The 144,179-nt window shown below is 43.4% G+C and overlaps 2 protein-coding genes and 1 long non-coding RNA gene across 14 annotated transcripts; 2 read left to right on the top strand and 1 right to left on the bottom strand.

Moving 5' to 3' along the window:
* Positions 1-25,244: 25,244 nt before the first annotated feature.
* On the bottom strand, positions 25,245-31,017 carry LOC146016293 (uncharacterized). Its single transcript, XR_014449193.1, has 4 exons — positions 30,861-31,017; positions 28,671-28,745; positions 28,481-28,594; positions 25,245-26,608 (listed from the first exon to the last, which is right to left on the bottom strand). It is a non-coding gene; the product is annotated as an uncharacterized LOC146016293 (long non-coding RNA).
* Positions 31,018-31,061: 44 nt separating this feature from the next.
* On the top strand, positions 31,062-101,638 carry PPIP5K2 (diphosphoinositol pentakisphosphate kinase 2). 12 transcript variants are annotated; one of them, XM_083151709.1, is made up of 31 exons: positions 31,062-31,678; positions 38,906-39,101; positions 45,846-45,936; positions 48,294-48,379; positions 53,276-53,430; positions 54,038-54,139; positions 54,267-54,428; positions 55,905-56,026; positions 58,842-58,943; positions 60,242-60,328; positions 61,393-61,468; positions 61,613-61,722; positions 62,554-62,639; positions 66,225-66,350; positions 67,039-67,160; positions 67,386-67,568; positions 69,263-69,404; positions 70,328-70,551; positions 71,383-71,510; positions 72,907-73,021; positions 76,919-77,026; positions 77,712-77,828; positions 80,701-80,874; positions 82,079-82,252; positions 87,342-87,408; positions 90,763-90,852; positions 93,826-93,945; positions 94,718-94,780; positions 96,201-96,347; positions 97,199-97,324; positions 99,893-101,638. In XM_083151709.1, exons 1-31 carry the CDS (start codon positions 31,523-31,525, stop codon positions 99,964-99,966), a joined length of 3,831 nt encoding a protein of 1,276 aa, XP_083007835.1. In that variant the 5' UTR covers positions 31,062-31,522; the 3' UTR covers positions 99,967-101,638. The 12 variants fall into 12 exon arrangements, with proteins under 12 accessions (XP_083007835.1, XP_083007840.1, XP_083007837.1 ...); XM_083151714.1 differs by lacking the exon at positions 82,079-82,252; XM_083151711.1 differs by lacking the exon at positions 90,763-90,852.
* Positions 101,639-111,513: 9,875 nt separating this feature from the next.
* MACIR (macrophage immunometabolism regulator) lies at positions 111,514-131,943 on the top strand. Its single transcript, XM_083151708.1, has 2 exons — positions 111,514-111,663; positions 130,012-131,943. The coding sequence occupies exon 2, from the start codon at positions 130,023-130,025 to the stop codon at positions 130,647-130,649; it is 627 nt and encodes a 208-aa protein (XP_083007834.1). The 5' UTR covers positions 111,514-111,663; positions 130,012-130,022; the 3' UTR covers positions 130,650-131,943.
* The last annotated feature ends 12,236 nt before the right edge of the window (positions 131,944-144,179 follow it).

The raw sequence follows: 144,179 nt of genomic DNA, 5'->3' as shown, positions 1-144,179 counted from the left end.
TCAGTTCCTGCAGAGGAACGGCTGCTTGGACATCACCAGCGTAACTTTCTATGCAGTGGAAATCACATGTGGTGTGCAGTACCTACACAGCAAGGGCATCATCCATCGATGCTGGCAGAAAAGGAATACAATACTGCAGTACACTGGTATTCGTTAGGTGTCATCATTAACAAAATGATTACTGGAACATTGTGCTACCATCCCAAATGGTGCAGCAAAGCAGGATCTGCTGCTAAGGACATCATTATAAAGCTCCTGTGCAAAAATCAATCCAGGCGTTTGGGTATCAATGGAAACATCCGCCAGCATCGGTTGATCCGGCATATAGATTGGGTCCTGCTGGAAGCCCAGAGAGTTACCCCACCACATGTGCCTGGCCCACCCAACATCACACACAGCTCCCAAAGGATTAACATCAAGGAGATGGAAGCGTCAGAGGCAAGAAGAATGCCAGTAAGAGGAATGGAACAAGATCTATTTAGAGGAGTCTCATATGTAGGCTCCAACTTGAGGACCTTCATATCAGGTCCTAAATATTAGACCAATGTGGTAGAGCTGGAGCACCACCACGCTTAAGGTCAGTATATACTTTGCCCTATTTCATTTTGAGGGAGAGGAGTTAAACAGAATTAGCTAGGTTAGTTTGAAGGATAGGGGTGTCTTCTATTAAGGGATCTAAGTATGCCAGAGTTGAGGTTAGGCATAATTAGCTAGGTTAATTTGTAGGATAGGGGTGTATTCTATTAAGAGATCTAAGTATGCAGGAGTTGGCGTTAGGCAGGAAGTTTGCCACTCCAAGAAGAAATCGTTCAGCGATTCTATACCCCCCCACCACCACCGATCGCACCTGAGTAATCGAAAACATCACAACTGTTGGACTCTATGCAACCCCCAGATCGTGTCGAGGACTGGTGAATATGATATTATAATTGGATACAGTTATAACCATTTTGAAAACTGTGCCCCACCCCTACTCCCCATTCTCCCAGCTGATGGTAAATTTGCCTGTCTCTCTTATGGTACCTTTCTGAATGTTATGTTAATTATTACGTGTCAATTTGATCATACCCTTTTCAGTATACTTTAGACTGTATACTATACACTGCCTTACAGCGGTGACTCCCTTACCCCATGCACGCCTTCTACACTGCCTTTTGGGTCACTGGTGTGCTTAATCTCGAGTTACCCCATTGCAGGTGTTCTATTATTGTTGTTGTTTATTATGTACTCATTTATTTCCCTCCTCTACTTCTTCATGTTTCTACCCCTCTTTTGCTATCCTCTGACCTTTCCCAGATTTTTTAATATCAATAAATGTATAAATACACATGAGTACACCGGGCAAACTTAAAGTTCTCTCCATTAATGCAAAGGGTCTTAACACCACTGAAAAACGGTCCACTCTGCTCAGAACCCTCTGGGCTGAAAGGGTGGAAGTCGCCATGATCCAAGAAACTCACTTCAAAATTTCTGCCCATAACCCAGCTATCTCTAACCGCCACTTTCCCTTTGAGTATTACTGCAACACTCCTAATAGCAAATATAAAGGAGTAGCAATTTTGTTCTCCAAAAACCTCCAACTGTCCAATGTCTCAGTACACAAACTAGTCCCTGATACAATCCTTCTCATTAAATGTAAGATCTCCACACAACTCTACACATTCGTTGTAATTTACGCTCCCAACCAAGAACAATACTCAGTTTTTCATTCACATCTTACACATTTAGATTCTTACCTCGAGGGAACAGTGATAGTGGGTGGCGATCTCAATTGGACTATTGATCCAAATTAGATACGTCCACCGAATCCCCCAGGTTTATCAATATCAAAAAGTCCCCACAATTCTCCATGAACTCTAACAAGCTGACTCCTGGAGAATATTAAACCCATCAGGTAGGGACTACTCATTCTATTCTCATCCCCATCAATCCTACTACCATCTAGACTACCTGTTTTTAAGCCATAGGCACTTACCCCTACTTTTGGACGCATCCATAGGTTCCAATATGTGGTCGGATCACGTCCCAATCTCAATGACCCTAGAAACCCCCCAAAACAACCCAGGCCAGTGGACCTGGGGACTTAATGAGGCCCTGCTGCAGGATACTGTAAAATTGACATATATAAAGCTCTTCACTAATATTTCAATATCAACGACACTGCTGAAACATCCGCAATAACTCTATCAAAAAACTAAAATAAGAACATATAATCAAGCTACTGCAAAATATTCATACTCTGGAAACCATGCACAAATCAAATGCCTCACCATTGACATATGCAGAACTAACAGAAGCCCGAGCCAACCTGAACAAACTCCTCTGACCGTACTCAACTAGAGATACGCAAATGTAATCGCAGATACTACCAATAGGGTAATAAACCGGGTCGTCTCCTCGCACAAGCCATTAAAGCCCAAAGATCGGTCTCTTTCATTAACGTAACCAAAAATGATGCCGGCTCTCTCTGCTTCAAAACCCCGGAGATTGCGGAATGTTTCCAGCGTTACTACTCCACACCATAGGCACTTACCCCTACTTTTGGACGCATCCATGGGTTCCATTACATGGTCGGATCAAGTCTCAATCTCAATGACCCTAGCGACCCCCCAAAACAACCAATGCCAGTGGACCTGGTGACTTAATGAGGCCCTGCTGCACCGACCATCCTTAGGTTGACCAACCAATCCATACCCCTCCCATCATAGTAAATTTACCCCTAAAAGGCTTCACAAGTAATGCACAAAAAATCATGTTACTAGGTTTCTGTGCATAGCACATCAGGCGCCATCTTTTTTGCCGTGATGGATTGAACCTGAACGAGGAGGGGGCTGCGGTGCTGGGGGAAGGATGGTTAGAGGGTTGGAGGAGATTTTAAACTAGGCGACGGGGGGGTGGGGGCAGCAAGACATTATGGGACCATCAGGGAGAGAAGCCGGACTGGGATCAGGAATCATATGGGGGAAGGAGATGATGGGGGGGACGGAGACATAGACAATGTCCTGGGACATAACAAGGGTATAATCGGGGGTAACTCTCAGGGTGCATCAGGAATGTCATGTAATAAAATGTTATGTTGTAACAGTCACGTTACCCCACTACAGTTCTTAGGTACAGATGATCTTAGTATACGGGAAGGAGGGAAGGACAGAGGAAGAATTCCCAGAACTATAAATAGGGCAGGCAGTGTGCATGGTGGGGAGGCCTGTAGAGAGTCTATTGAAGGGGAGAGGGGAAAGAGGAAGCTAGTAAAGAATTCAAATGGGTCCTGGGGTGAAACTAATCACAATATTAGAGCCATATCTAAAAATAAACATAAATTAAAATGCTTACTGGCTAATGCAAGAAGCTTAGTGAGTAAAATCGGCGAGCTAGAAACGGTGATCAGTAGGGACGACTACGACATCATTGGTATTACAGAAACATGGTGTAATGAGTCGCATGACTGGGCATTAAACATGGAGGGATATACACTCTACAGGAAAGACAGGGAAAATAGAAGGGGCGGGGGTGTGTGCCTATATGTAAATAATAACTTAACATCATGTGAGAAAAATATGAGCACAGACCTGGAAGACGACAACTCGGAGACAGTGTGGGCAGAGATAACCGACAATAATAAAAAAACAAAAAACAAATTTATAATAGGGGTATGCTATAGACCACCAAATATAAACGAAAGGGAAGAGTCTCTTCTTTTAAACCAAATCAAACAAGCATCAAATCAGGGTCAGGTATTAATTATGGGGGATTTTAATTTACCCGACATTGATTGGGAAAACGAAACAGGTAAATCCGCAAGAAGCAATGGGTTCTTAAGCTTACTTAAAGACCAGTTTATTACACAAACGGTGGAAACTCCAACTCGTGATGGGGCACTCTTGGACTTAGTTTTAACAAATAACACAGACTTAGTTTCAAACACAAAAGTAATTGAACAATTAGGGAACAGTGATCACAATATGGTTTCACTGGAAATCAACTTCAGTAAATTACATCAAAAAGGATCTGCAAAAATACTAAACTTCAGAAAAGCGAACTTTGAATTATTCAGGGAAGCCCTAACAGGAATTGGGTGGAAAACGGTTATGGAGGGAAAAAATGCAGAGGAAATGTGGGATACTCTAAAAAAGGTGCTTGATTCACTAACTATTGAATACATTCCTAAAGTAACTAAAGGTAAATTCAACAAAAAAAAGCCACCATGGTTGGACAAAGAAGTAAGGTCAGCTATCAACAATAAAACCAGAGCCTTTAAATTCTATAAAAATAACTTGAATGAGGAGGCGTTCGCAAAATACAAAGAATCAAACAAAACTTGTAAAGGGGTAATCAAAGCAGCTAAAATATTATATGAAGAGTGCATAGCCACTGAAAGCAAAACCAACCCAAAGAAGTTTTTTAAATACATAAATAGTAAACGTTTAATTAAGGAAAACATAGGCCCACTAACTGATACTAGTGGAAAAAGTGTTACTGAGGACAAGGGAAAAGCAAAACTGTTAAATGAGTTCTTCTCATCAGTATTTACTAAGGGAGAGCAGACTGTGGAACGAACATTTACCACAAACGGGACAAATAAGCCAGATCTCATTGTGGATTTCACGCCGAAGGAAATAATACTGAGGCTAAGCAAACTCAAAACAAATAAATCACCAGGGCCAGATGGGATTCATCCAAGGGTATTAATGGAATTAAGGGATGAAATAGCTACCCCCCTACATTATATCTTTAGCAAGTCACTATCGTCAGGTATAGTACCAAAAGATTGGAGAATAGCAGAGGTAGTGCCAATATTCAAAAAAGGAAAAAAGGAAGATCCCGCTAATTACAGACCCGTTAGTTTAACATCAATTGTGGGTAAACTATTTGAAGGATTTTTAAGGGATGGTATCCAGAAATATTTAGATCATCACAGTCTACTCAGTGCTAACCAACATGGGTTCGTGAAAAATCGTTCATGCCAAACTAATCTACTAGGGTTCTATGAAGAGGTTAGTAAAAACCTCGATAATGGAAATGCTGTAGATGTGATTTTCCTAGATTTCGCTAAAGCATTTGATACTGTCCCACACAAGAGATTGATTAATAAAATGGAGAACCTAGGATTGGGTGAAAATATCTGCAGATGGGTAGGGAATTGGCTATGTAATAGAGAACAACGAGTGGTTGTGAATGGTGCCGTATCAGATATGATACCGGTACTAAGTGGAGTGCCCCAGGGTTCGGTTTTGGGGCCCATTTTGTTTAACATTTTTATTAACGATATTGGGATAGGGTTACTCAGCAATGTATCCATCTTTGCGGACGATACAAAACTTAGCAAAGTCATCAAATCATCAGAAGATGTCACCATGCTTCAAAATGATCTTGCAATTCTAGATGAGTGGGCAAAAAAATGGAAGATGAGGTTCAATGTAGATAAATGTAAGGTTATGCACCTTGGGAGACACAACCAGTGTGCAAGTTACAACCTTAGCGGAGAGGAACTGGGTAATTCCATACTTGAAAAGGATCTAGGAGTCCAAATAGACAGCAAACTAGGATGTAGTGCCCATTGTAATGTAGCTACAAAAAAGGCCAACAAAATTCTGGCATGTATTAAGAGGGGAATGGAAACTAGGGACTCAAGGGTAATTATGCCACTATATAAAGCATTGGTGAGACCTCACCTAGAGTACGGAGTACAGTTCTGGGCCCCACACTATAAAGGACATCATAGAATTAGAAAAAGTCCAAAGGCGAGCAACAAAGCTTATTAGGGGAATGGAGAATTTAAGCTACGGGGAGAGATTAAGCAATTTGGGACTATTTACATTAGAAAAGAGACGTTTAAGGGGGGACATGCTCAACATGTACAAGTATATCAAGGGCCAATATAAGGAACTGTCACGTACCCTATTTTCTACTAGAAAGGAATCTAGGACGCGAGGGCATGAGTATAGGTTAGAAGAAAAAAGATTTCATTCAGCTAGTAGAAAGAATTTCTTTACGGTCAGAACAGTCAAACTCTGGAACGCTCTTCCCAGAGTGGTGGTAACGGCTGGCTCATTAAATGCGTTCAAGGCAAAGTTGGACAAACATTTACTGGAGAAAAACATCCATGGGTACAAATAAGAAATATAATTTGACTGTAAAATACCAGAACCTACCAAATCAGCAATGGATATCTATACCAGGTTGAACTAGATGGACGCAAGTCTTTTTTCAGCCTTACCTACTATGTAACTATGTAACTATGATACATACTGTAAAACTGAAATAGATAAAGCTCTTCACTAATATTTCAATATCAATGACACTGCTGAAACATCCGCAATAACTCTATGGGAGGCACACAAGTGTGTTATAAGAGGCAAATTGATAAAGCTTGGTTTCGATATCAAAAAACTAAAATCAGAACGTATAATCAAGCTACTGCAAAATATTCATACTCTGGAAACCATGCACAAATCAAATGCCTCACCATTGACATATGCAGAACTAACAAAAACCCCGGAGATTGCGAAACTCCTTTTTTTAAGACAGTCCCTGGAAGCCCACATCACGGTCATCCCGAAACCTGGAAAAGACCCCTACGTGTGCTCTAGCTACAGACCCATATCTCTTTTAAACGTCGATATAAAATTATTTGCGAACAGATTAAATAAATTACGTCTTGCACTGGTCCACAGCGATCAAGTGGGTTTTGTTCCAGGTCCCGAGGTGAAAGATAATACCACCAAGGTCCTGAGTTTGATCCATCTTGCCTAAGCATCAGATCCCCACCATTCTGATTTCCACTGATGCTGAGAAGGCATTTGACAGGGTCAGTTGGAGTTTTATGTGGTCTGTGCTGGAGCATATTGGACTGGGCCCCCGAGTGCTCCACAGGATTCTGGCTCTGTACTGTCTGCCTACAGCCAGAGTAAGGACTCATGGGTTCCTCTCTGAACCCTTACCTGTTAGCAACAGAACAAAACAGCTGTGTCCCCTCTTATTACTAATTTTTGTCGTCTGTATGAAAGCTTTGGCCAGAGCTATTAGAAACAATAAACCAATCTCGGGCCAACCAATTGGAGAGACAGAATATAAATTGGCTTTGTTTGTCGATGACTTATTGGCAATATTAACACACCCTGAGGCTTGCTCCCCCACTTCCTACATGAACTAGATTATTTTCAGCAACCTTTCTAACTTCAATGTTAATATGTCCAAATCGAGCATTCTTAATATATCTGTACCTCCCACATCTATCCCCCAGCTACAAAGCTCTTTTCCATTCACGTGGCAACCCTCGCACATTACATACTTAGGTATTAATCTACCTAGCGACCTGTCCCGCTTGTATTCCCTGAACTATCAACCCCTTATTAGAGCTCTTCACGCAGACTGTAGCAGATGGCACACTGAAAAATGATCTTGGTTCTTGAGAGTAAATGTCACTAAGATGAATTCCCTACCAAAGCTGCTTTATATACTCCAGATCTGTCAGATTGTGTGGCGGGAGGTTGTTAGAAACGACAAGCCGGAGATATGTAGCGTGTCACAGAGTCGGCGCCGCCGTCTGACGTGTATGGTCAGCGCCGTTCGATCATGGCACGCGGCCGTGTGGGTCAGTTGGCGGTGTTGATCAGAAGGAGGAAGTGATGATCAAAAAGCTGTCCCTGGAGATACAGCTTCTACATTCATCAAGAGGCTGACCTTCTATCATAAGCTCGGCATGGGCAGCTTTGGGGAAGTTCTACTAACTGAGGACTCACTCACTGGACAGAGACTGGCACTGAAGGTCATCAGAAAGAGAGATCTGCCGTTGGAGGACAAGGAGCAGATGTTTGTAGAGCTCAGGGTGCTGATAGCTGGTAGCTCTTTCCTCATCCACACTCATCTTGCCTTCCAGACTCCGAGCCACCTATTCATGGGCCTGGATTATGCAAGTGGTGGGGACCTATATCAGTTCCTGCAGAGGAACGGCTGCTTGGACATCACCAGCGTAACTTTCTATGCAGTGGAAATCACATGTGGTGTGCAGTACCTACACAGCAAGGGCATCATCCATCGATGCTGGCAGAAAAGGAATACAATACTGCAGTACACTGGTATTTGTTTGGTGTCATCATTAACAAAATGATTACTGGAACATTGTGCTAGCATCCCAAATAGTTCAGCAAAGCAGGATGCTGCTGCTAAGGACATCGTTATAAAGCTCCTGTGCAAAAATCCATCCAGGCGTTTGGGTATCAATGGAAACATCCGCCAGCATCGGTTGTTCCTGCATACAGATTGGGTCCTGCTGGAAGCCCAGAGAGTTACCCCACCATATGTGCCTGGCCCACCCAACATCACACACAGCTCCCAAAGGATTAACATCAAGGAGATGGAAGCCTCAGAGGCAAGGAGAATGCCAGTAAGAGGAATGGAACAAGATCTATTTAGAGGAGTCTCATATGTAGGCTCCAACTTGAGGACCTTCAGACCAGGTCCTAAATATTACACCAAGGTGGTAGAGCTGGAGCACCACCACGCTTAAGGTCAGTATATACTTTTCCCTATTTCATTTTGAGGGAGAGGAGTTAAACAGAATTAGCTAGGTTAGTTTGAAGGATAGGGGTGTATTCTATTAAGGGATCTAAGTATGCCAGAGTTGGGGTTAGGCATAATTAGCTAGGTTAATTTGTAGGATAGGGGTGTATTCTATTAAGAGATCTAAGTATGCAGGAGTTGGTGTTAGACAGGAAGTTTGACACTCCAAGAAGAATTCGTACAGCGATTCGATACCCCCCCCCCCCCGATTCGATACCCCCCCCCCCCACCTGAGTGATCGAAAGCTCACAACTGTTGGACTCTATGCAACCCCCAAACCGTGTCGAGGACTGGTGAATTTGTTATTATAATTGGATACAGTTATAACCATTTTGAATACTGTGCCCCACCTCTACTCCTCATTCCCCCAGCTGATGGTAAATTTGCCTGTCTCTCTTATGGTACCTTTCTGAATGTTATGTTAATTATTACGTGTCAATTTGATTATATCCTTTTCAGTATACTTTAGACTGTATACTATACACTGCTTTACAGCGGAGACTCCCTTACCCCATTGCGGGTGTTCTATTATTGTTACTGTTGTTGTTTACTATGTACTAATTTATTTCCCTCCTCTACTTCTTCATGTTTCTACCCCTCTTTTGCTATCCTCTGACCTTTCCCAGATATTTTAATATCAATAAATGTATAAATACACATGAGTACACCGGAAAAACTTAAAATTCTCTCAATTAATGAAAAGGGTCTTAACACCACTGAAAAATGGTCCACTCTGCTCAGAACCCTCTGGGCTGAAAGGGCGGAAGTCGTCATGATCCAAGAAACTCACTTCAAAATTTCTGCCCATAACCCAGCTATCTCTAACCGCCACTTTCCCTTTGTGTATTGCTGCAACACTCCTAATAGCAAATCTAAAGGAGTAGCAATTTTGTTCTCCAAAAACCTCCAATTGTCCAATGTCTCAGTACACAACTAGTCCCTGATAGAATCCTTCTCATTAAATGTAAGATCTCCACACAACTCTACACATTCGTTGTAATTTACACTCCCAACCAAGAACAATACCCATTTTTTCATTCACATCTTACACATTTAGGTTCCTACCTCAAGGGAACAGTGATAGTGGGTGGCGATCTCAATTGGACTATTGATCCAAATTAGATACGTCCACCGAATCCCCCAGGTTTATCAATATCAAAAAGTCCCCACAATTCTCCATGAACTCTAACAAGCCGACTCCTGGAGAATATAAAACCCATCAGATAGGGACTACTCATTCTATTCTCATCCCCATCAATCCTACTACCATCTAGACTACCTGTTTTTAAGCCATAGGCACTTACCCCTACTTTTGGACGCATCCATAGGTTCCATTATGTGGCCGGATCACGTCCCAATCTCAATGACCCTAGCGACCCCCCCCCCACAACAATCAAGGCCAATGGACCTGGCAACTTAGGGCCTTATTCTGATCGGTGCGGCCCGATCCGAATATGCGGCCAGCACCGTGCGTCCTAAACCCCGCCTTCCATACGGATCGCCAACTCCGTCCGTACGCGGTAAGAAGCTGTCCGAACGGACCGCACGTGTATTTCTCATGAATACACCTCCTCCATCTCAGGGAACCTCCCCCATCATTCGATGGTCGCAGACCATCGAATGCAGGACCGAGTGGCCAGGCAGCTCCCGCAACCTCAGACCACACAGGCATTTCTCCGTGCAAAAGCATGGATCTGGGCGGGCAGCTGACATCCGGCAATGTCATATGTCCGCCCCCCACACGTGCGTCACGGCCGCATTACCATACGTACGCCCAGCGTTTTCATGGGAACGCCCATGAAACGCGGGGCGTATGCATATGTTAATGCGGCCAAACAGCCCTTCACGCCCCTCTCCGTAGTGTACACATTTCATGCGGAATTTGGACGTGTGTTCCGTTCGCACATGCGCAGATATGCCTCTGCACATGCGCAGACACAAAACATCGGCGGCACAAACGCACGCGGCCATTACCGCACCAACCGGAATAAGGGCCTTAATGAGGCCCTGCTGCAGGATACATACTGTAAAATTGACATATATAAAGCTCTTCACTAATATTTCAATATCAACGACACTGCTGAAACATCCGCACTAACTCTATGGGAGGCACACAAGAGTGTTATAAGAGAAAAATTAATACAGCTTGGTTCCTATATTAAAAAACTAAAATCAGAACGTATAATCAAGCTACTGCAAAATATTCATACTCTGGAAACCAGGCACAAATCAATTGCCTCACCATTGACATATGCAGAACTAACAGAAGCCCGAGCCAACCTGAACAAACTCCTCTGACCGTACTCAACTAGAGATACGCAAATGTAATCGCAGATACTACCAATGGGGTTATAAACCGGGTCGTCTCCTCGCACAAGCCATTAAAGCCCATGATCGGTCCCTTTCATTAACGCAACCGAAAATGATGCCGGCTCTCTCTGCTTCAAAACCCCGGAGATTGCGGAATGTTTCCAGCGTTACTACTCCACACTATACAATCTTAATAAATCTCCCACCTCCACAGACCTCTTATACACAACATTACAGGCCAAGGACTATTTATCGTCCGTAGCCTTTCCCACCCTAACCCTTCCAGATAGGGACCTACTGTATTAGATAAAACTTTTTCCCTATTAGAATTAGAACTAGCCATTTATTCTATGCCCTCCAATAAGAGCCCTGGCCCAGACGGCTTTACAGATACGTAGTAAAAAACATTTAATAATCTCAGAGCCCCCAGACTCCTTCAGGCTTTCAACAGACTCCTTTTTTCCAGACAGGCCCTGGAAGCCCGCATCATGGTCATCCCGAAACCTGGAAAAGACCCCGCCGTGCAGGTCAGCTGGCGGTGTTGATCAGAAGGAGGAAGTGATGATCAGAAAGCTCCCTGGAGATACAGCTTCTACATTCATCAAGAGGCTGACCTTCTATCTTAAGCTCGGCATGGGCAGCTTTGGGGAGGTTCTACTAACTGAGGACTCACTCACTGGACAGAGACTGGCACTGAAGGTCATCAGAAAGAGAGATCTGCTGTTGGAGGACAAGGAGCAGATGTTCGTAGAGCTCAGGGTGCTGAAAGCTGCTACTGGTAGCCCTTTCCTCATCCACACTCATCTAGCTTCCAGACTCTGAGTCACCTATTCATGGGCCTGGATTATGCAAGTGGCGGGGACCTATATCAGTTCCTGCAGAGGAACGGCTGCTTGGACATCACCAGCGTAACTTTCTATGCAGTGGAAATCACATGTGGTGTGCAGTACCTACACAGCAAGGGCATCATCCATCGATGCTGGCAGAAAAGGAATACAATACTGCAGTACACTGGTATTCGTTAGGTGTCATCATTAACAAAATGATTACTGGAACATTGTGCTACCATCCCAAATGGTGCAGCAAAGCAGGATCTGCTGCTAAGGACATCATTATAAAGCTCCTGTGCAAAAATCAATCCAGGCGTTTGGGTATCAATGGAAACATCCGCCAGCATCGGTTGATCCGGCATATAGATTGGGTCCTGCTGGAAGCCCAGAGAGTTACCCCACCACATGTGCCTGGCCCACCCAACATCACACACAGCTCCCAAAGGATTAACATCAAGGAGATGGAAGCGTCAGAGGCAAGAAGAATGCCAGTAAGAGGAATGGAACAAGATCTATTTAGAGGAGTCTCATATGTAGGCTCCAACTTGAGGACCTTCATATCAGGTCCTAAATATTAGACCAATGTGGTAGAGCTGGAGCACCACCACGCTTAAGGTCAGTATATACTTTGCCCTATTTCATTTTGAGGGAGAGGAGTTAAACAGAATTAGCTAGGTTAGTTTGAAGGATAGGGGTGTCTTCTATTAAGGGATCTAAGTATGCCAGAGTTGAGGTTAGGCATAATTAGCTAGGTTAATTTGTAGGATAGGGGTGTATTCTATTAAGAGATCTAAGTATGCAGGAGTTGGCGTTAGGCAGGAAGTTTGCCACTCCAAGAAGAAATCGTTCAGCGATTCTATACCCCCCCACCACCACCGATCGCACCTGAGTAATCGAAAACATCACAACTGTTGGACTCTATGCAACCCCCAGATCGTGTCGAGGACTGGTGAATATGATATTATAATTGGATACAGTTATAACCATTTTGAAAACTGTGCCCCACCCCTACTCCCCATTCTCCCAGCTGATGGTAAATTTGCCTGTCTCTCTTATGGTACCTTTCTGAATGTTATGTTAATTATTACGTGTCAATTTGATCATACCCTTTTCAGTATACTTTAGACTGTATACTATACACTGCCTTACAGCGGTGACTCCCTTACCCCATGCACGCCTTCTACACTGCCTTTTGGGTCACTGGTGTGCTTAATCTCGAGTTACCCCATTGCAGGTGTTCTATTATTGTTGTTGTTTATTATGTACTCATTTATTTCCCTCCTCTACTTCTTCATGTTTCTACCCCTCTTTTGCTATCCTCTGACCTTTCCCAGATTTTTTAATATCAATAAATGTATAAATACACATGAGTACACCGGGCAAACTTAAAGTTCTCTCCATTAATGCAAAGGGTCTTAACACCACTGAAAAACGGTCCACTCTGCTCAGAACCCTCTGGGCTGAAAGGGTGGAAGTCGCCATGATCCAAGAAACTCACTTCAAAATTTCTGCCCATAACCCAGCTATCTCTAACCGCCACTTTCCCTTTGAGTATTACTGCAACACTCCTAATAGCAAATATAAAGGAGTAGCAATTTTGTTCTCCAAAAACCTCCAACTGTCCAATGTCTCAGTACACAAACTAGTCCCTGATACAATCCTTCTCATTAAATGTAAGATCTCCACACAACTCTACACATTCGTTGTAATTTACGCTCCCAACCAAGAACAATACTCAGTTTTTCATTCACATCTTACACATTTAGATTCTTACCTCGAGGGAACAGTGATAGTGGGTGGCGATCTCAATTGGACTATTGATCCAAATTAGATACGTCCACCGAATCCCCCAGGTTTATCAATATCAAAAAGTCCCCACAATTCTCCATGAACTCTAACAAGCTGACTCCTGGAGAATATTAAACCCATCAGGTAGGGACTACTCATTCTATTCTCATCCCCATCAATCCTACTACCATCTAGACTACCTGTTTTTAAGCCATAGGCACTTACCCCTACTTTTGGACGCATCCATAGGTTCCAATATGTGGTCGGATCACGTCCCAATCTCAATGACCCTAGAAACCCCCCAAAACAACCCAGGCCAGTGGACCTGGGGACTTAATGAGGCCCTGCTGCAGGATACTGTAAAATTGACATATATAAAGCTCTTCACTAATATTTCAATATCAACGACACTGCTGAAACATCCGCAATAACTCTATCAAAAAACTAAAATAAGAACATATAATCAAGCTACTGCAAAATATTCATACTCTGGAAACCATGCACAAATCAAATGCCTCACCATTGACATATGCAGAACTAACAGAAGCCCGAGCCAACCTGAACAAACTCCTCTGACCGTACTCAACTAGAGATACGCAAATGTAATCGCAGATACTACCAATGGGGTAATAAACCGGGTCGTCTCCTCGCACAAGCCATTAAAGCCCAAAGATCGGTCTCTTTCATTAACGTAACCAAAAATGATGCCGGCTCTCTCTGCTTCAAAACCCCGGAGATTGCGGAATGTTTCCAGCGTTACTACTCCACACCATAGGCACTTACCCCTACTTTTGGACGCATCCATGGGTTCCATTACATGGTCGGATCAAGTCTCAATCTCAATGACCCTAGCGACCCCCCAAAACAACCAATGCCAGTGGACCTGGTGACTTAATGAGGCCCTGCTGCACCGACCATCCTTAGGTTGACCAACCAATCCATACCCCTCCCATCATAGTAAATTTACCCCTAAAAGGCTTCACAAGTAATGCACAAAAAATCATGTTACTAGGTTTCTGTGCATAGCACATCAGGCGCCATCTTTTTTGCCGTGATGGATTGAACCTGAACGAGGAGGGGGCTGCGGTGCTGGGGGAAGGATGGTTAGAGGGTTGGAGGAGATTTTAAACTAGGCGACGGGGGGGTGGGGGCAGCAAGACATTATGGGACCATCAGGGAGAGAAGCCGGACTGGGATCAGGAATCATATGGGGGAAGGAGATGATGGGGGGGACGGAGACATAGACAATGTCCTGGGACATAACAAGGGTATAATCGGGGGTAACTCTCAGGGTGCATCAGGAATGTCATGTAATAAAATGTTATGTTGTAACAGTCACGTTACCCCACTACAGTTCTTAGGTACAGATGATCTTAGTATACGGGAAGGAGGGAAGGACAGAGGAAGAATTCCCAGAACTATAAATAGGGCAGGCAGTGTGCATGGTGGGGAGGCCTGTAGAGAGTCTATTGAAGGGGAGAGGGGAAAGAGGAAGCTAGTAAAGAATTCAAATGGGTCCTGGGGTGAAACTAATCACAATATTAGAGCCATATCTAAAAATAAACATAAATTAAAATGCTTACTGGCTAATGCAAGAAGCTTAGTGAGTAAAATCGGCGAGCTAGAAACGGTGATCAGTAGGGACGACTACGACATCATTGGTATTACAGAAACATGGTGTAATGAGTCGCATGACTGGGCATTAAACATGGAGGGATATACACTCTACAGGAAAGACAGGGAAAATAGAAGGGGCGGGGGTGTGTGCCTATATGTAAATAATAACTTAACATCATGTGAGAAAAATATGAGCACAGACCTGGAAGACGACAACTCGGAGACAGTGTGGGCAGAGATAACCGACAATAATAAAAAAACAAAAAACAAATTTATAATAGGGGTATGCTATAGACCACCAAATATAAACGAAAGGGAAGAGTCTCTTCTTTTAAACCAAATCAAACAAGCATCAAATCAGGGTCAGGTATTAATTATGGGGGATTTTAATTTACCCGACATTGATTGGGAAAACGAAACAGGTAAATCCGCAAGAAGCAATGGGTTCTTAAGCTTACTTAAAGACCAGTTTATTACACAAACGGTGGAAACTCCAACTCGTGATGGGGCACTCTTGGACTTAGTTTTAACAAATAACACAGACTTAGTTTCAAACACAAAAGTAATTGAACAATTAGGGAACAGTGATCACAATATGGTTTCACTGGAAATCAACTTCAGTAAATTACATCAAAAAGGATCTGCAAAAATACTAAACTTCAGAAAAGCGAACTTTGAATTATTCAGGGAAGCCCTAACAGGAATTGGGTGGAAAACGGTTATGGAGGGAAAAAATGCAGAGGAAATGTGGGATACTCTAAAAAAGGTGCTTGATTCACTAACTATTGAATACATTCCTAAAGTAACTAAAGGTAAATTCAACAAAAAAAAGCCACCATGGTTGGACAAAGAAGTAAGGTCAGCTATCAACAATAAAACCAGAGCCTTTAAATTCTATAAAAATAACTTGAATGAGGAGGCGTTCGCAAAATACAAAGAATCAAACAAAACTTGTAAAGGGGTAATCAAAGCAGCTAAAATATTATATGAAGAGTGCATAGCCACTGAAAGCAAAACCAACCCAAAGAAGTTTTTTAAATACATAAATAGTAAACGTTTAATTAAGGAAAACATAGGCCCACTAACTGATACTAGTGGAAAAAGTGTTACTGAGGACAAGGGAAAAGCAAAACTGTTAAATGAGTTCTTCTCATCAGTATTTACTAAGGGAGAGCAGACTGTGGAACGAACATTTACCACAAACGGGACAAATAAGCCAGATCTCATTGTGGATTTCACGCCGAAGGAAATAATACTGAGGCTAAGCAAACTCAAAACAAATAAATCACCAGGGCCAGATGGGATTCATCCAAGGGTATTAATGGAATTAAGGGATGAACTAGCTACCCCCCTACATTATATCTTTAGCAAGTCACTATCGTCAGGTATAGTACCAAAAGATTGGAGAATAGCAGAGGTAGTGCCAATATTCAAAAAAGGAAAAAAGGAAGATCCCGCTAATTACAGACCCGTTAGTTTAACATCAATTGTGGGTAAACTATTTGAAGGATTTTTAAGGGATGGTATCCAGAAATATTTAGATCATCACAGTCTACTCAGTGCTAACCAACATGGGTTCGTGAAAAATCGTTCATGCCAAACTAATCTACTAGGGTTCTATGAAGAGGTTAGTAAAAACCTCGATAATGGAAATGCTGTAGATGTGATTTTCCTAGATTTCGCTAAAGCATTTGATACTGTCCCACACAAGAGATTGATTAATAAAATGGAGAACCTAGGATTGGGTGAAAATATCTGCAGATGGGTAGGGAATTGGCTATGTAATAGAGAACAACGAGTGGTTGTGAATGGTGCCGTATCAGATATGATACCGGTACTAAGTGGAGTGCCCCAGGGTTCGGTTTTGGGGCCCATTTTGTTTAACATTTTTATTAACGATATTGGGATAGGGTTACTCAGCAATGTATCCATCTTTGCGGACGATACAAAACTTAGCAAAGTCATCAAATCATCAGAAGATGTCACCATGCTTCAAAATGATCTTGCAATTCTAGATGAGTGGGCAAAAAAATGGAAGATGAGGTTCAATGTAGATAAATGTAAGGTTATGCACCTTGGGAGACACAACCAGTGTGCAAGTTACAACCTTAGCGGAGAGGAACTGGGTAATTCCATACTTGAAAAGGATCTAGGAGTCCAAATAGACAGCAAACTAGGATGTAGTGCCCATTGTAATGTAGCTACAAAAAAGGCCAACAAAATTCTGGCATGTATTAAGAGGGGAATGGAAACTAGGGACTCAAGGGTAATTATGCCACTATATAAAGCATTGGTGAGACCTCACCTAGAGTACGGAGTACAGTTCTGGGCCCCACACTATAAAGGACATCATAGAATTAGAAAAAGTCCAAAGGCGAGCAACAAAGCTTATTAGGGGAATGGAGAATTTAAGCTACGGGGAGAGATTAAGCAATTTGGGACTATTTACATTAGAAAAGAGACGTTTAAGGGGGGACATGCTCAACATGTACAAGTATATCAAGGGCCAATATAAGGAACTGTCACGTACCCTATTTTCTACTAGAAAGGAATCTAGGACGCGAGGGCATGAGTATAGGTTAGAAGAAAAAAGATTTCATTCAGCTAGTAGAAAGAATTTCTTTACGGTCAGAACAGTCAAACTCTGGAACGCTCTTCCCAGAGTGGTGGTAACGGCTGGCTCATTAAATGCGTTCAAGGCAAAGTTGGACAAACATTTACTGGAGAAAAACATCCATGGGTACAAATAAGAAATATAATTTGACTGTAAAATACCAGAACCTACCAAATCAGCAATGGATATCTATACCAGGTTGAACTAGATGGACGCAAGTCTTTTTTCAGCCTTACCTACTATGTAACTATGTAACTATGATACATACTGTAAAACTGAAATAGATAAAGCTCTTCACTAATATTTCAATATCAATGACACTGCTGAAACATCCGCAATAACTCTATGGGAGGCACACAAGTGTGTTATAAGAGGCAAATTGATAAAGCTTGGTTTCGATATCAAAAAACTAAAATCAGAACGTATAATCAAGCTACTGCAAAATATTCATACTCTGGAAACCATGCACAAATCAAATGCCTCACCATTGACATATGCAGAACTAACAAAAACCCCGGAGATTGCGAAACTCCTTTTTTTAAGACAGTCCCTGGAAGCCCACATCACGGTCATCCCGAAACCTGGAAAAGACCCCTACGTGTGCTCTAGCTACAGACCCATATCTCTTTTAAACGTCGATATAAAATTATTTGCGAACAGATTAAATAAATTACGTCTTGCACTGGTCCACAGCGATCAAGTGGGTTTTGTTCCAGGTCCCGAGGTGAAAGATAATACCACCAAGGTCCTGAGTTTGATCCATCTTGCCTAAGCATCAGATCCCCACCATTCTGATTTCCACTGATGCTGAGAAGGCATTTGACAGGGTCAGTTGGAGTTTTATGTGGTCTGTGCTGGAGCATATTGGACTGGGCCCCCGAGTGCTCCACAGGATTCTGGCTCTGTACTGTCTGCCTACAGCCAGAGTAAGGACTCATGGGTTCCTCTCTGAACCCTTACCTGTTAGCAACAGAACAAAACAGCTGTGTCCCCTCTTATTACTAATTTTTGTCGTCTGTATGAAAGCTTTGGCCAGAGCTATTAGAAACAATAAACCAATCTCGGGCCAACCAATTGGAGAGACAGAATATAAATTGGCTTTGTTTGTCGATGACTTATTGGCAATATTAACACACCCTGAGGCTTGCTCCCCCACTTCCTACATGAACTAGATCATTTTAGCAACCTTTCTAACTTCAATGTTAATATGTCCAAATCGAGCATTCTTAATATATCTGTACCTCCCACATCTATCCCCCAGCTACAAAGCTCTTTTCCATTCACGTGGCAACCCTCGCACATTACATACTTAGGTATTAATCTACCTAGCGACCTGTCCCGCTTGTATTCCCTGAACTATCAACCCCTTATTAGAGCTCTTCACGCAGACTGTAGCAGATGGCACACTGAAAAATGATCTTGGTTCTTGAGAGTAAATGTCACTAAGATGAATTCCCTACCAAAGCTGCTTTATATACTCCAGATCTGGCAGATTGTGTGGCGGGAGGTTGTTAGAAACCACAACCCGGAGATATGTAGCGTGTCACAGAGTCGACGCCGCCGTCTGACGTGTATGGTCAGCGCCGTTCGCTCATGGCACGCGGCCGTGCGGGTCAGTTGGCGGTGTTGATCAGAAGGAGGAAGTGATGATCAGAAAGCTGTCCCTGGAGATACAGCTTCTACATTCATCAAGAGGCTGACCTTCTATCATGGGCAGCTTTGGGGAGGTTCTACTAACTGAGGACTCACTCACTGGACAGAGACTGGCACTGAAGGTCATCAGAAAGAGAGATCTGCCGTTGGAGGACAAGGAGCAGATGTTTGTAGAGCTCAGGGTGCTGATAGCTGGTAGCCCTTTCCTCATCCACACTCATCTTGCCTTCCAGACTCCGAGCCACCTATTCATGGGCCTGGATTATGCAAGTGGTGGGGACCTATATCAGTTCCTGCAGAGGAACGGCTGCTTGGACATCACCAGCGTAACTTTCTATGCAGTGGAAATCACATGTGGTGTGCAGTACCTACACAGCAAGGGCATCATCCATCGATGCTGGCAGAAAAGGAATACAATACTGCAGTACACTGGTATTTGTTTGGTGTCATCATTAACAAAATGATTACTGGAACATTGTGCTAGCATCCCAAATAGTTCAGCAAAGCAGGATGCTGCTGCTAAGGACATCATTATAAAAAAGCTCCTGTGCAAAAATCCATCCAGGCGTTTGGGTATCAATGGAAACATCCGCCAGCATCGGTTGTTCCTGCATACAGATTGGGTCCTGCTGGAAGCCCAGAGAGTTACCCCACCACATGTGCCTGGCCCACCCAACATCACACACAGCTCCCAAAGGATTAACATCAAGGAGATGGAAGCGTCAGAGGCAAGGAGAATGCCAGTAAGAGGAATGGAACAAGATCTATTTAGAGGAGTCTCATATGTAGGCTCCAACTTGAGGACCTTCAGACCAGGTCCTAAATATTAGACCAATGTGGTAGAGCTGGAACACCACCACGCTTAAGGTCAGTATATACTTTTCCCTATTTCATTTTGAGGGAGAGGAGTTAAACAGAATTAGCTAGGTTAGTTTGAAGGATAGGGGTGTATTCTATTAAGGGATCTAAGTATGCCAGAGTTGGGGTTAGGCATAATTAGCTAGGTTAATTTGTAGGATAGGGGTGTATTCTATTAAGAGATCTAAGTATGCAGGAGTTGGTGTTAGACAGGAAGTTTGACACTCCAAGAAGAATTCGTACAGCGATTCGATACCCCCCCGATTCGATTCCCCCCCCCCCACCTGAGTGATCGAAAGCTCACAACTGTTGGACTCTATGCAACCCCCAAACCGTGTCGAGGACTGGTGAATATGTTATTATAATTGGATACAGTTATAACCATTTTGAATACTGTGCCCCACCTCTACTCCTCATTCCCCCAGCTGATGGTAAATTTGCCTGTCTCTCTTATGGTACCTTTCTGAATGTTATGTTAATTATTACGTGTCAATTTGATTATATCCTTTTCAGTATACTTTAGACTGTATACTATACACTGCTTTACAGCGGAGACTCCCTTACCCCATTGCGGGTGTTCTATTATTGTTACTGTTGTTGTTTACTATGTACTCATTTATTTCCCTCCTCTACTTCTTCATGTTTCTACCCCTTTTTTGCTATCCTCTGACCTTTCCCAGATATTTTAATATCAATAAATGTATAAATACACATGAGTACACCGGAAAAACTTAAAATTCTCTCCATTAATGCAAAAAGGTCTTAACACCACTGAAAAACGGTCCACTCTGCTCAGAACCCTCTGGGCTGAAAGGGCGGAAGTCGCCATGATCCAAGAAACTCACTTCTAAATTTCTGCCCATAACCCAGCTATCTCTAACCGCCACTTTCCCTTTGAGTATTACTGCAACACTCCTAATAGCAAATATAAAGGAGTAGCAATTTTGTTCTCCAAAAACCTCCAACTGTCCAATGTCTCAGTACACAAACTAGTCCCTGATACAATCCTTCTCATTAAATGTAAGATCTCCACACAACTCTACACATTCGTTGTAATTTACGCTCCCAACCAAGAACAATACTCAGTTTTTCATTCACATCTTACACATTTAGATTCTTACCTCGAGGGAACAGTGATAGTGGGTGGCGATCTCAATTGGACTATTGATCCAAATTAGATACGTCCACCGAATCCCCCAGGTTTATCAATATCAAAAAGTCCCCACAATTCTCCATGAACTCTAACAAGCTGACTCCTGGAGAATATTAAACCCATCAGGTAGGGACTACTCATTCTATTCTCATTCCCATCAATCCTACTACCATCTAGACTACCTGTTTTTAAGCCATAGGCACTTACCCCTACTTTTGGACGCATCCATAGGTTCCATTATGTGGTCGGATCATGTCCCAATCTCAATGACCCTAGCGACCCCCCAAAACAACCCAGGCCAGTGGACCTAGGGACTTAGGCCCTTATTCTGGTTGGTGCGGTCGAGCCGCATATACGGCTTCGACCGCACCAGACGAATCCCCGCCTACAAGACGGATCGGCACGGCCGTCCGTACACGGACGGCTGCCGATCCGCATGAAAATGGCGGGGCGTACGCCTCCACCATGTTGGGAGCTGCCCCCTGCATTCGATGGTCGATGACCATCGAAGGCAGGGCCGCACGCTCCCCCCGCTCACGCAAGCTTAGAGCACACGGACAATCGTCCGTGTGAAAGCTTGTATTGGGGCGGGCAGCTGACATCCGGCGATGTCAGCTTTCCGCCCCCATCACTGGCGTCATAGCCTCATTACCATGCATACGCCCCGCGTTTGCATGGGAACGCCCATGAAACGCTGGGCGTATACATAGGGTAATGAGGCTATTAAGCCCCTCACACCCCTATACGCCCCCTTTGCGGCGTCTAAATTTTTTACTCGGCGAATTCCCCTGCACATGCGCAGAGTGACCTCTGCGCATGTGCAGAGTGTAAACATCGGCGGTACGGCCGCACGCGGTCCGTACCGCTCAGATCAAAATAAGGGCCTTAATGAGGCCCTGCTGCAGGATACTGTAAAATTGACATATATAAAGCTCTTCACTAATATTTCAATATCAACGACACTGCTCAAACATCCGCAATAACTCTATAAAAAAACTAAAATAAGAATATATAATCAAGCTACTGCAAAATATTCATACTCTGGAAACCATGCACAAATCAAATGCCTCACCATTGACATATGCAGAACTTACAGAAGCCCGAGCCAACCTGAACAAACTCCTCTGACCGTACTCAACTAGAGATACGCAAATGTAATCGCAGATACTACCAATGGGGTAATAAACCAGGTCGTCTCCTCGCACAAGCCATTAAAGCCCAAAGATCGGTCTCTTTCATTAACGCAACCAAAAATGATGCCGGCTCTCTCTGCTTCAAAACCCCGGAGATTGCGGAATGTTTCCAGCGTTACTACTCCACACCATAGGCACTTACCCCTACTTTTGGACGCATCCATAGGTTCCATTACATGGTCGGATCAAGTCTCAATCTCAATGACCCTAGCGACCCCCCAAAACAACCGATGCCAGTGGACCTGGTGACTTAGGGCCTTATTTTGGTTTATTCTTTCTGACAAAATCCTTCTTAGATGGGCAAAACCATGTGCAATGCAGGGGGGCAGGTGTTACTTGTGCAGAGATAATTAGATTTGGGTGGGGTTTTACTTCAAAGTGAGATCTATATTGCAGTGTAAAAATAAAGCAGTCAGTATTTACCCTGCACAGAAACAAAATAACTCACCCAAATCTAATTCTCTCTGCACATGTTACATCTGCCCCCCTGCAGTGCACATGGTTTTGTCCATCTAAGAAGGATTTTGTCAGAAAGAATGAACCAAAATAAGGCCCTTAATGAGGCCCTGCTGCAGGATACATACTGTAAAACTGAAATAGATAAAGCTCTTCACTAATATTTCAATATCAATGACACTGCTGAAACATCCGCAATAACTCTATGGGAGGCACACAAGTGTGTTATAAGAGGCAAATTGATAAAGCTTGGTTTCTATATCAAAAAACTAAAATCAGAACGTATAATCAAGCTACTGCAAAATATTCATACTCTGGAAACCATGCACAAATCAAATGCCTCACCATTGACATATGCAGAACTAACAAAAACCCCGGAGATTGCGAAATGTTTTCAACGCCATTTACGCAGACTCCTTTTTTTAAGACAGTCCCTGGAAGCCCACATCACGGTCATCCCGAAACCTGGAAAAGACCCCTACGTGTGCACTAGCTACAGACCCATATCTCTTTTAAACGTCGATATAAAATTATTTGCGAACAGATTAAATAAATTACGTCTTGCACTGGTCCACAGCGATCAAGTGGGTTTTGTTCCAGGTCCCGAGGTGAAAGATAATACCACCAAGGTCCTGAGTTTGATCCATCTTGCCTAAGAATCAGATCCCCACCATTCTGATTTCCACTGATGCTGAGAAGGCATTTGACAGGGTCAGTTGGAGTTTTATGTGGTCTGTGCTGGAGCATATTGGACTGCACCCCCGAGTGCTCCACAGGATTCTGGATCTGTACTGTCTGCCTAAGGCCAGAGTTAGGACTCATGGGTTCCTCTCTGAACCCTTACCTGTTAGCAACAGAACAAAACAGCTGTGTCCCCTCTCATTACTAATTTTTTTCGTCAGTATGGAAGCTTTGGCCAGAGCTATTAGAAACAATAAACCAATCTCGGGCCAACCAATTGGAGAGACAGAATATAAATTGGCTTGGTTTGCTGATGACTTATTGGCAATATTAACACACCCTGAGGCTTGCTCCCCCACTTCCTACATGAACTAGATCATTTTAGCAACCTTTCTAACTTCAATGTTAATATGTCCAAATCGAGCATTCTTAATATATCTGTACCTCCCACATCTATCCCCGAGCTACCAAGCTCTTTTCCATTCACGTGGCAACCCTCGCACATTACATACTTAGGTATTAATCTACCTAGCGATCTGACCCGCTTGTATTCCCTGAACTACCAACCCCTTATTAGAGCTCAGACGCAGACTGTAGCAGATGGCACACTAAAAAATTATCTTGGTTCTTGAGAGTAAATGTCACTAAGATGAATTCCCTACCAAAGCTGCTTTATATACTCCAGACCCTCCCAATCTCTGTTCCAGACATATGGTTTAGAACTATATGAACTCTAATCCAGCAATTTATTTGGCTCCGCAAGAGACCCAGAATTAAAGGAGACATCCTTACTAGGACCATTCACAGAGGTGGATTTCGATTACCAGACATTAAAAACTATTACTATGCTGTGCACTTGAACAGAGTACTGGATTGGACTAGAAGTCGGAGCAATAAGCAATGGGTGGAACTTGAAGGTGTATGTGTACAACAATACCCAAAGATATTTCCCTGGCTTCCTAACCTCCCCAAGCCTCTTTCTAATCACCCGTCTATCCCCTCTACCCTTCCCTCATGGAAACTCCTACGCCGTAGGCCCCACATCTCCTCGGAATTTGGCCAACTAACTTCCCTTTTGTACAATCCAGATTTCCAACCCGGCATGACTATCCCTTACTTTTCCCAATGGGCACTAGAGGGACTTTTCAGAGTAGTTCAGCTGGTTACTCCCTCAGGAATACAATCATTTTCTGACATTCAAGCCAAATGGGAGGTTCTTTCCAGGGACTTTTGGAAGTTCCTTCAAGTTAGACATTTCCTGCAAACGAATTCCAGACTTCCATTAGCGTCCCGCGAACTGACCTCGTTCAAGAGACTTTTTGTAGCCACACACGACCCTGCACATGTAATCTCATTGTTATACAGACTTCTCCAGAACTCAAATAATGATATATCTTCAACATTTACCCGAGCTTGGGAATGAGACTTAGATTTAATGATCTCCAACAAAGACTGGGAATCTATATTTCTCAAGGCTCACAGAAGCTCTGTTTGTATTCAGACTAGAGAAACCCAGTACAAAATAATCATGCAATGGTACAGACATTTATCTAACATATCATGTGGAACTTTCTTACACATATGGTGGGAATGCCCACTCATTAAACCCTTCTGGGCTGATATTATTAAAATATCACAGGACATACTCTGTACCTCCCTCCCCACATGTCCCACCTTTTTGTTGCTAAAACTCTCCTCCACTTCGCTCTCTTTATATAAAACCTCATTGCTTAGAATTTTAGGTAATTCTGCAAGAGCTACAATACCAGCACTGTGGAGATCCTCCTACACGTACTGTAAATCCTGTTTTGCCACAGTCGATAAACATTCAAATTTTGCTGCCGCCTGGCTTTTTTTGGCTGGACTATAAGATTCCACCGATGTATAAAGACTCAAGCAGAGTAACTCAGTACTCAGTACTTTTCTAGACTATACTAGCTTTCAACTGCTTATATTTATGTCTTTTCAGCCCTGGGAAGGGTCAGTCTCCCCTCTTCTTCTTTCCTTCACACTAGTCTATTTCCCCAATCTTCTTTCACCTCATTTTGATTGTACTATTTGATTACTTATAATCCATGTCACTCAGTCTCTGCATCTCTTCAAATTTAATCAGCATGTCGATTTGCGAGGACTCTATTTGAAGTGTTCATTTTATTACCCATTGTGTGAAAATGTTTGTCTCGCTGCGTCGAGATATGGTGACTAATCTTTTGTTTTCTTAGATTGTAATCACTCCAGACTCTTATTTCTGTTACTTCTTTTAATTCTCAATAAAACAGATTATACAAAAATAATAGGATAGCTGCTGATCGCCTTCTGCAGCCTCTGGATGCAGAGAATGGTGCTGTTGGGTCTTTGTTGACCCCTGGCCCGACCAGATCTCCTTAATGGAGACGGACTGGAGCTTGGAGTTGTGTGTCCTGACATTTGAGATGCTGCAGATGAATGAGCGTCTCCCTTGTTGCATGCTCTTGCGCCTCCATTAGCCTAATTATTATAGCCTGGTGCTGGCCCTGTAACTCCATTAGTGTTAGGAATCTAGATTCAAAATTAAGGAGGTCACTTCTAATGTTGCAATCAAAATTGTGCATTGAATAAACCTCAGCCACAAGACGAGTGGTTGCCGAATATAGACGGTACTTGTGCCTGCCCACTTCCGGAATGTTTTGCAGCTTGTTGGTTACAAGCCGTCTGACTGGCTGCATGGTGGGCCCCTCGTTTTCATCACGTTCTGTGTACGGCTTGTGCGGCTTTAGAGTACTGAATTGTGGGGTTGGTGCTGCCTGATGTTGTGGTGTGCCAGAAGGGGAAGAAATTGGCATTAGATGTAGGGTAATGGTTTCCTCCTTTTCCTGTAATTAGATGGCCTGTGAATGTCCATTGATCTTCCCTACTGCGTATGAGAAAAGTTTAGTTAGTTTATGGGTACATGAATAATCAAAAATTTAAAAAAAACATTGTACTGATGTTTTTTTAAAGTGTAAACAAAAAAACGTAGTTAGAATAAGATGCACTACAAAAGGCAAATACATACATGTATGTCACTCATAATCACTTTTTGCCTACATTACAATCTAAATGTAATACATTTGACACTGAAAAATATATATAATGTTGTTTATAATAATTTGGAGTTACAGGAGGATGAGAAATATGGTTTAGTTAGATTCTTAATGACCACTAAAAGTAAACTACCACTGTGCTACAGGTTAATTAGGTTACACCACCAGAATACATGTCATTTATTTACCATGCACCAGCATCAACATTGCATTTACAGTGTCATACCCCTTTCACATCGCAGACACGGTTTAAAAACCGGTATTTTAAAACGGTAATTAAAACGGGTCAGAGCCTTAACAGTGACCCAGATTACCGTTTTAAATACCGGTTAAGTGTCATTCACATAGCACTTGAAACGTTTCATCCAGAACACGTTTCAAGTGCTATGTGAGAGCCACTGTGGGTTGTGTCGGGGGGGGGGGGGTGGATCACGGGGAAGCTAGAGGGGGGCACAGGCCGCACTCCCTGCTATTGGACGGTACAGAAGCTGCTGTCGCTGAAGGACAGCACCACGCACACCGGCCTGTCATCAGAGAACCTGTGTCACACACCTGTCCCCCTGGATTTTCTCTGCTCTTTGCACAGCCACTGACAGCTGAAGGCGAGTATATGGAGGAGCAGCAGCTTGTTGGTTGCGTACGGGTATCGAGTCCAGGTTGCGGGGTGCTTGTGGTCTGTAGCTTGCAGGGGAGATGTGTGCCGCGCGTGTGTGTACGGCAGCATATGTGTGCGATTAGAAGTTATTGGTGATTAGGCAGTGACAGAGAGCTTCCACTGTACTCCGCTATAGTCTAGGTTGAAGCCGTAAAAAATATTACCATAATGATGGTCTCACTCCTATCAGTGTGGTCGGTAAATGAAAAAGTTCACTGACATTTTTAAGTAGTTTTATTTACAGCCCTGTTATACTCCCGCCACGTCCTGCAGTGCTCACCCCGCCGCTGTCAGCGTAATGGGAAGAACACAATGACAATGCCCCGTCCTACTGTATATACAGATGTGGCTGTCATACACACGTGGTGTCAGTGCCAATCTGCTGCTGCTGCCTGCTGGCCTTACACTGCGGGAGAGGATGCGGCGGGTGGGACCGGGGACAACATACTCTGGTCATATATAATATCTCAGTCTGTATTGTACCCCCGGACTGTGGCTTTAAGGATGAGCTCAGCGGCGGCGGGGGAGGTGTCCCGTAGAGGTGCTGCGCCAGTGGTGCACACCTGGACACCACTGGCGCGCACCTATTGTATAGCAGTGGGATTGTGTGTCCTGTGTGACATATAGGAGGGGAGGGGGCGCCACAAATTGTGCTTGTGCTTGTGTTGTTTGCCTGAAATACCGTTTCAGACAAACTGTACACATTCACATTGCACAAAAAACGGCAAGGAACCGTGTAGGACTCTGCTTTTTACACGGTTCGAAATGCCAGTTAATTTAAAACGGTAAATTGCCTGTGGTGCATTCACAGTGCACCCTTAAACGTTTTAAAAAGGGAAAAAAACGGCAATATACCGTTTTAAAAGTGCGATGTGAAAGGGGTATCATCTACACCTTTCAGAGGTTGTGAAGTTGTAAACAATGCAGTTTTGCAAGTTAAAAGTGGGTCCATTCACATTTGTGAGAATATATGTGTAAAATAAAAAAATAAAAATAAAAAACATTTGGTTGCTTCTTTTAAATGTGCTGTTAAGGTAGACATATGTACCTCCAACTGGTGTGGAATGCGTGGTTTCGTGAGGCGGAGTTCTTACGATCTGCACTGACGGAGCAGGCACCAACACTGAAATCTAGCGTGGTGGAGAAACTTGTGTTGACGAACCTATAGGAGTAAAATTGTGTAAATGGAATTTTTTTTACAGTACACATAACCGAAGCCATTGTTTTAAAAATGTTACCTGCCAATTGTTCCACCTCGGAGGCTGTATCTTCTGCAGGTGGGATAGACACGGTTTCTGACCTCCGTGATGCTGCTGAAATTGAGATATATACAGACTATTTTGTCCCTTTAATAATCTGCGACATGAAGAAATTTGTGACTTTGTGCTCAAATTTAATTGCAATTTACCCTATACTGTACATGAATGCTACAGATGTGTCATCATTGTCGATGGCAAATGTGTTTTTTTCTGTGTAATTATTGTAATATCCTTTTTCTAAATATTTTCTCATTGTTAATTTATTTTAATTTTTTTAATTAAATTACAATTTAGAAAGTACAATATGGATACATCTTTGAAAGCCACTCCGAAACACTACCATTTTAATTTTAAAGTAACCTTTACATTGTGACTTTATGGGCAAATTGTGTATAAAATTGTAAACTGATTTGATTTCAGGTTGCAAACATTCAGGGGCGGATCCAGGAGATAATGACAGGGGGGGCACCATAATAGGAAAGGGTTTGGGAGGGTGTTAGCGTTGCCAGTGTACGTGCTAAGAGAGCAGCGAGAGAGAGAGCAGAGAGATGGTGGGAATGGGATTAAAAATAGGTCCTGGCGTTTAAAGTAAACAGGCCCACCTGGGCGTCCAAAGTGAAGGATGTAGTTGTGCGCTCGCTGAAGATGCGCTCCAGGAAAAGGGGTGTGGCCACTCACCTTTGAATATTACCGGCCTCTACAAACGGCATAAAAAAATAGCCGTCGGGCTGTGGGACTTCTACATACAGGGATTGGACACCGCTTATATATATATAGGTGAGCAATACATCAATCTGTACGGTCCCTACTTTCACTCTGCAAGTGATAAAATGTAAACCATTACTGCCTATTGTGACACTAGACTTTGCCAACGAACACTATTTGCGTGTCCTGCTTACATGCTAAAGGATTGGCTTTTTCACTATATCGGCTTATTACCCTTGAATGTGCGGACCTCCCTAATATATACTGAACTACTACTGCTGATAAATATATGCTGCTTCTTTCACGATTGCACCAAAATCTGGAGACCCCATATATAAAATACAATTTTTATCTTGTGTGTATATGTATCAAAAGCTTTTAATTTTGTAAAGTTGTTACAATTTAAACAGTGTGTCCGGTTCTACTTTTGTTCAGCAGATACACTCAGCAACCTATTTACCCAGCAGCGCAAAGCACCATAATTGTCTTTTTTTATTACTAACATCATACCTCCCAACATAAGACGAATGGGAAGCGGGAGTTTTGGGGGGCATGGCCTTGCGGCAAGGGTACGTGGCCTATACTCAAGACACTCCTGCGAGGCCATGCCCCCATTTTACCGCTGTGGGGGCAGGGCCAGCGGCTCTGTGAGCGGCTGGCCATGCCCCCAGCCACTCTGCCTGCAGGAATATAGACTGTGGACAGGGAGGACTCCCAACTGCCCTCCGCCGACAGTTGGGAGGGATGCTAACATGGACATTACCAATATCACTCAAGACATGGTGCATCAGAATATATGACACCAGGTGGACAGATTTACACTGCTGGAAACAGCGCCTTCATCATGGTTTCATACTGCTTGTAGGCAATAGTAGAAGGGGTAGCACCCCCTGACCTCTGCCTCATTCGCCATCTTAGTTTTAACAAGGCACTTCTTATCATAAAAGCACTTCTTGCAGTTAAGTGTGCGCCGCACGAACCCCATTGCATTCATTGCCTTTTCCACAAGACAGTCTTAAGAGTGGTGGAGACCTTCCCAGATTGTGGGCCAAAAAGATGATGGCGGTGCCTCAGAAGCACAGTAACCATGGCCACACTCTCTGCATGCCTACAATTGACCATGCACCGTGCCCGAAGCATGGTGCAGCCTGCAGAGCTCCGAGCCTAGGACACAGAGGGGCTCGGCGCTCTGCAGGATGCACTTTGCAGTGTGTGCTCCGGAACTGACCGTAAAGGCTGAAGGAGCTGGAGGACGATCCAGTGACGCAGGTGATGGTAACTAATCGTAATGGGGACGGGGTAGGGGGAGGTCTGGTGCTGGCAGGCGGAGATATGGCGCTGTGCCGCTGGGGGCCCGGATTGTAGGTCAGTCCCGGGCCCCAACATTTCTGGTGGTGGCCCTGGGTGAGCTAGTTAATTTATAAGAAAGGTGTTTCACCACAGGTGATGGTAATCATACATTACCAGGGAAGCTCAGGAACAGAGAATTTTTCTCCCTCACGGAGAGGGTCAGGCTGGCTGCACAGAGGGAGCAGCAGCTGCAGCACAGCAGCAGGTACTCCCTTCTGTGCCGCAGTGTAAATGGGCAGGTGAGGCTGCGGGCAGCCGCCTCTAGGTGGCGTGGTACACACGTTACTATAGCAATGAAACGTCAGCGCAGCGCGACTCCAGGCTCGCCGCCGTCACTGATCCGGGCGGAGTCGGACCGCCCGATGAAATCAACGTGGGGAGAAGAGAACACTACCGCGTAGTCATTACCGCTGCTGTTGCTGGTTGCAGGGCGGAGGAAGTAGTGCGTGAGTGTAGCAGCAGCGATGTTATGTATCGGTCTGCTCTCGGTGGGACGCGCAGTGCGGTGCTAGTGTGATGAGCAGAGCTGTGTGTAGGAATGGCACGCCGCCTGACAGCTGATACCAGAGAGTAGCAGCGTGTGATGCTTGTGTGTGAAGCGCCGCGGTAGTAACACTCAGGAATGATGGAGCTTCCCCAGCCCCCTGTACCGCGCCGCTGAGTTACAGCATTAACCCCCTCACCACCCACTCGCTGCTTCTGCTGGTGGCGGCGGATTACCACTGCGCTGTCCCTGCACCTAGGGCACATGCTGGGCCAAACACACACTTTCCTCCATGTCTGAAAGCGCCACCGGGGGCGACACCCCGAGGTTCTTTGTGGGTTGTGAGGAGTCTGAGGATGGTCTGGACCAAAGTAAAGTGGAACATTTGGGAAATCAGTTTGACAACATTGAGGAAGACGACGATGATGATGATGAAGAATATGACTCTGTATGTATAGCCCCCTCCTTTTATCCTCATAATATTGTGGGTGTGTGGTGGTGGGGGGTATTCTAGTCCACTTATTTACCAACCCTAACCCCACATGGCATGAGCGCTAGATAATGTTTTTTGAAATCATGTTTGTGTCATCATGTGCCTGGCGCCCTTGTTACAGGTCACTGGGTAATTTGGGCATATTTGATTTTTTATGGTCATTGTGTAATGCACATCACTGCCCCACAGTGCTGGATTGTGGGGAAAACGGAGTAGATAAATCTAGGGGTATGCAGTCACAAAGTCGCCATTCAGTGTTGACAGCAGAATGTTAACATTTGATGATGTCATCATGCATTAATGCTGATACTTGCAGAATGTCAACATTGACAATGTTTACAGTGTTGACATTTGCACAGCTTCCACACTTAAAGCCCCCATACACTAGGCCAGGGGTTCTTAAACTATTTTGCTCTGGGACCCCATCAGACAATAAAAATTAATACAGGACCCCAGCAAGTTACTACTGAATGTGTGATCAGTGAAGTGAAGTGACTGCTTTTGTGACAGGTACACACCAGGACGACCCGCTCACGATGCACATCGTGAGCGGGTCGTCAGTGTCTCGTCCGACCCGCTCACGATGACGCGGGAGGGCACGACCCGCTCACGATGTGCACCGTGAGCGGGTCCGATCCGATGGCGACCCGCACCCGGTTCTATGGTCGTCATTGAGATCCTACCTGCAGCAGGTAGGATCTCAATAACGACCGACCGACCCGCGGGACCGCGCATCGGATCGGAATCGCTCCACACCAGGTCAGAAAAGGGCCCAATCAGCACACAATCTACATCCGATTGATCGGAATTGGATCTAGATTGTGCTGATCGGGCCCTAGTCGTCCTGGTGTGTACCTAGCATAAGGCAGTGAGTAATGGAGGGGACAGGGGGGGGGATGGAAGAGGGAAGCAGTGGGTGTTTACTTAATGAGTTATACCTTGTCCCCCTCCACAGACACATTAGCCTAACAATCAGCAACATGGAGTTGTGACCCCATGCTGAGGTGGTCGGGACCCACTTTGGGGGTCAGGAACCACAGTTTGAGAACCGCTGCACTAGGCCAAGGTATTGCATGCGATACCTCAGCAAGTGACTCGGCAGCTTCCTGGCTGGCGGTTGGATCGAATGCAGTACTTTTGCATAGGATATATTGCATGTGATCCCAGCACGGGACTGCGGATCGCAATGGGAGACAAAACACATACAATTTGCCACACTTCACTTGATTTATCAGCCCGATCTTTCGAAGTAGGGTGAAAAGCGCAGTGTATGCCAGCTTTAGGGTTACGGAGAGAATAAGAACAAAAACAGCATGTCAACAGTTTAATAATATTGACAAGCTGAACGTCGTCATTCTGAACCTGTACACATGATCAGTGTTGACATCACAACCATCGTGATTGTCTACTAAAGAGAACCAAAACTTCTGGCCGCCAGTCCATCATAATGTCCCAATCCTCGGATGGCTGGGCATGGGAATTGGGCATTTTTACATGTTTCAATTTCTGGATTCTGTAATGGATCACCAATCATCGATGAAGATGGAGCCACAGATGTATGTGGCCATTAGACATACAAGGTAGATGGAATAAATGCAGATGGTAAACTAAGGGAAAGGTGGGTTATGCTGGTTAGCAAAGAATGTAGTGGATTTAGTGTAGGTACTGGTGGTTATTTCTACAAACAATTAATTTAACACCAATTTAATATTTGTCCCTGACAAAAAAAAACAAAAAAACGGAGATTCAGATGCCAAAGTGTGGTCACTGTTTCATTTTTAGTAAATTGTCATCTGGATATAACATACCTGTTTTGTAGTGATCACGCCCATGTGAGTCAGACTGGCCGGAATGGGACCAAACACCCGCCCTTCTGCTGTCTGAAGTGAACGTCACTAACAGTGGATGTTAAGCAATAGTATAGAAAACATCACCATGGTAACCATACATATAAGTTTAACATGTGAATAATACAAAAATTGTCAAAAAAATTAAATAAAAGATAATTATCAGAATGCTAAAAATGAAATCTGTTCCTATAAACCCAGAGGCGCAATCACATCTAAAGGTGCGTACACACGGGGCAATATGATCGCTGGCAATATATTGTTAGCAATATATTGCTCAGCAATCATATTGCCCCGTGTCCCGTTTTCATCTGCGACCAGAGATGGTTGCAGATGAAAATTTAAACACTGCTGGGTGAAGAGGCAGGGGAAGTCGCTGGTCAGAGGAGCATGCTCTTTCAGGGGCTGAAAACGGGAGCGCGCACCCGGCGATTTATCGATGGTGCACACTCCAATCACTGGCAATATGGTCGCTCAGCGACCATATTCCCAGCGATTTCAGCCCCTATCGCCCCCGTGTGTACACAGCATTAGTGATATTTTCACATTGCAAAAGCTGGAGACCCTCGATACCTCCTCTAATATCATCTGGGAAAGCATGGCATTTTTTAGAAAGTAAGTACTCTTTGAACAGTGTCAGGTACTGAACGATTGACTGTATTCCTACCTCCTCTGTTGGAGGCAGGAAATCGGGATCTTCAGCTTTTGCAATGTGAATCCAGGTGGATCCATCTATTGCTTGACTCCACTGTTAGTGACGTTTACTTCAGCCAGCGGAAGGGTGGGTGTTTGGTTCCATTCCAGCCAATCTAACTCACATGGGTGTGAATTTTATTTCTCAACTTGTTAATACATGGCCCTGGAGCCTGAGGCATTTATGGTGCAGTGTTCTTGTACCTGTGTTTTGTATCATATACGGTTGATGGTGTCTAGACGACCATGCTTAATTGAACGCATCTCGTTAAATGCCTATAGATAGTTGACAGTGTCTAGATCAGGGATGGGGGAACCTTTTGGCCCTCCAGTTGTTGTTGAACTGCACATCCCAGCATGCCCTGGTACACTTTCGCTATTTGGCCATACTAAAACTGTTGCAGGGCATGCTGGGATGTGTAGTTCGAACAACAGCTGGAAGGCCAAAGGTTCCCCACCCCTGGTCTAGATCAACTGTAACGCAAGCATTAAGTCATTGGGAACGTAATCGATAGTCCTCAAGTCGGCATGAGTTTTTCAAGTTTTTTGCTTTAGACCAACTTGGTTTATACTTTACTACCCAAGTGGGCATAGCATTAGATTATAATAGTGTACCGAAGTACCGTGCCCACAGCATGGCGAGCATAGCCTGTACACTTATTTGTTGACGTATGAAGACATAGCCACCAAAAAAAGGTGAAAAACGCATGTTGACCTTGTGATTGTCGATCACGCTCCTGTCGACCTAATGTTTGCATCTAACGTTTGTTAGTCAATCGAGACGTGGTTGACTATCTATAGGCGTCTAACTAGACATGAGTAAGTAACACAAGACATTTTTTCCCCCAGCTCACTGAATAGTATTAGTAACCAATCTTGAACACTACATAATATAATTCAGAGATATTGGTTACATATACCTGCGCAGGTGTATGATATGCCCCCAAGCCAAATCAAGGCTTCTCTGTATATTAGGGGTCCCTAGTGCTATATCTAGGTGCAGGGTGCGGCACCTCAAAAACTATCATAAGCTAGGAAGCCCAGTGCGGCACACCAGTATATGTAACCAATATCTCTGAATTCTATTTTCATGTAGTGTTCAAGATTGGTTACTAATACCATTCAGTGAGCTGAGGGAAAAAATTTCTTGTTTTACTTACTCAGTATTAACCCCTCCCTCATGCACCTAAGTAATATTACTGAACTAATTGAGCATCTACCACTATCTGTATGTCTAACTAGACATGTTTGACTAGATCAGTGGTAGCCAACTCCGGTCCTCGAGATCTACCAACAGTTCACGGTTTCTAGATTACCTAGCTGGGGCACAGGTGCACTCATCGCTGACTGACACATTATAAATGATCCACAGGTGGAGCTAAATACTTCACTTATGATTCTGTGAGGAGACCTGGAAAACGTTAACTGTTGGTAGCTCTCGAGGACTGGAGTTGGCTACCCCTGGACTAGATGGTTGAACTAGACTCAGTGGAACCGCTATAACATAACTGTTATGTGGATTGTAAGGCACCTTTGTACAATGACTTGTCAGAGAGGAATGAAAAAAATTAATATTGTAACTATTGGTTGTAGTTATTCCTCCGAGGCTTTTACTCAGGGCCGGCCTTAGGTATAGGCAAACTAGGCAATTGCCTAGGGCATTTGGAATGCCTGGGGGCATCAACAGCTTCTGCTGATTAAAATGATATGCAGCATGCCTATATTCTGTGTGTGAGTGAGGCTGTATCTGCATATGAAATAGTGTATTCATGGAAATCACTGTAACATAGCATTCCGTATGCAGGTACAGCCACAGTCGCACACAGAATATAGGCATGCTGCATATAATTTTAATCATCGGAAGCTCCTTGTGTGTGCTGGTCATAACATTGCAAATAAGACGAATTTTCAGCAAAAAAGGCAACCAACGTTAGCAGAACTGTAATGGGCATTATGTGTGTCATGTGTATAAGGGCATTAATAATGTGCAACATATGTGTAAGGGGCATTATATGTGTCATTATGTGTATGAAGGGCATTAATAAAGGTTGGCATAATGTGTAAGGGGCATTATGGTTATAAGGACATTAATAATGTGTGTCATGTGTAAGGGGCATTACTGTGTGGTATTATCAGGGGTGCCGAGAGAAAGAGCTAGGGGGTACAAATTACCCAGGCCAAAGTCTGATGGGAGGGCCCAGTGGGGGCCCCGGGCTCCCTCCCCTTAAGTGGCAGCAGCAGCTGCAGCTCTTCTCCTCTGCCCAGCACACACTGCTTTCTGCTGGGTTGCAGTGTGGCCATGGAGGTGGTTAAAATACAATATTTTCTCAGGATTTTGTTTCTAAGGGTATAATGTGAATAATGTGAGGAGTAATGTATATAAGGTAAAGTGGTACTACAGTGTGATGTAACGTGAATAAGGGACACCATCACATGATATAATGTGAATAAAGTTGCACTACTGTGTGGCATAATTTGAATTGGGGGTAAAATTGTGTGGCCATGCCCCTTCCCAGCGAGAACACACCCCTGTTTGGGCTGCACACCAAATGTGTGCACTGTTTCTATTTAAAATATTGCGGGTAGGAGCACCCAAATGATGACTGCTATGATGAGGGTTGATGGTGCTGGGAAAGGGGAGCAGGGTCAGAGGCGGAACTAGTGGCGGTGCTAGGGGGCACCAGCCAAAATCTTGCCTAGGGCGCCATTTAGGCTAGGGCCGGCTCTGCTTTTACTGTCTTTCCTCACACAGTTACTGCTGCTATTTGACCAGTTGATTAGAACACTGCACAATAATGCATAAAGGGGCAAAGTTAATTACTGCTAAATAGATTCTCCCACGGCCATGACCATTCACCCTTACTAGTACTTGGACAAACCAGAGCAGAGCAAGGAAGTAAAATTACTTTTTTTCTTTTTCCATGCAGCGTAAATATTAGCTGCTTTTGCATGTGCCGTAGCTCCATAATTCTATACTTTATTTTTGCAGTGTGCTGCAAATTAAGCTTGGGTTTGGAAACGTCCTTCTTAAATCTAAATCTCACATTGTAACCCTTTCAAGCCCAACGTCTAGTCAGGCTCAACAGCCCAAGCGCTAGTGGCAGATCTAAAGGTGATTAATAAGAACATTAACATCAATCAACATCCAATGAAGACCATTTAAAAAAAAAAAAAGACAATTAATTGAAACATTTTAACCATTTGAATTGCAAAAGGTGAAATGACTCCCACGTGCAGTGCAGCATGGTTCTGCCAAGGTGCTCAGTAATTCATTTTGCATTTCTCTCAGCTCCGAGTCAAAAAAACAAAAGTAAAGGTGCCCATAAACGTTACAATTATTGCATACAATATTGTATACAATATCGCATCGCATCTCATCGATTTTGCGATGAGATGAGATCTAGTACAAAAAGTATGTGCAGCACATACTTTTTGTACTAGATCTCATCTAATCGCAAAATCGATGAGATGCGATATTGTATACAATATTTATTGTATGCAATAATTGTAACGTGTATGGGCAATAAGTGCTGCCACCATCTGCTCTCACACATACATAGTCACACAGGGAAGCAGTTGAAAGGTCGACTTGACAATGGTTAACGCATGAAAGATTGACAAGTTTTTCTTAATTTTTGGGGGGACTTTTTCATACTTTGCCGTGGACCACAGTTGGGAATGGTAAAGTGTGCCGAGCAAAGCTATGCAGTATTTGGGGGTACATGTTGACATTGACACAAAATGGGAAACTCATGTCTATTTTCATGTGTCAGCCTTTTCCACGTCGACCTTTCACATGTGTTGACCTTCTGGCCAAATAGACCTATTGCATGATGACCTTGTGTATATCGAACTGTTTGTTGTTGACCTATTGACTGTCTACCTAGACACTGTAGACATTTAAGTCCACGCCCGTCATACAAACCACACCCATATATACCCAGAACAACCCACTTTTGGCTGATCCTCCTTCTTAGATCTACAGAACTGGTCTCTCCAGTGAACAGTGGAGCAGTTGGGAAGCCCAGTATAATGTCACTAATTCCTAGTGAATTGACCATGTAGATCCGGCATGTCCAACCTTGGCCCTCCAGCTGTTATGAAACTACAAGTCCCATCATGCCTTGCCACCGTTTTGCTATCAGGGACTGCTAAAACTATTGCAAGGCATGCTGGGATGTCTAGTTTCACAACAGCTGGATGGCCAAGGTTGGACATGCCTGATGTGGAGTCTACTTCTAGGATAACTTGGTAAATGTTCTCTATAGAGGTTATGTATGCTTAAGGAGATGTATTCAATTGTCCCGGATGCCAGCTTTTTTTTTTTATTTTTTTTGCTTTCCTCAGTGCATACAGTGGGGCAGATGTATTAAGCTTGGTGAAGTTATAATGCATCAGCCAATCAACACCTGCCATTTTTCAAACACAGCTGGTTTGTTATCACCTTCCACTTTTTTATCACTTCACCAGGCTTAATACATCTGCCCCACTATTTACCGTGGGGCAGATGTATTTGGTCTTTGGTATTTATGTGAAATTTGGTCCGTATTTTAAAAAATATGTTTAGATCTTTGTTATGGGTTATAAACTTGCCTATTGTTTTATTCCGCAATGTAAATTTTGTTTTTGTGTTTTGTTCTAGCCACCAGAAAGGCAGATTGTGGTGGGAATTTGCGCTATGGCCAAAAAATCCAAATCGAAACCCATGAGTGAAATATTGGAGCGCCTGTCCTTATTCAAGTACATTACTGTAGTTATAATCGAAGAAGATGTTATATTAAATGAATCTGTGGAAAATTGGCCACTGTGTGATTGCCTCATATCCTTCCACTCCAAAGGTACAGTTCCAGTCAGTCGTCATATCTAGCCATGAATAATTGTATTTCTATAGAATGCTGACCTAGACGTTATAGCAGCAATTTAAATATTAATCTTGCGTGCCGTCGGCGAGCAGTCCTCCCAGCACAGGTTAGCTGCCGTCAGCGGTAATTACATCTGTTAACCTTTCCATCAGATGTGCTGCTCACACAGTGACTCACCCCTATACACATTCCCCGTTTCTAATCAGTCTGTCCTTTATGACTGGACCTTTTCATTTTACCAACCTCACAATTTTATAGTTTTTCATTTTGGGATGTGTAAAATGTATTTAACCTCTTCAGAGACCTTAAAGCTAAGTTTTTGTTTGCACGTCTCAATTAGTGCTGGAATAGCTTGCCGGTAGAGTATTTAAAATAAGTTAATTCATGTTGAGAAAGGATCATATAGTATTGTGTGCAGGAGAAATATCAGGTTCACTGCACAAACACATGAAGCTGCAAAGATATCCTCCAAGCAAATACAAAACTATGGCTTAGGGCAGGGGTAGCCAACTCCGGTCCTCGAGAGCTACCAACAGTTCATGTTTTCCAGACCACCTAGCTGCTGCACAGCTGCACTCATTACTCAGACACATTTTAAAAGATCCACAGGTGGATCTAATGACTTCACTTGTGGTTTTGTGAGGAGATCTGGAAAACGTTAACTGTTGGTAGCTCTCGAGGACTGGAATTGGCTAGGGCATGGGTCCTCAAACTGCGGCCCTCCAGATGTTGTGAAACTACAACTCCCAGCATGCCTTGCCACAGTTTTAACACTCCCTTATAGCAAAACTGTGGCAAGGCATGCTGGGATTTGTCGTTTCACAACATCTGGAGGGCCGCAGTTTGAGGACCCATGGGCTAGGGCAAAAGATTGGTGTCCTCCTTTAATACATTTTGTGTAATTTGATCAATTTATTCTGGGGTACAGGTCCTCGTTGTGTTTTTTTTTTTTGTTAAGCACCTCCCTCCTATTCTGTTAAGGAGCTATTAGGGAGTGATTTGATTATATATATATATTGATCGATGTTTTGGTTATTTTGTCTGAGTTTCTCAGCAGCATATATAGCCAGAATCAAGCACTTAATTCCCTCAGAAGACCTGCCTAAAGACATACATGCATTTATATCATCATGCCTAGACTACTGCAATGCTCTCTACCTGGGTCTCCCATCAAAAAAATTGCACTGCTTGCAGCTGGTACAAAATGCAGCCGCCAGACTATTAACTAACCAGCCCCGCTCCAGCCACATAACTCCCATTTTCTACTTCCTTTACTGGCTACCTGTAAAATGGTGAATCCTTTTCAAGATTGACTTACTCACTTTCAAGGCCCTACATGACTAAGGCCCAAAGTACCTGCTGCAGCTGCTGATTCCTTGCTGTCTACACTATTACTACGATCCATTGAAGAAGGACTACTAACAGTCCCCAGAATTTCCCTGAATTCATCTGGGGGTCGAGCTTTCAACTTTGTTGCTCCGACTCTGTGGAACTCTCTTCCTCGCACAGTATGAGAAGCCCCACTGTAGAATCCTTTAAAAATAGACTGAAAACCTATCTATTTACTCAAGCATTTTACTGATATCTACTGTTAAGCTTGTTTTGTATTTTGAGCTGTAAAGACAATGGTAAAGCACTTTGAGTCCTATTGGGAGAAAAGCGCTATATAAATAATATTATTATTATTATTATTATTATTATTATTATTATTATTATTATTATACAAGTCTCTTCAAGAAACACAGCACTCACCCGGTTGGCTGCGATAAGTAATCACATCAGACACCGCAGTGGCTTTGTAAGGTTTTGGAGTTATTTTATTCCCAGTCTTCCGTTATAGCCTATATATATTTTGAGGGAGATAATTTTACTTTACCTAATTTGCCACTACTGCTATTATCTATCATGCAGTATACCTTGTGTTCCTTGTATCTTTCCATTCTGTACCTCTTTTAAATAATACCTAGCTTACATTATAATCATGAATTTGAGGTACATATTTATTCCTGTATGTAGTTCATAGGTTAGGTCTCCCTGGTATACTTCAAAGGTAGTGTACAGTCCAATAACACAAGTATTTGGCCAAGTCTGTAACCTCAGGATGGGTATTGCCTTTGTGGGGAATGGAGGCTGGGCGTACATTTGCCAGCACACTTATCTGCACTCGTTACCACTGAGTGGTAGTGTCAATGGGCTACCTAGTTTTGCCTTGTACGGGCTTAGTCTGATAGTTTAGGGTAGATGTGGTATCTCTTTTATACTTTCTATATTAGGGGTAAGTTTTATAAAACTTCTAAAGATGGAAAGATGACGCTGGCCATAGCACCCAATCAGATTCTGTCTCATTCTAGGATTCAATAGAGCAGGGGTAGCCAACTCCAGTCCTCGAGAGCTACCAACAGTAAACGTTTTCCATGTCTCCACACAGAATCACAAATGAAGTAATTAGCTCCACCTTTGGATCTTTTAAAATGTGTTGGTCAGTAATGAGTACAGCTGTGCACCTGTGAGGTGAGCTGGAAAGCGTGAACCTGTTAGTAGCTCTCGAGGACTGGTGTTGGCTACCCCTGCAATAGAGTCATGTTAGACCAAATCTAACCTCTTTCCATTTTTTAGAAGTTTAGTCCATTTTCCCCTTTAGAGACAGTTTGTGCGTGACCACATCATTTTTCCTCTGCAATATACCTTCCAGGTTTAGCCCATGGCATTTCTTCATGTGTGGTATGTATTCTCATCACTTCTGCCTGCTGCCATGACATCACTTGACCTCTCACTCTACGGCGGCGTGGAATTTTCATTCTCTTGCTTGTATCAGAAAACTCACTTCTGCCCGTACAAACTTTTGGATTGCAATGTAAAAGAAACATCGGACAACACCTATGACATAAAATATGAAAAGTAAAATAATTGATAGAAATTGATAGAAAGTATATTAATAAAAAATATAGAAGGTCGACATGAGTTTTTTTTCTTGTTCTTGAAGTCGAGTTATGCCAACGAGCAGTATTTCATACCTTACCATCAACTACGGCATGCTGGGAGAATATAAATGTGTGGCCGAAGCATGACGAGCGTAGCGGTACACTTAGATGGTGTCCATGTCGACATTTTGGGACAAAACTGTGAAAACCTCACATCGACCTTTTGACCTTTCCATTGTCGACCTTGCAACCCTGTTGACCTTAGCCATGTCGGCCTATTTCAGGTGACCACCTAAACCTTGGTGACCTTCAGTGGTTGAGTTAACGTATGTCGACCTTCATACAGTATATGATCCATATCCGCTACAGTTAAGTGATATTTAATAGGTCATATAGCATCTGTATTAAACATAAGGTAGTATAAAAAATTAAATGAAAATATACATACATACTTTTTTTTTTTTTTTTTTTTTTTTGTAGCTGTATGAAATATGGGTACAGGTAAAACTAGTAAAGGACTAATGTTGATAGAGGAAGATGATGGTATTAGCACAGTTTGGAAATGGGATATTGTAAATATCCAGTTAATGAGGAATGGAATGGTGGCCATGATTATAATGGTGGATGTTGAAGGCTGTATTAAGGCTTTGCAGTGAAAGAGTTTCCATTTTGTATATTCTAGTTTCTTCACTAGCCGGTATCTGGTCTGCCAGCAGACTTGGGCCTCCACTGTAACGTGTTCTTGGGGCAAGTCTGGCACAGGTAGTGGCTGTAGGCATCTAAGCTTCCACCCTCCCTTTAGGACTGGTGCAGAAAATCGCAGTGGAAGAATTAACCAAGTAAAGTGACTCCCCATGTCCTGGTCCTGATGAGGAGGAAGGTCTTAGTAGTTCTTTTTGGGACTTTTACTGTCTCCATATACAAGATAAATCAGTAAATATTATAAATCTGTAAACATAGGTACACAGCTGTTAAGTCCTCAGGCGTTCCGAACCTCGAACAAACACTTGCCCCGCCATTCTGCAAGTGTGTACCCTCCTGCAGCCAATTATTGTTGGCTCAAATGGTTTTCAAACATGCTTAAAACCAGGAGTTGTGGCCGTCGATGTTGTAGTGTGTAGGATGCTGAAAGCAGAGCTGATGAAAGATAGCCAGTCCCGGCAGCTGTGCACACTGTCTATAGCAGCTGTCATCTGGGCAGCATCAGCAGCACTGCCCAGGAACCAGAGTTAGCTGCTGTGGAATTGGTTCCGGGGAAATCCTGGTACCATCTGTCTAAGACCCTGCAAAGGCTATGTGCATGGGGTCTGTACTAGATCCCAGGAACGATCCAGTCCCCTTTAGCTATTACTGCAGTGGGCGTAGGGCAGCAGCGGTAGGCTTCAATCAGTGCTTTACAGGCAAAATGGCAGTGTCCCAGTTAAAAAATTAATTCAGACAGTTGTGATTGGCTCACTTGTGGCACCATTTTTAAAATGTAAAATGGTGACTCACTGCCTAGTATTAGCCAGCACGAGGCAATGAATGGCATTCTGACAGTGGGGAACACACCAGAAGTCCTGGTGGTCAGCGTCCATTCAAAAGAGCTTAAAGACAATAGCACACTTGGTGAAGGTGCACTTCAATAAATGACTACAGCATTCAGTGCTTTGTTTTAATAGTTTATTTACAGTTGTACTATAGGTCCTGCTAGGCCCTTAATATCCAGGCATGCTGACACGTGTTGTTCCACAAGCTTGCAGAGCATGTATTTCCCCCACCACTTTATCATCTATAAATCCTTATATAAATCCTAAGCTACTTATGGACCACTGGAATGGTGCTCAACTGGTTTTTCTTGTGGCCTGCACCATAGCTTAGATCAGGCATGTCCAACCTGCGGCCCTCCAGATGTGCTAAAACTACACATCCCAGCATGCATTGCCATCATTTTAGCATTCCCTAATAGCCAAATTGTGGCAAGGCATGCTGGGATGTGTAGTTTTAGCACATCTGGAGGGCCGCAGGTTGGACATGCCTGGCTTAGATAGTGGCATATCTTTTTGCTCTGTCTCAAGGTGCCCATACACACTGCGATATGCTCCTGCGCACATCCGATCGCACAGATCACAAAGTATGTGCTGCATATATTTTTGGAACTAGGTTCCGATCGCATCACACGCATATTGGATGCGATTTGCGTGCAATGTGATCGGGACCACAACGCATGCAATTATTGCAGTGTGTATGGGCACTTTCAGAGATCTTATGATCTAGTAAGAACAAATATTTGCTCGAAGCCTTTTAGTCTACAGTGGTTTCTAAATTTCACTTCCCAATATTATAAATTTGGCTTTAAAGTCAGCATCATACATCACAGGAAGAGGGGCTTTCTTAATTTACTGAATTTTGTCTGAGCATTAAACATATGTGAGAAGAACCCTAAATCATATGATCATTCATCTACAGCAGCGGTTCTTAAAATGTAGGTCCTGACATTTTCAGCATGGGGTCATGACTCCATGTTGCTGACCACCAAGCTAATGACTTCTCTCATCTCAGTCAGTGATTCAAGGAGTCTATCAGTTGAATTGTCTGTTATGTTAGACTCACATTATCTTGTGCCTCCACAATGCTGTCATGCATGTGCTGTCTGCTGACCACACATGTGAGGTGATGACCTTCTGCAGTAACTTGCTGGGGTCCTGTCATTATTTTTATTGTCTGATGGAGTCCCAGAGCAAAATAGTTTGAGGACCCCTGATCTACAGGTAAAGAGCTTGGCCGCTGTAAGCAGGCTTTAGCGATGTACAGTAGATCTCTTCTGTCATTCGTTATGCTGACATAGGAGTTATGGAGCATCTGTCAGGCTGCCACATAGTCCTCGGTACATACTTTGTTGCCATACTACTATTGTTCACCTATTGTATAAATGAAAGTGCACAATTCATGCTGCAGTTCTACTTCCATTTCCGGGAATTTGCTGCTGGGCAGAGGATGATCATCCTCTTTGTCCTCTTTTTCTGATTTTAAAAGATTATTCCAGGGATTTTATGTCTTGTGTTTCTCCTGGTTTTTCTTCCAGACAGGGTTTGCTAGAAAAATGATCTCCTCCTTCCCGGTGGGAAAACGGTGGAGGGAGCAGTTTCAGCGGTTTCTGTTAAATTAAAGGACACGTCCCATTGCCAATTACCAGAATAAGATTTATTCGGCCACAACTTATTATGAAAAAACAAATTTGCCACATAGCACGTAATTAGTCACCATCATGCACCCAAGGGCCAGCATCCTAGTATAAAACATGTCTTACCAGATGTGGTTTATGAGTGTATAATTATGCAAATGGTAGTAAAATATCTAATTGCATATTTATTTGGATGAATCATTTCACACTTATGCATTTTAATATGAGGCACTGATCTCAAGCAATTAACAACTCAATGATTATTATTGCACAGGATTTATCTTTTTTTTTTTCTCCATTTTGAAGGTTTTATTTGCACATTGAGTTATCGGCTCTTTAATAGCACAATTAGGCTCGGTTTTTACATGAACATGTCCTGTCTACTTACTGAGGAATTTCTTTTCGGTTATGAAAGAGACTTGCAGAGGACGCTTAGGGCATGTAGTTCACCCACTAGTGAGCCAAATGTCTTTTTATATGGTTGTCCGTAAGATCTAGTTTAGTGTAATTCTTATTTCTAATTAGTACAAGCAAACTTTTAGTGGTTTTAGCACAAATCTCCATTGAACACTCTCTAATTCACATTCTCTAAAGCAATTTTTTTTTTTAAAATAAATATTTTTATTTTATTTTTAGGGTTTCCATTGGATAAAGCATTTGCCTATGCAAAACTCAGAAGTCCTTTTGTTATTAATGACTTAAATCTGCAATACCACATTCAAGACAGGTAAGATGTTCCAGGGCCACACAAGGTCAGGGAAGGCTCACTACAAATGTACCCATCCTTGCTTTTTGTGCCCCTGTCTCTAGGTTGCTTTATGGAGCCTCCATGATGTTGAGGCCCAGTAGTGTAGTGCATGCAGTGCTGTGCTACAGATAAGGAAGCTTATACCCCTTTTACACCGCTGCAAAAACCCAGGTCAGCGGCGCTGAAAAGGGCTCACACCGTGTCCCTTTTACACGGGACTTCTACCCAGGTTCTGACCTGGGTTGAACACGGCTAGGACCTGGGTAGAGGGCAGTGTAAACGGGGATAGACCAACCTGTGGACCGCAGCGTCCGCAAGTTGGATGGGGGCACACACAGCCTCTGCAGACAGCGAGGAGGCGAATGCTAGTGTGCGGCATCCATTCACCTCGCGGACGAGGGCTGGGGGCAGCCCAGCAGCTGACCTTGGTGCTGGGCTGCCCCCAGTGTGGTGATCTGCGGTCCGAGCGGGGGTGATCGTGACCCCAGCGCTTGGAGATGATGTCATCTCCAAGTGCCGCCTCCGTCTACACTGCGGGTAGGCACCACAGTGTAAACGTTGAAAATCCCAGATCCGTGTTCCAAATGCCAGATTGGATCTGGGATTTTTGGTGTAAAAAGGGGTATCATTCTGCTAAACGCCATGCTATATATTTTGAGTCCTAATTAAGCTAATTGGTTATACAACAATAATTTTATTACAGGTATATTGGATCTGTTACAGCTCATACATTAGTTACATGTCCTTTATTTAAAATGTGTTAAATTGCTAATTCACTGCATTATTAGTAATTGTGTTCCTCATAAGTTGTCAGCATTGTACAAATAACATACTGTGGAACAGAGCATTCCTTTACAATGCAGTTCGTTACACAGTATCAAAATAGCAGTTCAGTATACAGGTGCCCATACACGGTACAATAATTGTACGTAATTGTAAAAAGTCAGCCTTGGGTGAACCTGTGCCCAAGAGCTTGCAGGTACAGAGCCCCGAATAATTATATAGGACAAAGGTTGTTTGGAACCCAGTGAAGATGTGTAGGATATGGTTGTGCTAGTGAGGTGGATAGTGAGTGCTTGTGAGTTTAATATCCAAATGAGAGGGATGTAAAACAGAGATAGTTAAAGTATGTGAGCAGAAGGAGGACGACTATTAGGCTTTTATGACTTAAGTTATTTTACAGCAGTGGTAACTGATGGATAATCAACACGGGTGTAAAGTTGCATACACATGGGGCGCTTTTAGCCATATTTCTAAGCGATCTTAGAAATGAAGCAGGGATTGCTCTGTGCGCATTCCCCCAAGCGATGGCGATGCACAGTTGCCCATGTCACCATATCCTGACCAGATCTTGACTACGTATAGTCAAGATCTAATCAGCTTTCCAGTGTTTTAACCAACGAACACTGGTTAGAACATTGCCACGTGTGTATGGGCGATCTAGCCGCCAGGAAGCACAAGGGCGGTTTCCCTAACCTGCGTCGCTCAGCATGCAGGCTAGAAGAAATCACCCCATGTGTACAGGGCTTTAGTTTCAGAGGTGTCAAATAGTTGTCTGAAAGTGATTTTCAGAGTGGGTGTGTGGCAGTGATGGCAGAGCAGCAAGCATCTGAGTGGAGATGTTTTAAGAGCAGTGAGTAATGGTCCATACACATTGGGCGATCATGCCCAGCTTGTATGCTGACCAATGACGGGGAAAGTCGCTGTACTGAAAAACGCTCAATGCTTACACAATATGCGTTTTTTCCCTATTAAGCGATTTTTCCTGGGGTTGATGACTTTCCATAGCAGGACACTATGGAAAGCCGTCCACCCTGTTGCTCATCTGCCTTTAATACCAGCAGATGTGCGTCCGGGCCAGCTATGATGCGAGAGTGCTCATCGTCTGGCTGTACGCACTGGGTGGCTTTGGAGCTTTAAGCTGAGCTGCTTTCAGCTGAGTGGCCCGGGGTGTATGGGCCTTATGGGCTTTACTAGGGACTGTGAACAGTTTAAATTGAATTTTATTGGGAATTGTCATCAAGTTAACGACAGAGGGGGAATCAGAGAGGAAAATAAGATGCATGTGGGTAGAGACAGGTGTATGCAAGGAGAGAGAAGATCAAGTCTAACAGGTGAGTGTTTGCCAGGGTGAGAGAGGGACTGGATGTGGGGAGGAAAGGTAAGATTGAGGATGACCCCTAAGCAGCCTGACTTGTGGCATAGAGGAAAGGGTATTGTTGTCCGTGGGTGGACAGGATTTTTTTTTTTTTTCTTCTTGAAAGCATTGCTTATCCAGATGTCAGGTGAGTTGATCTACATGAATGTAACCACAATCTGTGTGCTTTTCCCAACAGAAGAGAAGTATATAGGATCCTTGAAGATGAGGGCATTTTGCTTCCTAGATATGCTGTTCTTAACCGGGATCCAAACAAGCCTGAAGGTAAGTAGTAATCCATTTCATCCATCTTTCTGCAGAACACAATCCTACCAATCGGTTTAGATTGGTAGTAGTTTGATGGTCAGTATGGGGTCGGCGTAATGCTAGCGCGGTATTAATGCTGATAAAATGCTGTAATTATCATTATTACTGAGATAGCATTACACTGACCACATAATAATTGTAAACTTTGTGACCATCGATAAATCAAACTACTCCCAACTAGTTTTTATAATTCTACTATAGAAAATCCCAAGGGACATACAGGCTAAGGCGGGAACCTTAGCTTTGTATGTGCTTTGGTAAGGTGGGAAAATGTTATGCGTTGTGTAGAGGCCCCCAATTGCTGCTTTTATTGGGGAGGGGTGTAGAGCTTTTTCAATTATTTTTGGCTTATTTGTTTTGGTTATTTTTTGTTTTGCACACCAGGTTTGGTGACTTCAATATTATTGTAAACTCCGTTCTTGCAGCTCCAACTCGCCATTGTTCTCACAATTGAACATTATCGGGCGGACATGGGCCACACCATTCAGCGACTGCTCAGAATGCCCAGCAGTATTTAGCTGCCTGTGTTTTACTAGCTTCCACCTCTCAATCTGGCCCTATGTCCTAGTTCTGGGGGAAAGGGCTTTTCAAGCTCTGTAATTATGTAGAAACTTTCACCTGTATATCTGTGAATGCCTTTTCATACTGGATTAACTGGTATATTGGGTTCAGTGAAGTAGACTCATGCTCCTCTATATATTGTCCCTGGAGAATCCATGTACAGTACATGGGAATGTCTGGCAAGCACTGCAGAAATGCTTCCTTGATTAACCAAGGTAATAACTACTTATTATTTTCCTTTGTACCACCGGAACATAACCTGTGATATCCACCCATTATTAGTATTATGCTTTATTTATATGGTGCCACAAGGGATCCACAGCGCCCAATTACAAAGAACATAAACAAATAAGCAAAACAGAGACTTATGGGGCGTACACACTGTTCCATTTAGACACATTTTAGATTCGATTTTGAAGCAAAATCAAATCTAAATCAAACAGGTAACTGCCTTTGATCCAGATTCGATCCCAATGCGCGGCACTGGGATCGAAGGCAGAAATAGATTTGTCAGGCAAGTCCATTTCTTCTTCAATCGAAGGCCATATAATACTGCTCTATGCAGCATCCTAGCGCCCCCCAAAAAAGTTTGTCCCCCCCCCCCCCCCCGTACGCCCAGCGATATCTGTTTGGTATCAACAGCTGCCGCATAAGATCGCGTGTAAGCCCAATTACAGTTGAATGCAAGCGGGGACAAGTGCAGGGTACATTGCTACATCAGCAGAGGGCATTGGAATAAGTATCACCAATGTTTTATTCAAGGAAAGCGCATGAGGAGAGAGGGCCCTGCTCATGAGCGCTTACATTGTAAAGGCTCATGTAAGTTGAATGGCACATTAATAAGTGGTTAAAGAAGACCTGTAATCGGAGGTATCATGAGCTATTATTTTTATATTTAGACTGTTTCCTAAAATGAAGCTAGTGTTTCACCCATTGGCCTTTATTCAGATCTGATCGCAGTACAAATTTGTTTGGAAAATGGGCAAAACCATGTGCACTGCAGGTGGGGCAGATGTAACATGTGCAGAGAGAGTTAGATTTGTGTGAGTTATTTTGTTTCTGTGCAGGGTAAATACTGGCTGCATTATTTTTACACTGCAGATTTCAGTTTCAACACACCCCACCCAAATTTAACTCTCTCTGCACATGTTATGGGATTGGTACAGTCAAAATCCAGATGCCGAAATCCCTAAAAGGGGGAGACATGGATCGTCCCCCCTTGCGGGCTCGCTGCGCTCAACACGCAGCAGGCACGTTGCCTCGCTACGCTCGGCACACTAATTTATTCTCCCTCTATGGGTGTCGTGGACACCCAAAGAGGGAGAAAGTTTCGGGATTCCGGCATCGGGAATGTTGACCGCCGGGATTGTAACTGCATCCCCATGTTACATCTGCCCCACCTGCAGTGCACATGGTTTTGCCCATTTTCCAAACAAATTTGTACTGCAATCAGATCTGAATAAGGGCCATTGTCCGGTGATAGTGTCCATTTTCCATTGCCTATGTGAGACACTGGCATAGGAGAGGCTCTGTCTGACTTACTAGTTTGTTCGTCATGTGGGCAAAGCAGACTCACATGTTTGGGAATGCCTGTCTCTCTTTAGTACATAGATGTGTTCTGCAGCGGGCTAATGATGCTGTCCATATTAGCTATTTAATTTGGTAAATGCAAAAATTTTGCAGGGAGCCCACTAAGCTATTTGCTTAGTGGGCTATTCTGCGTAGTGAAATCTTTGAAATCTGCAATTTTGCAGTGCGATGTGATGCGATTGCCACACTTGATAAAATTAACTCCACGCCGACGTGGATAGTGGGGGTATGAAATGGTCCGGAGGACACGGAACCGCTGTGCTCGCCACACTTCGGGTTGACGTGGATAGTGGGGGTGTGCATGGGTGCTTTTAAAATGAAGTACCATCACATCTCATCGCATGGGTGCTTTTACAATGAAAAATCGCATTGCACCAATCCACGGGCAGGGGTTCACTAAAAATGAACCAACGAAAATCGCATCGCACCGCAAAATTGCATTCGATGCGATTTTACTACGGTGCCGTACGTATGTAAATTGGGCGCCCTGCAAATACACAAGTACCAAATTCCCCACCATTAAAACAAAAAGGGAGTCTCTTTATAAATGAAAATGCAAGAAAGGGCATCCACAGTATAAACTTTTTTTTAAATAACGAAAGATGAACATAGAAAGATTTATGTAGAATTGCTTCATGTATTTGGTAATGGGACAGTTGCTTCCCTGGAAAAAAAAAAGTATGAGAATAATTCCAACATGGAAAAATAGTACTGCTGGAATCCATCCCCTTTATGTTTCACATGACAAAGGTGCCAGCTGCTTAACATTCTTTATGAAGTACCAGCAGCCATCAGAGCAATAAAATGTGATAGCTAGGACATTCTGGTCATTTTACTGTTAAACATGACTACTTAAACGGGCCTAGAGTTGTCATCACTCAGATTCAACTATTTGTGATATGAAGTGTGGCTGATATGACGGCTTACACGAACCTGAAGTTGTATTGATCAGATCTTTGTGTAGAACAAATTCCGCTGTTGTGTGTGTGTGTGTGTGTGTGTGTGTGTGTGTGTGTGTGTGTGTACTGCATGTTGAGTAATGGTGTTCACTGTTGCTCCACATCTGCAAATATTTGCACTTCTGGGAGATGGCTATGGAGAAATATGTCCAGTAAATATGGATAACTTTGTATTTTATTTTCTAATCTCTAACAGCCATAGAGTAATGGTGTGTACACACGGTGCAATAGTCAAAGTCTAATCGGTATTGCATAGACCTCAAATGGAGATCGAACATGGTTTTTAAGCTTTCTATCATGATTCAATGCCGATGCGCATGAAAAGCCAAATAGTGCAGCAATGACTATATAGTGCTAATTGAATGTAGGTAGTCTGAATTCTCTACCTCTCCCTCTCTCCCTATCAGACTTGCCACCTCCCTACAAAACTTTAAATGGGCACTCTAGACCCACTTTTTCATTAAATCTAGCCATTTCTCATACTAACCTTCTGTATATGCCCCCTTCTATCCCTGCTGTCACCCCAGTTTGTCTGCCGCTCACCTTTAGAATGTAAGCTCTAACGAGCAGGGCCCTCTCTCCTCATGAGCTTTTCTTAGAATATATCTCTGCCACTGTTATAATTGGCATCAGTGTCCACTGTTGTAACTGTCTTTCTTTATTTACCATGTCCTAATTTGCATTTGTACTGTAAATCACAATTCTTCTTGTTGTGTTCTTTGCTCATCTATGTATTGTCAGGCGCTGCGGAACCCTTGTGGCGCCATATAAATAAACGATAATTAAAAATTGAATGTAAATAGCACGTTACCAAAAATTGCATAACAATCAAATCTTAGTCGAATAGCAAAGGAATCTCACCGTGTGTACACACCATAAGTGTTATTTTAATGCCTTAATCAGCTGAGCAGAGTAACAGTGCTGATTGGAATGTTTGACAAAAAAACTAAAGGGAAAGAAGAACCTTTTATATACCTTCTGTGGGTGTTTATTTCTTGTCTTAAGGTCTATACACACTAGGCGATTTTGAGCCAGCGACTTTCCCTGTCATCGCTGTCAATACACACTGGGCAAAATCACCCAGTGTGTATGGACCTTTAGCTGACCCATACATTTTGCATGCCATGGAGTATTTCCGGATTGTAATCTGTTTTTGTACTGGGAAATCAGCAGTAACCATCATTGGAGCAACAATTGGGCTCACTGGTGAATGAGTCATATTTTACCTCTCTGTCCTACTTAATTATTCTAAACCTGTGCTGGGTGAAATAAATCCTATATGAGTGAAGTAATGACGTTGTAGGATTATATAATGAAATAGGGGGTATTCAATCTGGGGGATCGACAGCCGTGACCCTGTTCCATTCTCGGTCTGCTCGACTGAGAACACGCAGGCGGGATTCAATGTCCCATCTGCAGTGGTACGAGAAGGGGGCGTGGCCACAAGCTGCGGCCAGGAAGAGGCGAGCTGCAGCTGGCAGAAGGAGCCCGACTGCTTGTGAAGTCGGGCTCGTTCTGCCGAGCTCCTCTGTTCAATGCTGTCGGGGAAGACCGCATTGAATAGGGCCCGGCGGCCATCTCCTCCTCAGGAGATGGTCGCCGGTGATTGAATACCCCCCATAGAATGTATTTTGTTCAGTGTTTAATTTAAACAGACAATGTGATGTGGTTGTTTTAGAAATGCTAACTTAAAAACAGGTATTGGCAATGAATCCTCATTTTCATTTTGTTTGATGTTTTTCAGAATGTAATTTAATAGAAGGTGAGGATCACGTTGAGGTGAATGGTGAAATTTTCCAAAAACCCTTTGTGGAGAAGCCAGTCAGTGCTGAGGATCATAATGTTTACATTTATTACCCAACATCTGCCGGAGGTGGGAGCCAAAGACTCTTCCGGAAGGTGAGCTCTTTTCTCATTTTTGCTGGACTTCTAGTAACATCTGACCTTGGAGTTTCTGGATCCATTGTTTATACAGATTGTGTACTTTACATGGCCAGGGTAAATACAGTAAGTGCAAGCTGAATATATTGTCCGGTCCGTATTAAAGGGTTTAACGCTCTTGCTGTAAAATCTCTGGTCATGTATTTTAAAGCATATATTTTTAGTTGTGTGACTTGCACTCCTTTTTATTGCTTTCACAATGTGTAAGTTATGTTATGCTATACTTTCGTTTGCAATATGTGTTTTCAGGTCTGTGCTTTGCAGCCTGCCCATCCACTTTTCTCTGTAATAATTGCCGGCTCCCTCCATCCTATGTGAAGCCGACCTATTCCTGCCCCGCCCGGTTTGGTTATTTCTGGCAGCGCCACATTATTCCCTGAGGGAAGCAGAACACTGCTGCTTACTGAGCTCCTTATGCATCAGCCACAGGAGGCCGGTGTTTACACTCTCTCCACAATTGCACCTTACTCTGCTCTGTGAACACTGTATTATTGAGTGACAGACATTTTTACCTTTTGGTTTTCTGCTCTGTCCCTCACATTTTGTTAAATGTTCTTTTATTTAGATTGGCAGTCGTAGCAGTGTGTATTCCCCTGAAAGCAGTGTACGGAAGACTGGTGCATACATTTATGAGGAGTTTATGCCCACTGATGGCACTGATGTCAAGGTATTTTACATTTACAAGCAATTTTTGGGCATTTTTTTTTTTACACACTAATAATTAGCTTATTGACTGTGTGAGTATTATTGGGATGATTTGCTCCTACAAACTGCTTTGTTTCTGGCTAATAAAGGTTTACACTGTGGGTCCAGACTATGCCCATGCTGAAGCTCGGAAGTCTCCTGCACTGGACGGCAAGGTAGAAAGAGACAGCGAAGGGAAAGAAGTTCGGTATCCGGTCATCTTAAACGCCAGAGAGAAATTAATAGCCTGGAAAGTGTGCCTCGCCTTCAAGGTGATTGGATGTACTGCGTAAATGTGGCTGTTTGCGGTGTTCAGTACCTGCTGATCAGTGTATCGTCCGTGTGCTGAGGGCTTGTTAGTGTTGCAAGAAGTTAGAGTTTTATTCACATATCTAAGCAAATAAAATGGTACATATACTGTAAATTATTTATTAACAGTTATTTATATAGTGCACACATATTCCGCTGCACTTTACAGAGAATATTTGAACATTCACATCAGTCCCTGCCCCAGTAGAGCTTACAATCAATATTCCCTACCACAAGTACACGCACACACAAACATCCTAGGGTTAATTTGTTGGGAGCCAATTAACCTACCAGTATATTTTCGGATTGTGGGAGGAAACCGGAGTACCCGGAGGAAAGCCACGCAAGTACGGGGAGAATATACAAACTCCGCACAGTTAGAGCCATGGTGTGAAATGAACCCATGACCTCAGCGCTGTGAGGCAGTAATGCTATAACCATTACACCATCCGTACTGCCCCAAGATGTAGATGTGTCCTTCCTCATCAAGCCTCTGTACTTTGAGTGGCTGTGTACGAGGTATAAGAGCTCCTGTGCTTCCTGGCCTGCCCTATACTGATTATAATATGTTGCATGTGTATATTCTGTGAGCGACTGCGACTATAGCTGCATATGAAATGCTAAATTAGTGGCTTACATTGGTGGTAACAAGAAAATTTTTTATGTGAATCAGACGCATAAAAAAACATCAGCATTAGTAAATGTGCTCGAGACTAGTCATCATGAGAAGGGCTGTTTAATGTGGCTGCAGCCATTTGGTTGACATGGGTCTAGGTCGAAAGGTCATTAGACAGGTTGAAAACTCCACGTCGACCTAGACACTGTCGAACTAATGACCTTTCGACATTTTCCCATGTCGACCATCATGCTGTAGACCAAATGACCACATCCCAGTTGCTATAATAATAATGCTTTACTCAGGAAGACATGGGAATCGCACAGATTCTGGGGTTGATTTGAATCCAGGTAAAATGCAGACTTATTAGTCAGTCACCACAGAATCAGTGTAAATCATGTTTCCCTGATTATAGAGAGTTATCCAAGTTATACATGTTAAGCACATTTTAATTAAATTGGCAACGTATGGTCACAATATACCAAAAATTAGCTTCTATTGTACCACTTCAAAAATACACATGGTGCACTGTTCCAGTAGCCTAGATCAGGCATGGCCAAACTGTGGCCCCCCCAGCTGTTGTGAAACTACACATCCCAGCATGCCTTTCCATAGTTTAGCAATCCCTAATAGCAAAACTGTGGCAAAGCATGATGGGACTTGTAGTTTTACAACAGCTGGAGGGAGGGCCATAGTTTGGACAAGCCTGGCCTAGATGGAACATTGAGTTGTGCCTGTAGCCTCAACAGAGCCGTTACTCTTATAGGCTACCTCTGCATTCTAAGTAAGATAACTTGTGGATTACAATGTTTCTTCTTGACAGCAAACTGTGTGCGGTTTTGATTTGCTACGTGCAAATGGCCAGTCTTATGTCTGTGATGTTAATGGATTCAGCTTTGTGAAGAATTCCATGAAGTATTATGATGATTGTGCAAAGATCCTTGGGTAAGAGGGTGTATTTGTTGCTATAGCTGCCATACTCCACTAGAATGCCATGCTTTTCCGTCCTAGCTCTTGCTCTTTCTCTGGACAGTCTGCAATTCAATATAGTCTTAAATTCCTTCTTTTTAGTATTATACTAAAAAAATATTCGCTTGTGGCGCTGTCTGAACATATTAGTGTTTAAAATGTGTTTACAACATTATGGGCATTTAAAAAAAAAAAAATCTGTACCTTTTTTTTTTTTTTACATTTTTTTTTAATTCTTGAAGGTGTTAGGGGGGCATTTGATACACCTTTGTACTCCCCGCTTGGTGGTACTCTTTCACTCCCAATTTCCTCGATCTGCTGGTAAATTCCTTTACTGAGGTCCTGTTGTTGGAACTTTTCTATAATACCATTATACATTTAGAAGGTGAGCTAACCAACTTCTTTTGTCCTCTCTATGATGATTATACGCAGATTTAACTATCTCCTGACCTTTTCATCTGATCTCCTCGCTCATATTGAGGTCCACTTCAACGTGTGCTCCCGTACACTGTGTGTTTTGGGCTGCAGATGTGATGCGCGCTCCTGCACACATCATATCGTACAGTCCAAAAAGTATGTGCCGCAGGTACTTTTTGAACTAGACTGCTTCGTATCTAGTTCAAAACGCACAGAGCTTTAGCACATCGGATGCGATCTAGTCCAAAACGCACGGTGTGCGCCTCGCACCGCTTATGGGTCGCATAAAATCTGATAATCTTTTCCACCCAACCAAATAACCTCACCAATTGCCATTTCATTTGTTTGTTGACAGCAATGCCATCTCTTCTGGAGTTAAGGCCCCCATACACTAGCCGATTTTGGTCAGATTTCAGCCAGATCAGTCGGATCTGGCCGAAATCGGACCAAAATCGTCTAGTTTTGATGTTCCCTCAGATCCGATGCGCGGTCCCGTGCGCATCGGATCTGCGTCGGGTGGTCGGACCTGCTGCACGTCCGACCACCCGACTTGGGACCAAGTGGGGCGGTGGAGGGAGCAGGGGGGGCTGGGGACGCTGCGGGGGACACGTCTGTGTCCCCCGCTGCTGGGGACAGCGTCTGTGCGGCGAGAAGGTAGAGGGAGCAGGGGGGGCTGGAGACGCTGCGGGGGACACGTCTGTGTCCCCCGCTGCTGGGGACAGCGTCTGTGCGGCGATAAGGTAGAGGGAGCAGGGGGGGCTAGAGACGCTGCGGGGGACAGCGTCTGTGCGGCGATAAGGTAGAGGGAGCAGGGGGGGCTGGAGACGCTGCGGGCGGGGGACACAGGCTGCATAGAGCCGGGCAGGGGGAGCCGGCCGGGAGCTGTCAGTAATGAATAAAAAAAAAGCCCATACAATGAATGGGCGGCCTGTGATTGGCTGAGCGCTCTCTCAGCCAGTCAGCAATTGGCTCCCCCTGCCCGGCTCTATGCAGCCTGTGTCCCCCGCCCGCAGCGTCTCCAGCCCCCCCTGCTCCCTCTACCTTATCGCCGCACAGACGCTGTGTCCCCAGCAGCGGGGGACACAGATGTGTCCCCCGCAGCGTCTCCAGCCCCCCCTGCTCCCTCTACCTTATCGCCGCACAGACGCTGTGTCCCCAGCAGCGGGGGACACAGATGTGTCCCCCGCAGCGTCCCCAGCCCCCCTGCTCCCACCTCTGTAGCCCCCCCCCTGCTCCCCGGGTTTTTTACATGTGATAAATCGAGACGATTTATCACATGTAAAAAATGGCACATCAAGTGCCAATCTAATCAAGCTCCCCCGGGGAGCAGCCGGGGAAGCTCAGGGGGAAGTCGGGGGCGACTTGTCCTAAGGACAAGTCGCCCTAGTGTATGGGGGCCTTTATCCTTGACTTCTCACTCTTTCATTACCTTTCACAGTTCTGCCATTTCGACTTCAGAAATGTCTACACCATCAGACCCTTTCTCATCCTATAAACAATGAAGACTCTCATCCACTCACTTGTCATCTCTAAGACTGGTCTACTGTAACCTCTGTCTGGCCTCCCTGTCCAACTCTTTCCTCTCCAGTCTGTTTTCCACACTACTGTCTGGCTCATCTTCATCTCGGAATGCTAATTCACACACCCCATGTTCCATTAGAAAGCCCAAACACAATCTTTTCCTATTTACGTCTGACCTCATTTCTCTTCGTGCTGCCACCCACCTATTGTACACAAATGAATGCTGCCTCTCCTGCCTGATTACTTTCACCAACTTCTGCTTCCAAGATGTTGACTTGTGCTTTTCCTTGCCACTGGAACTCTCTCACTCTCATTTGACTTTCCACCTCTCTACAAAGCTTCAGACACCCAGTACCCACTATCAAAGCCTTCTAGTTCTCATCCCAACTTGCTGCCCCATGTTCACGGCTCAATCTCTCCACTCTGTATCGCTACGATCTATCTTCCACTTATCTATTGATTGCAAGCTTTGACGAGAAGGGCCCTCTCCCTCCATGTGGTTTCCTTCCTGTACTTCTACCATAATCTACTCTTCTACTGCCTACATGGTACCTACTCCTCGTTTTGCTGCCCTGCTTATTTGGGTCTTATGACAGCTGTTGCTTTGATGATTATAAATCTTGTCCGTGTTCTGTACTGGAAGTCACTTTTTATTGTTTTGTTCATAATGTTTTTATATATACTTCGTGTAGGGCACATTGGTCTCCTTTACTTTAATATTCTCTCCAATGCTTGCTTTAGATTTCCAACACGTGTTTTAGAATGACCATGAGTTTTATCTAGTCTTATCAATGTGAACATATTAGGGAAGTAGAAATGTTAGCCATCATGCTGTTCTTTTGTTTATTTTTAGAAATATCATCATGCGTGAGCTTGCTCCTCAGTTTCACATCCCCTGGTCTATACCGCTGGAAGCAGAAGATATACCTATAGTCCCAACAACATCAGGAACAATGTAAGCAAGTAGTACACATCATACACGTGTCTTCCATCCTTATCTGTGCTATTATACTACTGTTATGTTTTTGTTTTATGTGCAACAATAATACAGCATTTATACCAGCAGGACGGGTCGCACCCAGGATTTTAGACTCTGCTCCAAGCCGGGGTTGTGATACCTTTTAGACCAGTGTACCGACCCAGCATAATGCCGGGTGGGTAACATCACTGGAGGTGGGGGCCTGTGCCGGCGCTGGGCGATGCGAGCGTCTTCGCATCGACCCGGGTTACCAGTTTACACTGCACCGATTGCCGGGTTCAAAGCCCGAGTCTCATGGCCTGGGTCAGACCGTTTACACCGCCTGCAAACCCGGTATTTTGCGCACTCCCTTGCAGAAAACCCGAGTTTGCTGGGCTGGTGTAAAGCAGGTATTAGTAACCTGTTTTTTGTTGATTAAATAATACCCAGTGTAAAGAAGCTTTACCCCCTCAGTACCCATTCCCCTTTTTGTTCTTAGATCACTAACCTGCAGGAGCTCTTACTTGTTGATGGGGAAATTTGCCATGAGTGCCCCAATGCAATGTTTCTTCCTAAAATATTTAATTTCCAATCATCTCCTGATTTATAACCTGCCATCGGCCTTACAACCAAACCGTTCTCCAGTGTATAAACACCATTTATTATGGGCTCTGTAGAGCAACAAAACTTGTACATGCAGATATTGCACTAGCGCTGTCCTAAATCTGTAGCGTAGCATTCACTATATTTTCAAGGCACATAGGGGCAAATGTATTAGTATTGGTTTAATGTTTTAAAAAGAACTCCTTGTTCAGGATAAGCGGGCACCCGTTACCGCCTAATGTATTTGCCAATAAGGAAAACCGTTATGTCCAGCGCCTACAGCTATCCCTATCAGCACCCCTGCAGTGCTGCGCATTGTATGAAAATACCTCCCCCCCCCCCCCCCCCCCCCCCCTCCTTTCCCGCCGGCTCTCTGGCCAAGTGCGAGATCTGTCGCACAGGGCTAGTGTTGTCCCTGCAGCGGGGATAGGACAAAGCTAGCCCTGAGCTGGCAATTAATGCCTTAAAGGCTGTTAATACATTGCCAAGCCGCTAATTGCTGGGGGGTTTACAGGGGACAGCCCCTCGAGCGTTACTCAGCAGGCTGTCCCTAGGGCGCGTCAGGTGCGCTGATAATACATTTCAAAAGACTCAATCCCCCCCCACACACACACACACACACACACACTTAACTAGCATTAAGTGCAGCATATGCGTAAGCTTTTACTACCTCCTAAACTTGTCTTTAAAAGGATGGAGCTTCGATGTGTGATAGCTGTAATAAGACATGGCGACCGGACACCAAAGCAAAAGATGAAAATGGAAGTAAGGCACCAAAGGTAAATGCTCCTGTTACTAGCATGGATGCAAAATCTCCTGTCTAGGTTTATTTGGATATCTGTAAACTGGCAGCAAAGTACTCACGCTTACTTTTGTACTCCCAAGTTCTGCTTTTTGAATGGCAGGGGCTGTGATGGTTAATGCTATTGTGAGCAGTTTATCATAGTGAAAGGGGCGGGGTTAGGATTGCGATTTAACCAGGAAGTGTCGTCAGTCTGAAACTGTAATAAGTCCCACTGCACTTTTAGTGACACTATAAATTACTGAGGTTATTTTGGTCCTTTTAAAAACCTATTCAAAACCCATGACACACTTATGCTGGGTACACACCAGCATGATGCTGCTCATGAGCGGGTTGTCACAGGAACGTACGACCCGCTCGCGAGCTGATGGAGCCACCAACCTGCACAGAAAAGGCACCTGATGTGATCGCGACCCGCACCCACTACAATGGTCGTTTCTCAGATCCTACCTGCTGTAGGTAGGATCTCAGAAAATACCTTACGACCCGCGGGGCCACGCATCGCATCAAAATGGCAGCGACATGTCCCAAAACATGGCCAATTTACATACAATCAGTCGAGATTGCATCTAAATTGGCTCATTTTGAGCCAAATTGTCCTGGTGTGTACATCACATTAAAGAACACACTTTGGTATCGTTGTAATGTGGTGTTATATACATCTCTTCCGGTGCTTGGTAGCTCTATATGTTAATACGGTATGGAAGTGGGACAACAGGTTGACAAGCAAAAAAGACAGAAGCATTAGGTCGACAGTCAAAAGGTCATCATGGGGATTATCACTGTTTTTTTACCCGAATGTCGACATGGACACAGTTTGAAGTGCACCGCATCGCCATGTTTCGGGCACGGCACACTATTTTATTCTCTCACCACGCCCTAGTGCATGAAATGCCGCCTGTCTTCTCAAAAAACAGCGAAAAACCCCATGTCGACCTTTTGACTGTCGACATAGACACTGTCGACCTTTTTGCTTGTCAACCTTTTTTGCTGTAGACACGTCCGGATCCCGTTTATACATTTATTTTTCCCTATTTCAAGGTTCTTTGATCTATTTGAAAAATGCTATGGCTACAAAACGGGCAAATTAAAACTGAAGAAACCAAAGCAGTTACAGGCAAGTGGGGAAGTTGCGTTACATACATTTTTTTTATTTTATTTTTTTGCTTTTATTACAAACTTTTGTGGCCTAGAACATCCAATTGGTCATTTACTCTGCCTATAATGTATTGCTCGTGTTTATTTCTATTACATTGCACAGGAAGTACTGGACATTGCAAGACATCTTCTCCTTGAACTGGGGCAGAACAATGATTCTGAAATCGAAGAAAGCAAAGCAAAACTCGAGCAGCTGAAAACAGTGTTAGAGATGTAAGTACAGATGGTCAAATGTAATTGACGTGAACAAATACTGATCTGGATACAGCCGTGTCATGCTGCGTATACATCAGGTCACGTTGTGATAGCCTGTGTACTCATTGCAACAATATATACCAGAGATTTCACCTAATCTACTGTCCTAATTGCCTAAGCTTTACACTATTTATCAAATGTGTGTACTGTAGGTGTGTAATGCAAATGAATACAGTATATATGCACCCTAGTTGTGGACATGCTGGGCTATAAATACAAAGCCGGTTTGGGGTGGAAATGCAAAGCAGCAGTAAGTCAGTATACAAAGCACTCTAGGATTTACACTTAGGGGGATATTCAATATTGGGTCACGGCTGTGACTCTGTCCCGTTCTCGGTCTACTTGACCGAGAATTTGCAGGTGGGACTCAATGTCCTGCCTGCAGTGGGATGAGAAGGGTGTGTGGCCGCGAGAAGCGACCTGGAATTGGCTAGCTGCGGCCGGGAGCTTGTCCATTCCCGTCTGTTTTCAGCAGAATGAGTCAGATTGCTTGTGAAGTCTGGCTCGTTCTGCCGAGATCTCCTGTTCAATGCTGTCATAGTTACATAGTAGTTAAGGCTGAAAAAAGACTTGCGTCCTTCCAGACAAAAAAAAGAGTTGCACAGGACCTGGCAGCTTACTCGTGTCAGACACCTTGCCCATATGGTGTGCTGATGCTAGATTTCTGAGAACAGCTGCATATACCCCGATCAATGCTGTATTGTGTGTATAATATGGACAAATCTACCTTACACCGCTTCTACGTAATATTTGTCTTCTATATTTATGTAATGATTGTACATATTATAGGTATGGGCACTTCTCTGGAATAAACCGTAAAGTTCAGCTGACCTATCTACCCCATGGATGCCCTAAGACTTCTAGTGAAGAAGAAGGTACTGTAATACATATTAAAGTGAAATAATTTGTCAGTCTTCTAATAGGCTCTTATGCGTACAGTATGGGACTGCAAACTCCCCTAATTTAAAGTAGAAACTAATATAAATTGTTGTCTTAAGTACAATTTATATACTGAACGCTAAGCATAAACCGCTATAGCTGTGTAAAAAAAATATAAAATTCACCACTTGAACCCTTATGAATACAGCTATGTACATAAAACCTGGATAACCAGCTAGAACTTGTGTGAGAGAAGAAAAAGAACTAAAGCCCCCATACACACGAAGCTATATTTGATATTATATCCCTCATTTTGTCCCTTCTGAGCAATATCGTTTTTCATAGTGTCTAGTGTATACACTCGTTGTGTGTTCCCGTGAGTAGTAAACTACGTCCACCATCGTCTGTACACGCAGCTCAATTTGACTAGGGGCCATATTCAATGTGAATACCGGCGACGTGCAGCGAATCCTGTTTAGGATTCGCTGCACATTTGCCATGGGTCGCCGCGTTCCGGAGCCTCGCCGGCTCCGGTATTCAACGAGTCAGGGGCTCGCTGCCCCTGACCGGCGAATATGAGCTCCTGCGGCGAAAGCCGCAGGGAGCCTGAGGACGGTGGCAGGCAGGGAGATGGAAGTCTCCCTGCCTGCCCCACAACGTTTGTGGGGGGGAGGTGGGCTCCCCGGCTGCCAGGCAGCACAGGCTGGCCCCCGGGGGTGCCAGCAGGGGACCGGGCATATTCACTACACCCGATCATGAATATGTAATGATCGGGTGAAGTGAATATATGAATATCTAATGAGCGGCTCGCTCCGGCGCCCCCTGCTGGATGGTCAGTGTAAAAAAAAAAAAAAATGTTTTAAATTAAATATATATTCATGTGCTTTACAGCACATGAATAAAAATAGCATGCCCCTCCTCAGAATAAAATTCCTGATTTTTTGACACCAAATGTAAAAAACAAAACACTTTATTTTAAAAGTTCACATTCCACTTCACCATAAAAAGATAGCGATTGCTACTCGGTGAATCATGGCGAACAAAACCTTCAAATGTATTCGCCATCTGGTCATTGAATAGGGTGATTCACCGTTTTAGTCAAAAATTCGCCAAACAGCACAAATTCGCCATAAAAAAATGGCGAATCAGGCTCATTGAATACCGCCCTATATCGTTAATCACTCGGCCTGGTACACGCAGTGAAGTCACTGAACGAATTTGTTAATGATATTGTTCAGTTTGTATACACAATATCATTCACCCGGGAGTTCAAGGGGAATCCTTGACGTTTTTGCTCATGGAGTGAATAGTCTAGTGTGTATCCGGCTTTACAGATAAGATCAGAGTATGTAGCTGTAAGATATTGCACTGATGCATGGAAACAATAGTTACAGAGGTGTGTGATATAAGGGGATGCAGTTAATTTGCCGGCGGTCGGGATCCCGGCGGTCGGAATCCCGACCGCCGAAATCCCGAAACTTTCTCCCTCTGTGGGTGTCCACGACACCCATAGAGGGAGAATAAAATAGCGTGCCGAGCGTAGCGAGGCACCGGGCCCGCTGCGTGGCGAGCGCAGCGAGCCCGCAAGGGGGGGCGATCCATGTCCCCCCCTTGTCGGGATTTCGGCGGTCGGGATTCCAGTGTCGGGATTCCGACCGCCGGGATCCCGACCGCCGGCAAATCGTATCGGATCCGATATAAGTCACATTATACATAACACATGAGCTCCGTGTGACTCTGTAGTACCTAGTATCTATTTGGTGACTTGTTTCACTTAATAGCATTTTGATTGCAAAATGGAGCCAACAGGACACACCAGCAGCTTCTGCTGATTAAAATGGTTTTCAGTATGTCGATATTCAGTGTGTTAGTGTTTTCCTGGAAAAGCGTGTAACATACAGTAGCATTTTGTATGCACATAGTGGCAGTCACACACTCAATAAAGACATGCTGTAATAAAAACACACACTGAGGAAGCAACCCCAGCAGCACTTGAATGAATATTTGGCAGCCAAAAAGGCATGTACAATTGTGGCTATATCCTTGGGCATAGCTTTTACCCTGCACCGGTTCATATTATTACATGGGCTCAGGGACAGCAGATACCCTGGATACACTACCCCAGTACAGTTGACACATAGGGACTCGCTCACTTGTACTGAGCACATGTTGCAATGGACTATGGATTGCATGTTTCCAGAGGCTACAATTCTGGTTAACAACAAAACATTGCAACTGTAATGTTCAAGGAACAATAAGCTGCAGTCAAATGGTCACATACAGCAGGGGTTTTCACTACCTAATATCTGCTGTCCTCCCCTTTCCAAATCAAACAAAGCTAATACAGAGAGTGAACCATTTTATATCATATACACTTGGGAATATACCTAATTCTGCGACATGATCCATATAAAACGCTGTTTTAAATATTAATAATAGTGCCCCCCCCCCCCCAATTACGAGAATACTTTTTCTCTTCTTTGTACCTGCACACGAGAGACTTTGCAACAATTCATATATTTCTCATATTGTGGATCTAGCACATACAGTGTAACTATAGTATAAAATACAATGGGTATTGAGCTTGTGCACAGGTACTCCCCTTTTTCCTGCCCCCCTAATACAATAATGGAGGTAGCATCACCTGAAGGAGTTACACAATCATATCTTAAGAAGTAGCTAGATACAGATGGAGCCGCTCTCCTCTAGTGTGGATCTATCGCAAATGGGCCCTCTTGGCAGGAAATAGGTGATCCAGCGCCTAGCCCCGCCCAGCCCATTTTTTGAGAATGGGGCTCATGCACGTCTCACACACAGCAATAGACGGGCGCGCCGTGGCGCAGATGGAGCATCAGTCAGCAAGGCCTCTACTACTTGCAAGATGACTGTTTGAGGTACTGATTGTCTGGTGTCAGCACATAAATAAGCAATGAAGCAGTTGAAGTAAGAAAACCGAAAGCTGAAGCAAATATGTAGGCCACAAACTTACTGTACATATTGGAGATTTCAGATAATTTTGGTCCATTCTGAAATATTGTTTATACATTATGGGGTCGATCCTATTAACCCCGAACAGTGCGGATGTTTCGCGAGTTGCGAATCATCGCAACACCTGGTGCACTTTTTCACTGAAAAGTGCTCGCATCTCTATAGCGGTGCGAGCAATTTTAAGCAAGTTCGACCCTACGAATGGTGCGAGTTAGGGTTAATTCGGGTGCCGTTTTCGGTGTTAAAACGGCACCCGAATGGCAACTCCCTAATAGGACTGACCCCTATGTATTAATACTACCCGGCATTAGGGATAGCTGTATAAATATCCTACACAGCTATACGGCTATAGTCTATATCTAGAGGGCTAGTTGAAGTATTTGATTCAGCTCTAGTTGAGAACCTATGAGTCATATAATATATAATAACAACACAAAAAACTACTAAAGAATGTCGGTTCCGAGTACTCAAGAATTGTAAACGTTGCCTAGTTGAGGGGGTCACTTGTTTAAAAAAGTATTCAGTGGGTTTTCCCAGGTACATCAAAGTTTCAACTTGATGCATGAAAAATCCCTTATTGCTTTATTTTTTAGACTGTCGGAGAGAGGAGCCATCATTGCTCTTAGTTCTGAAGTGGGGAGGGGAACTAACCCCTGCAGGTCGGATTCAAGCAGAAGAGCTGGGAAGGGCATTCCGATGCATGTATCCAGGAGGGCAAGGTAATATGAACAACTTTTATTTAAAGCTTTAATATTTTGTCAAAATATAAACCAATATCTCATTATTTCAATATACTACATACAGATATGTCCTCCTACATCCAGCTTTAACCCCTTGAGCGGCGGATTTTGCTGGGGCAGGACAAACCTGGTTTGTCCTGCCCCAGAAAAACCCACCACAGATCACAGGAGCGCCTCCCACCCCCCTCACCTCTGCGTTAGTATGCCGGAGCTTCCCTGTCAGTGAACACTGACCACACAGGCGGGATGTTTTGCGGTGTCTCGGGAGGACTCTGCGATTGAACTCTCTTAAGTCCCCCCGAGCATCCATGAGCCTGCCGCCTATGTCACTGCAGGAAACTGCATGGCGGCTGGGGAAGAGGGGGTCTGGGGAGCTCCGGCCTACGATCACCGGAGCAAAGGTCATGGGGGGGGGGGGGGGGCTCTAGAGGTGGTGCACACCTGGACACCACTGGCGCGCCAGGCATATACCACCCAAGCGGTTAATGCAGCATGAAGTGCAACTCTGCTAATACCAAGCGTTTTTCTGGAGAGGGTTTTTTTGCCAAAAATGGGTCTTAGTCACGACGCAGTATAACACAATGCATGAGGAGACTACGCTGATTTAATTTAATAAAAAAGTCTAAGTTATACAATATGATGCATATGTATGTTTATGTATTTCTAGGAGACTATGCTGGATTTCCAGGGTGTGGCCTGCTTAGATTACATAGTACTTATCGACATGACCTTAAAATCTATGCATCGGATGAAGGGAGAGTCCAGATGACAGCTGCAGCTTTTGCTAAAGTAATGTTTATTTTTCACTATCCCTCCCTTATTTATTTTTTGTCAGATTTGCATTTTTTTTACTTTGGTTTAAAAGAATTGTTCATAGAAGATTTTCTATTTTTGCAATGTAAGCAGTTTGGATGTAATTAGAATTACGGTTTCTGAGGCTGATATGAATATATTAGAGTTCCTCAAAACAGATGTTTCCGCTGCTGTCTGTAACGCTTAGATTCTCGTTTTCAGGGCTTGTTGGCACTTGAAGGGGAGCTGACTCCTATCCTTGTTCAGATGGTGAAGAGTGCCAATATGAATGGCCTGCTGGACAATGACAGTGACTCGTTTAGTAGCTGTCAGCACAGAGTTAAGGCCAGGCTCCATGAGATACTTCAGAGGGACCGTGATTTTAGTGCGGACGATTTTGAGAAGGTAAGGTTTTTATTTCCCTGACTAGAGGCTACTATATTTATTTATTTATTTATTTATTTACAGTTTCCTATATAGCGCAGCAGATTCCGTTGCGCTTTACAATAGTAGACAGTGATAAAACAAACTGGGTAACAACAGACAGACTTGGAGGTAGGAGGGCCCTGCAGCAACTATAAAACACTGGTCCCACTCTGGGGACGCAGACTTTATAAATTACTGTAGTCAAACTGCTATGGGGCAGATTCAATTGCATACGGTAAATACTGTAATAAAAAAAACTTTGCATGGTCTTGATGATCAGTTCATTGACAGATATCAAAGTCACTGCATCTTCTTTCTTTTTTTTTTTTTTTTACTAAAAACTATAATTTTAGGAAATATCTCCATGACTGATTTAAGCAATGGGAAGTTTCCAGTTAGCCTAATTAGTCAGTAATTACCATTTGAAGGGGTGGCTACTGCATTCAGCCCTTAGGAGTCAGTCCTCTGCAGAATGTTGAGTGTGAGAGATATCTAAGTGTGTGTGTGTGTGTGTGTGTGTGTGTCAGCCCTTCCTGGAGTTGGCAGCTAGAATTACCATCTCCCAGCAATCCCCCTCCACATTGTAAAGATGGTGGGGAGACCACGCGAGATGAATATAAATATATATACTTCCAGTTTGGCACATACTATTCCAATTAATTCAATTTGCCTGGGGTGCAAACCCAATGCTGTATGTTCGTAGAAAGGTGCACTCACCAGGGCTTTTTAATGTAAGAAATCCGTTTTTAATGTATCATCACTTCAAGACCGGCAACTCTCAGTGGTCAGGTCCAGAAGAAACATAGACTGTCTTGAAGTGATGATACATTAAAAAGCACCTGGTAATTGCACTTTTCTTCGAACTACCGATCTCTTTTTTTCCTGTGGATATCGCAGGTATCAGGAGTATGCAAAATCCAAAATTGAGTTGAGATATGCAAGGTTTTAACCTTTCTAAAGCTCGTTCCAAATTCAATTCCCTTGTGTATAGAGTTTGGACTGATCAGAAACTTTGCTGTTTCCTGCCTGACATTGTTAGTAAATCAGGGTGCAGGAAACCACAAACTAGATGATTTATGGACTGCTCCAGGCAGCTTTCCCCTACAAATAATGAGGGGAAAGTGGCAGGTGCATAAAGGGCAATTTACTTACATGAAAGATAGTGGTCATACCCATTAAATGCTCTCATTAAATTATCTTATTTGTGATCTACCAATCTCCTCTTACCGCCCATACATGCATATACCCTCTTGATTCTGCCATTGTCACCCCCAAACTCCTGTGCTTTCATGTGTGATTGCACAACAGCTAATGTTTTTAAAGAACATCTGTGCTGCATTTTTGCGCTGTTGTCTGTTGTATTGACTTAGGGGTCTATTTACTAAGCTGTGGAGAGAGATAATGTACCGACCAATCGGCTCCTTACTGCCATGTTACATACTGTTTGAAAAATGACAGGAGCTGATTGGTACTTTATCTTTCTCCACTTCATCTCTCTCCAACAATAGACCCCTTATTGTTTGATGTGCATTTAAAGTGCTACTGTATAAATATGTATTCTATGATGATGAACTTGGGCTGTGACATTACACAAACACTGAATTACAGAGTCTGTAAAATGGATGTTTGGTTGTGCTTTCATTAAAATCCTGTTGTCATTCTATCATCCATAGCTCACCCCCACGGGAAGCATTTCCCAGATTAAATCCATGCAGATCATAAAGAATCCAGTTAAGACTTGTGACAGAGTTTACGCCCTCATTCAAAGCCTGACATCCCAAATCCGACAGAGAATGGAGGACCCGAAATGTGCAGGTAATGCTGTCTATAGTAATTGGCACTGGATATAGGCCCTTATTCTTTTTCACTCGCAAAGGCAATTTGCTTCTCAGATGGACAAAACCATGTGCACCGCAGGGGGTGCAGATGTGACATGTACAGTGAGATTTAGATTTGGGTGAGTTATTTTGTTTCTGTGATGGGTAAATACTGACTGATTTATTTGTACACTGCAATATAGATCTTGCTTTAAAGTAAAACCCCACCCAAATCTAATTCTCTCTGCACATGTTACATCTGCCCCCCTGCAGTGCACATGGTTTTGTCCATTTCAGAAGGAATTTGCCTTTGTGATTGAACCAGAATAAGGGCCATTATGCATTTGTCTGTTTAGTATGCAGTTAATGGGGTATCGTTATCATTGGAGGCCGTTAGACCCTGATAAGTATCATTCCTTGTCCTCACACTCAAATATCTGCTGGGATAACGTATTGCTCTGGAGCAAACTCATAGTTGTCACTCCTTGTTTTACTGCAATTGGAAACTGTGTGATGTCCCCACATAAACACATTGTGATTGCAGACAGGGAAAAGCACAAGAAAGCTTCTAGGGAAGGATCAAAAGATCCATCTCCAGCAATGCTTTTCCTCCAAGGGCATAGAAGTGAACATCATCTGATGATGGAATTATCCTAAATTTAGCTAGATCACCGTTTAATAATGAGAATTGTGATATATACATTATTAGCCTAGCTCAGCAGATTTCTACTGTATTCGGCCTTTGTAATTGTACAGGGGTGCCTCAGCTATGAAGTTTCTTTTTGCCGTATAACTGGATTATATGCATCAGTCATACTGTAATAATGGTCTAGCAAACGTTTCTTAGTTTGTGCCTGTAGCAAGCACTTACATTTAAATCCAATGACTTCTATATATATGTTGCATGTTTCCCCTGTGCAGATATTCATCTTTACCACAGTGAGACCTTGGAGCTCATGCTACGTCGGTGGTCCAAACTGGAAAAAGATTTTAAAACAAAGAATGGAAGATATGACATCAGCAAAATCCCTGATATTTACGACTGCATTAAGTATGATGTCCAACATAATTACTTCCTGAAACTGGAGAGCACAATGGAACTGTACAGGATTTCCAAGGCACTTGCTGACATTGTTATTCCTCAGGTAATGTTGTTCATCTACATCATCGGGTCTTAAGGTCTGTTCTCAAACCCAAGGGTTTTCGTTGGCATAATTCAATGGTGCAGCAATATATACTGCTTGAAATTTGGTGTGAATTGTTTAGCGATGTACAGACTAGATAGTGAAGGTGTGTGGTATGACCTCCCGATAGCTGGTATTCCAATGGCCATTAGACAGACACTGGCATCTTGACTGCCGGGACTCTGCCAGTGCGAGGGGGGGGAGTTTTCATATCTATTTATAGTCAAAGCCCTGGAGTATAACACTAGTGGTTCTGCTTCATGTGACCATTTGTCACTGGTTTGAGTATTAAACTATTTTGTAGGAATGTAACTATGTCCTACAGCATGGGTCTTCAACCTGTGGCCCTCCAGATGTTGTAAAACTATATGTTCCAACATGCATTGCCACATTCTTTCCTATAAGAGCATGCCAAAACTGTCAGTGCATGCTGGGACATGTAGTTCCACAACATCTGGAGGGCCACAGGTTGAAGACCTGTGTCCAACAGTTTCTTCCTTCCTTTGTCTTGTCTCATGGGCACTTGCACTGCGCTGAAAGCATATGGCGAGCCGCAGTGGCCCACCTTGTAAATGGCATTTGACCTGTGAAAAAGAGATCAACAGAAATGATACAGATTATTTGTACTGAAAGGCAGCTATAGAGCCGATGAGACTGCTTTCATCCACTGGACTTTTGTAAATGGTCTTGGAAAATTTTATTGTAAACCCCATTCAGTAGTTATGTACTGGTTTTTGTTATTATTGTTTATTTTATTTATATTTTATTAATAGCGGTTATTCAATGTTTTAGGAATATGGAATATCCAAAGCTGAAAAACTAGAGATTGCCAAAGGGTACTGCACTCCTCTTGTTCGAAAGATTCGCTCTGATCTACAGAGAACTCAAGATGACGACACTGTAAATAAACTGCACCCGCTGTAAGAAGTTTTAATAATTTTTTTGGTACTTGTTTCCTAGCACGGCCACAATCGCGGGCATCGTGTGCCTTAACTTTAAGGCACACGATGCCCGCGATTTCCTTTGAAAAAAGCACAACTCTGGTACATCGCGTCGGTCGTGGGCCTTAAGAAGGCACACGACGCGACCGACGCAATGCCCACAATTTCCCCATAGGCTTCAATGTTAAAATATTTTAACATTTAAGCCTATGCGCGCCCGACGCGATGCCCCCGATTTCTCCATAGGCTTCAATGTTAAAATATTTAACATTGAAGCCTATGCGATGGACCCGATTTGTCCATAGGCTTCAATGTTAAAATATTTTAACATTGAAACTGAGTCCATTTAACATAGCAAAAAATGGGAAAAGGCCCAATATGGGCCATTCTCATTGGGTATGGCCCCGTCATGTGTGTAAAAAATAATGGCCCCCCCATTGTGGCCGCCACCCCCACGATTGACGCGAACCCGAAGCGTGGCGAGCGCAGCGAGCCCGCGAGGGGCGGCGGTGCGCGTCCTCCGACCTTTTCATTCCCCTACTATCCACGTCGGCGTGGAGTTGAGAATAGATTAGTGTGGCGAGCGGACGCGGATACCTTCACAGGTATCCGCGTCCCCTCGCGGGCTTCACAGCTGTCCGCTGCGCTCGCCACACTAATCTATTCTCAACTCCACGCCGACGTGGATAGTAGGGGAATGAAAAGGTCGGAGGACGCGCACCGCCGCCCCTCGCGGGCTCGCTGCGCTCGCCACGCTTCGGGTTCGCGTCAATCGTGGGGGTGGCGGCCCCAATGGGGGGCCATTATTTTTTACACACTTGACGGGGCCATACCCAATGAGAAATGGCCCATATTGGCCCTTTACCCATTTTTTACTATGTTAAATGGACTCAGTTTCAATGTTAAATTATTTTAACATTGAAGCCTATGGAGAAATTGGGTACATCGCGTCGTGTGCGTTTTGGTATGCACCCGACACGATTTTTTCCGACCCGACCACCACGATAGAAATCGTTGTGGCCGTGCTAGGAAACAAGTACCATTTTTTTTTTTGTGTGTGTGTGTTTATCTGTGGAGCCTGAAATTGATGTTGTGTCTGAGCCATTGGTGTCGGGGTCAGCCTTTCAAAATATTCCCAGTGATTTGACACCTTGCACAGAAGATGTTGTGAGTATTAGAACCTGTGAGACATGATACCGATATTGCCAGAGGTGTAATCCTGAGCTCAATCTCTACATTTCAGAATTCCAATGTTCTGGTTATACAGCTCATATACAGAATCTCTCACATTGCATGACATTACAGACCTTTTCTGCTGTGTGTACCAGCTAACATGATATACGTGTGTAAAAATGTACTTTTTCCAATGTTACAGGTATTCCCGGGGAGTGATGTCTCCAGAACGTCATGTGCGCACACGTCTATACTTTACCAGTGAGAGTCATGTACACTCGCTGCTCTCCATCCTTCGGTTTGGGGCACTGTGTGATGTAAGCAGGAACAGTCTCTACACAATGTCTGTATGCATTCGGTTTGATTTTTGGAATGTTAAATCTCACAGCTCATTAGGAATAGTCTGTGAGGACCTGTCATTTTAAAGCAGAAATAATGGCAAGAAGATTTTTTTCCCTTTTAAACCCATGATGGATGCTGGGACCATAGGTATGAAGGGGTCTGGAGCAATGTTCCCTCTAATTTTACGAAGGCTGTGTGCGGCAAAAGATATTGGCTGTGCAACTTTGAAAGGAAATTTAAATTTTTGTGCGTCACATAACGTATAAAGGCCTAGGTTTCAAGTTCTGTTGAGTTAATAAAGCAATTTGAATGTTTACAGACTTCACACACCACACATAGCAGTGCTTTTCAACTTTATTAAACTCATGGCACACTAAACAAGATTTTAACCTTTGTGCGCTCAGTTGTAATGTCTGTGCGCGGGCTTGGCGAGTTGTGTGCGCGCGCACAGCTTAGAGGGAACACTGGTCTGGAGGACTCCGGGCACCAAGGAGTTAACGTCTAAAGATTTGGCGCCCGGGTGTTTCCCTCCCTCGTACCCCACCTGTCCTCAAGAACCAATTTTTTTTCTTGGTGCCTGTTGTCAGGTTTTCACTTTAACCAGGATATTGTTATGCCCGCTTTCGCTCCAGAACCATCTCCAGATTCCTTTAGAAACGTTTGACCTTGTCAGGGTGCTGTGTAAATGAACTACCCCTTTTCATAACAGAGTACTTATTTGTCCTCTATGATGCCCACAAGAGAGACTGGTCAGCCTCCAAACAAACCTTGGCTGTTGTCCACTATACCCCGCTACCAGCCACGGCCAGCCAGTTTAGTTAGCCAGCCCATGGCATGGAGTAGAGAAGACTAGCATACACTCAGAAACACACATAAGGAAAAGGTGTGCAGAGAATCTCCACCACAGGAAGCCTTTCAAGCCAGGTGGGAGAATGCCCCTATGGAGTTACAGAAGGATTTAACAATGTAAGAACATAGATTTCCTTTTATTCATTCTCTACTAGGAAGCACAGGAAAATTATTGGGTTTCCCAAAGCAGCCCCCTATTGGAGGGGACACTTCTGAGCTGCACTGAGAATGGTCTGCTCTGAAGATCTCAAATAAAGATGCACACGTGTCAAATGCATACAAAGGGAAAGTGTGGGCAGAGGGACAGGCGGCAGAAGCATCATGTTGAGCTACCCGGGATGCACCCACAGACCTGGTGGAATAGGAGTCACAAAAGACAGAGGCAGGAAGATCCACTGCAGAATAGGCGTGGCGTATGGTCAATCGGAGCCACTTGGCCAGTGTCTGTTTAAAAGCTGGACCAGTCCTGCTTGTGAAAATTGTACAAGACAAATAGAGAATCTGACCCGCGAATATCTCTGGTTCTGTCCACATAAATCCGGGTAGCCTGCAGTACATCCAGAGAGTCTTCCTCTGGGGAAGAGCTCAGAACATGAAAAGCTTGGTACCACAAGCTTGTTATTCATGTGGAACCGAGACACGACCTTGGGTGGGTAATCTAATCACGTCCACAGAATGGCCTGATCAGGGGGCGGGAGAGACCAGAAAAGTGCTGAGCTGACATAATGGGGGTGATTCAAGTTGGCCCTCTAAAAGACGAATTTGTTCCGGGGACTGACGTTGCGGGTCTGTGTATGGGTGAAAATAAGCATGTGCAGACACCAAGTGCGAATGCCTTACACTCGCTGGGCGTTAGCAGGGGAGGAAGGGGGGTGGAGAGAAGGCAGGTTAATGCCCAGTGTTTTTATAGGCATCCTTACGAAAACTCAGTACATTCCCCTGGAAACCCAGGAGGGCCAATGCCTGCTCGGGGTGGGTGGCTGACGTCACAGGACGTTAGTGTTTGCCCACTTTTCAGCCATCTCCGGCCCAGATAAAAGTCAGTTCAGATTGACTTTATCTACGAGCGGGCAAAAAAATAATTTGATGGTCTACGACCGCTGAATGACTTTTTGCTCGTGCAGCCACATGCGAGGGAAGGCAAGCACCCATATCCTCTCACATGCAAATGCACGGACTCCCGCGTGGGGGGCCGGATGTTTGGATGGTGGGCGACATTTACAGGCACACTATATACACTGCTTAGCAAGCCAACCTAAATGAGGCCCAATGGCAAATAAGAAGACCACATAAGACAGCGAACATCCAGATTAATTTGAGGAGGAAGCAATGCAGTTTTCACAGACACTGACTTGTTATTTTACACTGTAGATGCTGACACATTTATTTTATTTATTTATATTGACCACATATTTTATTTTGTCTTTGCCAATCACAGTCAAGCATCTGTCTGCCTGTCTTTCTCTTATACACACTATATATTATTGTTAATCCGCGTCACATTTGAAGGTGGAATAAATCTTTTCCATCTGTTCATGGTCATGTGGGCCAGGCTCCTCTTCTGTCTCCTTACGTGCCTGTTTGTTCATATTTTTAGAATCTTCCTGGCCTGCATACTTTTTCAACCATTCTCTTTTTATGACTTTTTTTGGTACTTATTTAATATCTGGGCGCCCGATTTTTTTTCATCGCATCGCATACAATATAGTGGCATACAATTCATGCGATGCGATTTTTCATTGTAAAGACCCGATTTTTAATTGTATAGTCACCCATGGGTGATGTCATACCCCCACTATCCAACTACGCATGGAGTTGATTTTATATAGTGTGGCGAGCGGACGCAGAATACATGTAAAGTAATCCGCGTGCGCTCGCCACGCTTCGGGCTCGGTGGCTCGCCACACTATATAAAATCAACTCAATGCGTAGTTGGATAGTGGGTGTATGAAATCACCCATGGTTGACTATACAATTAAAAATCGGGTCTTTACAATGAAAACTCGCATGCCTTAAGTAGTGGCATGCAATGAAAAAATCGGGCGCCCAGATAATACATAAGTACCCTTTTTTTTTATTGCCATTAAAACCAGATCTATCCTTTTATTTTAAAATATGTTTTTTTATTTATTTCAAGTTCCTTTTTTTGTTACGGTCAGGTATCCTTTGCTGCTGCCCATATTGAAATGGCGACAGACCCTACATGATCGAATGTTAACTCTCATTTCAGATCATCGTTTGTTACATTTTTTTTATAAAGATAGTGTATTGACATAGTCACAACACCAGGAGGCAATAATATACATAGATACATAGATTCATTATAGAGCATCAAATATCAATATAATCTAAAACTCATGCCTATTAGAATATGGTGCCTTTTTTTTTTATGTAAAAGGGAAAAGAGATTAAGAGAAGAAATACTGTATGACGATGTGGCAGATGAAGTGGCAGCAAGTTTAAGAAAGAGAAAAAAAAATTGTTCCATTTTCAGATCATCCCTTTTTTTTTTGTCTACAAATCAGTAAAGAAAAATCTTTCTGCACTTATGGAAGCTTTGAGTTTGTTAGAACATAAAGAAATCCCTGAAATGCATTATTAAAGAATTTTATAAACTGTGCATTTATAAACTGTGCAACAATCCGTATGTTTTTGCAATCTTTCACCGGCTTGCTTTCTTTAATTGATGAATGTCGTTTTATTTCCAACTCGGGGATTCTGTATGAAATCCCGGCGGTCGGGATCCCGGTGTTCAAAATCCCGACGCCGAAATCCGACAAGGGGGGGACGTGGATCACCCCCCCTTGCGGGTGGGTGCTTGTGAAAACATACATTTGCAATTAAGAGGACCATGCAAGCTTTCATACAAACAAGAATGCCACTCTGTAGAACTTCTGTAGGTTTATCAACCTTTTATTTGGCCAATTTAAAACCATAAGCATTTTTTATATGCATCAATAAGAGATCTAGTTAAATGTTTGCTTTTGTATTTCTAAAGACTTCCCCTTTTACTTATTTTCTAGGAAACCAAGGATGAGCAGTGGAAGAGAGCAATGGACTACTTAAACTTCGTAAATGAACTGAATTATATGACTCAGATTGTGATTATGCTCTATGAGGACCCAAACAAGGTGATACGCCATTGAATGGTTATTCGGTTTGTTTATATATTTATATATATTTTTTAAGTATGTGTTAAATAGACTCAAATTGGTATCACATGGAAACCAAGAACATATCTTAGCTTTAACCATTTGCTACATATATTCTGGATATTATTCATGTACTGCTACAGCTTCTGCCGCAATCAGTAGGCTGAGCGCATGCAGTCCTATGTCTACATATTCCCCAGACCAGATGCCTGATTCAGCATGAGAGGTACGGATTCACAAACTACTACTCTTCCAGGCGGCACCCCGCAGTACAGCCACCCTGCTCACTGCGTCCCACCCCACCCCATCTTACCAATGTATCGCTATTGCTCCACAGAGAATGGCATTTAGGGCATAGGCATCTATGGTGTTACAGCGGCTGCCTATGACATCCCGCAGCCGCCACACGCCCCCCTTGCCTCTCCCAAACGGTCCATGCTGAATTAGCCCCCAAGAATGTAGTCCTCACTGAACTTAATGAGTCCTAGACGAGTTTTGCTAACACGAGCAGTTGAAGCTGGGAGTAGAGGTAAATCTACTAGTGTTAATGGTTCCAGAAAAATCAAGGGTTATATGTACGAAATAAACACTACTGTGCAGATATTCCCCCAGCGGGAAAAAAACATTAGCCTTACAAACCTTGTTATTGCATTTAAACCTACAGGATCTGTCATCAGAGGAACGGTTCCATGTTGAGCTACATTTCAGCCCAGGTGCTAAAGGTTGTGAAGAGGATAAAAATTTGCCTTCAGGATTTGGGTACAGGCCAGCATCACGGGAGGTTTGTTTCCTTTTATTGCAGTGTCTCCCAGATCATTTTAGCTTTTATTTTGTTTCCAATACAGGCCATAGAATTACTTTAACATCTCTTCTGACCCAATATATCAGTTTATCGAACACATCTGACAAGTCCATGTATGCGAAAAGTTGCAAGTGTTATCGAGCGATATAGTGGTACCAGAGCAATATTCTATTGTACCAGTGTAGTGACAGCACACCGAAAAGCAGCTGTTCATGTCATCCTCAGCACTGGTGTTACGATCAGTAATTAGAGGCACACTTTTACACTGACATGTTTGACCCATCAGTGACACCTGTTCACATGTTCACACTGCTGAATGCAGCACAGGGGTGGAGGGATCCCTCTTTGCAACCCAGAATGCATTCTCAAAGGAGGGAGGGATAACATAGAAACATAGAATTTGACGGCAGATAAGAACCATTTGGCCCATCTAGTCTGCCCTTTTTTATACCCTTCAGGTAAACTCAACCCTCTTAAATCCTTTTTCTTTGTAAGGATATTCATATGCCTATCCCGAGCATGTTTCAATTGTTCTACTGTCTTAGCCTCTACCACCTCTGATGGGAGGCTATTCCACTTATCCACTACCCTTTCTGTGAAGTAATTCTTTCTAACATTTCCCCTGAACCTACCTCCCTCCAGTTTCAGTGCATGTCCTCGTGTTCTATTACTTCTTTTCCTTTGAATAAAATTTCCCTCCTGTACTATGTTAAAACCCTTGATATATTTGAAGATTTCTATCATGTCCCCCCTTTCCCTTCGCTGCTCGAAACTATACATTTTAAGAACTTTTAGTCTTTCCAGGTTTTGTGATGTAGGCCATTCACCATCTTAGTTGCCCTTCTTTGTACACTCTCCAATGTATTTATATCCTTCTGAAGATATGGTCTCCAGAACTGGACACAGTATTCCAGATGAGGCCGTACCAATGACCTATAAAGTGGCATTATTACGTCTTTTTTTTCTGCTACTGATTCCTCTCCCTATGCAACCAAGCATCTGACTAGCCTTCCTAATTACATTGCTTTCCTGCCTTAAGTCACTTGAAATAGTGTAGATCTCTTTCCTTCTCAATAGTCTCCATTATAGTACCCTTGATACTATATTGAGCCTTTGGGTTTTTGAGTCCCAAGTGCATAATTTTCCTTTTTTTTAGCATTAAACAGTTGTTGCCATGCTCTCTTGACCAATTCTCAAGTTTACTTAGATCAGTGGTCAGGGAACTCGGTCCTCATTACCCCATGCAGTGCATGTTTTGCAGGTCTCCTCACAGTATCACAAGTGAAATAATTAACTCCACCTGCGGACCTTATAAAATGTGTCTGTGAGTAATTAGTACACCTGTGCACCTGCTGGGTTACCAGCAAAACATGCACTGTGTGGGGTAATGAGGACCGAGTTCCCCGACCACTGACTTAGATCATCAGTCATTTGATTTACCCCTCCTGGTGTCTCTACTCTGTTGCATATCTTTGTCATCTGCAAAAAGGCATACTTTCCCTTCAATACCATTTGCAATGTGACTAACAAAGATATTAAAGAGCACTGGTCCAAGTACAGATCCCTGGGGTACTCCACTGGTAACATGTCCCTCCATAGAATGCACTCCATTTACTACAACTGTCTGTTTCCTATCCTGCAACCAGGTTCTTATCCATTTCATTGTTTTATAATCCAATCCCACACTTTCAAGTTTATTTAGCAGCCTGCGATGTGGGACAGTGTCAAATGCCTTACTAAAGTCTAGATATGCCACGTCTACAGCCCCCCCTTCATCTAGTATTTTGATCACGGAGTCAAAAAAGTAAATAAGATTTGTTTGGCATGATCTCCCTGCAGTAAAACCATGCTGTTTTGGATCCTGTATGTTGTTTAATTTAAGATATTCCACTATTCTTTCTTTTAATAGTGTTTCCATTAATTTCCCGGTACTTATAGGTTAGTTGGGTGCCCAATTAGCATACGTACGGTAACTTAGGAAAATAACCAACGCCATCTTTCATAGGCACGTTGTGTCAAAGTCTGAACAATTTGAAGGATGGTCCACAAAGGAAGCAGGAGAATAATATTTTCACCTACTATTAGGAACGAGCTCCTAACAGTGACTATACTTAATATAAGATGGAAGCAGGATCATGCTGTATAGTTAGTCACTAATGGGTGGACAGTAAACCTTAGTTACTATCCACACCGTTACAGTAAGGGATACATTGCTCCAATCCACAAAAGTATAGTCGTTTTTTGCTGTGGGTAAGGACAACAAGTGGAATCAAAATATTTCCCCAACCCAGGTTGTATAAGGGAAATGTGTCTGCGCCCTGTAATCTGACCATGGACCATTAAGATAGAGGGGAACTGAATAATGTGAGCATTCTGAGGCCTCCAGCTGAACTATTGTGGGTGTTATGTTGGCTTTGTGTGTGAACTAACATCCGTTTCTTGCTTTGTATTATCCAAACCAACCGTCCCTAAGGGAGTTTGAGCTGTGTATGTCCATGCGTTATGATCAGAATAATGTAGTAAAACAGCAACTTGAGAATTTAGAAAAGACATATAATTAATAGGGATATAACAAATAGAACAAAGGTTGAACTGGATGGACAGAAGTGTTTTTTTTTTATCATAAATTACTATGTAACAGTCCCCAAGAGTCATTCAGATTTCTGTTCCATTTGTATATCCAATCTGGCCATGTGGCCTTATCTGTGTTTGTATTTGTATGATCTGCTTTGCGTTTATGTGTCTGTGTCTGTCTGTTCAGTATTATGTGAGGTGAGAAAAGTCACGATGGTAAGTATACTTCACTTTTTTGTTGTTTTTCTTTGTTGTTTTTCATCTTTACTTATTTTAGAGCGAAGGTTCAAAGAAGAACGTTCCTGGCAATGACAGCGATGAAGACCTTGTGTACAGAATGAGAGATGAACCCGACAGAGCCATGGTGATGTTTAAACCTATGGTGTCTGATCCTATTCATATTCATAGAAAGTCTCCTTTACCCCGTTCCAGAAAGATAGGCTCAGTAGAGGTAAGTGCCGTGCTTTCCTAAACCGTCCAATCACTAGCGTCGTGTCTGGCTGGAGTTTATTCTCTTTGTTTAAATTTCCTTAGACATACATTCATTTCTGCTCCCTTCTGATGCGGCTTATTTCCAAAATAATTGTTCCATTCCCTTAGTGCTTCTTAGATGCTTATTGCGTCAATACTATTTGAAATCCTCTGCAGTTTTTTCTTTGAATGAGTCAAAGACAAGACAGCAATTTATAGTTTTCCAGAAGAAAACTGTAAAGTACATTTGAAGTACCTTTTTAAATTCCCATTTGTTTCTGCAAAATACTTTCAAGGTTGTAACTTAAGGCCAATACACACTGGGTGACTTTGCGCTGAAAGCCGCTCAAAACAGGGGCTCAAAGCCGCCCAAAACAGGGGCTCAAAGCCGCCCATTGTGTATGGCCCGGTGATGAGTGGTCAGCGCTGCTGTGTGCTCCCGCTATCGCCAGGAAAGCCGTTCATCTGCTGGTAATACCCTTTGAGGACGGCTTTGCATAGCGCTGCGCTATGCAAAGCCATCCTCCCGCTGATGGTGCCGGGCAGGGGGAAGGCTGTTCAGTGTGTATGCACTGAGCAGCTCCCCCCACCCCCCCCCCCCAGCGATGATAGCGATCCTCGCAGTCCATACATGCTGGGCATAGTCGATACAGAAAGTATGTGCTTTTGTTGCTAGGCGTAGTTAGTACGGGAGTGATGGATACCTTGTTATTGTCCCCTTTTTTTTTTTTTTTAAATGTTACTTTCTCTTTTTTTTCCCGCCAATGAAGTGAAGCTGTTTTTGCTTCCGTGTAAAGTCCTTTGTGTAGTGATTCATCATCTAATCCCTCTGACACTTCTAACTTTACATGCGATAGAAGCTTTGATGTTGATTCCATAGCCTGACTTTTCTAGGTGTCGCACCTGGTTTTTGTCATCGTCCCCTCCTTCTTGCACATGTTTGAGATGTTTTGTGGTTAGATTAGTATCGATAATCGCTGCATAATAAATGCTGTCTGTAACATTAATAGATTTTCACTACCAATATCATATCTTTTTATAGAAGTATTTCTTTTAGTTTTTTCTAAATTATTATTTTTTTTGTGTGGACTACAAAAAAGAATTTATTTTTTATTTTCCTAGTCATTTGGCTTTATATCTAACTTTGCATGCTTTGCTGTTTTTGCCCCCTTTCTCACTTCTAGGAAGAGAGCCCCCTGAGTGTGTCTAGCCCAGAGTGTATCGGTACCTGGATGCATTACACCGGTGCTGTGGGTTCTGGGCGTCGAAGACGCAGATCAGGGGATCAAATCACTTCTTCCCCTGTGTCCCCTAAATCATTGGCTTTCACATCCAGTATTTTTGGCTCATGGCAACAGGTTTATAAACTTTACTTCACTAAACATTTTTTTGTTAAACACAAATACAAACCAGTAAAGGTGTTAAAGGACATCTAATCGTATTTATCAATTTGCACGCATCTGACGACAACCGTGGCAGTATTTCTTGCCTTACTGTCGGTGTTGTCATATTTATACCTTTGGCATGTTGGCTGTATTTAGCGGTTTGACTTGTATATTTATTATTTTCATAGTGTTTAAATTGTTTCTAGTACAGGAACAAATATACATTTTGTTTTTATGAATTATGTTGGCTTAGCTGTCCTTTAAGACTATAATAAAGCAAATAATTTTGCATTTGCTATGGAAAACATCCTTTTAATGGTAAAAGTGATGTTATTAAACAATTGAGGGTCAAAAAATAATTTCTGTTTTTTATTTGTCCACAGTGAAAATGTGTTAATTTGCTTGATGTTAACTGTGCAGGAGTTAAAAATCTAATACTAATCACTACTCATTTCTAACATGTATGAAAGAGATAACAGCACTTCTTCCATTAATCTTCAGTACTAGACCAAGTACAGCTCATGCTGAAACTCTTTATGTCCCTGCCTGGTTTGCTATACTACAGATTGGGCAGGAAAATGATAGCATCTCACTAAGCACGGATCCACCTCTCCACTTTCATAAACAATTCATTGATTTCAAAACCAATTAGACTGCATAAATAGCACATTGAAAGCAAATATGTGGTGTGCTGTGTACATGACATCCTAGGATGTCAGATTTACTTTCAGTATTCTTTGCCACTAGGTACAGTGACATATACAGTGCACACACAAAACATCATCCACCAGGAATGGCACTCTTCCCTTTTAATGATATGGGTCAGTCAGCTTGACAAATAGATGCTAATACATTCATATGATAACAATAAATAAAATAATATATTTTTTATAAAAAAAAAAAAATTGAATGACATCCGTTTTGTTTTGTTCATTAAGGTTGTTATCGACACAGGATGTATTCAAAACACACAACACGTTTAGTCTAGAACAGTGGTGGCCAACCCGTGGCTCTAGAGCCTCAGGCGGCTCTCCCCCTTGTAAAGTGTGGCTCCTGCTGCCCACCGTCCGTCCCAGTCCCCCCTGCTGCCGGTTCCCTGAATCCCTTCTCCTTCTGAGGGGAGGAGAGTGCGCATCGCACATCTCTCCAACCCCTTACTGTGCATCCTTGTGAGTGGGCCGTCCTCCAATCAGGAGCCGGCCAGCGAGCTTTGATTGGTGGACGGCCCAGTCACAGGGAAGTGAGGGGGAAGGAGACACGTGGTGTGCTGTGCTCTCCTCCCCTCCCCACGGTGACATGAAAGGAGGACTGCAGGGTGACACCAGACTGTCCTCTCCCTGCCCGGCAGCAGCAGAAACAATTGTGAGTGCTGCTGCTGGGAAATTTGTACTGTCGGGGCATAGCAGTTTGTGGCACTGTGGGGGCATAGCAGTTTGTGGCACTGTGGGGCATAGCAGTTTGTGGCACTGTGGGGGCATAGCAGTTTGTGGCACTGTGGGGGCATAGCAGTTTGTGGCACTGTGGGGGCATAGCAGTTTGTGGCACTGTGGGGGCATAGCAGTTTGTGGCACTGTGGGGGCATAGCAGTTTGTGGCACTGTGGGGGCATAGCAGTTTGTGGCACTGTGGGGGCATAGCAGTTTGTGGCACTGTGGGGGCATAGCAGTTTGTGGCACTGTGGGGGCATAGCAGTTTGTGGCACTGTGGGGGCATAGCAGTTTGTGGCACTGTGGGGGCATACCGGCTTTTTGGCACTGTGGGGGCATACCGGCTTTTTGGCACTGTGGGGGCATACCGGCTTTTTGGCACTGTGGGGGCATACCGGCTTTCTGGCACTGTGGGGGCATACCGGCTTTCTGGCACTGTGGGGGCATACCGGCTTTCTGGCACTGTGGGGGCATACCGGCTTTCTGGCACTGTGGGGGCATACCGGCTTTCTGGCACTGTGGGGGCATACCGGCTTTCTGGCACTGTGGGGGCATACCGGCTTTCTGGCACTGTGGGGGCATACCGGCTTTCTGGCACTGTGGGGGCATACCGGCTTTCTGGCACTGTGGGGGCATACCGGCTTTCTGGCACTGTGGGGGCATACCGGCTTTCTGGCACTGTGGGGGCATGCCGGCTTTCTGGCACTGTGGGGGCATGCCGGCTTTCTGGCACTGTGGGGGCATACCGGCTTTCTGGCACTGTGGGGGCATACCGGCTTTCTGGCACTGTGGGGGCATACCGGCTTTCTGGCACTGTGGGGGCATACCGGCTTTCTGGCACTGTGGGGGCATACCGGCTTTCTGGCACTGTGGGGGCATACCGGCTTTCTGGCACTGTGGGGGCATACCGGCTTTCTGGCACTGTGGGGGCATACCGGCTTTCTGGCACTGTGGGGGCATACCGGCTTTCTGGCACTGTGGGGGCATACCGGCTTTCTGGCACTGTGGGGGCATACCGGCTTTCTGGCACTGTGGGGGCATACCGGCTTTCTGGCACTGTGGGGGCATACCGGCTTTCTGGCACTGTGGGGGCATACCGGCTTTCTGGCACCGTGTGGGCATACCCGGCACCGTGTGGGGGGCATATGTGTATCTGGCACTATTGGGGGAATATGTATATATGGCACTGCACTATTGGAGGCATATTTGTATCACACCCACCCAAGGGGTCAAAATAGACAAGGCCCTTTTCTTGGCGCATGCGCCTTCGGCGCGGGCATGATGTCGGCTCTTTAGCTTGACTACCAATATATTTTGGCTCTTTACCTCTGACCGGTTGGCCACCCCTGGTCTAGAAAGACTTCTTGAGGGTCGAAGTATGTCGAAGAATGTATAAAAGATTACAGTGGATCCTTTGAAAATAGATTCTTTGAGATACAGTGTAGTCCAGTATTGAAGGGTGTCTCATAAACTTTTTTAGGAGAAAGTATTTTGTATGGATTCAATGCCAGAGATAGAATCTACCAATGTGTCTCCTCAAACAACAAGTGTAGGGCTAAATATATAATATAATACACACATACACAAATTGTTGAGCCTTTTAGTAACTTACTGCACCTGTAGCACTCCTCAACTTTTTTCTTTTTTTTTTAATTATGCACTAGCAGTCTGCTTACCAGACCTGGTCTGTGCTTACCAGCTTTGGCTGCTCATACCCCTTTTCCATCTGAAACCCGTGTTAAACACGGGTTTTTGAACACGGATCATACCCGTGTAAGACATGGGTAAAAACACTGTTCACACTGCACGTAGACCCGTGTTATACCCGTGTCTGAGCCTTTTACACTAAACCCGGGTAAACAATGTGCTGCGATGGCTGCTTGTGCCCAGCGTGGGGAATGTGCTGCGATGGCTGCTTGTGCCCAGCGCCGGAGGAGCTGCTGCTGGGAAGCCTCCTCGTGGTCAGCGTCTCCCAGCGCGTCTCCAGCAGATGACATAATCTCCTGGTGCCCCTGAAGAACCAATTACCGGCCTCAGAGCGTTACCCGGATCTAAAACACGGGTAATGTGCGTTTACACTGCGCACAGACCCGTGTCATTGCCGTGTTTTACCCTGGTAGATACCAGGGTAGAATTCCCTGGTCTCTCTACCCGTGTTTTGTGAAAAGGACACGTTCACACTGACAAAAAAAACGTGTCGATGCGCGTCCACGAGCAAAAACCCGGGTAGAATTTGCTAGTGGAAAAGGGGTATTAGTTGGCTCGATGGCCAGTTGGTGAATATATCCTCTGTCTGCATCCAGCCGTTGAGTAATTAAAGGTCCCAGTGCCAAAACGTTACCTAATCACTACCACGGTGTGTATGTGTGTGGTGTTTTATATTTTTATAATTAAACAGGGTTTGTTGAATTGGAAGATTAACAAAACTTATTCTACATGTGCAATCAACAGATTGCAGTATCTTAGGTTGATTTTGAAAATATTGTTAAGGATGGTTAAGCCATCTTGATTTTATTTAAATACATACTTGTTGTACTTCCATGTACTGCCATGCTCAAATTATTGCTGTGTACCTAAAATGCCACCCCAAAATACCAGTGCCAAGGAACATTGTGCAATTTTTACAAAACCCAGACCTACACACAGTGGAGATGGCTACAAGTGGGGGATCAGGAAACAAGTGGGACTCATGGGAGGTGTGGCATGTTGTAGCGCTATGAAGTACATCATCATGGCTACTCCTCGGCTGTACAGTGTTGTGATTCACCACATTATACATGAGGGAAGTGAGGGCACAATGATGTGGTTCTCTGTGCAATGTCATCTGCCTCCATTTTTCTCAGCAAGGGGGACCCAGAGGTATCTACTACGTTATGAGTCTGAGACCGCTGCTCAATATTCTGTTTTCCAGACATCACGGAAGTAGAAGCAGGAATGGGTAACCAGATATTGCATACATAATGGCCACCTCCACTTTCTGTAGACAGCAGGTGGACTTTAGAGGGGTTGGATACCATTTATTTCTTATGGTAAATGGCCTGTAGCAATTCTAATGTATGTATTATAAAATAGCACCACCGTGGACGTATCTCACTAAGGTTTGCACCTGTGACTGATAATGGAAGAGGTCCTGTTAAACGTTTCCACTTCTTAAGAGCTTCTCTGTTGCTTTGAACCCTTGTGAAGCTGTGTCTGGATCAGGGTGTATGTTGTACCCTGCCTGTGCTGTATATGCCTTCTGATTCCTATTAAGGCTCATGCATGGTGTCTTGGCTTTTCCCGGCTGCCTGGTGTCCTTGGCTGCTTCTTATATTTCCTTCCAAACAGGACGTGATGTAAGCTGCGCCTTTGTTGTGAAATGACATCTCCTGGGTTATTTGGATTACGTCTGGCGTATAGGTGTAATTTCTGTGCTTGTTACTTGCTTTGCACCACCCCATTACCACAGGCATCATCTGTGAAGTGGACTCCTATCAGGAGGGAATCTTGCATGACTGTGTTCTCTCCTCACTAACATGCATCATTATCTGTATTAATATTACATGTCTGGGACAGGTGGCCCTATAGCAGAGATCACAAAGTGTTACGTGCTGTCTCTTTTGTGTGTCTTACCAAGTCCTCTTTCCTTCCTTCCAGGTGCTATCTGACAGTAATACCCATCTGAGGGCTGCACGACTCTTGGAACAGAAGCACAGTGGTTTAGGTAAGTATTCTTTACTGTGCTCAGACTGTACATTCTGTGTACTACCTTAGGGCTGGGGCAATGCTAACAGGCTGACTAGGTGCTGGCAGCTGTTTTATATTTTAACCTAATACTTTTATTAAAAAATGCTTTCAAGCATGGCAGCAATAAGTAACATGTAATATGTATTGGTGATCTGCTGTGAGGTTGATGGCAACATTGTGTATTGTAGTTGCTGGATGAAATAAAGCTCACTCCACCAGTGGCGTGTTCTCCAGCCTCACAAAATGCAAATGTCGATATGTTGACAAAATTGGAAATATCAGTATGGGTCCTAAAGGAATATTTAAGAACACTTCATTCCGAGCTGAACCATTTTTGTAGATGAGAAATTCCAGTATTTCTGATATTTGTCCTGTACACAGCTTCTGTATACAATCCGTTTTTCCTCCGTTCTGATTTTTAGCAATTGAATAGATAAGACCATTACTCAGTTTGGGGTGCCTAATTGCTTGGTGATACAAGGGGGACAGTACACGGGTACTTTACAGCAGGCCAGGCCAACCTGTGTCTCTCCAGCTGTTGTGAAACTACACATCCCAGCATGCATTGCTACAGTTTTGCTCTTATTTAATGCTGTGGCATTGCATGCTGGGATATGTAGTTTCACAACATCTGGAGAGCCACAGGTTGGCCAGGCCTACTTTAGAGGAAATAGGAAAGTAGGCCAGTTTGTTTCCCTTCATCCATTCTCTCCCTTTGTATCATACCTGTGTTTAGTATCCCGATGACCCACTGATCGGTTATCTCTATGCAAGTAGCAAACTGTTCTCCAGTCCACTCTGTTCCTTTTATTGCCATGCACAAGACTGACAGCAGCATCTGATCTGGGGTCGGGCAGTACCTGTCTGATGTGCTGCGCCACTACACAGCAGCCAGTGGTAGTGGGCAGAAGTAAAGCAAGAGGAGGAGTGGAATTGTATTCTGGGCTTTGAGAATGTTTTGGGTCCTGCAGCTGTAAGCATTTTAAATATTTCAGGGCTTGGTTGTTTGTTTCATTATTTTTTCTCATTTACTAAACAAATAACATGAGGGGTATTCAATCTCTGCTGAATATTTCCAACATTGGAAATATCGGCAGTTCAGTGTTCTATCCCGGCTGGGACTCGCCTGCTACATACACGTCTCCCCTTGGAGGCGAGTCTGTTTTGCCAGAAACGGCCTTGGATTATCTAATCCGAACATTGAATCCTGGCTGTCGAGTTAGTCGGAGGAAACTAAAACAGCCCGGAATTCTGGCTGTTGGGATGTTCCAACATTTGAAATCCCAGATTGAATACACCTCTAAATGTTTACATTGAATACTAAAAATGTTTAATCCGCCATGTACAAGACATACATTTCTTGGTGTATTCATATGTATTCACAGGGTTTTTATATGTCCTGAGAATCCATTAGAATGTGTCACTTGATGTTCACTGCAGAATATCAGCATGCACTAACTGTACTCCATGGATGTTGTGGTGGCGATAACCACCGTTTGGGTGTGTCCACCGAAAGCGAAGCTCGTTGACAGCACTGTTGTTGCACCTATAGACTTGGGGATTATTCATGCAATCAGGTCTATGCCATGTCAGTTTGTATCTACCCAGTTTGTTTAATCACGGTTTACAATTGTAAAGCGCAACGGAATCTGCTGCGCTATATAAGAAACTGTAGATAAATAATATGCAGCCCAATCTGAGTGAAATCTCACCCCATGTAAGCCTACAAAATGCTTAGTGCAGCTTGTGAAAATTGGTTGGATCGGAGAATAGCTGCAAATCCATTCGCAAGCAGTCACCATCAAATTATATTTCCGGTGTGTGCAGTCTGATCAGGGCCACTGCTGATGTCACAAGACTTCCCTAAAAATGTCGGTTCATGTCTGCGTTTTCTCTGACACGCCCCAATAATGGCTGGTTACACCCTCAAATACCGGCTTTCTGTAAATCAACTTGCGTACGGCCAGTGATTTTAAAAATAAATTTTTTTGCAGAATGGTCTCACGGATGCAAACTATGATCAATGCACATGTGCAGTCGATTGGTAAATGCTTGCACTGCAAATTTGCAGCCATGTTATCAAAATGTGATCTTATACCAGGTGTGGGGAACCTCACCCCATCCCTGGTATAGCCGGTCTCAGTGGCCCTCCCACCCGCCCGGCGGCTTTGCCAGGAGTCAAGTACAGGGGAATTATCGTGAGCGGTTGGTAGTTCTCGCGAGATTAATCACCAACAGCTGGAGACTGTCAGTCCCATTCAGCAGCAGCTGCTGGAGTGTGGGACAGCTGCAGCAGGACAATTTGTAAGAAAAATCTTTACATATGGCCCCTGAAGGATTTTTTTCCTCATACAAACAGCTCTTGGCACAAAAAGAGTTCCCCACCCCTGCCTTATACCTTTTTTATTTTAATACAACTGTTTTACGCTGATGTTTCAGTTATGGGTGCCACAGGTAACAAGCTCTCCTGCTTAAATTTGATTGAGTCATTTAGAAAATCACACTGGATTGCCTTATCAGTCAGTTCTGTGCTCTAGTTATCTCTTTTCTCTGGCTTTGTACATGAGGGGATTGTATATTGTTGCACATCCTGGTATAGCTGTGCAAGGAGTTTATCCATTTCTGTGCCACCTTCTGCTTTTGTGTTCAACTACCTCAGTGCAACACTGTATCCCGGTTCTCCTATCTGTTTACCCAGTGCATACGGTAGCGATGACCCTTGCAGGAGGTAACACCTACACCTAATGGAGGCAGCCATTTTGTGCCAATCGTCATATAATGGGAACTTTTTGCAGAATGCTTCAGTATTGCCTCTAGTAGTTCCTAGTCCATGCATTTTTTAAATATTCAAAGTAGTTACTAAAATTGCTAGTGCATGACTATTTTTATTTATTAAGCAGCGCTTTACAAAGAACATTTGAACATGAATATCTGTCCCTGCCCCAGTGGAGCTTACAATCTATATTCCCTACCAAATGTACACACACACACACACACACATTCACTCTATGGCTAAACTTGTTAGGAGCCAATTAGCCTACCAGTATAATTTTGGATTGGGGGAGGTACCCAGAGTAAACCCACTAAAACACCAGGATAATATATAAATTCTGCACTGTTAGGTCCATGGTGCGAACCCATGACCTCAGTGGTGTGAGGAAATAGTGCTAGCCATTACACCACCCATGCACTCACTCTTTGGTTAGATCTTGCACACATTCCTCTTATACTCAGGATGTTCCAATGCCAGTATATAGATTCCGCAGTGATTTCCCTGTCAAACTTGCACCTTCCCATGCAGCTGGTCACGCATGAATGTGTCTCCCTGCAGACCCACACGCACAGAAAAAAGAAACCCGGAAGTATTCACATTCTGGGAAGTGTAAAACCAGAAGTCACTATTGGAGCTCTCTACTACGAGGTAAGGAATCTAGTGGTATTCCATCCTGCCTGCAGTAGAGTAGTTGTGCCTTCTCAACCCATTCTTATGTGCACTTAACCCCTTCACTGGTGAGGTTGTTTTTAGGGAGCGCTCCCCACAGGGCAGGTTTTCTTTTTACAGCACTCCCTGAAAAATAACCCACCGCTGAGTGTCCGGGGCCGGGCAGTGCTGCTGTGCTTTAGATCAGCTGCTGCCTGGCCCTGCGCCTGGAAACCCCAGCTGTGTGCGGCTGGACGAAGGGGCCAGGCAGCGGCTGAAGCTAAGGTCACTGATCTTCGTGCTACCCGGCGCAAGGAGGGGGAGGCAATGGCAATACCGGAAATTTTCAAGGAATGCCAGTGTTAGCACTGGCGCAGAGTCCGGAAAATTTCTGGGATTACCAGTGAAGGGGTTAAACTTGCCTTCCCCAGAAGACTGAACTATCCTAAACATTTTCCTATTGCTTCTGATTGTAGTAGCTTACATACAGTAAGATCATTAGTACAAGCAGTAGCTTACATAAAGTAGTACATTTTATAGTGGTATTTTATGTTAACACTATAAACTTATGTCAGCATTTATGTGATTGAAATCGAAAAGTCCATACAAGGCGGCAGCCAGTCCTCAGGTTTGTTCTCTTGGAGAATGTGAAAGCAGGAGACAGTTGTGAGACAGTTTGAGAAGTGTTGCTGTAGCTTGTATAATAGTAGGATAAATGAAATACAATACATGACTTTACCATTGTGTTCTCTAGAATCCTATGTACAATGCTGCTAATCCTCAGTCATGCTGAAAGACATGTTAAGACATGAGGATGCCTGTGTATAGCAGCTCCCCCCCTCATGCAGTGAATCCTCTCTCCGCGTACATGTGTGGGCAGAAACTGTTGCCCTGGTTGTGTCCCTTGTGGCTTTCCCATATCCTATTCTAGCTTTCCAGCTATCGTTATCATTAACTACTCCATTTTCTGTCTCTGAGCACCATAGGCACAATGCTTTGGAATACCTCAGCACTGAACTAGGTGCATCCAAATATCACTGAGCATGCATTCTTCCAATACAGGGGCAAGCGCTGTTGTCCTTGCAGAACTCGCAACCCACAATTTAGGGCATCTCAGTCGCTCACACAATGCTAACAATTCTACCCCCCCCTTTTTAAAAGTATAAAAAGGTATTTTCTATAAATATTCACTACATATAAATGGGTGCTGGACAGTTTTCCGGCAGTCGGGATCCCGACAGTCATTACCCCGACACTCGGGGTCCCGACGGCCACCGGCTATTCTCCCTCGTGGGGGTCCATGACCCCCATGGAGGGAGAATAGAATCGCTCGCCACCGTGCCTGCAGCGTGGCCAGTGCAGCGAGCCTGCAAGAGGCTTTGTTGCGCTTGCACCGCTGTCTGAGTCCGGCCAGTCGGGACCCCGACGTCCACATATACCACACCCATATAAATGAGGGTACCGGATGACGTTCTGACAGTCTGGATTCCGATGGTCATTCGTCCGACATCAGAATCCCGGCTTTTAACCCCTGCACTGGTAATCCCGAGAATTTTCCAGGCTATGCCTTAATGACTGGCAAGCCTGGAAAATTCTCGGGATTCCCATTGTTTAGTGCCGGGCAGCGCTGCTGAGATCATTGCTGAACTCAACTTGTTTCAGCGCTGCCCGGCCCCCTCTCCTACGCAGCGTCTATGACTCACCCTGACCATGGCTTTTGTATTACAGCCTGCGGCGCCGGCTTATGACAAGCTAGGTTGCCGCAGGCCGAGCAGCGGCTGATTGACGGTTCAGCGGTGCGGCCCAGACCCAGGGACACAGTGGTGGGTTTTTGTTAGGGAGTGCTCCCCAGAAAAAACTCGCCCAGTGGGGAGTGCTCCCGAAAACGCCCCCCACCACTGAAGGGGTTAAATGCCTGACAGTCAGGATCCCAGCTAACATTGGGCTATTCTCCCTTGTGGGGGTCCATGACTAATGACCGTCGGAATCCCAACTGTCTGAGCGTCATACCGCACCCAGAGATGAAAATGCTTAAACTTAAATTGGAAGGCTCCATTCAGTATTCAGATGTATTGACATTGGCTCAGGATTATGATGCTAAAAGGACTAAGTCTCTGACAGGGTATGGAAGATGAGCTGCAACTCATGAGAAAGATCATTGTGGCTAATTATGAAGTTGCCTTACTTACTACATGGCCTCTAAATCCTAGAATGTTAATTACAACAATTCAGTGTAACACAATGGGCGATAATCAATCCCGGATTCCGACAGTCGGAACCCGGGCTGTTTTCGCCCAGCTCGACTGATACACGACAGCCGGAATTCAATATTCCTGCTGTCACGTGTTGGCAAAAACAACCGCCGTTTGTTGAAAAATGGCTGTTTCTAACGAAACAGATCCAACTTGTTTTAAAGTCCGGTCTCTTTTGTCAGAGTCTGTCTTCAATGCTGTCGGAAACAGCAGAATTGAATAGGTGATGGACGCTATTTCTTCTGGCAGAAATAGAGTCCAAGATTGAATACCCCACTATGTAACTTACTAAATGCCTGGCTGGAAGGTATTGTTGCGGGGGAGTAATGTGTCTCTAAAAGCAGGTGATCAGCCATCTGAGGGTGTTTTCTTTGCAGTATTTAATCCCAATGTGTCCATTCTTTACTTTTGGTTTTAGTCAGTCAGTCCCTAAATTCAGCATATGCGTTGTTTTTTCTAATGGTGCCCTGAAATCTTCATGGTTCCTTAACTGTATGAGCAGAGTTATACTGTAGTTCTGGTGTTGGTTCTGTTTTATGACTTATTTTTTTTTTTACCTCTTCAATGGTGGGCAATACAGCACAGGCTGCTTTACACTGGGAGAATGATGTTTATATGTTCTATCTGTAATGGGACCACTAGGTTATATTGCATGTTGCATGCACCACTTCTGTGAAATAGAGGAACACTAGGTTGCTGTATTTTCTCTAACTCCCACTAGGGTCTCACTGCGCGGGTCTGTTTAGTACTACAGTGCTCGGGGCCTCTTCAAGTGCACCTAACCTACTGGACTATGCTCGTGTTCATCGTAAAAAGCTGACTACTTCTGGCTGCATAGATGGTATGTGCATACACTCACGCAATGCATGTGCCAAATCCATGGCCCTCATCAGAGGTTGGCACGGAGATCTCTAAATTAAAGGGGAAAAAATTAAGCTACAAATCTTAATTTTTTTTTGTAATATTACAGACTAAATACAATGGAATATGGCTTTTTTCCAGTTCAGGTTTCCTTTTTTTTTTTTTTTTTTTTGAAAGCTTTATTTTATAGCTTTATGAAAATTCGGTTTTAAGTACTTGCTAAATTTATCTTATTTTTTATTTTTTTTATATATAAATATATACAAGTCAGGATTAAGGGCTTACTCTCACACATGCTGGAACAATGCATACAAACCCATGATAACAGTATATGCTTTTGATGTGAAACAATTTTACAACATGCATTAAGGCTTGGGGAAAAAGGAAATGCCACAATTCAATATTTTAAACGCCATTTTTGTGAACGAGCCCATATCGAACAGTCCATCCTATTTTTAAGGTGGTTTACAGGCGTAAACAGCGGACCGGTGTGAGTAAGCCCTAGAACCAGAGTAGCCAGCTTTCCTTTTCCTAATTTCAAAATCTTTGTGAAATGTTTCTCAATGGGCATCCAAAACGTTTCCTCTTCAACCAAGTTAATTCCTTTTGCTGTGGAGTGCACTGCATGCTGCTGCATTCTAACACACTCCAACACGCGGGGAGACGTTCTTCCTCTTTCCTTCCTTTTTTTTTATTTATTTTTTATTTAGTAGCTGTTATGAATTTCAGGTACCTCTTTTTCTCTTTCTTAGACGCCACACGCAGCTCTGCTGTTAAAAGGTTTTCTATCTCATTTGCCCGACACCCAACAAATGGTATGTTTTGTTTATTTTAAATGATACCCCGTGCTTCATTTTTTTTTTTTTTCCCCACATTTGGTTTTCAACATTGGATACAGGTCTCGTGTCCCTCTTTTATTGATCATAAACTCCTTGGCTTTCACATTTCACAAAAATTTATATTTTTAGTTTATTTTTGTACATGCTCAAGTAGCAGGCCTTTCTTGTCATTCATATTTGTTGTGAAATGCAGTGTAAGTTATTTAAAAATGCTATAAATTGAGTTTAACAATATTTTGTGGTTAAACACTGGTTATGTTTTGTATGGTGTGAATTAGTAAATCACCTCATTAGCTAAAACTCCAACTAATCATCTTCTTCGGATGTCATTGTGATACAATGTTAATTGCTTAATGGCGAAGTGCAACTTTTTTCTAAATGTATTGATTTTATAAAAATTTAGATGGCAAACTCAAAAATAAAATAAAAAACTTGCAACAAAGAATATCTTACACAGTGGTTCTTAATGCCAGGTAAGTATAGTACAGGATTCCTCCTACAGCAAGGTGGAACCTGTATATGCAGCAGCTCGTACTCCTAGGTTACAGTGGACAAAACCATCTAAAAAAGTCAAACAAAAGTTGTCTAAGTAAAATAAAAAGCATGTGTGTGTTTACCCAGAGCCCCTTAAAGGACTATGTGACCAGCAATACACTCACATTATAACATTATCAAAAGACATAGAATACAGAATCCTACATTAATACAATGTACGTCATAAGTCACATGATTTCATCATGATGACCTGATATTTTTTTGACTGTGGATGTAGAGATCCAGTAGGGAGTGCCTGCAAAATTCCAATCTACGCATTAGTAGTTCAGTGGGTACTTAATAACACTCAGTGGGTACTTAATAACACTCAGTGGGTATTTAATAACTTCAGATCCCACTTGCCATGTAGATATGCACTGTCTGTCTGTATCTCCCGTGCAAAGTCTTGCAATACTTTGCAGAGATTCATGCACCATTTATCCAATAAGGCCACTGGTATCTGTAATATGAAAACCAAAAACATGGCCACCGCCATTGATGCTATATTGATCTCTGTAATATAAAAGAATACATTTGCTTGACCTAATTAGTTTCACATTTTTTTTAAATGAAAAATTTGTGTTGAACAGTATGCAACATGCGGCAGCATAAACAGTATATGTTAAGGTAGTCTTGGCTTGTGTAGGTAGTCCAGGTAAGTACTGTACTACAGCAATGTGGGACCCCGGTCAGAGATGGAAAATGTCACAAGGTTTCATCCTCCATAATGTTAATTAGTGCTACACTTCGTCTAATCATCAACAAAACATTATGCCATTTATTAATTTATTTTTAGCTAGTGTATTATCCAGGTACTGTTATGTTTCATATGTATACACATGTATATATGTATGTCTTTCAGGGTTTGAGCTGTACTCCATGGTACCTTCCATATGTCCCTTAGAGACTCTGCACAACTCCTTGTCTTTAAAGCAGGTGGATGAATTCCTGTCTGCAATTGCGGCTCCTTCGAATGACTCTCTTCTGGATACCCCATCAGCATCTCCCTGTAGGACAGCTATGTATATTCTTATTGTTATCCATGAGTGGTGGTGGTAGTACTCTACACATACTGTACTGTAGATGGAATAGAGTTAAAAGAGGAGTTCTCTTAAGGAGTAATCTCTTTAACATGTTGTACTTTATATACCCTAGCAATCGCTTTCTGCAAAGGAAGGGGCGCAATACCTAACCCTGGGGCAGATGTATTAAGCCTTAAAAATAGATCAACGCAAGGATGATAAACATCCAGGATACTGTCATTTTTTTAACACCGCCTGTAACATGACAGGAGCTGCCTGGCTGGACATTTATCAACCTTGCTTTTATCTCTTTCTTAAGGCTTAATACATCTACCCAAACCCCCCTCCTCTCCGCCTGTGGCAGATGTATTATGCATGGGGATACTGGTGATCACGCAATGGCCAACTGGCCCCTAACTGTTATTTTTTTACATCCAGTCAAATGAGTTAGGTGCTGATTTGCTCGTGCATTGTCACCTTCCGCTTTATCACTTCACCAGGTATAATACATCTGCCCCTATTTATGGCATATTGTAGAGATGTGCAGATCCAGATTTACATGGATCTCAAAACAGGAACTTATTGGCTATCAGCTGCCACATGTTTTCGTTCCAAAACATGAGACAGCCGGATAAGCAATAATATCCCGTTTTGCGATCCGGGTATATCAGGATCTGCACATCTCTAGTATATTGTTATATTCATGTAAGGTTAAACACTAACAGATGCACCTACTTCTATCAGTCACTAACAGACACTGTAAATGAAATAAGAAAATAACATAATGTACTGTGCTGAATGCTAAATGTAGATACTTTGTTCTTTCATTTCCTGACAGCTACACCTGGATATCATAGCTACGTTGGCAGGAAAGTGTCATTAAATACATATTCTCCCACAAAAATACTTCCAATGCCATTGTTCCCTGGTATGAGCACTTCCTCATCTGACGCTGTTGCTCCGGGTATGTAACCTCTTTTACAGCTATGAGGTTTATTAACACTGATAAAATAGCACATTTCTGATGGTAACCGCATAATATTTAATCAGTTATTGGATGATCGCTTGGAGGAAATGGGATGCATCCACTTGCTGGTGTCCTGCAAAATACTTCTTAGTTCATGTGGGACAGTCTGTACAAGCTACATTACTGCACCAAATTGAAGCTTAACCACTCACCTGTACCATTGTACGGTATACAACTTTGCCATCTGCTACGTCCCTTGGGCTGATAATGGACGTGGTCAGTTCCACATATGTAAAGAACGATTTGCTCCTCCCAGGTACAGCCCCTGGCAATAATATAGCAGCCTGTGATTGCCAGAATCGCTGTCTGAAACATTCCACAATATGTGAATGCCACTCTGGGGTTCAATCAAAAGTGTAATGTAGATAATATACTGTAGTTTGCGCAATAATGCGTTCATCTATGTGTGTAGAGAGATAAGCAGCAGCAGGCAAGAGATGATCAGTCCCCCCAAGCTCCACTGCACTCTGCAATAAGATGAAAGGCCAGGGTTAGTACAGGTGGAGTGGGTCTGAGGGAGGGGACAATATTTGGTTACATTAAAAATATTTTTCACTTGTGATTAAATCATTGGGTACTTTTTTCCTAGCACGGCCACCCTGATTTCCATCCAAATCGCATGCGATGCGACCTACCCGAATTTTTAATTGAATCAAATGTGAATAGGGTCCCTGGGACCCGATTTTTACATTAGATTCAATGTAAAATATTCCCTACACCCCCAATTTGACACCCTGAACGCCACCCCACGATTGACGCGAACCCGAAGCGTGGCGAGTGCAGCGAGCCCGCGAGGGGCGGCGGTGCGCGTCCTCCGACCTTTTCATTCCCCTACTATCCACACCGGCGTGGAGTTAAGAATATAAAGTGTGGCGAGCGCAGCGAGCCCAAAGCGTGGCGAGCGGACGCGTATTACTTTACAGGTATACGCGTCCCCTCACGGGGCTCGCCACGCTTCGGGCTCGGTGGCTCGCTGCGCTCGCTACACTTTATATTCTCAACTCCACGCCGACGTGGATAGTAGGGTAATGAAAAGGTCGGAGGACCTTTTTTTTACCCGTGGGGTAACGACGGGGCCATATACAATGTGAAATGGGTCATATTGGCCCATTTCACATTGTTTCCTATGTGAGATGGACTTAATCAAGTCAATCTCATCTTGTGCCATTATAATGGCACAAGACCGACGCGATGCTCCCGATTTCAATGTTAAAAATTATTTTAACATTGAAGCCTATGGCAAAATCGCGGGCATCGCGTCGGGGGCAATGTTAATGGCTGCGACCGACGTGATGCCCGCGATTTTTCCTTTGCCGGCAAAATGGACCTGATTTCAAAGGAAATCGGGTCCATCGCGTTCATCGTGTACCTTAACTTTAAGGTACACGATGCCAGCGATTGTGGCCGTGCTGGGAAACAAGTACCTATCATTGCAATGGAATCTGTCACAGGATGACATATATATTCAGAAGCAGTTGAACAGTTATTTCATAAAGTTGATGTGTTGGAAGCAAGAAAAATGGACAAGTGGACAGATCTGAGTGACTTTGACCAGGGATAAAATGTGATGGTTCGATGGTAGACCAGTGGTGTCAAACTCATGCTGTTGTGGAACTACACGTCCCAGCATACCCTGCCACAGTTTTAGCAATCCATTATATAAAATCTGTGGCAAGGCATGCTAGGACGTGAAGTTCCACAACAGCTGGAGAGCCATGAGTTTGACACCACTGGATTAGAGCATCTCCAAAAGTACAGATCTTGGGTGGTGGGGTTGGGGACAACCAGCGAACTGGCAAAACGGGCCTAATGAGCGAAGGCTAGTTAGTTTTATCCAATCTTGCTGAAAAGCTATTGTAGCCCAAATGGCTGAAAAAGTTAATGTTGGCTATGATAGAAAGGTGTTGGATCATACAGTGCATTACAGCTTGTTGCATAGCTGTAAGACAGTTACGGTGCCCATACTGACCCCTTTTCACCGTCAATGGGAACGTGATCATCAGAACTTCACCCTAGGAGGAGGTTTTCTGGTCTAAAGGAGTCATATTTTATTTGACATCATATGGATGGCCAGGTGCGTGTGTGCGTTTGCTGTGGACCTTTAGAATAAGGCTGAATTGCACCTTGTGTACACAGTTATCAAAAATGGCATCGCAATCGAATCTGAGTCGAATTTCAAAGGAATTTCACAGTGTCTACACAGCACTAGAACTATTTAAAGGACAACTAAACCTGAAATGTTACGTTCTGGATAGAGTTCACGGGCCTAGTAAAATTGCCATTGCTGTGGTTTGTCAGTTCTGTGATCTAGTGGAGGCACTGGGTAGTGTTGTCTACTTCACTCGTCCATTTGCATGAATGAGGAGGACTTTGAAGTGATCAGGATCTGTGCATCACAGGTCAACTACTTTGCATAAATCTAATATTTGTATAATATAAAATTGTAGGACTCCTTTTCACCTTTTGTGTTGTATATTTGGTGTCACTTCATTTGTTTTGTTTCAGAGAGCAGCAAACCAACAAGCACCACCTCTGAAGCTACGGACCTTGTTACACAAGATGAGACACAAAAACATTAAGGTCAAAGGAGGGAATACTCTTCCATGGCAAGAATCCTGTATGCAAGCAAAACTATCGCTGAATAGTTGGTTTTAAGCAACATTGTATCTATATATGAGAAATGTAAATATTTTTTTTACTATGTATCTGTATGTACATACTTGCAAAATAGATGAATTGAAGGCCAGCAATAAGGCTTAAAACTGAAAATACACCATTATCAAGCGGTCTTATTAGAGACTAAATATGGAACGCTAAGAACATTTTTTTTATTGTTTGCCTATTTATGTATCCAATACCAGAACTGTTCTGCTCTTGCTAATTCTTTTAGGACTATTTTAGTTCGGCAACAAGTCACATGATTACATTATTACATTGGCAAAACAGTCTACTTTTGCCAATGCTACGGCACAAGCTTTACCATCTCTTGTATTAAGCCGGTGCTCAAGTAATGCCACAAGAGTGCTGTTACCGAAGAACTCCTGGCTACAAAAAGTCTGGTTGCTATAGTGACATTGCCTTTATTTCCCATATCTCCACACCAGTTTTCTTTATTGACTTTTGTTTGTTAATGACAATCAGCCTACATATCTAATGCTACATTGATATCGAATTACTGTTGACATCTCCTGTTTACACTCTTTAAAAAGAAAAACAGCAATGTGTTTACACAGTGATGTTATTTGTTAAGTTACATTACATCCTATAATTGGTCAGTCACAACCTGCAATAAGACACCTTATATATTGGCTGGTACGCTATAATCTTCTGATTACCAAATTGACTCAAATAGGTTCTCTTGAAACAATGTATTAAATATTCCATTGGCTCAAATTTACTAAGCTACCTCCATTTGCATGGACTATGTCTATTAGTATATGGTTGCAGATTTGTTAGGATAATTGAAGGCACCCATTTATAGATTTAAAAAAAAAAATACATTCTATAGTTCATTCCAATATTTGTGATTGCATGCAATATATAAAAAAATACAGATAGTTAAGAGATACGCGTATATTATCCAGGGATTACGTTCCTTGGTATTGTAGCAGGCAACCATAGCTGTTTCCTGTGCTTCCAAAAAGTATCCATGTCCAAGATAAATAAAGACAAATTATCCACACATGCCCATTTAATGACGTATACTGTAACTACATACAGGTGAGTTTACCCTCTTGTTCATTTAGGCACTTATTTAGATAAGATGGAAAAAGTTTGAGGGGTGCTGAAGACATACCGTAATTTTACTGTTTATATTGTAGATAACATGTACCCGTTACAATGTTTGTTTCTGTTTTCAATATATGTAAATCATGCTTTTCCAGAAAACCAGCTAGGCAATAACCAAATACTTATATTGTTTATAGGGTAAAACACTTTGCCCAATACTGTTTAGGTCATGGTTTTGTTTATCTCTGATGTTCTATTTCCACTTAGTTGGAAAAAAATAAAATGTTTAAGGACTTTGAATTAATGTGGAAGATTATCTGGGAATCATACATATTCATATTCCACAGATAAGGCCAACAACTATTTTATTAGCATATATTGATTGTATGAAGGTATGGATGTCCATTTTTGTTTTAAAAAGTCTTTTTTTTTCTTATGTGTTTTTTTTATAAGTATGTTTTAAGCAGTTACATTCTTTATTTGCTTCTACATGTATGTTCAAAATATAAATTATTTTGTTATTCTGGTGTCTTGAGTGGTTATTTAGGGGAAAAAATACACTGCCAAATGGTAAAATTGGTTAGCTGTGAGGTAATGCGTAAACTACCTCTTCAGGGACAAATTTATAGATTAATGTATAGTACATTTTATTGAACAGATAATAAAGAACATCTTAAGAAAAATAAATTTGGAGGCAAAAAGCCAGAAAATGAACTGGTCACATGTATACGTTGATCTTTTCAGTGACGTCACTGGGACTCATTGAACATGCAGGTCATTCGGCTATATTGCCAAATTGACCTGCATGTTCAGTAGATAACACTCATCATTAGTGCCACGCAGGAGCATGAATGTGTAATGATATTGTGTCCACAATAGACGCTCAGAAGCCCCTTTCTGAGCGATATTGTTAAAAATATGACCTAGTGTGTATGGAATCTTGGTACACACAGATTTCTGTTCAATTTGTCTGGAGGTAACAAAAATTTGTCAATGACCGTCAACCATTTGCACCCAAATGCTTGAAAGCAGCCACTGGTCATGCAGGTAAATTGTTTAAAGCCAGTTTATTTAACAAATGTATCCAAACAATATTTTTTCATCTGATTTTCAGGGTTTGGGAGCATATGGTTGACTTTGTTACTCCATACAACGACAGGTTTTGTTGCCACCAGACAGATTGGAGGAAAGACCTTTTTATGTGTGTACCCAGCTTAAACCAAGGATTGAACACAATCTCACATGTTGAAAATAAGTCCCAAGACCTGCTAAATCCACAGTTTTTTAGTTGGTACACCTCCTCTCGACACAAAAACAGATTTATGACTGTCCGTGACCATCTCTTCCTATAGAGCCACCAAATTGAATCAATGTCCACAAGTGTTAAATAGGGATTTCTGTAATCGGTAGGTGATCCCCTTAGGGGTATAGTTAGCACAGTTCCCCCACTAAAGGAATTGAACCTAGATAAAAAGTATAGCTGCAAAGGATCGTTAGTCAATGTGGAAGATACAGGAAGTCATAACACTTTTACCAAGTCCATATGATGGAATACAGCAATAGGTGGATAAATGGAGGCTGGTCTGGAGCGTCCGTAATGGTGACATTGCCTCATATTATAGAATGCAGTTCTATTTTCCCACAAGGGGTGATGCATGATATAATCGAAAAAGAATAAGCATATATTGTGCGTATTAACTCCGAAAAATCTATATAGTGTGTAACAAACAAACAAAAAAAAAGTATAAAAGTAGTGTACGCTGATGTACTACCTGTTTGCAAGGATGTTTTCAGTCGAGGCAAAACTGGTTCTAACCATATAGATAAGCTTCTAGTGGTCAGGTCCACTAGGCACTTTAAGAGTTTTAAGGCTACCATGGCTGAGCGTAGATCAATAAATCAAATTGGATACTGTGATACTTTTTGTGCTAAATCGCATTGCGTTGTGCATGCAATGTGATTAAAAGACATGTGCAGCACATACTTTTTGTACTGTACGATGAGATGCTGCGGGAGCGCGTATGGGCACCTTCTGTCACCTGTGCCTGGTCATGGTTAACCTTGATGCCTGTGTTTGGAAGGTTTTGCACCTCATGTAAAGGGAGAGCAACCTGCTATTCCAGGTATGGCTGGACCAGGGCAAAATCCAGCCAGATACCTCTGATAGTACTTCCCAGACACAACAAGGTTGTAGTTGGAGATTAGGCACTGACACTAAGCAAAAACATTTGGGAGGCACCCTATATGCAGATGTTGGTACTGAGCAGACCTATATAAAATGTAGTAGTTTCAAGCCAAAGTGGGTAATGTGGCTTTGTTATATCAACCCTAGAACACTTACATAATTTTGGGAAGTGTTCCCCCCCCCCCCCCCCCCCCTCCCCTCCCCTAATGATGCTCCGCCACTGTCACATCAGTGACCAGGCTTATTGTAGACAGATCAAGCGGTTGACCCAGCAACTTATAGTCAGCTTAACATCAATGGTGGGTCAATTATTTGAGGGACTTATAAAGGATGTTATCCAAAAACATTACAACTCCATAGTATAATCAGTATTAACCAACATGGCTTTGTGAAAAATCTATTAAAAAATTAGCCTTTTATGAGGAAGTCCGTAACAACCTAGACTAGTGGTAGCCAACCCTAGCCCTCGAGAGCTACCAAAAGTTCACATTTTCCAGACAACCTAGCTGCTGCACTCATTAATCACTGACACATTTTAAAAGATCCACAGGTGGAGCTAATTAGCTCACTTGTGATTCTGTGAGGAGACCTGCAAAACATGCACTGTTGGTAGCTCTCGAGGACTAGGGTTGGCTGCCCCAGACCTAGACAATGGAAATGCTGTAGAGGTGGTCTTCCTGGATTTTGCTAATGCTTTTGAGACGGTGCCACATAATTTATTTATTTATTAACCGTTTCTTATATAGTGCATACATATTCCGCAGTGCTTTACAAAGGATATTTGAACATTCACATTAGTCCCTGCCCCAGTGGAGCTTACAATCTATATTCCCTACCACATGTACACGCACACACAGACATTCTAGGGTTAAGAGGTTAATAAATAGAATGTAGGATTTGGGACTAGGGGTAAAAATTTGTAGATGGGTAAGAAACTGGCCTCAGTATAGAGAACAGGGATGGTGGTAAACCATGCAGTGTCAAGTATAATACTAGTACTAAGTGGAGTGCCAGAGGGGGTGCCGGCTGGCTCCCCGACAGTCATTCCTCCGACGTCGGAATCCCGACTGCTCCCTCTAGAGGGAGAATAAAATAGGGGGCGAGCGCAGCGAGCACGCAGGGGGGTTCATTGCGCTCCCCCCGCTGTGCAGTCAGGATGCCGACGTCTGAGTAATGACTGTCGGAATACAGACTGTCGGTGAAGTATACCACACCCGCCACAGGGGTCGATGCTAGGGTCACTTTTATTTAACAATAACAATATTGGGGTGGGTATACAAAGCAAAATTTCCATCTTTGCTGATAACACAAACTGAGCAGAGTAATTAGAACAATCAAAGATGTTTGATATGGATAAATACAAGGTTATGCATCTTGGGAGACATAACCATGGGGTGGCACTGGGTAAATCAGAACTGGAAAAAGGATCTAGTAGTACAAATTGATAACAAACTTGGGTGCAGTGCTCAGTGTCATGTTGCAGCAATTAAGGCCAACAGGATACTAGTGTGTATAAGAAGGGGTAGGGACTCAAATGTAATTATGCCACTCTACAATGCATTGGTTAGACCGCATCTAGAATACGGCGTACAGTTCTGGGACCTGCACTATAAAAAGGACATCATACAATATAACAGGATAAAGTTCACAGATGAGCAACAAAGCTAATAAATGAGTTGGAGAATTTAAGCTACTTCTGCTGCGTTCTCAGCTCAACAGACCCCCTTCATACTGCACCTCAGACCTGGGAATTTCCCATGTCTGCCCCTTTCACACTGCTTTCCATGGTCTGCCTTCCAACAAGTGTGTGGAATTTGATTGTGTGTTGGGGAATTTGTACAAATTGCTGTGATTGGCTGTTTAAAATTTAAACAGCTTTTATTGGCTGGCTTTCACATGATTACATCCCCCAATGAGCTTGTTTTTTGGCATCATGTGTGAAAAACACGGGTCTGTGCTGTACACCCGTGTATTACCCAGGAAAAACCCGTCTCTAATTCCCGGGGCATATCACCCGGGAATTTCACAAAGACCCTTTCACACTGAGACAGGACGCAGGAAATTCCTGCTTGCCCTGGCAAAAACCCGGGTTTTTGCGGCAGTGTGAACAGGGTATTAGATTGAAAAAATTGGGATTGTTTATGCTAGAAAAGAGACGTTTAAGGGGAGACGTGCTAAACATGTACGAATATATCAGGCAACAATATAATAAACTGTCAGGCATCCTCTGCTTTAAGGAAGGACTCTAGGACACGTGGGCATGTGTTTAGAGTCACTAGAGGAAAGAAGATTTTGTTCCCTTAGAAATATATATATATATTTTTTTTATTTATTTTTTTACGGACACGGCAGTCAAATTGTGACTGGAGAGGTGGTGTTAGCAAACCCATAATAAATATGTTTAAAATAAGGTTGGACAAATATCTATTGGATAAAAACATCCAGGGGTACAGCCAACAATCGTACTCTATCTTTAAATAAATAAGAATACACAAAATATAATAAGGGATGTAGCTAATAGATCGCATATGCTAAGAAGAGATACTGACAATTTCCGGGGCGCTGACAGAGTTCACTCTTTTCCTTAAACTCTTGGTTTTACCCAAAAAAAAGAAAAAGAAAAATACACAATGGTGCAGAACAGTATAAAACACTGGGGTGGTTTATCTGATTCTATCCGGGATAGATGGAGGCTGGACTCGTACCCGTTAAGATGGTCTACTTTTTTAGGGTAGACAGATCACACATTCTTAAGGGGCGGTGACGTCACCGGTGGAATTCCAGTGCTTTCATCCAGATGGTATATGAAAACAAGAGATACACAAAATAGTGCAGCACAGTTTTTGACACCAAATACACTTTTTCCAGGATAAAATTGACTAGACTCGTACCCTTTAAGGTGGTCTACTTTCTCAGGGTAGACATATCAAGCATCCTTATTGGGCGGCAATAACACCGTAGAAGCTCAAAACGCATCCAATCAATATGTAGAAGAAAAAAAATGCCTTGAAAAAGAGACCTATTGGTCTTGAAACGCGTTGGCGAGGAGGAATTTCGAGTGGACCACTTCAGACCTGCATTGAGTGAGCTTTCGGGGACGCCTGGACTTTGTAATATCTGCTCTGTTGTCTGCACTTGTGTTGTGGACCAACACACTCGGTGAGAGTCTGCTGTGCTATACTCTGAATGTTATGTTTTATGTACAATAAAAAACGGTATTATACTATACCAGTTTTTTTTCTTCTACATATTGATTGGATGCGTTTTGAGCTTCTACGGTGTTATTGCCGCCCAATAAGGATGCTTGATATGTCTACCCTGAGAAAGTAGACCACCTTAAAGGGTACGAGTCTAGTCAATTTTATCCTGGAAAAAGTGTATTTGGTGTCAAAAACTGTGCTGCACTATTTTGTGTATCTCTTGTTTTCATATACCATCTGGATGAAAGCACTGGAATTCCACCGGTGACGTCACCGCCCCTTAAGAATGTGTGATCTGTCTACCCTAAAAAAGTAGACCATCTTAACGGGTACGAGTCCAGCCTCCATCTATCCCGGATAGAATCAGATAAACCATCCCAGTGTTTTATACTGTTCTGCACCATTGTGTATTTTTCTTTTTCTTTTTTTTTTTTTTGGGTAAAACCAAGAGTTTAAGGAAAAGAGTGAACTCTGTCAGCGCCCCGGAAATTGTCAGTATCTCTTCTTTGCATATTGTCTTCGTATGATTGGTGTTTTCATACCACTGTACAATTTTCATAGGCTGCGACAAGCGCAAAGGTTTTCTTCAAATTTGTCTTTGTTATCAGATCGCATATGCTAACCTGGGTTGAACTCGATGGACACACGTCCTGATTCGGCGTTAATTAAATTATGCAAATTTACACCATTCACATAATTTTAGCCCAGCCCCCTTTCAGACCCGCAAATTCTGATATTTGTATCTGCGGGGAAGGGGGGCCGGTGTAGGGGGGGATCGATTTTCGGGAACCTTCTGGCCATTCCGGGAGGGTAGGCAAGTATTTGACAGGCATTATTTCATGCCCTTCCATCCACTAGCGTAGGGAGGCACTGTGCCCGAAGCATGGCGAGCCATGCAAGGGGAAGTGTTACATTTTCATGATGTCCATGTCAACTATGTTGACATTCGGGACAAAAAAAAAAAAAAAAACATGAAAACCTCATGCCGACCTTTTGACTGTCGACTTAAAGGCCCATACGCACTGGGCGATTTTGAGCTGAAAGCCGCTCAAAACACAATGTTTGAGTGTCTTTCAGCTCAAAGCCGCCCAGTGTGTATGGCCCAGCGGTGCTGCGTGCTGCCGCATCATCGCCGGGGAAGCCGCTCATCTGCTGGTATTGCCAGCAGATGAGCGGCTTTGTGGATGGCTTTGCATAGTGCTGCAAAACTCCTTGCTTTCACTAGCTCACCCCATCAGACACCATGGATGAAATGTCACTTGGAGAGAGATAAAGTAGACACCAAAAAGGGGGTTTGACTACTGCACTGTGGGTGGGTGGTAAATGGGGTAGGTTGCTGCTGGGTGTCTGGGGTAAAACGACACAATTACCCAAGAGGATATACAATAGTAGAGAGAATAGGCACTCCTGCGCACACCTTTACCACACAATAATACAAATGAAAACTCTGGACTGTCTATGTATATAATAAAGAAAATGCTTTTATTGTGAAAAAAAACAGGTAAAAGACATAGTCAAATCATATAGGTAGGTCAGAAAAATATGGTTTATAATAAGGTTATTAAAAGGGGGGGGGGGGGGGGGCAGTGTGATCTAATACCGGTATACGTACTACAATACAATGACAAACGAACACATAACATTTATAAAGTCCAAGGTATGGATAATCAGAAATCTATATGCCATAAGTTCTGAGGCCTTGAATAAGCAAAGGGTAGGTAAGGGATGGTGGAAGTGTTCCACACTATTGCCCGCAATCTGTGGTCCTTAACAGGTTTGGACGGAAATTACTGTGTGTATCTCTTTAAGAGATGGAATGGTGTCTGCCGGCAGACTCGTCCTTCTCCCGCGGCTGCAGTGAAGTAAGGCAGCGGTCAGGGAGGTCTCTGGAGATCAACGCGTTTCACCCATCAAGCGGGCTTCGTCAGGATGTGCACCAATCAGCTACTGTCATTTTAAAGGCTGAGGTTGAAAAATTAAAGGATCTGATTGGTTGGCACTTTATATCTCTCAACACATTGATACATCTCACCCCTTATTTTTCACTGCTCACTGTTTTGGCAATCCCTCTGATTGTGACCATACAATTTCGCTGCGATTTCCCTTGAAGCTCCCCGTGCGACAAATCACATTTCAAGTACTTTTTTTTTTTAATTGCATTTGATTACAATCATACCATAAATCACATGCCCCTTTTGACCTGAAATTGGGTGATTGAATGAAGACTGGTCTATCTGGGGTTACATAAACTGGCAGATCACACATCGCATTGCGATAATGTGTTTAAAAACCACATGCGATGCGATAAATATTATGTGCAGCACATAATATCTTAAGATGCAAGATTCAAACAACGTGCATCACAACGTGAATCTGTGCATTTCGTCTGCTGGAGGTTATCCTAACTGTTACAGTTTTCAGGCACCGACTGTTTTGGGGTATCGACCCCGCTTACTGCTTACTATTGAAAAAAAGTTTTGAGAAAAGTTTCGCCTAACCCCAACTTCTATGTGACAGGTTACTACTATCTCTTTGCTTTCCCCTATCCAAATTGTTTGCTGTTGGATAACAGAATAATATGCTTTCCTTGAGACATTGGTCACGTATTATGTTCGATGGAACATTTTAACCCGTTATTGTGGGACATCTGAAAAGAGCGTTATTAACATCATTGTTTGAATCATTATTTTTTATGTTGTGTAAACAAACAGGAGGCGGCACTCAGAGTCTTGTGCAAATATTATAAGTGTATTGAACACATATCAAGTAATCAACGTTTCAGATAGGTACTTGTTTCCTAGCATGGCGCCCATCGCATACCATGGCATAACGTATGCTATGCGATATTCGGGTAAATGACCTGGAATGTACAATTAAATATCGCATAGCATCCCATGCCAGCAAATGGCATGCGATGTGATGCGATTTTTAATTGTACAACCACCCTGATGGGTGCTTACAATGTTAAATGCCCCCCGATTGTCAACGCCACCCCCACTATCAACGCCAACCCGAAGCGTGGCGAGCGCGGCGGTACACATCCTCTGACCTTTTCATACCCCCACTATCCACGTCGGCGTGGAGTTGATCTTAGATAGTGTGGCGAGCCACCGAGCCCGAAGCGTGGCGAGGGGACGCGGAATACATGTTAAGTAATCCGCGGCCCCTCGCCACGCTTCGGGCTCGGTGGCTCGCTGCGCTCGCACTATCTAAAATTAACTCCACGCCGACGTGGATAGTGGGGGTATGAAAAGGTCGCTTCAGGTTGGCGTTGATAGTGGGGGTGGCGTTGACAATGGGGGTGCATTTAACATTGTAAGCACCCTTCAAGGCGCTTGTACAATTATAAATCGCATGCCGCTATATTGCATGCGATGCGATGCACTGCGATGGAAATCGGGGGCGCCGTGCTAGGAAACAAGTACCAGTAAACACTACTAGTGCACTGTTGAATTACATACACCATAGTCCTATGCAGTATAATGTAACATATGTATAATTCAAATGCACTAAGATAGTTTAGAAATTTGTCCCTAGAGGAAGAGGTGGGCCCACAGGCAATAGGGGCCACTGGGGGTTTTACCTGTGGGCCAGTCCAACCCTGTAAGATGGTATGTTATAATGACAGAAATCCCACTAACATGACTGGATCTGAATCTGACCCGATCGCACAGCTGCGATTTCGCAGCAAGGGGCGATTATCGAATGACTGTGCTTACGCAAGCCAGCCATACGAAGGCATACAATAGTATATCCCTGCCTCACTGACAGCAGCACATCCCTACCTCACTGACAGCAGCACATCCCTGCCTCGCTGGCAGCAGCACATCCCTGCCTCGCTGACAGCAGCACATCCCTGCCTCGCTGACATCTGCACATCACTGCCTCGCTGACAGCAGCACATCCCTGCCTCGCTGACAGCAGCATATCCCTGCCTGACTTACAGCAGCACATCCCTGCCTCACTGACAGCAGCAAATCACTGTCTCACTCACAGCAACACATCCCAGGAATGGGAAAAACCAAACCCAGAACAGGGGGTGCGACATCTGTCCATCTGTCACTAGGGAGACAAGGAGGGAGAGATTACAGCCTCCCTATATGGTCCGGGGATGTAGTAAAAACCAGAGTGGCATGGACTATATGTGGAAGCTGTAATCTCTCATTCCCCATCTACTAGGAACAGGTGTCACAGGCACACCAACCAGACAGGCACTCCCCCAGACCGAACACTACAAGTTCCAGACAGTTTGATGTAGGGATGGCCATCGGCACATCCCCCATCGATGGTTGCCATCGATGGCTTCTAGAGCAGGAACCATCGATGGCTATAAACCATTCTATCTCACACCATCAATGGTTCCTGCCATCGCTTAGCCGCGCATGTGCAGAGCAACGGGACGGGTCACTGCGGGCAGCCTGCTCGGCCGGGATCCGCGCGCATGCGCAGAAGAAACTTTAGCCATCAATCCAGTTTAAGTTTCTTTTGTGCATGCGCGCACCTTCCGGCGGGACAGGCCGCCCGCAGCGATGCCGATGGACGCAATGAAACTGCACACGCAGTGCGCATGCGCCCACAACTTTTACCATCGGAAGCCATCCATCGATGGCATAAAACTATTCAACCATCCACTATCGATGCCCAAAACATCGATCACTAGGTCCCAACCATCGATGTTTTGGGAACATCGATAGTCGATGGCCATCCCTAGTTTGATGGAGCTTGTCGGGGATATGGTGTGCACATGGAAATGTTGGGAATTGTCTTGCAAATGCAGTGTGAATGTGTCTATCTGTATCTACACAATACCTATTCCTATTTTCCATATTAATAATACTGTATAGCATTTAGCAGAATTGCTGCAAGTGAGAGAGCTGAGCCCCCAGTAGAAGCCCTTTGCTCCATTCTCTCTGTCACATATACAGTAGCAGTATAGTAGTCAGTAGTAGTAGGAGAGGAGTCTTTCCCACTGGAAACTGTGCTGGGCGGGGGTATAATGGCCGTGCTGTGGGCGGCTTCCTATGCCCACACTCCTCCTCTTCCCTCTCAGTGTCAGTGCTGCTGGATCGGATGATACCCGCTGGCTGCTGAGGCTGGCGGTGGCTGCTGCTCTCTCCCCGGCTACCGTGTAGCAGGAAGTGCTGGCGCCGGGTGACAATAAGGTAAGGGAGCCCTGTATGAGCTGGGGCACCAGCCTAGCTTCCATGCCGCCCCGGAGTGCACACAGGGATCCATCCGGTGGACTGCAGGGTGAGCTGGAAGCAGGGGAGCGGCTGCGCGGTGTATATGCAGAAGGATGTATTGATCCTATTGTGCAGTGAAAGGAGCTGCACATGCAGTGAGATCCATGTAGTCTGTGGATGCAGGGGAGCCATGAGTCTATCTATCTATCTATCTATCTATCTATCTATCTATCTATCTATCTATCTATCATCTGTATATATAATCAGTTCCAGCTCTATGAGTGTAGGATGCCCTTGGGATGTGGTCCATGCTGTGGGTGCTGGGGAGGCAGGCTGACACAGCACTGTCATTACATGGCTCCCTGTGCCACATGCAGTGGGACCTGGCAATGTAGTGCCCGCATGAGACTGACTGGGAGCTGTGCCTATTACTATACCACAGGGACATACAGGGCAGCAGGATTACAGTTCCTTTCCTTATCTGTCTCTTTTTGGATAAAAATAACTAAGTGATCTCATTGTATTTTGATTAAAACCCAATAGAAAGTAGAGGCAATAGGCTGGGGTGGGGCCCTGATAACACTGGGATTGCTACTGAATTACAGGGGAATGTTGGTTGTACGTTAATCTTTTCTACAGTATACATCATGTACTGTCATTTATGCCTGGATTTGACAGCCATCGTATGCAGTAATGACTGTGTGTTTGCTGCTACCAGGCCTCTCTGGAGGATCTTTAGAAACTACAAATACAGTGCTATCCCTGTTTCCTGGCATGGATCATAAATCTTGGTTATTTAGGGCCTTATTCTGATTGACCTGTGTGTCATTTTAACGCTGCCGGCACGAACGGTTGCCCCCACCTGCACGGCGAATCTCCCCGCATGCATGTGAATAGATGTTTTGTATAAATGTCCATTCGCAGCTTGTGTGCGAGGAGGACATAATTCCATGGTCTCCGACCATCAAATGATTTCTACAGTGCTCACAGGTTTAAGACCCCTCTCTGGTGTCTTGCATCTGCGAGCGCCCTGTGCAGGAAACGGGCAGACAGCTGACGTCAGCTGCCCGCCCCCCACACCCGCGTCATCTGGAAAGTGCCATGAAAAAACACCCAGAAAGGCCATGAAACGCTGGGCATTCCCATGAGTGCAGCTAATAACCACCGTCCTATGCCCCCCGCCCGTACTGCTAGGCGCCAATGGGATGGTGAACAAGCAATTTGCCACACCCAAGCGGCTGCACCAACTCTCAGGGTGAGATGTACTAAGCCTTGAAAAGTGATAAATCACCCAACTAATTAGCTCATAACTAGCATTTTTAAACCCTGTCTGTGACATGGCAGTTAGGAGCAGATTGCAAGCATTAGTACATCTGGCCCTCGGTCATAAACCAATTACAAATATGATGTTGCCTGCCTTTATATTGACTCTAGTGCAGGGCCGGTGACAAGGGAAATAAGGGGACACCTGTATCACACCCCAACAATCAGGGCAGTAGCAGATTTGGTACTTGTGTATTATCACGGCGCCCATCGCATCGCATACCACTAATTAAGGTATGCGATGGACCCGATTTGAGGCTTTTCCGGGGAATGCGATGCAACGCGATTTCAATTTTAAATGCCCACCCAGACTCGATTTTTAATTGTATCCCCACCCTGATGGGTAATGACAATGTTAAATGCCCCCCATTGTTAATGCCACCCCACTATCAACGCCAACCCGAAGCGTGGCAAGCGAGGCGGTACGCGTCCTCCGCCCTTTTCATACCCCCACTATCCAAGTCGGCGTGGAGTTGATTTTATATAGTGTGGCGAGCCACCGAGCCCCGCGAGGAGAAGCGCATTACTTCACAAGTATTATGCGTCCCCTCGCCACGCTTCGGGCTCGGTGGCCACACTACATAAAATCAACTCCACGCCGACGTGGATAGTGGGGGTATAAAAAGGTCGGAGGATGCGTAACGCCGCCCCTCGCGGGCTCGCTGCGCAAGCCTCGCTTCGGATTGGCGTTGATAGTGGGGTGGCATTTAACATTGTCATTACCCATCAGGGTGGGTGTACAATGTAAAATCGGGTCTGGGTGCCTGTACAATGAAAAATCGGATATAATCGCATCTCATCACATGCGATCATACGGCATGCGATGCGATTTTGTGGTTGTACAATGCCCTGCGATGGAAATCGGGGGCGCCGTGATAATACACAAGTACCGCAGATTTACTAGGAAGCCAGGGCCTGGCAGGGATGTGATCCATCTGAACCAATGAGAGAAAAGGAAGGCGGTGCAGGGAAGAGTGACACGATCTGCAACCTATGTTGCGGCGAGTTAAAAGGAGTGCAGCCTCAGTGTGACAGGAGCCTCACACACGGTGACCAGGATTGGATCATCCCTTTAATAAGCACACATTTGAGTTACACAGGTCCTTGTCTGCTTTTTGGATGTAATGACTGTTGGTGTATGAGCTCTTGACCATCTCTCATTACATCCGCTGTGTAATTCATATGTGCGTTTATTAAAGGGATGATCTGGCGGTGACGTTGCAGTGTCCGAGTATTGGGGTTAGAGTGCAGGTGGGTATCTTCCCTGGGTAAGAGTACCTTGGTGGGGCACACTGAGCTGGAGATTGGGTGACAAAGAATACAGCATGGAGTTTTTTGGGAGAGACCGTTTTGGTGTCTGGGATGAAGGAGATAGAGGGAGAGGCAGACTGGAGGAGAGAGATATACATATTTATATATGGATATGTCTAAGATATCATTGTATCCTGCCCCAAGGTTGCTCTTGCTGGCCTTGCTGTGTGGATAATATATAAAAACAAAAAGATTACTAAAGAAGGTTGTTTTTTTTTTTTTTTTTACCAGTGACCTTTGTATTGTTACCAGTGCAACATGCCCTGGTAACCATGCTCTGCTGTCACTTCCCTATACATTATTGTCGTGTGTCACAAATACACATTTACAGCCTTTATATAGGTGTATGTCCAAGTACAGTGACATCTTAAAGTTATCATCATAGATTTAGTAAAAATGCATACACTAATAGTTTTATATAGGAAGTAGACTGAATTCTGTTGGTAATGGTGTATATATATTATTTGCGCTCACAAGGTTTGTGTTATTGACTTTGGATTAGGTGAATAATTTGCATTGGCCACCACTTCGTTGATGTTTACTTGTCTAGTGTGAGTAGTGTAAATAAGTGCCTGCTTTCTTCCTCCAGATCAGTATACATTTTGCACCACAATGCAGCATTAATAAATTATCTCTGCTTTGGCTCTCCTATGCAAGGTCAAACCTAAATGTGCCAACTCTAAGTAAGGTTGCATATCTATTACCAAATCATAAAAATTAATCTGTGTCTGCAGCCTATTTTTAAAATGCATTTCCATTTTAAAGGTACAATGCAATGTGAAAATGAGGTTTGTTTCTATAGCACAAAATTATGTTGGCAGACGCATGGGAGATTATTTACTAAGCAGTGGCTTTTCCATGTTGCAAGTTTGGGCTGTGGGAATTAAGTGCCGTTGTTTTAACTGCATACCCAGGAGGAGTGGTTCTGCATTTATTAGTATTGCCGTTATAAATCCTGTGACCAGAACTGCCAACAAGCAAATCCTCATTTAGCAAATATATTCCATGGAGTTAATTTTATTCATTTTCTAACTACAGTCACATTATTCAATACAAGTAGTGAGGCTAAGGAATGACATACATACATACAGGTTGAGTATCCCCTATCCGAAATGCTCGGGACCACGAGCATTCCGGATAGGGGAATTTTTCGGTTTTTGGAATAATTTTTTTTAGCCATACTTACCTGTCCCCTGATGGTGTCCGGTGGTCCCTCGGCGTCCACAGCAGGCCTCCGGCATCTTCTCTGGGTCTCCAGCGGTCCCAGGAATGCATTGCTGCGAGTGTGCGCGCGCACCGGTGACGTCACTGGCGCACACTCGCGCAATGCATTCCTGGGACCGCTGGAGAAGATGCTGGAGGCCTGCTGTGGACGCCCTGGGACTTGGTAAGTATGAAAAGAGGGTTAGGGGGGTTAAAAAAAATAAATTCAAATGATTCCAAAAACCACAGTTTTTGGAATAATTCGGATAAGGGATGCACGGATACGGGATACTCAACCTGTGTGTGTGTGTGTATTCGTATTCGTATATTTAATTATTAAAACTCCATCCCATTCACCTGAGAGACCCTCCCCATTCCCCTCCCACTGCATAGCATCCATTTAAAAAAAAAATAATAATACTCCCGTCCTATATTAAATCTCTTACTGGGAGTTGGCTGTCACGACCCCCACTGTTCCCAGCTGCTCCCGACAGGTCCTCGTGCCTTCACAGCTCCCGCTGGGCCTTCCTGTCTTCTTGTAGAGCTGTGGCAGGCTCAACACATGGCGCCAATTGTTCTAATCATTATATGTGCACGGGTGCGTGGTGACATCACCCGCGCACCCGCCTCAATGCATCACTGGGACCGCTGCTGGCGGATAGAAAAGTGGACCATCTAAACTCCTGAAACTAGCAGCACCGCACTGCTAGATTCAGGAGTTCAGACAGTCCACTTTTCTATCCTTTGCGGTCCGGAGATGGACCGCGGTCCGCCAGTTGCCTATCCCTGGTTTATAGTGTAACACCTTGACCATCATGTGATCACGAGGAGGAACATGGAAGCTCATTTTGGATTTGTAAGCAGACCCAAGTGTGGATTCACCGCACATGTGCAGGACCACAAAATGGATAAAAATCCATCGCAGATACAAACTTTCTGACCCTGGCAGTGTGAGCTGCCCAGCCATCCTGAGTAACCCTCAGTTTACTCAGATTGCCGATGTTTGTACAAGGGAGCCGTTTCTGCACCCACTGACCCAGCAGCGCATGACCGAAGCATACAGGAGGCATCTGCTTACCAAGACGCCTCCTGTTGCTTTCGCATAATTTAGCAGTGACGACTGTGACAACCGTCAAATCTTCTACTGCATTAGCGTAATTACTGGAATCAGGCCCATGGTATCAGCTGTGTTGATACAACTGTGTAAGTGCGGGGCAGATGAACACTGATGACCGAGGGCAGCATGGGTAGCTACCAGTGGATTGATGGTTGGGCAAAAGCACAAGGCGACATTGATGATGCTGCTGCTGACAGAACCGGAAGTGACAGGAAATGGTTCATCTCCATGGCAACTGGGGACTTCTGCCATCAGGAGACTACTTCCACCCTTACCAATATTATTCTCAAGTATCCCCAACCAGTCTGCAGAGTACCCCCAGGGGTAAGAGTACTCCAGTTTGGAAACCAGTGCACTACATTGTTAGCGATCTGCTCGATCGTCTGAACATGCAGTCCAACATGACGATGTTATCAGTGAATACATGTATGGCAGGGCTCCTTGTGACGGCACTGAATGATCTTGTTAATGATATCGTTCAGTGTTGACCCATGGGTCGTTAATGATATTGGGCGGTGCCACATATCATGCAGTGTGTATGGGTCTTTACGGATAATGGACAAGTGCTGTTTTCATGTGCCCCATTTATGTATGAGATGTATGAAAGTAGGAATAAAAAAAAAAAACAGTATGGGATCTTACAGGAATTTTCTACATTCAGAATTTAAATAAAATTGGGGGAAACAAAGCTAAAATCCCTGCTGCGGACCTGGTGTTCATAGCCCAGGAAAAAGAGGATTGGCCTTTCTTGGACTAATACTACAGTACATATCAAAGATTGATTTATTTAATAATTTGATATGTGCACTGCTGTCATGCCCATGTTATTTATTTACCTGTAGTGTAGTTTATTGGCAAATAAGGTGAAAGGACACACACACATCATTTTTTTTTTATTCAACTTTACATGTGCCATTTTACCTAGTTTTACGTTGATGCGGAAAATCTGGTGTTCTCGGCTTTGTAGCAGATATTCATGTTTAATGGGTCTTCTTAAAACCTATTGAAAGAGCTTTGTTGGTATTCCCAAAAAACTATGCGGACATGCATTTGCAGGGCGTGGTATGGGGGTCTGACAGTCCGATTAAGAGGGACAGTAGAGCGACCTCTGAATCCTGACTGCCGCTACTCCCACAGCAGGGTGAGCCCAAAGATGCCTTTTTGGGGGCTCGGTGCGCTCACCATGCTGTGGGCTTGGTGGCTTGCTACAGGTTCTATTCTTCCTGTATAGGGGCCGTGGACCATCACAAGGGAGAATAGCCTCTGTAAGTTGGGATCCCGACTGTCGGAACCCCCATACCACATCCGCAAATGGCACCCACATTTGCAACACTCCTCCATCGAACAGAAGTGTCTGGGCTTCATGTGCTTTCTTAAGGTGCCCATACATTAGGTGATTTGGATTCTTTTCATGGAATTGCTGTGATCAGTCACATAAAAAGCATATAAATCGCATGTGATTGACAGCAGGTCCGATGCGTTGCGCAGTCCCGTGCGCATTGCACCAGAGCCTGTGAGTCGCAACAACTGCAGAAGCGATCTGTTGGATAGCATCGAAGCTGGGCACACTTGGCAGGGATCGCATGAGATATATCGAATGAGAAAGGACCTTCCCGGGCTGCTCAAGGGGGGATTACGTGCGACTTCTCCGAGGGGAGAAGTTGCACTAGTGTGTGCCCAGCTTTAGATATAATAAACTATCTAAAGAGGACCGGTGAAGGTTTTGCAAATAGCAATCAACCAGATTGTAGCTATCATCTTATATGATGTATTTCATAAATGATAGCTAGTATGTGATTCGTTATTGTCCACACCTCAACTGTTTTTCTTAAGCAATTTAGATAAAACTGTACTTAAATGCCCCTCAAAATACTCTGCGTACTCTTTAAATGCCCCTCAGAGCCCTCAGATAGCCTTTGGACCTCAACATGTACTGATTTAATGCCTTATATGCCCATTAGAATCCCCCAACACTCACATTTGCAGCTGGAGTCGATGCTAATTGGGGGGGGGGGCAGCATGCTTTCCTCCTCAGCCCTCACTGTCTCTTGGCTTGGATGTCACCTACTGTATGTATCTCTTGCCTATACATATGCCTGATGCTCGTACAATGATTGTGACCTCCTATTCTAAACTTCCCCAGCCGGGATGTAGTAGAACATACTGCATACACACTGTGATAGCACGGTTAGCCCAGTCCTATACCTGCTGATATGTCTAAGGACCACAGATAAAAATATAATAATAATTTTATTTTGTATAGCGCTCTTTCTCCAACAGTGCTTAAAGCGCTGCACAGGCGGACTGGCCCGCCCGTTGCGCTAAAAACATTGAGGTAAGGAGTCCTAGTAATCAGGGCATGGCTGTCTGCATCCTGTTTACTATTGCGCCTTACTGTGCAGGGAGTTGGGGACAGCTGCTGGCCAGGCAGAGAGCGCAGTGGGCAGACGGCAGTAATCCGAGCAGGTCGGCAACTATTTGAATTTTCGTTTCATCTCGGCAGCCGATTGACGCTCGCGGTTCTCCAGCCAATCAGAAGTGGCAGAGGTGGCTCAAGATTTCAAATAGCGGCAACCCTGCTCTGAATACTGCAGGGATGACCACTGGTCTCTATGCCTGGCTGTCACCGCTCTCTTCTCGGCCAGCGGCAACGAGCATGTAACTCCCATTGGAAACAAGCATGAAGACCCTGTTATGTAGGTAAGCGGAACTTATGTGGCATAATATGTGCTAGGCATAAAAGTGTGTGGCACGATGTGTAATGGGCATCACAGTGTGTGGCACAATGTCTAATGGGCATCACGGTGTACGTAATCCTGGCATAGTGTGTCTACAGGGCTGTAGCTGGCGCAGTGTGTATAAGTGCAACTGCTGTGTGGTTATGGCACTCCCTCTTTAATTAATACTCCGCCCACATTGTCAACATGAGGGGTGCTAAAATCCTATGTTTTATTACCCAAAAAATCATGCTTGGGCCAGCCCTGTGCACAGGCATGAAAACAAATGCACATGGGGGTGATTCAGGTTAGCTGGCTATTTTCCTATTTTTGTCCGGGACCGATTTTGCGAGTTTGCACATGCTTATGGGCAAAAATATGCATGTGCAGACCCACTGTGCAAATGCCTTTGGCAAATATCACACTGGACACAGACGGGGATGAGAAGGAAGAGGGTGGTGGGCTGTCGCATGGGAACGCCCAGTGAAAAAACAGTGGGTGCACCCAGAGAAACGGTGAGCGGTGCAGCCATTTGCTCGGGAAAGAGAGGCAGGCATTCTCTTGCCAGGTGGGCAGAGTTTTGCGCTCACTAAGGGCAGTATTCAATGAAAAAGTTCTCCGTGCATGGAGAGCGTTTTATTTCGCTCTCCATGCACTCTCCGTGTTCCGGAGGGCTCGCTGCCACTCCTGCTCCCTCTATTCAATGTGGTTAAGACTCACCGCCACTCGCGGCGAGTCTTAACCCCTGCAGGGAGCAGGGAGCTTTCAGGGAGCCGGAAGCAGCCAGAGAGATTAAAGTCTCCCTGGCTGCTCCAGAGGACTGTGGCGGGGAGGGGGGCTCTCCAGGACCCAGGCTGCACCCCCCTATAGCCAGCGGGGGACCCAGTATTCACTGCACCGTTCGTGCATAGTTACGTTCGGGTGCAGTGAATATATGAATATCTAATGAGCGGCTCGAGCGCTCGGGCCCCCTGCTGGCTGCACTGTGTAAAAAAAAAAAAAAAAAAAAATGTAAAAAAATATTTTTTTAAAAATTAAATATATATTCATGTGCTATAAGCACATGAATAAAAATAACATGCCCCTTCACAGGAAAAAAAACCTGATTTTTTTTTACACCAAAATTTAAAAAAAAAAACCTTTACGTTCAAAAGTTCACATTCCAGCTCTCCATCAAAAGATGGAGAATTGCTACACGGAGAGAGACGGAGAAAATCACTTAAAAAGACGGAGAATATTTCACATTGAATAGGGTTGCTCGCTTTTGGAGAGCAAAATGCTCCGTCCAAGGCGAACAAAGCACAAATTCTCCACAAAACACGGAGAACTTTTCTCATTGAATACTGCCCTAAGCAGGGAATGTATCCTGCTTAGCAAACCAGTCTGAATCAGGCAAATAATATACAAGATTTAAGTAATACAGCAATAGACCAATCACACTGACATAAAGAGAAAACTTTGAGTGCACAGTTATCATAATTTAAGATTGGTGCAAACAGTTTGGTTAATAGTTTCCATTGGTTGTGTAATCCACCCTAACAATGGAGTTTAGATAGGAATGGTTAGTGGTTACTAACTATACATGTTACATCTTTGGTCTGAAACATTAGCCAAATGCGTAGCATTACATTGGCCTAGATTCAGAGGTACTGTACTGCAGTGCCGATGTTTTCACAGTTTTGTTGTTTTTTTGCTATTCTACTTTCATGATAAGGCTAGGATACCCTTAAGTTGCCCATACATGGGACAATTATTGTATGCAATTTGGACTAGATCGCATCGCATACATTTTGCAATGAGATGCAATCTAGTACAAAAAGTGCAGCACATACTTTTTGTTGGGGGTGGGGGATCACCATTGCTGCACCATTTAAACTCCGGCATCAGAAGCCTGATTTCCTCCCCGTTTGTCTGGCGCTTTTCGCCTAAAATTGCTTGCTACCCTATAGGATTAGAACACTTAAGCAAGATCCTGCTTGTAGGGCAGGAATTTGGCCGGGCAAGATACAGTACTTGTACACACAAAAAGAATGATTCCCGCACCAGTCTCTTATATTTATGAGATTGTCCTATATATAGGGATAAAAGAACCCTACAATAATTTTGTTTGGAGAACAGGGGTCATTGATATTTTAAACTATATTTCTTTCTTTATCTTTCTATATTTTAAATATTTCACCTTTTAATGAATAAAAATAAAAGTTAAATCTTAATAATAAACATTGTGATTGTCAGTGCACTTGTAAAAATAAGATACAGTACTTGCCTATTACCCCCATAAACTAATATTTGCATGTTTTAATACATGAGAATATGTGAGGATTCACAGCTGTACATAAGTTGTCTGCGCCTCTGAATATGGTCCATTAGGGGAAAGACAAAGGTGTTGGCTGTGGTACACGTGCAGGTGTTATTTCAGCTTTGATTAACAAGCGGTGTCAAGACAAGCCACAGCCACAGACACATACACAGATCACTGACAGCTTGTCATAGGTTACTTATGGCAACTTGCTACAAAAGTCAACACAGATTTGTAGGTAGGACCTTTTACATGCCAAACTACACAAACCCATTTACTCTGCACAGTTTGCACTTCATAGTTAGACATGTGAAACCATGCTTTACAATTCAAATACAGTTACAGTTAAGTTGAGTGTTAAGATAAATACAGTATATATACATTTCACATTGACAAAGAGCCACGTGACTCCCAAAACTGTATATGATAACACTGGAACACCAGACTTTTGAATATATGTCGGGTCATAGCACAGTTTTGTGTTGTGACATTGTAAATTTTCCCTCTGTGTTGTCATTTTTTACCGTTCACATAACAATGATGCCAATAAATGTATTTCCCCCTTAGTTTTTAAGGTTTGACTCTTCACTGATTCCATTTGTATGACCATCCATTTTTTTTTATATGTATAATTGTATATATAATATGAGATGAGATGCAATGCTGGGTACTTGTGTATTATCACGGCGCCTGATTTGATCTAAATCGTATACGATATCGCATACGATTTAGCGGGCGATTTTCCGCGTTTTCCTGCCGATATGCATGCTATTCCATCCTTGCACACCCCCACTATCCAAGTCAGCCCGAAGCGTGGCGAGCGGACGCGGTACGCGTCCTCCCGACCTGTTCATACCCCCAATATCCACGTCGGCGTGGAGTTGATTCTATAAAGCGTGGAGAGCGCAGCGAGCCACCGAGCCCGAAGCGCAGCGAGCGCACGCGGAAAATGATCCCAAAGTGTAATGTGTCCCCTCGCGGGGCTAAATCGCATCTGATTTTTGCATGCGATTTGCGGCCGATTTCACGGGCGCCGTGATAATACACAAGTACCCAGTGCTGTATGCATTCATTGTTGGGCATCATATAAGCACTAATTTGTAATTCCCAGATCTTTCCTGCAGTGTTGCTATATTTGTTTGCTGTTGGTTGTAACATTGGTACTTGTGTAGTTTCACGGCGGCACTGCCCGCGGATCGCATCGTATGCAAATCATCATTCTCATCATAGCTGCATACATATTCATATATTGGGTGCACTTGCAGAGATGGATGCAGTAGCACAGCTGCTTCATCTAAGTATGCAACAACTTTGTTAAAATATGCTAATGCGTGGGAGGCATCTTGAGTAAATACTGTAGATACCTCCTGACGACTTCTGTGATCCGTTGCAGCACCCGAAGCAACGGATCACTCTGCGTGACCATCAGTCATATGCGTAATGGGGTATACACACACTGGGCGATAACGGCCTCTTTTCTAAGCGTTCTGATTAGACTGCTTAGAAATTAAGCATGGATCGCTCAGTGCCTCGCCATCGCCAGCTTGGATCTTGACTAGATCTTGCCAAATCGCCAGTGTTCTAATCAAAGCACACTGGTTAGCACAGATCACCCATACACATTGCTACATGTGTATGGACTATCTAGCAAGCTATGCGTGCTGTGTGATCTGACTAGCCTAGCTCGCTCAGCACACCAAGCTTATACACCTCGCCCCGTGTGTATGAGCCTTCACCGTCAACATTACTAGGGTGATAACCTCTTATCAGTAGGGTAAAGGATCATTCCATGAAAATGTCCTTCTCATGTGATGTTTGTTACCAGTTTTCATGACAAGCTTTGCATCAAAATGAAAGCACATCATGTACCACACAAATAACATTTCTGATCTATTTAGTCAAAATGTACCCCTAAAACAAAAGGGTGTACACACGGTTAGATTTTGGCAGGAGATTTTGACTAGTCAAAATCTAATAGGTTAGCCAAAATCTCCCAGTTTTTCTCCAGTTTAGATTAAAGCGCAGCAGGTTCCCGTTCAGCGAGACCCACTGCACCGCAAGGAGCCTGCACCCAGGTTTCTATGCAGCTGCGTGCACGCTGTTACACATGCGGTGTGGCCACACACAGCCTTTTTGTGGCTCAGCAGGTCCCTCTGTGCCGCAAAGTGTGGCCACAGCCTTAGACATTTACACTAATTTAATATCTCCTAACATAAATAGACTGTTAGATCATAGATTAGATCATAGATTAGCATTAGTTAGACAAAATCTCTTGTTTATCTAGCCAAAATTGCAAAGTCAAAATTGCCCTTTGTCTCACAATGGTCTTATCATGCAATATTGTTGGGTGAACAATCCAATGCTTTGTGAAATCTACTCACAATCATGAAGGATCAAAAAAGTTTTGTAGCTATGAACGCTTGACTGCAACCAGGGGTTAAAGTGAGGGGGAACGGGGTGGAACTGAGTTCCACCACCTCTAATGGTGAGGTGGACCATTTTAACCTTCACATTGGCCCCGCACAGAAAAGCCTTCTAGTTTGCAGGTGGATGCCAGAAACCCTACCACTGGCCCTGCCTAATTGAGGGGAGGGGGGAGGTTAAGGAGGTGTCATAGAGAAACGAGTTCCCCCACCTCTGCATGACCAATTTAAGCCATGGCTGCAACACACGTTTTCACGCAGTTGGGTCACTGAAACTAAGGCTGCAGCTACTGGCCTAATCACACCCAGAATATGAGGCCATCCCACCCTTGTTTTCTGGAACACTGGCCTTGGTTGTTCCTTCTCCGCTCCTAAATGGCCACAGCTTGTCATTCAGATATCTGCACAAGGGCAGTACAGATCCAGAGCTTGTGTAGATTTCAAAATATTCGAGTTTTATACAAACCATAGGTTCTGCTCTTTTTTTGGTCACAAAGGAAGCTAATTAAGTAGCAAATAAAGCTGCTAATTAAGCATAATGATGCAAGGAGCAAGGCATTCCACGGGTCATATCAGACCGCCGTCCTTTAGTGGAAAAGTTTTTATATTGCTATTTCCTAGAGCAGGCTTGTCCAACCCGCGGGCCGCATGCGGCCCAGGTTGGCTAGTAATGCGGCCCAGTGCAATTTTGCAGGCATGAACATTGATGTTTCTTCTGATTCCTGCACTTAGTCCGGTCCCAGCAGTCCTTTGCGGAGGTGCGCGAGTGCACGGGTGACGTCACCACGCACCCGCGCACTGGGGTACGGCGCTTACACTATGTCAGGCGTCGGTGGAGGCGGGAACTCTAGTCTGTGTGCAGTCGGCAGCCATAGGGAGGGAAGGACGCATGTCTGGCGGCACAGCGCTGTGTGTTGCTGGTGTCTTGGGGCGGACAGCACTGGGTCCCACTGCAGTGCTGAAGGTGGAGGGGTGGACGGTGCAACTTAATACAGGTCTGTTGGGGCATATGTGTTATATGGCACTGTGGGGACATATGTGTTATATGGCACTGTGGGGGCATATGTCTTATATGGCACTGTGGGGGCATATGTCTTATATGGCACTGTGGGGGCATATGTGTTATATGGCACTGTGGGGGCATATGTGTTATATGGCACTGTGGGGGCATATGTGTTATATGGCACTGTGGGGGCATATGTGTTATATGGCACTGTGGGGGCACATGTGTTATATGGCACTGTGGGGGCACATGTGTTATATGGCACTGTGGGGGCACATGTGTTATATGGCACTGTGGGGGCACATGTGTTATATGGCACTGTGGGGGGCACATGTGTTATATGGCACTGTGGGGGCACATGTGTTATATGGCACTGTGGGGGCACATGTGTTATATGGCACTGTGGGGGCACATGTGTTATATGGCACTGTGGGGGCACATGTGTTATATGGCACTGTGGGGGCACATGTGTTATATGGCACTGTGGGGGCACATGTGTTATATGGCACTGTGGGGGCACATGTGTTATATGGCACTGTGGGGGCACATGTGTTATATGGCACTGTGGGGGCACATGTGTTATATGGCACTGTGGGGGCACATGTGTTATATGGCACTGTGGGGGCACATGTGTTATATGGCACTGTGGGGGCACATGTGTTATATGGCACTGTGGGGGCACATGTGTTATATGGCACTGTGGGGGCACCCTGTGTCAGAATGTGGATTTCAGCTTATTTTCTGTGTCACAATGTGAATTTTGGCTTATTCTCTGTGTCAGAATGTGAGAAACAATGTCAAACATCTCACTAACTTCATTTCCAAGTAAATTTAATCTGTTAACTATGTTTTCTATGTTTTTTTGGGATGATCAGGTATCGTTACTGTTATTTTATTTTATGTGCGGCCCAAACCAAATTTTCATCTTCTGATGTGGCCCAGGGAAGGTGAAAGGTTGGACACCCCTGTCCTAGAGTCTAAAGGGAATGAAAATCTATCACCAGATAAAGTCACACAGTAGAAAAACTCAGTTCTTGCGATGGCCTTGAAGAATGAGCAGACCTTGTTATGTCATTTCTAGTGAGAAAATACTTCATCACTTTCCTGCTATGCTATTCCTTGGAGGTTGTGTGATGCAGTATGGTGTGATCACATGGACCCCAAGCTGCAGACTGATGTTGAAATAGAAAAAGAAATGGTTTAATCATTTTAAAAAGAACAAAAACAATTGCAGAACGGTTTTGCAGGAAAAACACCCAAAACATTGCAATCCAGGTGCAGGATCTATAACCAGAAACCAATCATTTTAAAGGAATATACTGTAGCTGCTTCCCGTTGCTGGTGTCACCCATAGATATGGTCAGTGCACAAAGAAACTGCTAGCGGTTTAATGAGCTGTAGGAGGAACTACCCATTATATACAGTGTAGTATATTGGAGGTGTTCTCGTCCAAGGTCCATAACATAACCATTATTTTGCATTAAAGAGTAGACGTTTTATCATTCCTATGAAATACTGCACACCCTAGAGTAAAATAAGTATATACTGTACTACTCTATAGATGTATGTCTCGGTGGGTGGACTGTATATCTATATAATTTAAATAGTGTTCTAGCTGTATTAAGCTTTGAAAAGTGATACTGTGGATAGTTATAAAATACCAGCCAGTGAGTTGCTAACTGCCATGTTACAGGCTGGGTTTAAATACATACCGTTAGAAGGTAATTGGCTGGTCTGTTTATCACTCCACTTTATTTGTTTTCAAGGCTTAGGGCCAGATGCACTAAGCTTCAAAGTGATAAAATGGAGAGTGATAAACAGCCAACCAATCAGCTCATGCCTGATATTTTTCAAACACAGTTGAGCTGATTGGCTGGATCTTTATCACTCTCCATTTTATCACTTTTGAAGCTTAGTGCATCAGGCCCTTCGTGTACAATTTCCAGTGCAAATTCTGACATTACTAGAAGAAGCCCAATATTGCTGTATCTTTGGCAGCTCTACCCTGTAACCCCCTCTCCAGCTGAAGCCCAAATTGGGTGTAACTTCGGTTCAGTGGATTTTAGCCGTGCAGTGTTTTTGTTTTGTAAGCCTGCTATTATAGAATTTCTACTCACACCCTCCTAATGTGTCCGGGCCTTAGGTAAACCAACTAGTGCCAGGTGCGATGTGGGCAAATGAATAACTCCTGACAATATTCAATAACACATTTAATTGATTTGCCCCATAGTGCCCAAAAACATGCAATTTTGAGGTAATGTTTCTAAACACATAGCTTGGAAAAACTTGATATATTTGTTTAGCTAGTGTTCCCGCTAGGCTTATTTTGCGGGGCACAGCGCCTTGCCTGTTTTGTCCTTCATTCCAGCACCCTTCCCCTTTTTAGAAACATTATGGTGCGCCCTTGTCCCTCCTCTAGTAGGCTGTGAGGAGCTCTTCCAGCCACATCCCGCCACGCTGACAGGCCGCTCGCCTCCTATGATGAGTCGCTGTCAGCTGTTTCAGCTGCATCCCGCCCAATGCAATGCTGACATGCCGCTTACCCTCATCCTGCCTTAAGTTATTGGGAGGAAAATGCATGCTTAGTGATGGGGGGGGCCTGCTCAATGATTTGTGGGGGGTGGGAGATGCCTGCTCGGTGATTTGTGGGGGGTGGGAGATGCCTGCTCGGTGATATGGGGGGGGGGGGGCGGCGGCAGTGGCAGCACCCTGCGCTAAAAAAATCCTAGAGTAAACACTATTATCTGAAACATGCAATTGCAACATAGACCAATCTAGGCCTCTTCAATATCCGAAATCCTGAAAATAAATAAAAGCCACTAGTGCAATAACGCTTTAACATTTGTATCGCCAAACAGGCCCAATTCAACTACTGACACTGGATTGGATTCACCACATACTAGTGTAGATTCCGCTGTACACAAACCAAACGTTGTAATATTGTTAAAACACAAAGAAATGGTTAAGTGTAAGCCCAATTTAGAGTATTAATAGTAAACAAAATTATGCATTTTTATTTTCCATTACATTTTGAAAAGGGAGGGAATGGCAGCTGCTATCTTGCCCATTGTTATATGTAGAGGATCTTGTGCTGTGATTGCACTCTGTAAGTACATTGCAGTCATAGAAACATCGCCCACGGTTTCCACCTCCACATTATTTTTCAGCACAAGTGTCTTGTGAAACAGTTGTCTGTGCTGTGACATGGCTTCCCTTCTCAAAATGGCCTGCAATATTATTTTTAAGTACACAAATTGAAGATTGAGTGCATTGCACACGGTTTCAGTATATATTTTTTGTTTCAAATGGTGTGTCTTACTATGACTGATACGTTTATTTTATATTTTAGAAAATGCATTATTTTATACTTTCAGTAGCTATTTCATTAAGAAAAACATTATTTAAAAACTGTATTGAAATTACTTTGTTCTGTTCGCTGCATACTGCAAAATCGCGGCCATCATCTGGCAATTTGTTTGACCCTTATGTCCAGTAATAGTCTGCAATTCATGTGATCATTATTACTCTTGTTGATAAATGCTGTCAAATATTATTTATTTTGTCCTGTGTATTGGTCACACAGTGTAACTTACTTGCCAAATAGGAACTTTTGGGAAATCCAGTCAAGAGTAGACCAGCTTCCTGTTTCTACCTATTTCCCCAGTGAAATGGGGCAACCAGGAGGAATTGTGATGTGATACACCACAAACTGCATTGTCGGGACTTCCTTCCCTATTGTACAATGCAGCAATATGGTTCACAATGCCACAAGCCCCTCTATGCAAATTCACCCTCTGAAATCTCTTATAGGGTATTGTTAAACACTCTGTCTACATAGTGGTTATCGATGCTGCTTCGCTGGGTTCTTTGGGTTAAGTTCCGACCAAGGTCTACCACCAGTGTGGAGTTTGCATGTTCTCCCTGTGTTTGTGTAGGTTTTCTCACAGAATATAAAATAATTTTGTGGTAGGTTAATTGACGTATGGAAAAAAAATAACCCCAGTATGTTGGGTGCGTACTTTAGGTTATTCAGAGTGAATACAAATTTAGCAGTAGTGAATAACACCACAAATAAAGTGTGACTTCCGCAAAAGTTCATGGCTTGCACGCATTGGAGAAAGCCGGGTCATTTTGCCGTTCCCAGGCTGGCCCACCTTTCACCTAGAAAAGCAAATTACCAGTCAAGCATTTCCACCCAGTAATTTGCCATTCAGCACTAGTACTCTGTGAAAGAGTGAAGACCCGGCAATTTTGATCGGGTTGACCCTTTCACCCAATAAAAAGGACCCGTGTTGAATGGTAAATTAGCAGGTAGAAATGCTTGACCTGGTAATTTGCTCTTCTGTATGAAAGGGCTATAAATATTAGGCACATTAAAAAAAGGAAAAAGAAAGGAAGGGCTGATGTTAACAAACCATAATAGAGAGTTGGGGCATGTTTACATTATTCGCAAATATTTTACAAATACAATCAACCCAGGATAACACTGTGGCACAAAATCATACCACTTCACACTGCCTAAATGTTTTAAAAACGGGTATTTTTAAACGTTATTTAAAACGGGTCTGAGCCTTCACATTGCAGTAGATTACCGTTTTAAATACCATTCACATCAGTCAACCCGTTTAATCCCCTGAACACGTTTCAAGGCTATCACGGGTCTGTAGTCTTTTGGTTTTACTAAATACCGTTTCAGAGCCATTCTCGCTGCATAAAAAACGGCTCTGAAACGTGTAGGATTCCTTTTTAAATGTTTTGAAATACCGGTTATCTTTAACCGGTAAATTAACTCTGGCGCTTTCCCACTGCAGCCTTAAACGTGTTGAAATGGAAAAAAAACGGCAATATACCGTTTAACAAGTGCGGTGTGAACTAATTGATTTTAGTTTTGTACTTTGTCTTAATATATATATATTTTTTTCTTTCCTTAGCTACCTCCATCATGGACGTGGATTTTAAGGGAGATAACAGGACTAGCATTTCTTCTATACCTCATACTAGTACAATAGAACGGAATTCTCCCTTAAAAGTAGAAGCTGAGAAACCTCGCTGCTCTAGCACGCCATGCTCCCCAATTCGTAGGACTGTGTCAGGTTATCAGATACTCCACATGGATTCCAATTATCTGGTTGGATTTACCACAGGGGAGGAGCTTCTAAAACTGGCTCACAAGTGCACTGCAACAGAAGAGAATTCTGGTGAGGCCTTATCAACGTTCCGCTCCAAGCCGCATGACACCGGACATTCCCGCTCCTCTCGGATATATAAAGCTAAAGGTCGTCACTATCAGCCATATGAAATTCCAGCGATTAATGGAAGGAGACGAAGGCGAATGCCAAGCTCAGGTGATAAATGCAATAAAGTTATTCCTTATGAGTCTTACAAGGCTGTTCATGGCCCCTTGCCTCTTTGCCTTCTTAAGGGTAAGAGAATACAATCAAAGTCCTTGGACTACCTCAACCTAGACAAGATGAACATCAAGGAAAGCGCAGACACTGAGGTCTTGCAGTACCAACTTCAGCATCTTACTCTGAGGGGTGACCGTGTTTTTGCAAGAAATAATACCTGAAAACGAAGAATTTTTGATTTCTTTAGCACCTGTCTTGTTGCACATAAGAAAACCACTTTAAGAAACAGAAGCTGCGCTACACATAATGGTTGAGTTGTTTAAGTAGCATTTAGGAATGTACAACCAAAGCCAATCTACATCGAGCAGCTTGCTGATGCTATACGACTTGGTGTAAAAGTTTGGTTCTGGTGCACCAATTTTCAAGCCATTTCTACCTTGAAGTAGCTAGACTTTTTCAGTCTGGAATTACAATGGATTAGAATGAGATAGTTATCTAATTTTAATTATCATAAGAAGAACTTTATACTCCATTTGACGGGATTGATCAACAGGAGGATTTTATTGATTTTCCGCTCCTACAGTATGTTGTGGATGGAAAGTTTAGGCTAATTAATTATAAAAATGTATGATACCTGTTTGTGCATAAGTATGATCTAGATCCTGAAATCTTCATGAGTATTTGTTTTATTGTTTACTTGCTGAATGTCTTAAAATGAATACATAGTTCTAATATGTAAGTGGACAAATACACAATAGTAATGTCCTCTCTCATTGCGCTTTCATTCTACAAATGAAGTCAAATCTGGTGAATTTCACAAGGGTTGGCTTTGACGTTCCCTTAGAACCCAGTTGCAATTTCTACATATGCCATTCCTTTTATTTCAATCTTCTTCTTTTTTTTTTTTTTTTTTTGTAGGATTAAGCAATATATATTTTAGGAACTTTTACAGTGCTTAGAATACGAGTGAAATGTGAATAAGTACAGTAGCTGTTTTTAAATGTGTATAAGACAAAAATATCTGGTAAAGTGAGTTTATTTGTGAGAAAATGGCAAGATCTAAATGTAAAAACACTCCATTGCAGCGCCATATTGCTGTAAAAAATTGCCTAATCTGTTCATTTGGCACATATTATGAATTTCACATAACAAATCCTATTTAAAGTATACGTTTAATCACCCTATATACACAGTTAGCTAGATACTGTCTCAATGCTGGTTTGCCACCTTCATTACACCCATGTCTTTGCAGTGTTGTGTCTGGGGCAAGTTTGTAATGGTCACAATTAAAATTTATACAAAAACATGATAACTTTGTGTAATGCAGTAGGGTTTCAGTAATATTTCCAGCAGTTAGGATGCTGGCTGACTGAATCCTGGCTGCGGAAACCCGACTGCCGGTATCCTGAAAAGTAAGCATGTAGTGCTCATTCTAGCACCCTGCTCCTAGTAAAATCCTTGTAGTACCTCCATTCTGCCTGGGGTGTCGCTGTCTGCTGTGGTAATTCAAGAACAGTCTGGTTTGTATCTCAATGTTGAGTTACAAACCAAACTGTTGTAGAAACACCACAGCTGAGAGTGACACTCCAGGCAGGAAGGAGGATCTGCAAGGATTTTTCATGGAGCAGGGTGCTAGAATAAAGACTAAGCATGCTGTGCAAGTTAGGGTCAGGCCAGGGGAAGGTGGTGGTGGGGGGGAGTTAGGTTTAGACAATAGAGCAGAACTTAAGGTTAGGCTTGGGGGAGGGATGCTTACATTTTGGCAGTGGGGTACAAAGGTTACTTAGAGAGCCCCTGTCGGGATTCTCCGTACTGGGATGCCGAGGGTCAGTCTTTTGACCGTCAGCATAACCACCGCTGGGATATTTTATGTATTCCATGCAGTAATCTGGTCCTAAACAGTAAAATGCATGATACATACTGTAATTGAAATCACAGCCCTGACAATTATCAAATGACCGCGCATGGTATGCTGTGTGCACATGTGCGAGCCATTCCTGTGAAGGGAGTCTGTAATGGCTAGCTATCACAGGGTGATTGACACCCTGTGGGCGCTTGGGGGTGGCAACACAGCATTTTCTGCCCCAGAAAACATTGGTGTTCCCTGGCCGTTGGGAGTGAGGGCTGCTGACATCATCAGCGCCCTCCTTTTCCCTACGCCCATTGTAGCACAACATAAGTCCTGGCTTACTCAGCGTTGCACTCACAGGGGAAAACAATTAGATGCTGAGTGATTGCCAATGGTTTTTCCCCTCCAGTGCACAGTTGCGATCGGCCATGCACATGGGTGGGGGAAATGCAGTCTCTGTGGCAGCGGGGCAGGATATACCTGATCGCTGGGCTTCAAAATTTCACAGCCCAGCGATCAGGCCTGAATCGGGGCTATAGACCCAATCACAAGCACAGTGCACCCTTGCAAGATCCCTGCTGCTATTACTGTCATCATTATTGTAGCCCTATTTATAGTACATAATGTGTACCTAGACATGTACAGGGACACACTTGTCATGTTATCCGTACCCATTTTTTACTAAATACAATTTTAACACCCCCCCCCCCCCCCAAAAAAAAAAGTTATTGATCAATATAGATAAAAGCAAAATAAAAGTATGCTGCTGTTAATGTTTTTGGGTCCGCAATAAAATGAAGGACCCCACCATCTCATTCTGTTAGTTAGGCATTCCGTGTTATTATGAACAACACTGATTCAAGCATTTAAAAACATGATTTTGGCGGTAGTGCAGACATCAAAGGTGTGATCCTTTTTGTGCTTCAGTAACTCACAAGAGAGCCATAATATTGTGACATCACTACTATACATGCTGAAACATCCACAATATATTATTTGGGGTACAAACACTGCAGGAGCTTGTACAAAAGATGAAACTGAACATTGTTTAAAACCAGGGCTGGCCAAACCGGTCCTCAAGATTAAGCAATAGTCCACATTTTTTTTCAAATCACCTAGCTTGGTGCACAGCTGCAGTCATTACTAACTGTCACATTTTTTAAAACGTGCTGCAATCATTCCTATTATAGATCCACAGGTTGGTAGATGTTGAGGACAGGTTTGGCCACCCAACAATTCAACATAAGGGACCATTATTTAGAAATTAATCTTTTTTTTTTTTTTTTAAGCAAAGGTATTGAAGGACTTTAATACTAATGGGCAGAAATGATAAACCACATGATCATTTAAGACCTTAGCTTGCAGAATGACAAAAGCCTAGTTCTATGTAAGAAATATAATACAATATTGATTATACTGCCTGCACTCATGCTCCTGACGAAAGAATAGTATCTATTATTTAGAATTATTTTGTGGTTGAATTCTTATACGGGTTGAAATATAGGTGAGACAATCCTATTATATTCGTTACCTGCTAGTGGAGATTAAGTCCCATAAATTGTCTACACAATAGAGAAAGCCATTGTGTTTGCTGACCAAGTGTTCATTTAAAGTGCAGCTGACTAGGAACTGGTATCCTGGTGATAGGTCGACAGTGTCTGGATAGTCAAGAGGTTGACAGGTTAAAGGTAGACTGTGTTTAACGTTGTCACGTGCCATGTGACCATGGTTGACAAAAATATGGCCAACACAAGTTTTTGGGGTTTCAACATGTTTCTCAAACTTGAATTGCAGTGCAGCGGTAGCTCAGCATGCCATTGTGCCCAAAGTGTGACCAAGGTATATGTCTGCACTAATTTTGGTCACTTATGATGACATTTTTTTAAATGTACTTTGATCTTTTTGTGTGTTGTGTTGGACATTTCCATGTCAACCTTGTCTACCTACAGTAATGCATATTAACCATATGGGGTCAACCAGTTATTGACTGTCTCAATTACTACAGATCTTTTATACCACTACCCCTCTAGAAACTGTGGACTTGGTGGTCCTTCTTTAGACATGATATATTTTGATGTAGGCCACCGCATTGGCTGACTTTACTGAGAATAGACTATAAATACAGTATTGGAATAAGGTGTCTTGGTTGCATTTATGACGTGACACCGTAGACCAGTGGTTCCCAAACTTTTTTGAATCACTGCACTCTAGAGCATCAAAATCTTTTCAAGGCACCCCTAGGCCAAATGCTTCTCATCGAGAAATTCAGAAAAAATTTTTAAATATTAAATTAAGTGCATTGTGTTTACAGTATATGTCACAGTTATCTGGTGAGGGACAGGATTTGCTTCAGTTTGTCCCCATATATTATGATTGGCAGCCACCAGCACTGGTTTTGCCTGGTACATTGACCATAAATAATATGAACTGATCTTGGTCCACCAACTCAAGGCACCCCTGCAAGTGTCCTGAGGCACCCCAGGGTGCCTAGGCACACAGTTTGGGAACCACTGCCATAGACAATAGTGCTATCTCTCACAAAAACATATGATTTATTTAAAAGACTTGGTCACCGCTACATGTTATGGCTATTTCTTACCTAATATAAATATTTGAGTAGATCTATTTCTTATACATTTTTAAGCACTGCTACTGTAGTTTGTCTTTGTTTTGGCTGATACGCATCACATCCAGAGACACTTGGTCCAGCAGGATAAATTGGGCCCAGGGTTTCCACTAACTTTGTACTAGTTGTCAAGAGGTTGTAACGTTTTACATGATGATTGCACTGAAGTTCAATTTTTCTTGATTAGTCTAGTTTAGCTTATTATCAATGTTAGTGTTTATTGCAGGGATAGCTACATTCCTCTCTGTTGTAGAGCTGTAAGCCACGCATCAGCCATTGTTGCTGTTCTATGGTGTGAATTTGTATTTTTTTTTCCATAGAAACAAAATGATAGTTTAAATTATATAAGCAGGACTGCTTACGTCTTATTTCTCAGTCTCACAGCTGGTCTACAAAGGGGTTGGACATCCATGAAACAAGAAGATTCTGCCTTTGTAAGAAGAATGCTATTCAAACTAAAATTGCTGAGAAACCAAGTATGATAATAGCAAATCTAGTCTCCTAGCTAGAAGACTAATGAATAGCCACATATACTGTATAACTGGGAACAATGAGAGAGCTTCATCTCCGATGAATCAACCTTTTCTGAGAGAAATGTAGAATAACCTATTTTTGTCACTTGGTACCAGACTACATATTATATGGGTATGTTAACACATTTAGATGTGGACAAGCTTTTTAACATACAGCATGATCCATTCCCCACTATTCCAAATACATAGTACGCTGAAATGTCCCCACTCATTGCTTCTACAAACTATTTTAAAATAAAACTTTATTAACAGGGCTTTAAACATGTAAACGCATTATTTTAAATAAAAAAAAAAAATTAGACAATCTTTAGGGTCAAAACCGCAGGGCTTTATCGGACACTAACCCTACAATGCAGGTTGCCTTATGTAAATGAGATAATAACAACATTTAAATGTATAACATTTTAAGTGTGTGTAAAATGTCTCTTACATTGATAGGACTTGAGATATTTTAGTGTGTGTATATATTTGCTGTGCCTCAGTGGTGCAACCTACTGTTCTCTGTAACCAGATACACTCTGCTGAAACAGGCTGGAACATGGCTTAATGGAGATCCATTATAGACGTATGACTCTTTCTTACGTCTCACTGGCATATAGAAGAAAAAAAGAACACCTCCATATTTATCTTCAATAAAGGCCTCTGCATATCGTATTAACTGATATTGTAATGAGCTATTTCTGCGTTACTGTATATGGCATTGTCGGCTGATATAACTGGAACATGCAATAGTAGTACTAGACACCAGGTCACATGTGCTTGATCTTTATGGCCAGTGTCGCCAGGCCTGCTCAGCCTTTCAGCAGCAGTGTATAACCATTTGCTGTGAGGGGACTGATAAGGTTGCATATGCTGTCAAATGTTAACTCGTGTTACGGCATTTCAGTTTTTGCATATATATAGTAATATTCAAAGATGCCTTTTTTTTAAACGCATAAACTGGCATTTTAGTGACCCATTTTAAAGACCACAGCTTCCCCCATAATGGTGTCCCAGTTCCAGCACTTTATTTAAATGATTGTGAAGTGTTTGACTAATCTACAAGACACTAAAGCGTTCGATGTTGTTGTTCTGCACTCTACACTTACTAGCAGGTGATACGTATACTGTACAAGAGAAGCTGATTCTGTCATGATCTAGTTAGGTTTGACGTGTTTTGCTGTTGTATAACCATTCATTCCATGTGACATTCTTAGCATACAGGGTTCTCATGCGGCCAGTCTAGTTGATGAATGATGACATTCTGACATATTTGTATTTATTCAGAGGCACTTGTGAAGCATACAAGTATTTCTGCATTATATTATTTATTTACTGTTACTTGTAAGAAAGCCCAGTTTCAGTTGACATACTAATTGGTTTGGTTACTTCTGACCATTGAAATCAGTTAAAATAAAATGCATTTTGTCATATTTATTGTATTGGTGAATGATTTACAATGATTTCTTGGCTGTTAACCGTTAACCAAAATACATATGTAAATAAAAAAACTGAAAAACAAAAAAGTTTAGTTTTTTTTGCGCTTCACAAAGTTTTGGTTTTGTGCACTTCGTTTTCTGTTATTGGGGCAGATGTATTAAGCCTTAACAAGAGATAAATGCAAGGGTGATAGAGATAAACGTCCAGCCAATCAGCTCCTTACTGACTTTTTTCAAACACAGCTTGTAACATGGCAGCTAGGAGGTGATTGGCTGGACGTTTATCTCTCCTTATCACACTTGCATTTATCTCTTGTTAAGGCTTAATACATCTGCCCCATTAAATGATAATATTGCTGTTACTAAGGGGGGTATTCCATCTTGAATCCATCTGTCGGGATGTACCCGACATTCGGATTCACAGCAGTTTTCGACCAGTTCTGACTAACTCGTCAGTTGGTATTTAATGTTCTGACTGTTGAGTGTCAGGACAGCCATTTTTTATCGGAAACGGACGCTAAATGGTGCCACTCTTTCCGCCAGCCGAAATAGAGGCATGGATTAAATATGCCCTTAAGCAATTGATGCACATTGTTTTGCAAATGATCTCAGGTCCCCAATGATTTATTCAGAGAGTGTCTATAGGGAGTTCTCAATCACTCTGATGTTGCTGCACCCCTCTTTGGTACATATAGGTATTCCACAGGTTCTGGGAAAGAAACCCATGAGTCAGCTCAATTTGTCGAAGGGAGAAAGTACACCCCATTGGTTGAGCCACATGAATTATTTTTCCCTGTGCTTCAAATTTAAGTTGGGGCTACTGAAGAATTTCATGAAAGTCTGTATAAAGAATGTCAGGCTTTCAGTTATTTGAAGGAAAAGTTTCCAAAATTAAGTAAAACAGAAATTGAGTCAGCTACTTGTTCCTCCGTCAAAGTTGCGGGGGGATTTCTAACCACTTGTCTGGCATTCTTGAATAATAGCAGGAAGAGGAGTTTGCAGGTGCACACTAAATATAAATGCTAGACCTTATAATATTATTGCTATATTGCATTTCTGAGGTCATTATCATAATAATGGCCATTATTATGGGCTTGTCCACCACGTCCAGGTTACCTCAATAGGACAAGTCCCTAACACTACTCAGAGACAGGTCCAGGGCACAGGGCCCCCCAGGCCAGCCCAGCAGAGCCACCCCATGGCATAACATTAATATACAAGTCATGCAACACAATAGTAACCCCTTTATACTGTACTTACCTATTACACATTAGGGCACATGGAATGAGCCAAAACTCACACCGACAGCCAAAATTCACACTATGGCACACGGATTGACTCAAAATTCACATTTTGCCACATGGATTGAGCGAATATACACACTATACCAAATGTATTGAGCAAAAATTTACAATATGCATCATAAACAGGTAGATTGCGCACATTAAAAATGTACACCATAATGCCTATTACATGTTAAGCCACACACCACAATGTTCATTACATATGCCAAACACCACAATGCCTATTAAAAATTATGCTACATAAGTGCTGCTTGCCTACATGCTCATTGCCAAGGGTTCCATGCTCATTGCTAGGGGTTCCATGCTTGTTGCCATGTGGGATTACATGCTCATTGCCAAGGGAGAATACATGCTTGCTGTAACTGGGGGACAGCTGCCGCCGGGCAGAAGTGACAGCCGGGCAGAGAGCAGAGGACTGCCCGGCTGTATTCAGAGCACTGCAGGTCCCAGCTATTTGAAATAATACCCCTTTCACACCAGAAAATGTAGGGACTTACCCGGGAATATTGTCCCAGGATCATGCAGGGCCCCTTTTACACCAGCCTAGTCCCTGCATTTTCTGGTGTGAGGGGGAGAAATCCACCCCCCCCCCCATTAACCAACCGGCTATAGCTTTGGAACCAACTGACCCATTTACACCAGTATCATATTGAAGCACTTTTAAATGGGCTTCAAATGATTTTGATCCGTTTGGTTCCAGAGAAATCTACCCTCAAACCACATGAACAGCCATGAAATGACATTTCAGAAATGAAAAAATCAGTTTACCCGCAATATCTCTGGAACCAATTAACTCGTATGGACCAGCCTGGTATTAGATTGAAGGCCCAATGATTAGGGTTCGACTGAGATCGACCTCGAGCTTCTGTGATGCCGGAGGGGTAACTGGCAGCCGTTGGAACTGGTTGGGGGTCGGAATTAGCGGGTCCCATGTTATCCTATGGAGAAAACATTCCAGCTTTGCCCGGCGGTATCTCCGGTTTCCGGGGGGCCAGAGACGTGGAGCTGGGCTCGTTGGAAAGCCCCAGCCCTCAACTACAAAATGGGCCTATTGTAGCTCCATCATGCCCATTCTTAATCCGGTCCTGCAGGAGGCGGGCTTTGTCAGAGGATACGGTGCATCTTGAGCTGCCAGTCCCACCCTCTCTGCGCAACCTGACCACTGTCGGGATTATCTCCTTCAGGATGCTGGAATCGGTATTCCGACCGCAGGATTTGACTATTCTGACCGCCGGTGATCCGTATGTATCCCAATGTCACCAATTGCAAATGACAATTTATAGATATTAAGGGGTATATTTACTAAAGCTTCTAAAAATGAAAAAGAGGTGATGTTGCCTATAGCAACTAAGCAGATTCTGTCTATCATTGTCTAGGATACAATAGAGCAGGGATAGGAAACCTTCGACCCGCCAGCTGTTGTTGAACTACACATACCAGCATGCCCTGCAACAGATTTAGCATGGCCAAATAGCAAAACTGTAGCAGGGCATGCTGGGATGTGTAGTTCAACAACAGCTGGAGGGCCAAAGGTTCCCCATCACTGCAATAGAGGAATAGACCAAGTGGTTGCTATGGGCAACATCGCCACTTTTTATTTTTAAAAGCTTTAGTAAATGCATCCCTAATTGTCTCATATACTAATTAATTATAATGTGCTATTTTGAGCTCTAGTAGCACATAACTCAAAGCCAGATTATTAAGATTTGATGAGCCATGGACTGCTTTAAAAACAGCTCTTTGAAGGACACAGATTATTTCTGGAAGCTTCTCTTTCAAGTGAGACCTTGTAGCAAGAGAGTCTTTAATTAATTACATTATGCATGGTGGTGATGACTGCAAAGGAATGAATATGCAGAAAATAGAATAAAATTACTGCAGTCTTGGTAAAAAGCCATGTAATTTCGCCAATGTGAATGACACCAAGGCTGGGATTTTAAACAGTGTTTTTTCTTATTAGGAAAGAGCTAAAAAGTAGGTCGCAGTGTGCTCAGAATTCCATTAGCACGCAGTGATGGTGCAACGCTCTGTGCTCTGTTGCTGGCTTTTACACATTCGGTACTTATGTATTCTCTGGGCGCCCGATTTTTTCATTGCATGCCACTACTTAAGGCATGCGATGCGATTTGATGCGATTTTTCATTGTAAAGACCCTATTTTTACTTGTATAGTCAACCATGGGTTATTTCATACCCCCACTATCCAACTACGCTTGGAGTTGATTTTATATAGTGTGGCGAGCGCAGCGAGCCACCAAGCCCGAAGCGTGGCGAGTGGACGCGGATTACTTTACATGTATTCTGCATCCCCTCGTGGGGCTCGCTGCGCTCGCCACACTATATAAAATCAACTCCATGCGTAGTTGGATAGTGGGGGTATGAAATCACCCATGGGTGACTATACAATTAAAAATCGGGTCTTTACAATGAAAAATCGCATTGCATGAATTGTATGCCACTATATTGCATGCGATGCAATGAAAAAATCGGGTGCCCAGAAATTACATAAGTACTGTACCACACATTCTAATAGTTTTTATAGTGAAATCTCTGGAGTAAAAATCTATGGCAGGTGAGGCGGTGCCTCCCCTGGCTACCTTTTCTGCACATCTCTTATCAAAACTCAGCAAATCTCCAGCAGTGTATACTGCTGCACATGTGTATAATGCTGGCATGTGCCCCAGGGCTCATATAGTATATTGTGTGCAAAGCTGGCTCTGGTACTTGCCAGAGACTCCTCAGCCATTTACCTCACCGCACGTCCCAATGGAAAAATAAATCAGACGTACATATACATTCAAATGGGATCCTCACTGCAAATCCCCTGCATTGTTTATATTTTATTTATATAATTAAAAAAAATGAGAAAACATTTTTTTTAAAGAGTAACAATAAGGTACAGAGTAATGTAGCAAAAAAAACATCATTGTTCAAAGGATTAACTAGCAAGTATACATATCAATCCAATTAATGCAGTAATTAAGGTAGAAACAGACCAATTAAGTACAAAGTGAAAATTGTCCTGAGTTACATCCATCTCTAAAGTATTTAAGAAAAAGGGAAAGATAACAAAAATATAAAGAGAAGTAAAGGGAGCAGAAGGGGAGAGGGACGGAGTGTAGACCATGTGGATTATAACGCCATAGAAAATTAACAAATTAATGCAGGGATTACACTGAATCATATAGAGAAGCAAGATAAAATATAAATCGAAGGTTTCCACAAATGAGTATAAGTTCAGCTGGGCAAAAGGACAGGGGTGGTAAGTTGTATGTGAAGGTACCATTCTGTTGTCGAAAATTTTAATAATTGTTGATTGTTGAGTTTGTGGCAGGGATTCGATAGAAGGACCCCATTACTTATAAAATGTTATAACACCTGTTTCAATTTCAGGGGAGTACAGTATCTATCAAAGTAAAGCGTCTTAAAGAGAACATTATGGACCTCTACCAGAGTAGGGGAGGTAGATTAAGGAGTCCAGTGATTAAGGAGTACTTTCCTAGCCACTGTACCCAGAATTGTAATAAATGGTAATGGTCATTTTTTATGTTCCAGGGATAAATGCCAATTCCGTAAATCAGCACATAGAAAAGCCAATTTGTCAAGTGGTATATTTATATAAGTTTGTTTAATAAAATCTTGCATTTTATTCCAAAAACGTTGAAGTCCAAAGTTGTGTATAAATGTTGCGGGACTGACATGTGCCCGTCTCATCCTTTACAAAATGTTTTCTTTGTGCCTGAGATATATATATGCTCTATGAATCATTTTCGTATGAACCTCCTGTAGAGCGGTACAGTGCAGAAAACAGAGAGTGGTATCAAACGTTTTAACTATAGAGAATTGAGCAGGCAAGTCAGGTACTGTATATCCCTCCGCTATACTGTAGTGACAGCAGTTTCCACATTTGCCAACTGGTTGCTCAGAAGCCAGTGTAAAGAAAACGCGACTTATAGGTGGACATAGAGAGGATATTAAAGATAGGAGCACCTCCGAATTGTTTGTGGATGGGGAAGGCAGAGGTAATGTCTTGACAATATGCGAGAGTTGTAGATAAGCAAAGAAAAAAAAAAGAGTGATTCATTCAGGTTAAATTTCACAGACCATTCAGAAAAGGGATACATTTTACCACCAGATTCGAATACATTTGCAATTTTACATATACCTTTTAGCTTTCAGTTGCAGAAAAGATTAATGCTCTAGCCAAGGAAGAAAATTGGGGTTAACCCAAAATGGTATAAAAGGAGAGCCAGTAGGATTTCTTTTCAAAATTGTATTAATACGCCACCAGTTATTATAGGTATCGCTGAAGAAAGTCTTCAAGGAGTGGAGGCGGGATTTTAGACATAGAGGTTTGTGATAAAGCGCTAGGGGCATATGGAGCACAAATTGCACAATCTAATGCATTAACAGAGTAAAGGTCTATTTATAGTAGCCAGTCAGCAATATATCGTAAGAAAAAAGGGTTAAGTTGGGTAAATTCAAACCACCTGGTAAACATTATTTATCCTTGGCTATCCGGGAGCGCCCATTCTTTCAAATAAACTTTTGAAATAGTTTGTTTAACCTGATAATGTCTGACTTGTAGGAGAAGATGCTAACTTCGGGAAGATCACGGATTTATAACCGCTATATAACCAAGGAAAGATAGAGGAAGCATCATCCAGCTATCAATGATCTTAGAAATGGAATTTAAAAGAGGTGTGAAATGAATCTCATATAGTTTACTTAATTGGTGGGGTATATGGATATCGAAATATTTGAAAGCGGTATGTACTACATTGATATCTTTAAAAGCTGTAGAAAGCTTTGAGTCCTATTGGGAGAAAAGTGCTATATAAATATCATTATCAAAGCGGTAGGTAAGAATGGTTGGTACCTAGGGGCATCAATTCGGATTTGTTGATATTAATGTTGTAGCCAGAAAGACCTCCAAATTGTGATATGATGTCTATTGCTGTGTACACACGGGGAGATATATTGCTCAGTTTCTACTGTTCATCAGCGACCAGAGATGGTCGTTGATGAAAAAGAAACTGCCGGGGGGAGCCTGGCAGTGGTAATCAGCTGGTCGCAGGAGCATGTTCCTGCGACCAGCGATCACCACAGGGGCAAAAACGGGAGCGCGCACCTGGCGATATATCGCCGGTGCACACTCCCATTGCGGGCAATATGGTCGCTGAGCGACCATATTTCCCGCGATTTTGGACAAAATCGCCCCCGTGTGTACGCACCTTAATACTACAGGGAGGGAAGTAGTAGGATCTGTGGGGAAAAGTAACATGTCATCTGCAAATACAAAAGATTGAGTACTACATTGTTGATTGGAATAAGGGAGAGTGGCGTAATGCTATAGCCAAGAGTTCAAGCGCCACCGCAAATAACAGGATGGATAGTTGGCACCCCTGCCTAGTGCCTCATAGCACATGAAAGGGATTGGAAAGATAGCCATTAGATAAAACTTTTGTGGGTACTTGTTTCCCGGCAGGGCGCCCAGAACGCATTTAGCGTACTGTGCTATTCTCCGTAGTGAAATCGCATTGGATCGCACAGCGTGTATAATGCCGTGCGATGCAATGCGATGTCCATATTAAGTGCACAGGATTGCTTATACAATGAAATATCGCATGGGATCGGAGGGCACCATAGACAGGTGCGATGCAATATTTCATTGTACAGGCACCCATGCGATGAGATGTGTGCTTACTATGAGATGTGATTGGATAAGATGTGATGTGTGCTAAGCTTAGTATGAGATGTGATGTATGCTTACTATTGAAAGCACCTAAGACATTTTTTGCGTCACCTCCAGTATCGTCGCCACCCCGTAGCGTGGCGAGCAGCGGCGGAACGCATCCTCCGACCTTTTCATACCCCCACTATCCACGGCAGCGTGGAGTTGATTTTATATAGTGTGGCGAGCCCGAAGCATGGTGAGGGGACGCAAATTACATGTATTCCGCGTCCCCTCGCCACGCTTCGGGCTCAGTGGCTCGCTGCGCTCGCCACACTAAAGCAACTC

The sequence above is a fragment of the Crinia signifera genome, chromosome 1 (assembly GCF_055691185.1).
Source record: "Crinia signifera chromosome 1, ASM5569118v1, whole genome shotgun sequence".
In the NCBI taxonomy this organism is placed as follows: domain Eukaryota; kingdom Metazoa; phylum Chordata; class Amphibia; order Anura; family Myobatrachidae; genus Crinia; species Crinia signifera.
The sequence above is the reverse complement of the archived record's forward strand: the minus strand, read 5'-3'. Positions and strand labels throughout refer to the sequence as shown.

Excerpts from the sequence above, each read along its gene's own strand:
- PPIP5K2 (XM_083151709.1), top strand. The coding sequence starts at position 31,523 with ATGTCTGAAAGCGCCACCGGGGGCGACACCCCGAGGTTCTTTGTGGGT. Across the intron at positions 54,140-54,266 it reads CTGATGGCACTGATGTCAAG|GTTTACACTGTGGGTCCAGA; the intron begins GTATTTTACATT and ends TGGCTAATAAAG. Across the intron at positions 87,409-90,762 it reads ACAGAAGCACAGTGGTTTAG|ACCCACACGCACAGAAAAAA; the intron begins GTAAGTATTCTT and ends GTCTCCCTGCAG.
- MACIR (XM_083151708.1), top strand. The coding sequence starts at position 130,023 with ATGGACGTGGATTTTAAGGGAGATAACAGGACTAGCATTTCTTCTATA.